Genomic DNA, 144,179 nt, shown 5'->3' with positions numbered 1-144,179 from the left:
TGAAGAATTGATGCTTCTCATCTCTCTCCCTTCCTGTCTGTCTGTACCTATCTGTCCCTTTCTGTCTCTCTCTGTCTCTGTCACACACAAAAAATAAGTAGATAACATTGTTTCTACTATAATGTCTCATAATGCTAAAATAAAATATCATTTTAGTTTAATGAAATAAATTTTGTTTGAAAATATATACTGATATATTACTAGTTATTTAGAATTTCTCTATTATAAATAAATACCTAAGCAATAAATTTGAGTTTACATACTTTAAAAATTATGATGTTCAGAACTCTAAGCATTCTTATTAAAGAAAAATAATAAGACAAAATATAAATTCTACATAATCACAGATATGTATACAAAAAAATGAATATACTATAGCATAGTAATGAGAATGACCATTATCTAGCATTTACTATGGACTTTGCACAGTGCTAAGTGCTTTATTTATCTTGTTGTATCTTGTCAATAGCTGTTCATTTTGCTGATGAGAAAACTGAATCTTAGCAAATTTAGTAGTGAAACAGACAGTAAATGGTGAAGTGAGAATTTTAACTCAGTTCTATTGACTCGAAAGGCCATGTTCTTCATTATTAGATATATTGCCTAAAGTCCAAATTGACCCAATAAATATTGTATATGACACAATGATTAAACATAGAGAAAACTGTGAGGCATTGTTCAGAAACTATGATAGTGTCCTTAAAAAAATAAGAGTAACATACTATACTCTATTGGGTGCCAGAAGCCTTTGGACTTCAGTTTAATTTTCCAGAGACTGATAATCTTAAAATGTTATAGGTGTTTGATTTAGTGATAACAGTCTGCATTTATGGGGATACCACAGAGAAATGTGCCAACCTCACTTGTACTTATTCCCAGTACTAATCATAAGTTAACGTATTATTACCATTCTTAGTTTCTAGAAGGAAGCAAACTTTTAAAAAGAACATTATAAAGATAAATGAATCTTTTACAACTGCTTTGACGAAATATACTTTCAAATTTTCCCCTCATCTTCAACTATCATCATGTCCTCCTTCTTAATGAAGCACTATTAAATATGTAAGTTGTATTAGAAGGAGATACTTTATGTCTGCCTTCAAGATATTTATCTTAAAAATGTCATCTGAAATAAGATATTCTCAAATTTTCAATCCAAGAAACAATTCTATATTAAAAGATAAACACAAGCTATTATGTTCAAAAATGCTCATCACTACATCTGACTTTCTGATATATTCAACTATGTTGAGAGGTAACTTGTTCCCGGCTCTTACATTTTGGCAGTGATGAAAGCTGGTTAGCAGAGTCAAAGTATATGTGCAATTCTTATTTTAAATGTGTGTTAGAGCACCAGAATTAATGCTCACCTGCAAAAAAGAGGAAAAGAAGAAAATCAAAATGGGAAATTTTGAGTCAATTGATTTAACCAAGGGCTCAGTGAGGCAAAGAACGGTGCCAGAAATAACTTTACTTTTTTTTTTTTATTTCTACTAAATATGCTAGAATCAGATATGAAAGACTTCAACTGCACATTACCTCTGGGAAATAGTAAAGATTTTTTTTTTAATTTTCTACTTTAAAAAAATATACTTACTTTTTCTACATTAAGTACTTTAAGTAAAAATAATAAGCAAAAATTACATTTGGAAATCACTGTTCTGAAGGTAGTAAAAGAAAAACCTTTCATGGCTTTTAAAAATAATACTGTAATATATTTCAAAGGTCAAAGAATAAAGATTATACTAAAGCCACATCAGGTCAGAACGATGATAGGCTCCTTTTTAAACTCCAAGTTCATACTTTACACTAGCCTTTTGTCAGTCTTTATAATGTGCTGTTTCATATTACTTTGCCATACACTGATAGGTTTTGTACACTAAGACTTAGTTCACTTACTTTCAAAGACAAATGTTTGCTTAGTGTCTACAAATGTGTGCTAACTGTTGTCCCTCAGACATTCATTAGTGTTTAGAATTTGCACTTAAGGAGGACAATGGCATTGTAAATGAAAATGACCAGTAGCCAAAGGGAACATATAATTATTTGTGATTAAACAAAAGTGTTGCTGAGTTAATCAGATTCACATCTTAATATACTTTAAGGCATTACTGTCTTGTCAAAATGAAGACTTCAGTTTTCTGTCTCTTTGGAATTTTTTTTAATTAGTAATGAAACCTAAGCAAATTATACCACTGAGATTTTTCTTTAACCCACTTAAGTACAGTAAATAAGCCAAGTATGTTTTGATCAAAGTTTTCATTGAAATCCCCTTTTAACTTTCACCAGTTTTATAATTAACAGTTTGTACAGGCATTAGCCTATTTATAGCTTTTGCTCTGCAATGCCCTGTGCTGTTGATCTCCTGTTTTTTGAATTACAACACAAACATACTGAAACATTACACCTTTCCTTGGTAACTGAATCATTCATTGAAACACTATTGACTTGATAGAATTCTTATGGGGGGAAATGTTTTTATTGTAATTTTTATTTGATTTTTTCATTTGATTAAAGGTATGTCTAAATTAAACAGAAGAACTCAAAATGTTGACTGCCTTACTGAAGTAAAGGAACTGACATGATTTTGCAACAAATCATATTTCTAAAACCTGTAGAACATTATCTAATTTGAGTGGACTGTCTCCTAGTTTTTCTAAACCTAAAGGACTTATCTTAAAAGAAAAAAAAAGGCACAGTGATAAGAAAATTTAAAGTTATGTCAAACAAATTATATTTTAGCTATTAGTGGCAAGTTTGTAAATATCAAAGATCCACTTATTGTAGTGCTTGGAGCTGCATTTGCATGCTGATGAAATGCAAGTGGATGTCTGTGAACTGTAGGGTTATCTCTCGTGCAGCAGTGGGGAGCTCCAGAATCAGACAGTTGAGCATATGACCGACTCAAGAGTCCAAGCTGCAGACCTCTTCTATTCACTTTCTTTACAACAATTAAAATATGCAAAGTGATAATTTTCCTTAAGTAGCCTTAAATGTGCGATCTATTTAAATGTGAAGAAAATTGCCTGAAGCTTCTGGTGTGAGGGACAAAAAAGAATAAATTATGCAAATAGCAGAAAAGGACTCTACCACTTGAACGCCTAATTTTCCTGTAATAAGCATACTGTTTCATTTAATTTTTTGCCTCTTATTAAAAGTGACAGTTCCTTTGCACTGTCTGATGGTTATATCTGACACAAGCTAGGGAAATGACTGCTAGACTAAATGCTAAAGCATTTTGGTAGCTTTTTTAGATGATGGTTACATTCACAAAGTAATTATGCACTGAAGAGTAGAGAAATAAGGTTTAATTACACAGTAATCGCTTCTGATGGACACGGCAGAAGTGTGAACACTGCTAGACTGCAATCCATCAATGACAAACCCCTGGCCACTTTTAATTCCTCCTCATTTGCATCATAACCTCCGCACCAAGTTGCACAAATGCTGTTAAATGTTAATAGGAGCTGTCTCTCCACTCAAAATGAATGCTTAAGCTGTTTCATTTTTTTTCTCCTCCACCTCAGACCTTCAAAACCAGCTCCTCTCTGAGAGCAGGCATTAAGCACAGAGCATGGTGCGTGGTCACTGTTGTGCTAATTGGGAGCAACACTTAAAGTTTTATCTCTCAAGCGCTAATAATGCACACTGCTGACAAACCAGTGAATAAGTAATGTACTTGGAGAAGGGGGGGAAGAAAGGCATGCCCAGAATGAAAAATGCAGTTGGGACCGTTGTTCAGTGACTAGCTATTTGATTAGGCCCTGTAGTCATATTTAATCCAGATCCTTAGGGAACATAGACAAAATTACATCTTCATCTCATCAAACATTCAGCTATATTTAAGCATTCAGCTGATCAAGCTTTTATTGTTTCTCTTGCAGCAACATGGGGACAATGTTGTCTTGCATTCTTCAATTCCAGAAGCTGGCAGAAGAAAGACCCTATGAATTGTGGGTTAGGGAATGTGGTTAGGGAATCCCAATAGCAAATGGATAAAATCATTCTAGTCACTATGCACTAATATTCAAGTTGATAAAAACTTCAGCCTTCAATTCATTTTGTACAGTCTTTAATACTCAATCTCATTTTCTTTCTTTAAAAAAGAAATGTTCCTTGCTCTACCTTGTCTTTAAACTCAGTCCATTTCCTGGGACAGGTCTACATCATTAAACTGCAGATGGTTCTTTTTCTATTAAGCAGCAGGTATCATTCTTGTCTTGACAGGAGGAGGCTCCACCTGCTGCCGGCCCACCAATACTTCCAGCTGACTGCTTTGCAGAACAGGAGAGGTAATTTGTAAGCTGTGTGTTAAGTTTAACAGTAGACTCTAAGAAGTGACAAAAGAGCCATTTTCTGCATGAAGATTGAGAATTATCAACACCTTTTTGGTGCATAATAGTTAAGCCTTTATCACATGAGGAGCTGCTGATAAGGTTAAGAACACTAGACAAACTGCTCATTAGTGGAAAGGTTTGCCTTTTACATTAAAGACTGCTGGGTACTGAAGTTCCTCTACTAAGCAATATATCCCTGGCATTTGAAAAGAATGAACTGATCAGTGTATATAAATGAATATGGAAAATGAGACCTGGAATGTTCTAATAACATTAGCGAGGTCTTTCTCAAGTTTAGGGAATGATAAGTCTTTTAAGTGTGTTCAGAAGCTGTGTGATCTGGTAGGTAAGGCCTTAGATTAGAAGTCATAAGACCTATATTCTGTTCTGTATTTTATCACTGCCTAGCTGTGTGACCTTAGACAAGTAATTGATATGTGATGAAAACTAAAACATAAGATGATTCAAATATGGAATATCAAGATTCACTAGGTTACATTAATAACTAATCTGAATTAGTTGAAAACATCTTATTCACTAATATATTGGTAATAAATATGAAAGAGAAAAGATTATTTAAAACCAATCGTTCATTTATGCTGGAATTGGATTTGGAATTACAAATTGGAATTTATTTCATTCATTTTAAAGTCTAAATGTGACCAGAGGAATGAGATATTTCTATATCCCCAATATATATTTTTCATATAAATAAAATATGATAACTTCCTTGTAGACTATTTATAATATTGTACCTACTTTATACCTCCAAATAATCATATTAAGTGGGTTTATTAACCTATTTTAAGGATTAAGAACTTGAAACTCATAGTCCAAATACCTACCAAGACACATATAACTGACTAACTATAGTGGAGTTTGAATGCAACTCTGTCTGATTTTAAAGTCCATGGGTTTAACCATGAGTTTGGATCGAGTTACATTTTTATAGGACATAGCAACACAAATTGAATCTGATTCTTTTCCATCTCTCTCTGGCTGCATGTCTTCAGTCTTATTCATCAATCTCTCTTTATTTTGCCTATTTAACATGTTTATAAAATCCTATAAGGGAGAGAAAGGCTTAATTTCCTTCACATTTGAAATAGCTCAGCCTACTGATAACATCAGGCCAATACTGAAGAGCTGTCCTTAGACATAAATATAGCTTTCCACTTATTTGTTAAGATTAAGCATAACATGTAAAAATCTCTGCACCCATCTCAAAAATTCTGGATATATCAGTGAAGATGTTCTTGCTACCTCTCAATGAAATACACGAACAATGTTCCTTTCAAGCATATGTGTTCCTACATATCACTCCAAATATTCTTGTGCACAATTGAGGTAAGATATGCTGGCATGAGGCAAAATTGTTTTTGTTCCCACAAACCCAACTTTAGAGGGTTCTTTGTTTTTTCAGTGGCAATCCTTACCCCTTCAGGAATAAAGTAAGCCAATATTGAGAAAATAAAAAAAGCCTGGATCTTTTATCACTACTCATCATTGCTAGACCAGACTGAAGAATAATCAGAAGAAGTAGAGATTTTAGAGAAGATTCCGAAAGAGCACTGACGAGGCCTGAGAGTATGCAAACCTAAGAAGCAACTGTCTCGGCAAGGAGCAATAGATGTGAGTGTGCATGCATTTCAAAAGAAAAAGAAATACACACACGTGTATTATTTAATATATATTATATATATATATATTTATATCAGCTTTCCTGCTGATATATCAGATACCTATATTTTGATGCAACCATCCCATCTAGCTTCCTCTTACAGGCCTAGTTTAAGTACTTCTGAGATACGTCAGACTACTAGAGACTAGTCTGCCCTGTACGAATAAGCACAGGTTCCCAAGCCAGCTGGTCTCTATTCCAAGGATCCCATGTTTCAGGACGTGTCAATAATAATCAAGTAATTTAGGTGTTTCTTTTCCCTTGAATCACTCCTACAACAGATTCCCAATTACAGTTCTTCTCTCTTAAGTAAAGACTTGTGTTGCCAGCATATGGGTTTACCATTTACAGATTTCTTTTTCTACAGATCTTTTGCATGGTCATGTAATTAATACAATTATGATTTCTTCTTTAATATTTGTCTCCAATTCCAGATTATAAACTCCTTTAAGTCTTCCTGTGTTGTATACCACTGTATTTCCAGTGCCCAGTACAGTATCTTGAAACCTTTAAGGCGCAAAAGCTATAAACAATCTTTATAAAAAAGGTGTTGGCAAGCAAGGATCAAGGAGATAATACTAAAATTACCCTAAATAATTCCTGATAGTGAAAAACAAATGAGAAAGAGAATAAATACTATATGAAGATGTACTAAAAACCTGAGCTCTGACATTTTTTAGGAAGAGCGATCAGTGACAAAGAAAATTCTGGCTGTGGGTTACTGAGACCCGGGAGCAGTGTCTTTTAACCACAGTGAATCTTAATGCAAATATGTAAATACTGAGGACTGAGCTCTATGTTGTAGGAAGGAAAAGATGTTAAAACTGGTTTAGGCATGAAAAAACTAAAGAAGATGAAAGATTTAAAAATATATGATGACACAAATTGTTTACTTACTATTTTTACTATAAATTACTAACCACTAATGCCTAAAAACCATACACCAAGAAACCTCACACCATCTGTGTTAATTAATATTGAATTGTTACTTTAAAAAAAATTTTCTTTTTTGATACACTACGCAACTTTATAATATGTTGTCCATGTTACTCTACTCACATATTCAAACTAGAGAAAAAGTTAAGGATAAATTTGAATTCATGATTTCTAATTATAATTGAAAACTAATTGAATATAACTCAATATTGTAATCTATACTATGGGAACAATTCTCAAACTATATTATATGTGGTAAAAGTCTACCGTGAGTTAATCTAGAAGTCTGTATTAGTTCTGTCCTCCTATACGAGCATCATAAAGGCTCCCGTGTACCTGGAGATCCCTGAATCAAAGGTACTGAACAAGTAAAAAGTGGTGCACATATTATTAACCTTTCTGCATTTGTTTCCTCATCTGTAATATGGGGTTAATGATATTTCTGTATCTCACAAGAATGTTATGGGAATTAATGTTTGTAAAGCCCTTTAAGATCCACAGATGAAAGATGCCATAAAAGTCCAAAGGTGAAAATATTATAGTTACTTAAATTGGAAACACCAATAATGCTGGGAAGTGAATATATATTTGGTTACAAGGCACCCTGTGTATTATGAATTCACAGGCACTTACAGAAGCTTACAGTTTTAAAGTTTTTATATATATAGAATAAATTCTGAAAAGATATTACTGATATGTTGTAAGTCAAATGGATATAATTTGTTCATAACTGGCAAAAAACAGAGTATCAGAGTCCACATTTTTTTATGATTCTTTATAGGAAATACTGCAATATCATACACTGGATCTATACTCAGAATCATGTAATGTCGTAATGGTTCATTTAGAAAAGCAGCAAATTACATGTTTAAAATGTGACCAAGATTTAATGAAATCATTGTCTCTACCACTTAATACTGCTATATTTTTCATTTACATTTTGAATCACTTAAATAGTTTATAAATACATATTAAGCACAATGCACCTAACAGCAAGCTTTTGGAATGCAAAAAATAATACAAATTATCAGTTGTTATCTATTTGAACTAATACATACTAATGTGGGTATTAAATTTTTTTTAAATTTCAAAAGGCATTTTACTTAACCATTATACTATAAAAAAGAAGAAAATAAGTTTTCCAACATAGTAGTTATATTTTAAAAATATTCAAGTATCTCATGAGATATTTATTTATGTAACTATTTATATAGTTACTCATTTATTCACTCAGTCAAGTAAAAATTCATTCACCTAATAATAGTGTTTATTTGTGCCACACACAATGCTAATAATTTAAAAAATCCAAGTTGTAGAACATATGTGAGTGTGTGTGTGAATATCTGTAAGTTTATATTCAGAAAACATAGACTAGAAACATGAACACTATTCCTTTATGAAACTTCATAATAATTACCTCTAGGAAGTGGTTTGGGATTAAGAGAAGGGCAGAAGAGCTTTCATTTATTTTATTTTACACAAGTCTATATCAATAGATTTCATTACAGAAAGGATGTCTAACTTTTTAATTTTTAAAAGCTACATTCACAGAATGAAAAATAGGTTTGAGAAACTATTGCAATACTGCAAAATAAAAGTGAAGATTAATGAGATAAACCAAATAAAGCAGTAAAGTCAAAATTCAAATAAGAGTAAATTTATTGGCCCTGGCTGGTTGGCTCAGTGGTGGAGCGTCGGCCTGGTGTGTGGAGGACCCGGGTTCGATTCCCCACCAGGGCACACAGGAGAAGCGCCCATTTGCTTCTCCACCCCGCCCTTCCTCTCTGTCTCTCTCTTCCCCTCCCGCAGCTGAGGCTCCATTGGAGCAAGGATGGCCCAGGCGCTGGGGATGGCTCCTTGGCCTCTGCCCCAGGCGCTAGAGTGGCTCTGGTCGTGGCAGGGCGATTCCCCGGAGGGGCAGAGCATCGCCCCCTGGTAGGCAGAGCGTCGCCCCCTGGTGGGCGTGCCGGGTGGATCCCGGTCGGGCTCATGCGGGAGTCTGACTGTCTCTCCCCGTTTCCAGCTTCAGAAAAAATACAAAAAAAAAAAAAGAGTAAATTTATTGTCAGATTGAAAATGAGAAACAAATACTAGTTAAAGAGATGACTCATTATCCTTGATTATAGTTTAGGAGAATTAACATGACTTTTTTTTTCAAAACACATCTTAGAGACTTTCTGAGATTTAATTAGAAGTCATACAATTTTGTTTTTTCATCCATTGAAGCATGATTTTCAACTAAGTAGAAAAAAGTTAACTTCAGATGATAGTGGCAAACCAGTCAAGGAAAAACAACGGAGTTCACAATTAAGTCAAGGAGTCAAACAAACATTATATTTAGGAAGTCAAGAGCTTTGTTTTGATTGCTTTAGAGATTTTCTCCAATTTATAGGAGGTTCAAGGTTACCAAGCTCAGCATCCAGAGCTCAAAGTCATTTCAAAGTTTACTCAATATTAGTGTTCAAAGATTTAAATGTGTATTACAATGGAAAAATTAAAACCTGGAAATACTGACTTTATAAGTAAATTACAGTTGAAGGTCACATGTGCCAACATATCTCAAGACAGCTAATAAGCATAGAAAGCTATATTTGGAGGTTTTAAATCATAGAAGTCAAACATGTTCAATGTCTTATCAAAAATTGTAAGTTCTTATGTGCATATTTATAAATAAGACATTTCCTAGAATATATGAGCAATATGTAAATAGAATTGAGATATCTGTGACTTAAATTCAATTTTTCTACTCTAATAACCATTCTTGTATGATTTTTTGTTTCACTTTGGCTCTTGATTTTTTTGGTTTCATTGTACTGTTCTCTTACTTACAACCTCAGTTAGTATTTGGAAAAATTGGGTCCTCAAAGACACAAAGTATAATAGAAATGCAAGAAGTCACTAATATTTTATTTAACCTTTTAATTTTATTAGTTATGCAAAATATTGACATTAGTTTTCTGAGAATCTTCCAGAAATTATTGTAGATACCATTGTCTCAGTAACATTATTAATTTCCAGCAGAATGTTTTAAATTGTAATAAAGATCAGTTCCAAGCATAGTGTTTAGCAAATATCTATAGCCAGTAAACATTAGTGAATGAATGAATTACTGAAGTGGTCATTATGCTCATAATGAAATTAACTGGTTGGCTTACAACATCTGAAACAAGTTGTGGAAAAATGTTAACTTCTTTGATGTCTATATCTTTTCACTCAAGTTACCCTTAACTCATTTTCTTTATTTTCATTTAAAAAGTAAATTTTCTCTTGTAGAAAAACTTTGTAATTATTCCATCATCTACAGAACCTAATACTCAATGGACATAAAAAATATAGTGAATAGCAAACACAGACTTTTCTAATTATTCTTTTTTTCCCCTACCTTCACTTTTTCATCTTTCTTTGTCAATCCTTGCTCTGATTATTCTCTGAGGTCCTAGCCACAAGTTTATACCTACTTCTAGCCTGATCTCTTGCACTGAATCCCCAGTTGATATTTACAATCTAAAATAATCAACTAAGTAAAACCCATCTTATTCACTGTTTGCTTGTTTGTTCATTCAATAATCCACTCATTTATTCACTCAAAAAATTTTTGCTCCAGCCTTGCCCCTATCTATCTCAATAAAGTAGCCAAAGTAATCCTGCAAGTCAAATCATGTCAGTTCCCTGCTGAAAACCCTCTAATTATAGCCTGCATCACTTAAAGTCTTCACAGTAAGTAGTCTACAAGACCCTATGTTATCCTCCTCCTTCTTAAATCCCTGATCTCATCTAAAATAACTTCTATTTACTCTGCTCAGCCACCTTCTTGTACAAATGTAAGTTACACTCCTGGTTAAGAACTTTTACACTATCAATCTCTCCTTGGAACATACATCTACATGGTTTGGTCCTTCATCTTCTCCCAGCCTTGGCTTAAATGTTACCTTCTTAGCACTTCACCTGTTCATCACATTTCCAAATGAAACCCTTGACTCCAGTACTACTCAATCCCCTTCGGTGCTTTCTTTGTCTTCAGTGCACCCATCGCACTCTAGCATAAAGCCTGGCAAAGAATGAAATATGGGCCAAATTCAGCCTGCCACTTGTTTTTGTTTTATTGGAACATAGCCTAGCCTATTCTTTTATCTATTGTCTATTTCCTATTTTGTGCTACAATGATAGAGTTGAGTAGTTACAACAAAGACTACTTGGCCCACAATACTTAAATATAAACTATCTTCCTCCTTACAGAAAAAGTTTACTAAAACCCATTTTAACATGTCAAAAAGGACAGGTTTATTTGTTTTGTTTATTGTTTATTTTTGTTTCTTTTGTTCATTGTTATATCTGAGTTTCCTAGAACAGTGCTCAGCATACAGTGGACACTAAAAAAACATTTGTGATAAATAAGTGGTTCTAATATGTGCAAATCCTGAGCAAGACCCTGCACATGAAGAGATTTTATTCTCTCTACATTGTCTTTGCATCCCTACTACATTTTCTGCCTGAGTAAAATAACAAAAAAATCAAAAAAGGAAAAATTATTTCATATCTCTCCATTCCTCAAACCTCAAATACCATGTTTCTTTTTCACTCTCAACCAGTGCTACTTCTTAATATTTTATCTGAGACAACAGAAGCAGTCAGAACACAATCATATCATATTTCAACAATTATTGATATATATGCCAATCTCTATTTGTCCCCAGATATTTGTCTTCCTTCATGTTAAAGAGGTTGAACAGTGCCATATTCCCCACAAGCAAAAGAGCCCTTTCTCTATTCTGCTTAATAGCATAACTCATCATAAAAGTATTGTATATTTGCTTTTGCCACTTAATCTCTTCTCACTCTTTACTCACTATAAGACTTTTATCCCCACCACTCCAGCAAAAACTCACTTATCCAGGTTGCTAACTATTTTTATCTTGCAAAAACCAATGATCAGTTACACTAAAGTTCTCATGTTACTTGACCTCTGAGCATTTGGCAGCGTTGATCATTGCTCTCTTCTTAAAACACTTTTTTCACTTTCATCATAAGTATTAACAAATGAAAATATCAACCCAAATTCAAGTTAGACCTAAACTTGCTAGTTAATTAAGAGTTCAACAAAAATCAACAAAAGCATTCTGTGAAAATCAAGGGCTATAAGGAATTTATTGTACAATACTACATATTTTATTTTTGTTTGTAAAATGTGTTCTATATATTCTTTATATAAGAAAAATTTAAAAGAAGCTTATACACTTATTATTAATCTGTCAGTTTGTCTGTCTGTCTATGTATAAATACTGTTTTTAGAGATCCAGCTGTTAAATACTGATCAGCATTTCACTGTTCTTTCACTCTCTTGAAGTCTGAGGAAGTGAGAATAATGTTTAAAGGAAACTCAAGAAAAGAGAACTATGTAGGAAGGGCCATCTAACAAGAGCTACAAATTTTGGTAGAGGGATGCAGCAGGTCTTTGGTAAGAAAATTGAAATAGTAGACAGAAAGAAAAATAAATACTTTGACTTCACATTTTTTCTCCCTACAATTCTCATTTGTGCTGAACTCAAGTATAAGCTAAGGGGCAAAAGATCTTGTTATGTAGTCTATATAGCTTAGCTTCCTAGAACACCGAATGAGATGGAGAATGGTAGAGAGTGGATAAAGAAAAGCAGGTGTAAGTTATCCAGTAGAGCCTAATACTTCTGCATCTCAGTATTCATCGTTGTGCATTACCAGGTGGAAAATTTGTGTCCTTGAGACAGAAATCACAAAATAGTAAGTTGGATAATGGCCTCCAAAGGAATCAGGCCCTAATTCTTAGAATTTTAACTTATGTAATTAAATGTTACCTTATTTAGAAAAGGGGTCTTTGCAGATGTGATGAAGTTAAGAATCTTATCCTGAATTATCTGGATACATCCAAATGCCATTATAAGTGTCCTTATAAGAGACAGAGAAAGAGAAATTGATATATACACAGAGGAGAAAGTGATGTGAAGACAACAGCAGAGATTGGAATGCTGTAGCCATAAGTAAAGGAATGCTGGCAGCCACCAAAAATTCAAAGAGGTAAGGAACAGATTTTCTTCTAGATCCTCAAAAGGGAGTACAGCCTTGCTAGCACCTTGATTCTGGCCAGTAATACTTATTTTGGTCTTCTGTCCCCAAGAACTATGAGAAACTAAATTTATTTTGTTTTAAGCTACTCGGTTTGTGGTAATTTGTTATGGCAACCACAGAAAAATAATGCAATGCACAAAGTCCCATCAGGTGCCATGTTGTTCACTGGGTGATGTCAATTTGACCATACCCCCACTTACAAACTAAAACATTAGCCATCACCAATATTATTCATATAAAGAATCAGGAAGATATAAAAATAAAGTTGATTAACATAAAATATAGTTGCTACATTCTCACTTCTGTAGCTACAGCTGAGAACTATGTTGAACCTGTCAGAAGGAACTTTCTATAAGATCACAGGTGTAAGGTAAAGATGACAAAGCAGTACAGCCAATACAATAAGAATCTGAGCCACCTGCTTCTGCAGTTTACTTATTTCTTCTAGACTTGTATGCTATCACTTTTACCATTTCTATTTTATAATAGAATTGTTCTGTACACTTCTAATTTTATGGTTCTACAAATAAGATAAGATAACATCAATTAAAGATGGGCAATGGGTTACATAGTACTTGAGTATCTATGGTAAGGTGTTCAGTTTCTACCAGGTAGCAAGTGAGTGATTGCTTTTTCTTCAGAGATTAGTTTGTTAGCAGAAGAGGGCATGGCCTTACTCCAAAAGTCTATGGGTCTACACTGATTTTCCTATTGGAAATTGCCAGAGGCTCCTACTGAGGGCAAAGGAGCTTGTTATGCAGTCCATGTAGTTCAGCCTCCTGGGGCACAGAACAAAGTGGACAATTGAGTGGATGTGTCAGTCTGCCACAGACACTTCTAACACCATTGGGTTTGCTAGGTCATAAGGCCAAGTTGTAGAGCTTTTTCTTGCTCCAGGGCCCACTCCAATCTTGCAACTTTAAGGTTACCCATTAAATATGTCAGAATAGCATGCTGAAATGTGTTATGTTTCCTCCAAAATCCAAAATGGCCCGCCAAGCATTGTGTTCCTTGAACTGTGCATGGCAGTGCCGTGAAGAACTCCACTTTAAAGAGGATCTCCTGATATGTCCCTAGACCACTGGACTCCTAGCAACTTCACCAAAGTGACAGCTCCTGATTTTTTTTGCAATCTATCTCCAAATCTTGGGCACACATGTCTCTTACATTTAAGGTGCCTCCTTCTTCTGACTTAATAACTCTAATGATCATGTTACTCTGTGAAATATCAAAGTAATCAAGTTCCCTTTTAGATTACAGTATTACAGAGAGATAAGTTGACATACATTAGGCCAAAAGAATAAAGACATATTGTTATCCCTGTCATGTGAAAAAAATTGCTTTTGTTTATCTTTACTAAGAGAAGTAAAGGGAAAATGCATTTGTTAAGTCACAGGTGTCAGGGGCCATACAGATTGCCATATTGAGTTCCTCCAGTAAATACCACATTGGGAACATCAGTGTAATTGGCATCATTACTTAATTAAGCTTCTGATAAGATATCCTCATTCTCAGACCCCATCTGACATTTGAACAGACTACCAAGTGAGTGAGACACTGAAGAAATTGTAGGACTCAGCATCCATGTAACTGTTGGAAGTATTTGGTGTGACATATCCTATTGGAAAGTGGTATTACTTTTGGTTTATTATAGTTCCAGAAGCCTTAACTTGACAGTTATTCTACAATAGAATGCACTGTATATCAGGAATTCTGTTAAAAAATTTTCCTGTTCTTACTACACAGGGCAGGGCAAAAGTAGGTTTACAGTTGTGCGTACATGAAATAGTTTATTCTTGTATTGTTTGTTAATTATTGTATTATTTTCCATACAAACAACTGTAAACCTACTTTTGCCCTCCCCTGTATTTCTTGGCCTACAGAAAAAAAATGGATCTAAAGTCCCTCTGGACACCTTCTGAAATAAACTGGCCATCTGATAATAAAGAATTTATTATCATATTTTCATAAAGCCCAACTCTGACCAGTGGACCTAAGTGGTAGCTTAGGTTTCATGGTATTTCAGGTTTCCAGGCATTTAGCATCATTTAAGAAGCAGTATCTAATGACCGCATAAGTTCTATCTGCTTTCCTTCTCCAGTGCAGTGATTCTCAAAGTGTGGTCCCCTTAAACCAGCAGCATCAAATATCACATTGGAACTTGTTAGAAATATAAATTGTGGTGTCTCCACTATAAACTTACTAAATCAGTAGGACTCAAAAATCTATGTTTTAAAAGCCTGCAAGTGATTTGATGAATACGTAAGCACTGCTTCAGGCATTGTTTAAATAGCTGGAGGTACCTCTGAGACAGGTGTGGAGAAAGAGTCCTGCTATATACCTGTGACCCTATAGCCATTTCCATTATGATGTGCCTTGGAGTAGATTTGTTGTTGTGGTTAAGAAAACTTGGTGTTCTGTTTGCTTCTTGAATTTGAGGCTTTAGTTCTTTCCACAGGCTTGGGAAGTTCTCGTCTATTATTTGTTTGAATATATTCTCCATTCCATTTTCTCTCTCTTCTCTCTCTGATATGCCTATTATTCTTATGTTATTCTTTTTGATGGAGTCAGACAATTCCTGTAGGGCTATCTCATTTTTTTAAATTTTTGAGTCTCTCTCTTCTCTCTGTTGTGCCTCAAGTTGCTTGTCTTCTATGTCACTAATCCTACCTTCTATCTGGCCTGTTCTATTAGCTAAGCTTGTTACCTCATTTTTCAGTTCATGAATTGAGTTTTTCATCTCTGTTTCATTTGTTTTTATAGTTTCAATTTCCTTGGTAATATATTCTTTGTGTTCATTGAGTTGTTTTCTGAGCTCCCTAAATTGCCTTTCTGTGTTTTCTTGTATATCTCGGAGGATTTTTAGGATTTCTATCTTAAATTCTCTGTCATTTAGCTCCAAGGTTTCCAATATATTAAATTTTTTCTCCCTAGATTTTTCCACATCTATCTGTGCTACTTCGCTATCTTTTGTATCCATGATATTCAATTTCCTTTTTCTTCATGGCATCTGAGGGTGGTCTTGTTGATAGCACTTCGCCTTCAGTGTGTGGAAGTCCCAGATGCTCCAAGGATAGATTTTTCTGTCTCCGGTTGATGAACTTGTTGAAATTTTGGGGAGATTTGTCGGTCGCACTCTTTACGGTGCCATTTCTCTGACGTCACTCCAAAATCACTGTTTCTAAAATAGCATAAGCTTCAACTTTTTATTCCTTCTCCTCTCCTCCTAAATTATTTCTTATTTTATGATGAATTTGAGGTTTTCTACACAAAACATGTAGCACAAATCAACATGGAAAACAATCACTAACTTAGCAAGCGAGTAGTAACGCACTGCTAAATAAACCCTCTTATATAGGGGTAGTCCCCTACTCTGGAGAAGCAGGACTAGGATAGCTCAGCTCATTCTTTCATCAAATAAGGGTCTTCAGATCCATAGAGTAGCTTAAGTCTGAGAACAAAGTAAGAAGAGGCAATTTTCTATCATTTTAACTAATTAATTTAACAACCAACAGGCCTAGGATTTTTTTCACTATATATACCAAGTTGCTCCTTAGTTAGCTACCATTTATTTTGTTTCTAAAGATTACACAATTAATTAGCTTCTGCAAAGATCTGTGAAGGTGAAAACATTTTGAGCATTACTCCATTTCTGTGCTTTATTATGGTTATTGTGTCTACTTGGTCTATAATGAATAAGCCTCCAACTCTCCAGCATCCTATTATTCCCACTGTCATCAAGAAATGCAATTCTGCCTAACTGGTGGTGGTGCAGTGGATAGAGTGTCAACCCAGAATGCTTAAGTCCCTGGTTAGAAATCTCAAAGTTATTGACTTGAGCAAAGGCTCATTAGCTTGAGTTGGGATCATCGACATGACCCCAAGTTCGCTGATTTGAGCCCAAACGTTGCTGGCTTGAAGCCCAAGATTGCTGGCTTGAGAATGGGATCACTGGCTCAGCTTGAGTGCCCCTGTTCCCATCAAGGGACATATGAGAAACAATCAATGAACAATTAGAGCAAGAGTAGTCAACCTTTTTATACCTACCATCCACTTTTGTATCTCTGTTAGTAGTAAAATTTTCTAATCGCCTACCGGTTCCATAGTAATGATGATTTATAAAGTAGGGAAGTAACTTTACTTTACAAAATTTATAAAGCAGAATTAAAGCATATAACAATAATTACTTACCAAGTACTTTATGTCAGATTTTTGCTAAGTTTGGCAGAATAAATTTTTATAAGACAACTTACTATACAGTGTGTCTGTAAAGTCATGGTGCACTTTTAACCGGTCACAGGAAAGCAACAAAAGACGACAGAAATGTGAAATCTGCACTAAATTAAAAGAAAACTCTCCCAGTTTCATACCTATTCAGTGTAATTTGATGTGGGCTCGCACACAGATTTTTTAGGGATCCTTAGGTAGCTATCCCATATAGCATCTACAGTCTCGTCACTGACTGATGGCCTACCAGAACGGGGTTTCTCCACCAAACTGCCGGTTTCCTTCAACTGCGTATCCCACCAAGTAATGTTATTCCTATGTGGTGGCACTTTGTTATAAACGCTCTGATATTCACATTGCACTTTGGTCATGGATTCAAATTTAGCGAGCCACAGAACACACTGAACTTTCCTCTGTACCGTCCACATCTCAACTGCATGGCCGTGGGTTGCTCCGCTGTATACATGGTGTTACATCAACATCTGCGAATGCACACATGCTGCCATATCATCTTACAGAAACTGGGAAGGTTTTCCTTTTATTTGGTGCAGATTTCACATTTATATTGTCTTTTGTTGCTTTCCTGTGACTGGTCAAAAGTGTACCATGACTTTACGAACACACTGAAGTTAAATCTATACTTTACTTATACTTTGCATACATAGAAATTACATTAGTTAATTGAATTATTAGTGGGATCCCTGAGGCTGATGCTGGAAAACTAAATATTGAATATCCGGTTTAATTTTTGTGAGGAACAAACGAAGGTCTCCCCTTTTGGAAATATTTAAGCAGTTTCTTTCTTTTGTCATAATATGATTAACAGCACTAAATCCTGATTCCACAAGATATGAGGTAGAAAAAGGTATCAATAAACTGAATACCATTTTCCACCTATTTGGATATAAGACTGGCATTTTTTTATTTTGTCATAGGTTATCATATCCACCATGTCGAATTTATGTTTACTTTCTTCATCATATCTAATTTCTAACAGTTCTTCGTGGCAAGTTGTATAAGCCTCTTCAATATTTGCGGTAAAAGGATTTTTCATCCAGTCATATACCTTCAATTTCAAAATATCTTCAAATCGTTTTTCCATGTCCAATTTACGTTTGTTGAGGTGGCTACTGAATCTGTCAATATCCTCTGGAGTTACATCATCTTTTATAGATGATAAATGAGGAAACTGATAAAATTCTCTCTTCAATAGATTATGACAAAGTAGTTCAAGTTTGTCAATAAATAATAGCACAATACTTTGGCAACCTCTAAGAGTTTTATTAGCTCCTTGAAGCTACAAATTGACATCATTAAATCCCTTGAAAATATCTGCCAAGTAAAAGGCATCATTCTTTACTGTTTTTAACTGTTGACACAGATTGGTCTCATTATTACTTTCAAAAAATTGTATGACACTATCATATAATGACACAAATCTAGCCAAAGATGTACCCTTTGACAGCCACCAAACTTCTGTGTGCAAAAGTAACTTAATAAAATCTTCATTATTGTCCTGGCAAAGCTGCTGAAACATTCTATCATTCTTTGCATTAGATTTGATCTTGTTTATGGCTCGAATTATTATAGTTAATGATGAATGGAGACTGGTACTTAGATGTTTTCCTACAAGTTGTTGTCTGTGCACCACACAATGAATACATAAAACATTTGGCACTTCCTGCTTCAAATAAGCAACAAGTCCATGATAGTGACCTACTATTGATGGTGCTCCATCAGTAGCACATGCAACAATATTATTCAAAGAAATATTGTTTTTTGTAAAGTATGTTCTCTCTGTATTAAATATAGATAATCCTTTTGTATCTGTGATGAGATTTATTGCAAATAGCATTTCTTCTCATATGTTGTTTTCATCAAAATAGTGTACATATGCCATCATTATCTGCAATGGTAGATTCGTCCAATTGCTTGGAAAATGAAGAGTTTTGGAGAATACTTATAAGTTTGTTTTCAACATTACTTGTCATTTCATCAATTTGTCACTTTACTGTGCTATCACTTAGGGGCAACATTTTTAAAATTTGATGTATATCCTGATGCATTACTGTTGAGATAAATTCTTTTATAAAGGGTATTATTACAGTTTCTCCAATATTATAGCTTTTACCATTTTTTGCAATTATTTGTGAAATGCGATAAGTGGTGATTAATCCATCTTCGTTTGTTGTAAGTTGTTTCTTAAATGATGCAATGATAGTTGAATGATTTTGAAATTTTTTATATATCTCCTAAAAATATTCCATGGGCTTGTCCTTGACATTTGAATGCATTGTAGAAAGATGTTCTCATAATCAACTTGGCTTCATATCTCATTGGATAATGTTTTATAGCACAATAAACACATTGTATGTTGTTTATTTGCAACAGATTCTATGAAACCCATCTTCAGATACTCTGGTGAATAGCTGCATACATATTTTTTTTCTTTTTTCTGAAGCTGGATACTGGGAGAGACAGTCAGACAGACTCCCGCATGCGCCCGACCGGGATCCACCCGGCACGCCCACCAGGGGCTACGCTCTGCCCACCAGGGGCGATGCTCTGCTCCTCCGGGGCATCGCTCTGTCGCGACCAGAGCCACTCTAGTGCCTGGGCCAGAGGCCAAGGAGCCATCCCCAGCGCCCGGGCCATCTTTGCTCCAATGGAGCCTTGGCTGCAGGAGGGGAAGAGAGAGACAGAGAGGAAGGAGGGGGGGTGGAGAAGCAAATGGGCGCTTCTCCTATGTGCCCTGGCCGGGAATCAAACCCGGGTCCCCCACATGCCAGGCAGACTCTCTACCGCTGAGCCAACTGGCCAGGGCCCATATTTTTTTTTGAAACATGGGCTCACAATATTTCATATTTTGCTTGAAGCTGTAAGCATGTGCTTGCTCTCAGAAATCTAACACGCATTGACTTTAGTTTCAATTAACTAACGATATAGCTTCACTTACATAACATGAACAAAACTTATGCACTTGAAGTCTGTGCATAGTTGCGATGTTACAAGTGTTGTGGTTGAGTGAGAGTTTGTCGAGACTAGACTAAGTTAATAAGTATCAATGGTTGTGCCGTTTTATAAAATTTTATGTTGCAGGTGCTGGCCAATGGCATCACTTCTTTGCAATCGGAGCAAAGTAGCAAGACATCGGCAAGTTTTGGCAGTCCAAGTCGGGGGGGTTCCTAGAATGTCACCCTATTAACCCAAAATCCGGGAATCGAGATGAAAATATGAGTTAATTGGTGTCTCCATTGTCTGGCAATTTCTGTCATAGAAAGAAGCGTAGAACCATGGAGTTCTTTGTCTATGGGGTAATAAAATGATGAACTGCTAGTTTTTGGATAAAAACAGCGGTCATAAACTGCCAGCCAGATCGAACAGCGGGTGTGGGCCTGGGATCAGGTACCTGGCCGCTCAGGGATGTGGGCCAGGTGGTCACGAAAGAGGTCAGGTGTGGTCCCAATACAAATGCCCTGTAACATTGTCTGACTGCTGTCCTGATCTTGACTGCTCAACAGCTAGTCGATTAGTATGCAATCCCGGCGCTGTTTGGTTGCTCTGCTACCACCCACCATGAAAGCTGGAACGCCCACTAGTGGGCAGTAGGGACCAGGTTGACTACCACTGAATTAGAGTGAAGTAACTATTACATGTTGATGCTTCTTATCTCTCCCTTTCTTTCTCTCTCTCTCTCTCAAAAATCAATTAAGTTTTTTTTTTATAAAAGAAAGAAATGCAATTCCATTGTTTCATGCCTTGCTATCACATCAGACATAAAGAAAACAGCCAAAATAAAATAGTACTTCAGTTTTCAAGGATCCTGGTGCCCCTCCTTATCAATGGATTCCTTAAGGTCTTGATAAAAAAAAAATATGCCCTCAGTGCCCTTTTGCATAACACAAATAAACATAAGCTGATGAGGTTACACATAATAAACCCACTTTCTCAAGATTTGATTATTTCCCCCTTATTGTGCAAGAGAAGTTATGTTATTCACCTCATTGAATATAGGCCACAATTGATTAAGTCCAGCCTTTACACAGGTAATCTAATAAGACTGTTAATGCCACTCCTAGGTGCTCAAGATAACAACTGAGTGAATTAACCCTTATCAACCTAATTCAGCCTTGTATTTTTTCTTCCTTGGTCTAACACCCATATAATTCACTTTCATGTATATTCATCATACTCCTACCAATAGAAATCAATGAAATTCTAAAGTCATTCTTGCTAGAATATTTCTTTTTCCAAGACCCAGTCTTGTACTTTTCCTGCTGGCTTTATTTGAGTGTAATGCTCATTACCAGCCTACGGAAAATTAGGGTTGGTAAAGATTCTTCTTGAAAGAATAACCATAAGCGTGTGAAGCTAGTACCTTAGACCTAGTCACAGAAAGGCTGGTTCTCTCAGATACAGGTAAAGAGGCTGTCTCTTGCTGGAGAGAGAGGTCAAAAGGTATAGAGAGTCAAAGTTTGCAGCTTTGTTTTTCTATCTGCCCTAATGTCCCTAGTCTAACACATAAGGTCCTTCTTCCCACCAGTCCCTTACCTCCGTATGGAAGACTTAATGGGTTTTATTTGTCATCAAATCTTCAACTGTTACACTCATGTCATGGGCTTGAACCCAATCATATTTTATCAGCTTCAGGAGATAAGAATCTCCTTAAAAGCTTCTACAAACTTAATTTTTCTATTCCTGATCTCAGCTGGATATTCATTTTCTCTTTTGTAATTTTTAAGAATGTCATGTAATGCCAGTGCCCATGGCCATGGCAGGCAGGTTCACATTGGATTTGGGCAGACAATAGAGGAACCTGAAAACCAGAAAGTAGTGGCCATTCCCACTAATTATATTCTCTCAATGGCAGACAAGCAAACAGGCAGAAAAAATTACTTCTTATGGCAGCAAGCTGAAGAAGAGCAAAATGGCCCCTCACAGTGATGGGCAGGCCATCCACCAAAAATTGCCCTGAGGGAAAGTCCCTGTAGCCTTCTGTAGCCTACACACATGTAGCTCTGCATTGTGCTCACACACTAATCATGCAAAGTGCAAGTGAGCAAGCCTAACACAGCTGTTTTCCCCTATAGGTCATTAAAGAAGCCAGTTGATTCGACCTTCTTTATAATAACTATTATTGGTATAATGATAAGTGCCATAGCCACCCCTTTATACAACACCTTGCCACTACATTGGTGATAATTTAAGTAATCATAATGCCACTGTATGCTATGGATTACCCTGCGCAGCAAGAAGTTATCAATGCACTCTTCCAATATGTAAAAACGTAATCCCAGAATCCCATTTGAAAGTCATTCATGAGGCTACTTGTAGTAATAATCACTGTGTTATTCTTAATATACTATAGGCTATGGAGCCAGGAGAAAACTATATTATTTTATCCCAGCAAGAAACAGATAGCATACTAAGATTAAAATAATCAGAGGGGAATTTATCAAAGGGATTTCACAAAGTTGTGAGCAAGATATAGGGAACCCATGACATAAATAAATACCTCAGGATAAGTAATAGCAGAGGTTCTGTCACCTCCCCTAGGTATGAAAGGGTAATATGGACCTGGGTATATACTAGCAACAGGAAAGAGAAAGCTGGGTAAAGAAGACTAATTGATAGGAGGTATATATAGTTAAAGAAGTCAAATAGCCCATTATAATACCTTAGAGCAGTGGTTCTCAAAGTGTGTGCCAGGGTGCACTGGTGCACCCTAGAAGATTTCCAGATTTGCCCTATGGTATTCCAGAGAAATATGTGCCTGCTGGGCACCAAAAACGGAGTTTAGATTTTTGGGAGACAGAGGTGTGGGGAATTGACTGTAAGCTGACAGTCTGCCCAACCTCCCACCTCACTTGCCTGATTAGGTTACAAAAGGCTGTTAAGCTGTGGTGCTGGATTGTTTACACTACCCCCCATGTTCCCCAGAAAGACTGGAAATAAGTTTCTTCTATTTTTTGTTTGGTGTAAAGTTAAGATGATATGTATAGTGGGTGTTTTCTGCACACAACACAATTAAGAATAAAAAGAGAGGAATTATTCAATGTATTGACAAGGAAATGAGAGTTTGCCTTTAAATATATGCCCAAACATTGAATAAATCTCTAGGACACATCAGGCTCATGTTTCTCATAAACACAAGAATGAAAAAACTTAACACATTTGCGCTGGGACCTGCCGAATTTATTAAATCTTACTAAGAATGTATCCTTTTATATAAAAAGATACAGTTTTTGTCATTTTTAAAATTTTTAATCCCTCTTTTTTATGAATTCTATATATATATATTTTTTCATTTTTCTGAAGCTGGAAACGGGGAGACAGTCAGACAGACTCCCGCATGCGCCCGACCGGGATGCGCCCGACCGGGATTCACCCGGCATGCCCACCAGGGGGTGATGCTGTGCCCCTCTGGGGCGTCGCTCTGTTGCATCCAGAGCCATTCTAGTGCCTGAGGCAGAAGCCACAGAGCCATCCTCAGTGCCCAGGCCATCTCTGCTCCAATGGAGCCTTGGCTGCGGGAGGGGAAGAGAGAGACAGAGAGGAAGGAGAGGGGGAGGGGTGGAGAAGCAGATGGGCACCTCTCCTGTGTGCCCTGGCCGGGAATTGAACCTGGGACTACTGCACGCCAGGCCGACGCTCTACCACTGAGCCAACCAGCCAGGGCAAATTCTAAAATGCATAACTCAAAAAACTGTAACATAAAAATGTTTTTTAATGTTAGAATAAATTTAATTTTGTCATATTTATTTTGTTTAATTACCATGAAAGCATGCTTAGACTTTGTATATTTTTTCTTTAATATTTGACTTAATTATTATAACATATTTCTCAGAATTTTGTATATAGTGTGCCTACAATTATTTGTAGGATTTTAAATGCCCCCTGACCTCAAAATATTTGAGAACCACTGCCTTAGAGAGAAGCCAGGATAATAAATACCTCGGCTTCTTCCTCCTTCCTCTCCAGTGCAAGGGTTTTCCATTGGTAGGATCTAATCAGAAAACAGAGGGCAAGAGTATCCATTGTTACCTCTTGTGACATACATCAAAGTGAACTGGAGAAGAAACAGCAGCTATCCAGGACAACACTGGTAACACTGGGATTCAAATAATTTAACAACCGGTTCTCTGCCCTAATGATTGTTTTAAGTGTAAAAAAATGATATACTGAAAGGTAGTTTACTATTTCATGCATTTAATACTTAAATAAGAATAAAAGAGGTACACAAAACTAGATGTTATAAGAAATGGTTTTAAAATATTAATAAAAATATTAAATAATACTTGATAAAAACAATAAAACTGTAACTTAAGATATTTCCATCTTGCTTCTTGATTGGCATCCTCACTTGCAATTTTTTTACTATGGGCACTTAGAATACGCTGTTGCGCAGATGAATGTTAAAAAAGAGTAAGGAATGTAAATTTGTGATTTCCACATTGAAAACCCTGATTACAAGTGCCATTTTCCCAACCAGTTCACAGAACTCACCAGAAAATTAGGTATTGGTTCTGCTGAACCAGTACGAACGGACTAAATTCCACCACTGCTTCCAACTTAGTTTCTCCAGTCTTATTCTCTCTAATAAGGGTCAGACTTTTAAACCCAACTGTCCTTAGATATCTGCTAAATGTCTCAAATTAACATATTAAAATGGAAGTCATGGTTTTGTCCTCCTATTCTCACTTATACCTCTCCCTCTTGTCTTCCCGATCTAATGCCAGCTTCCTCAGTTACTCAGTTTAAAAATCTAGAAATCATTATTGATTTGTTTTCCTCACACTCAATCCATCATAAATCTTGTCATTTTTGAGTCTAAAAATACATCCCAAATCAGAACATTTCTTATTACCTCAACCACTACAATCCTATTACAACTAATCATTATCATTAGACAATTATAGCAAACTCTCAATTTTACTCTAGTTCTGCTCCTGCCGTCTTAAACCCTATTATCCATGCAGGAACCAGAGTGAGCTTTGGAAAATAAATATCAGATCATTACTACTAACCTGCTCAAAAACATCTCATTAAACTTAAAAATAAAATCTAAATTCCTTATCACAACCTAGGATGCTCCATAACATCTAGGCCCTGTATACTTCTCTAGATTCATTTCCTAAATGTACTCTATATTAAGGTCTTTGTATTTACTGTTGCTGCTTTTTAGAATGCTTATCCCCAGATCTTCAACTGATTACCTTGTATCACTCAATTTTATCATGTTATATCATCTCCTCAGAAGGCCTTTTCTAACCACCAAATCTTAAGTACTATACACCATAACTTTCACAATCCACTCATCTACTTAATTTTTTCATTATCTCAAATTACATTCTTTGATGTTTTATTTATTGTCTGTCTCCCCCAATAGAATACTAAGTTTTATAAGTATAATAAATGTGTCTGTCTTCATTTCTCTATCCTCAGTGCCTAGAACAGTATCTAGTACATAATAGATGTTCAATAAATACAAACATTTCATAATACTAACAAGTCCAAAAAGTCAAGTCTCACATAATGACTGCTTACTTTAAGGTTAAGGAAATGACCAAGAGAAGTCTGGTAGCTTGCTGATCAGGAGTTCTAGGATTCAGGTCCCCCACCGTCAATTGTAGTATATCTGATTTCATTTTACTGTGGAGTATATTATTGAGTTTTACTGTGTATTTTGAATAGGTAAATAATTACATGCATAAATTGAATCAGTTTAGTGTTTGTACATTATTCTTCTAAAACACTTGTACTCAATGTACCCACATATAAATTTATAATTTCCCTTCTATTCAAAAGCATGCCATGTACCCTCTGTGTATTTTTTATTTTTGATAATGCTAAACAGTCAGTCAGCTATCAAGGCTAGAAACCTTATAAATCTTTAAGTTCTACTCAGTCAAGTAAATTTAATGTTAATAATATGGCTCAAACCTGTTTATTCCTTTTCATTTTCTGTAATACTTCTCTGGCTCAGAATTTCTTGTATGGTTTCTTAATAATCCCTAATCTTATCTGCTTCTACTTCACTTTAATAAGAAGTATTTAAGTTGCAGTATTTTTCTAAAAACTGGATCAGTCAACTTTATGTGTCTCAACTTTCATCGTTCAGATCTTTGCTAATTGTATCCTCATATCACATGTCCATGAACATTCTTATCTCCATGTTGCTATTACATCCTCCATTTTGGAATTTTCTTCTTTCCTTCTTTTCAATTTAAATTTTCATTTATCCTTCAAAGAAAAACTTAAACTTAAGTAGTATTCCTTTATTGCTCTAATTAGACTTAAGTGCTCTTCTATTTTGATGCATATTGATTATGCCTCCAGTCTCCCTTGAACTACAGCCATCCCTCGCCATATCGCAGCTCACTTTTCATGGTCTCACTGTATTGTGGATTTTAAAAATGTATATATCTACTTTTGTATCATGGATTTTGCGGTATATAGGTATTTTTATATATTCATTATTTTAATTATTTTTGCAGTAAAATAAGCATTTTCTAGCCTAAAAAATTGAAAAAATATAAAAAAATATAAAATATTAATTAGAACATATTAAAAGAATATCAAATCATCATCACCTTCATCTTTCAAGTTGTAGTATATTCACTGGTGAGTACTCATATAGAATTTTATGTTGTTAAAATTACATAGGTTTAGAGGACCTGAAGATGGCAGCAGAGTAGACGGACGCACAGACGCCCAGCTCTCACCACCAAACTGGAATACAAATCAATTTAGGAAAAATCAGCATGAAAAACAAACTCTGGACTACAAAAACAGCTATCAAAAACCAAGGAGCAAAGAAGAAGCCACAAAAAACCTGATAGAGAGTGCCTGAATCTCCCCTGCTTACAGGAACGGAGGGGGAGGGGGAGGCTGAGAGCCCAGAGGGGATCTCACTCCAGGAAATAGTGCAGAAAATACTGTTCACAGCCATTTGCCTGGCAACCAGGGAGCGAGGTGTGTTGAAAAGATCAGCTTATCTCCCAAGTGGAAAGGAGAGAGAGAGGGACAGACTGTGAGGGGCTAAGGAATGCAGGAGATGACCTAAAAAAGCTGACTCATCCATGCTGGAGGCAGCCATAGCTGGAGGAAGGACTAATCCTTCCACAAAACAGCACTGAATTGGTTCCAGATCAGAGATCTCCAGACATCTCTCCAGCTCCAATCAGCGCAACAAGACACAGCTGAAAACAAGAAGTGGGGAGGAAGGGCAGTAACTCAGGTCTCCATGGAGATCTGAGATACACCTCCCTCTACTGAAGCTGAGAAAACACCCTTCCCCCAGAGAGATTAGTTAGTGGAAGAGGCCTTCAGAGTCTCAGTTTACACTCATCACGTTCCTGGATACAGTTTCAAGGAAACCCCTGCTGAGATCAGTAAGCAAGACTATCACCTGTTAAGAAAACAAACAAATCAAGACTTCAAAGCTGTCCAAATCAGAGAGTGGATTACAAATAATAGCTGATACCAACCCAAGAAGACCTAGAAATAACACAATTGAAAACTGGAGGAAGACAACACCAAGCCTAGATTCAACCAACAAAACACCCAAACACAGATAATGAGAACACAAAAAACTGCAATCCAAATGAAACCACAAGAGAAACCTTCAGGAGATGAACTGAGTGATATAGAAATAATCAAACTTCCAGATGCAAAGTTCAAAATAATGATTGTAAGGATGCTTAGAGATCTTAGAACAACATGGATGGTCATTATGAACACCTAAATAAAGAACTAGCAAGTATAAAAAATGATATTGAAATATTAAAAAAGAATCAGTCGGAGATGACAAATACAATATCTGAAATAAAGACCACAATGAAAAAAATTAAAAACAGGATGGATAGAGCCGAGGATAGAATCAGTGAGTTGGAGGACAACTTGAATGAAGGCAAGAAAGCAGAGAAGAAAAAAGAAAAGAGACTCAAAAAGTCTGAGGAAACTCTTAGAGAGATATGTGACAACATGAAGAGAAATAACATCCGCATCATAGGTGTTCCTGAAGAAGAAGAAAAAGAACAAGGGATAGAGACTTTGTTCAATCATATCATAGCTGAAAACTTCCCTAAATTGATGCAGGAGAAACTCTCACAAGTTCAAGAAGCACAGAGGACTCCATTAAAGAGAAACCTAAAGAAACCTACAACAAGACACATCATAATTAAAATACCAAAGCTAAGTGATAAAGAGAAAATATTAAAAGCTGCAAAAGAAAAAAAAAGCTATCACCTACAAAGGAGCCCCCATAAGGATGACATCCAACTTCTCAAAAGAAACACTTGAGGCCAGAAGGGAATGGCAAGAAATATTCAAAGTAATGCAGAACAAGAACCTACAACCAAGACTACTTTATCCAGCAAGGCTATCATTTAAAATTAAAGGAGAAATAAAAAGCTTCCCAGACAAAAAAAACAAACAAACAAACAAAACAAAACAAAAAAAACAACAACTAAAAACTAAAGGAATTCATTACAACCAAACCAATGCTGCAGGAAATGTTAAGGGGCCTGTTGTAAACAGATCAAAGTGGGAAAAGAATATAGCAAAAAAGGAATACAGCTTTAAAGAATAAATGGCAATAAACAACTACATATCAATAATAACCATAAATGTAAATGGATTAAATGATCCAATCAAAAGACATAGTGTAGCTGCATGGATAAGAAAACAGGACACATACATATGCTGTATACAAGAGACACACCTTAGAACAAAAGATACACATACATTTAAGGTAAAAGGATGGAAAAAAATATTTCATGCAAATGGAAATTATAAAAAAGGTGGGGTAGCAATACTTATAACAGACAAATTAGACTTTAAAACAAAGGATATAGTAAGAGATAAAGAAGGCCACTATATAATGATAAAGGGAGTAATCCAACAGGAAAATATAACTATTATAAATATCTATGCACCTAATATAGGAGCACCTAAATATATAAAGCAGACTTTGATGGATTTAAAGGGTGAGATCAACAGCAATACTATAATAGTAGGGGATTTCAATACCCCACTAACATCACTAGATAGATCCTCAAGAAAAAAAATTAACAAAAAAACAGTAGACTTATTGGACATACTAGATCAACTCGATTTAATAGATATCTTCAGAACTTTTCACTCTAAAGCAGCAGAATATACATTCTTTTCAAGTGGTCATGGTACATTCTCTAGGATAGACCACACGTTAGGGCACAAAAGTGGTCTCAACAAATTTAAGAAGATTGAAATCATATCAAGCACTTTCTCCAATCACAATGGCATGAAACTAGAAATGAACCACAACAGAAAAGCTCAAAAATTCTCAAACACATGGAAACGAAATAGCAGGTTGTTAAATAACAAATGGATTAAGAATGAGATCAAAGAAGAAGTAAAAAAATTCCTAGAAACAAAAGAGCAAGCATACAACAACTCAAAATTTATGGGACACAGCAAAAGCAGTACTGAGAGGGAAGTTCATAGCACTACAGGCACACTTTAAGAAGCTAGAAAAAGCTCAAATAAACAACTTAACCCTGCATCTAAAAGAACTAGAAAAAGAACAACAAGTAAAGCCCAAATGTAGTAGAATAAAGGAAATAATAAAGATCAGAGCAGAAATAAATGACGTAGAGGCTAAAGAAACAATACAGAGATCAATGAAACTCTGAGCTGGTTCTTTGAAAAGGTAAACAAGATCGATGAACCTTTAACTAGATTCACCAAGAAAAAGAGAGAGAGGACTCAAATAAATAAAATTAGAAATGAGAGTGGAGAAATAACAACTGATACAACAGAAATACAAAATATTGTAAGAAAATACTATGAAGAAATGTATGCCAAAAAACTAGACAACCTAAATGAAATGGACAAATTCCTTGAAACATACAATCTTCCAAAAATTAATCTGGAAGAATCAGAAAACCTAAATAGACCAATTACAACAAATGAGATTGAAACAGTTATCAAAAAACTCCCAAAAAAGAAAAGTCCTGGGCCTGATGGCTTCACAACTGAATTGTACCAAATATTCAGAGAACTAACTCCTATCCTTCTCAAACTATTTCAAAAAATTCAAGAGGAAGGAAGACTTCCAAGCTCCTTTTATGAAGTGAGCATAATTCTGATTTCAAAACCAGGCAAAGCCAACACAAAGAAAGAAAATTATAAGCCAATATCTCTAATGAGTATAGATGCTAAAATCCTCAACAAAATATTAGCAAACCGGATCCAACAATATATGGAAAAAATCATACACCATGATCAAGTGGGATTTATTCTGGGGAGGCAAGGCTGGTACAATATTCGAAAATCAATCAATGTGATTCATCACATAAACAAAAAGGAGAAAAACCACATGATAATTTCAATAGATGTAGAAAAAGCATTTGATAAAATCCAGCACCCATTCAAGATCAAAACTCTCAGCAAAGTGGGAATACAGGGAACATACCTCAACATGATAAAAGCCATCTATGAGAAACCCACAGCCAACATCATACTCAATGAGCAAAAATGAAAAGCAATACCCTTAAGATCAGGAACAAGGCAGGGGTGCCCCCTTTCACCATTCTTATTTAACATAGTCTTGGAAGTCCTAGCCACAGCAATCAGACAAGAAGAAGAAATAAAAGGCATTCAAGTTGGAAAAGAAGAAGTATAACTATCATTATTTGCAGATGATATGATATTGTATATAGAAAACCCTAAAGTCACAGTCAAAAAACTACTGGACCTGATAAATTCAGCAAAGTGGCAGGATATAAAATCAATACTCAGAAATCAGAGGCATTTTTATATGCCAACAATGAACAGTCAGAAAGAGAAATTAAGCAAACAATCTCCTTCACTATTACAACCAAAAAATAAAGTACTTAGGAGTAAATTTAACCCAGGAGACTAAAGGCATGTACTCGGAAAATTACAAAGCATTGATAAAAGAAATCAAGGAAGATACAAACAAGTGGAAGCATATACCGTGCTCATAGTTAGGAAGAATAAACATCATTAAAATGTCTATATTACCCAAAGCAATTTATAAATTCAATGCAATACCAATAAAAATACCAATGACATACTTCAAAGATATAGATCACATATTCCAAAAATTTATGTGGAACCAAAAAAGAACACGAATAGCCTTAGCAATCTTAAAAAAGAAGAATAAAGGGGGAGGTATCACACTTCCTGATATCAAGTTATACTACAAGGTCATTGTACTCAAAACAGCCTGGTACTGGCATAAGAACAGGCATATAGATCAATGGAACAGAACAGAGAACGCAGAAATAAATCCACAGCTCTATTGACAACTGATATTTGACAAAGGAGGTAAGGAAATACAATGGAGTAAAGACAGCCTCTTTAACAAATGGTGTTGGGAAAATTGGACAGCTACCTGCAAAAAATGAAACTAGATCACCAGCTTACACCACTCACAAAAATAAACTCAAAATGGATAAAAGGCTTAAATGTAAGCCGTGAAATCATAAGCATCTTAGAAGAAAACATAGGCAGTAAGCTCTCTGACATCTCTCGGAGCAATATATTTGCTGATTTATCTCCATGGGGAAGTGAAATAAAAGACCGGATAAACAAATGGGACTATATCAAAGTAAAAAGCTTTTGCACAGCTAAAGACAATAAGAACAGAATAAAAAGACAAACTACACAATGGGAGAACATATTTGACAATACATCTGATAAGGGGTTAATAACCAAAATTTATAAAGAACTTGTAAATCTCAACACCAGAAAGACAAACAATCCAATGAAAAAAATGGGAAAAAGAAATGAATAGACACTTCTCCAAAGAGGACATACAGATGGCCAATAGGCATATGAAATAATGCTCAACATCACTAATCATTAGAGAAATGCAAATTAAAACCACAATGAGATATCACCTCACACCAGCCAGAATGGTGTTCATCAATAAAACAACACAGAATAAGTGCTGGCGAGGATGTGGAGAAAAGGGAACCCTCCTGCACTGCTGGTGGGAATGCAGACTGGTGCAGCCACTGTGGAAAACAGTATGGAGATTCCTCAAAAAATTGAAAATAGAACTGCCTTTTGACCCAGCTATCCCACTTTTAGGAATATACCCCAAGAGCACCATAGAATGGCTCCAAAAGGAGAAATGCACCCCCATGTTTGTGGCAGCATTGTTCACAATAGCGAAGATCTGGAAACAGCCCAAGTGTCCGTCAGAGGACGAGGGGATTATAAATTTTTGGTACATATATACTATGGAATACTACTCAGCCATAAGAAATGATGACATCAGATCATTTACAATAACATGGGTGGATCTTGATAACATTATACGGAGTGAAATAAGTAAATCAGAAAAAACTAAGAACTATATGAATCTATACCTAGATGGGACATAAAAATGAGACTCAGAGACATGAACAAGAATGTGATGGCAACGGGGGTGGGGGTGTGGGGGGAGGGGGGGAGGGGGCGAGGAAGGAGAGAGGGTGTGGGGGAGGGGAGGGGCACAAAGAAAACCAGATAGAAGGTGACAGAAGACAATTTGACTTTGGGTAAGGAGTATACAGCATAATCAAATGTCAAAATAATCTGGAGATGTTTTCTCTCAACATATGTACCCAGATTTATCAATGTCACTGCATTAAATTAATTTAAAAAAGGAAAAAATTTACATAGGTTTAAGAGTGTAGAAAGTGAGAGCATAGGAAGTGTTTATAAGAGTGTGGGAAAGGTTAAAAACAGTGTGGGAAAGGTTTATAAGAGTGTGGGGAGGGTTTATAAAGTCTTAAAATATATATAAATAATAAAATAAATATAAGGTCACTACTTTGCAAATTTTTGCCTATGGGGGAGTGGTTCTGGAACCTAACCCCTGCAATAGATGAGAGACCACTGTATAGTATCAATCTGCCCATCTCTTCTACTATCTTGAAATTATTTCAAAAGCCAAGACTATGTTTTATTTATTCCTTGATTGCCCCAGATTCTTAGCATAACACTAGGCAATATATATATAGGGGTGGGAAAATATGTTAATAATTAATAAATAACCAATAAATAATCAATAATAATACAAGAATAAATTATGTTCCATGTACTCACAATAGTAAAACTACTTTTGCCAAGCTAATAAGTGTGCTGTATATATTTGTTCAAATTCAATTACTATAAAGATGACAATTTTGCCTTATGCTATTAAGAATGATTTCTACCTGATTTCTCCAGACAAATTCTGAGTACTTTTGCAAATTTTTCAGTGACCTCCAAAGATGAAACAATGACTGCAAACCTCCAAATAGCTCCTTACCTTTAAAATGCTTTCAAAAGTACCTATTGAAGATCTACAAAAGTTCCTCAACTGTTGATCTTAATTTTTCAAAGTTACTAGATTTTTCCAACTTTAATGACATAGAATTGACATAAAAAATTGTGTAAGTTTAAAGTATAAAACATGTTGATTTGATACACTTATATATTGTGGAATGATTACTATAGTAGCGTTAGTTAATCCCTCTATTGCCTCATATAAGTAGCATCTAAAAATCTCTTTTAGCAACTTTCAATTAATACAGTATTCTTAACTATAGTCATCCTGCTGTACATTAGATACCCAGAACTTAGTCATTTTATTTTATTTATTTATTTATTTATTTATTTATTTATTTATTTATTTGAATTTCTCTGAAGCTGGAAACAGGGAGAGACAGTCCGACAGACTCCCACATGCGCCCGACCGGGATCCACCCGGCACGCCCACCAGGGGCGACGCTCTGCCCACCAGGGGGCGATGCTCTGCCCATCCTGGGCGTCGCCATGTTGTGACCAGAGCCACTCCAGCGCCTGAGGCAGAGGCCACAGAGCCATCCCCAGCGCCTGGGCCATCTTTGCTCCAATGGAGCCTTGGCTGCGGGAGGGGAAGAGAGAGACAGAGAGGAAGGCGCGGCGGAGGGGTGGAGAAGCAAATGGGCGCTTCTCCTTTGTAACCTGGCCGGGAATCAAACCCGGGTCCTCCGCACGCTAGGCCGATGCTCTACCGCTGAGCCAACCGGCCAGGGCCACTTAGTCATTTTATAACTAGAAGTTTGTGTCCTTTGATCAACATCTTCCCATTTTTCTTCCCTTTCAACCTCTTATCCCAGCCCTTGGAAACCACCATTATATTCTCTATGTCTACAAGTTTGGTTTTTAAGATTCTAAATAGTTTAAGTGATATCATACAATATTTGTCCTTCTCTATGTGACTAATTTCACTGAGCATAATGCCCTCAAGTTCTAGTTATGTTGTCACAGAAGGCAGGGTTTCCTTCTTTCTCATGGTTGAACAATATTCCATTGTCAAAGTTACTAGATTAACTCTTCTGATTATTCGTGGCAACCAAGACTCACCATAATGCTTAGGCATATAGAAATGCCAATTTTGATAAAAAATTGTCAGAAATGGTAACAATCAAATCCAAAGAAATCAAGAAGTATAATTTGGTGGCAGATCACCTCTCTTGCATTTCAGAATCTTAGTAAGTTACACTATTTCTCAAAAACAAACAAAGTTGTATGAACTGGCTCCAAAATATTAAATATCTATACAAACAAGGAATCTGTCATTTTTATAAACTATAATAGAAATTTTGAAGTGATAGACAATTTAAGAGAATCATTTGCCCATTTGATTTAATAGTCAAAGCTTAAGTTTCTGCATATTATTAAGCTAGCTTTCTGCTAGATCCTTAAGGGAAAAGATGCCAAATGAAATAATAAATTTTTTAAATGCAATATTAATTAGAAAACATCTCAATTAATAATGAAGCATTGTTATTTATAGGACAATTAGTGCCTTTACCTCTAAATACAATGTCAAACAATTTGGTGTAATATGGTAAGAGTCTTAATATCTTCAGCTGAATTATTCCTACTAGTACAAACACTTCTAGGCTTCCTTGGTGGAAACAAAGGTGACTATATAAGGGTTTTCATGCCTCCCACTGCGTTTTTAACTATAACCATGAAAAAGAAGTCAAGTCTGAATCATAGGGGGCTATTCCATAATTCCTTATTTAGAAAAGGTGAATATTAGGAAACCTATATGTATACTTGAAGTTTTGACTCACAATTTCTAGACATTGTATTTCACTTGTAAGGATACATTAAAAATGCACTTTGCAAATCCTCTTCTAGAGTTCTCAGAGAGGTAGTCAATGTGATGACTCCACAGCACATGTCAATATTCTGGTTGCAAAACCACCTTCATTACGAGCTGCTACAACAATGGCAGTTAGTAAGGTAGAAAGAAAATACAATTACATCAGCAGATGGGTATTCAAAGTGGCAGAGCCAAGTCATGAATGCTATTGGTTTCCATTAGTATACAATATCAACCATGTTTTCTAGATGCCATAGCAATTAGCTAACAAATAGGAATTTAACACCCTGGCCAGTTGGCTCAGCGATAAAGCACTGGTCCTGAGTAGAAGCCCTGGGTTTAATTACCGGCCAGGGCACACAGGAGAAGCAACCATTTGCTTCTCTAACCTTCCCCCTCCTTACTCTCTCTTTCTCCCCCTCCTCCTGCAGCCATGGCTTGGAGCAAGTTGGCCCCGGGTGCTGAGGATGGCTCCATGGCCTCATTTCAGGTGCTGAGATGGCTCAGTTACTGAACAACAGAGCAGAGGCCCCAGATAGGCAGACCATTCCATGGGAGGGCTTGCCCAGTGGAACCCAGTCAGGAGGATGTGGGAGTCAGTCACTTTGCCTCCCTGCCTCTCACTTCACTAAAAAAGAAAAACAAAACAAAATAATAAAAGAAACAAATAGGGATCCAATACACTTATAATTCATTCCTCCCAGATGATTAGGATCTTATGAAAATATTATAAATAAATATTCTATTTTCACATCAATACTTTTTTTGGTGTTTTTAAAGTGAATTTGATGCTTATGAGTGGATACTGAGCAGAGAGAACTAAAAATAATTATTTATGATAGGGTTACCAGCTGTCCAATATTATTAGATAACTCAGTTTTGATCCCATAAAACTTCTATAATTCACTAATATTGTTGGTATTTTGCAAAGGTCATGCTTTCCAGTATAATTTTGGTTAGGTCAGCAAAGCTACTCTGATGAAAATTATAGATGTGGAAACACCTTGGAACAGAATTCTAAAAAACAAAGAAAAATAAACATAGAGATTATTGAAGAGTTTAAGAGTTTTGTTTACAGCTGAAATAGATGGTCAGGTAAAGAGATGTAGAAGAAAGAGGAAAGAGAACATTTAGAAATAGTACAGAAACAGCTGAAATTCTATTGAAATATGTTGAAGTGATAGCTAGTATTAATTTGAAAAATATTAACAAAGTAGGCACCATAGAAGAGAAAGAAAACTTCATAAAGAAGATACATTGCAAGTAATTTAGAATATTAGAACAGAATGTCAGTTCTAGCCTTGCCAGGAAAGAGCTGAAAGGCAAGTCTAACAATTTCTGGATTGCCGGAATTGGAAAGAGCAGAGAGTAAAAAGGACAAAAATTTATTATTGGTTTTCTGAGAATAGTGAAGACAGGGTTAATACAGAGTTTTTCCCCAGCTAAGGGGCATCAGGCTAGTAACCCTGATTTTACTACCAAATAGATCTAGCGTAGGAGTGATAGAACAGGCTTCAACCCTAGAGACCTACTCTAGGAGTGGGATGATAGCTCTTTAGAGTTAAGGGAATAGTTGATGGGATGCAAATTATGATGGCTTTTTTTGTGTGATATAAAAACTATGCTGGGACCACCAAATGGGATTTAAATCGAGCCAGCACTGCTTAGAGTAATTTTAATATTTTGTAAAAAGATGTGAGGTATAAATGAGAAATGTTTCCTTTGACATGAGGAAAAACATAAAAACATGTAACATAATGATGTTAAAAATACATAAAGTATACACAGAATTGTATAGCCTATATGTTTTATTCACAAAATTGTTCTTAAGCACTAAAAAGCTGTGTCTAAGTCATCTAAAACAGGTCTTTTTTTCTTTCCAATCAGGAATTTTATTACTAATTGGATATATTTAAGTACCCTGAATTTGGCCCTAGCAACCTTATTCTTATATTAACAAATGCAATTCATTGTGGTTGCTTTTATTCCTTTCTAAATAAAATGTTCATTTACATTAATATGGCTAAATTATATCTTGCTTTCTTTTGCTTAAGTCTGTCACCACTAAATAAGGTATAAAATATAGTATAAAGTGCTGTCTTATTATTTTATATCTCTCAAGAATTCTAGGTTTTTAGTGGAAGCAATAGTAACAAAAATGATAGTAAGAATCGAAAGAGATGATTTTACATAGGATATAGCCTTTTAAAAGTCATGATATGATAGTCAAATGGATACCTGGCAAAAAGAGCACAAGAAAAATGTTAATTTTCACTTGCATTTTTAAGAAAACACAAAACAACTTGATATCATATTATTGGGTATCAAATAACTATTCTTTTAAAAGCTCATTTAAGAAGACAGGCTGAAATTAAGAAAAAACAACAAAGTTGGAAGAATCATGCTATCTGATATCAAACTATACTACAAGGCCACTGTAATCACACAGCATGGACTTGGCATAAAAACAAACATATAGATCAATGGTACAGAACAGAGAGACCAGAAATAAACCCAAGTCTATGGGGTCAGTTAATATTTGACAAAGGAGGTAAGAAGATAAAATAGAGTAATGATAGTCTAGTCAATAAATGGTGTTGAAAAAAATTGGACAAATACATGCAAAAAAAAAAAAAAATGAAACTAGACCACCAACTTACACCATACACAAGAACAAACTCAAAAGTGATTAAGAATTTAAATGTTAGATTCGAAACTATAAAAATGTTGGGAGAAAACATAAATAGTAACATCTCAGACATTTCTCTTCATAATATTTTTTCTGATATATCTCCTTGGTCAATGGAAACAAAAGAAACAATTAAAATAAATTGCAACAAAGTAAAAAGGTTTAGCACAGCAAAAGAAACCATTAACACAATGAAAAAAAACCCCACTAAATGGGAAAACAAAGTCACTAATGATACATCTGATAAGGGGTTAAATATCCAAACTTTATAAAGAACTTATAAAACTCAACACCAAACAAACAAACAATTCAATTAAAAATAACTAAAAGACCTGAATAGACACTTTTCCAAAGAGGACATACAGAAGGCCAAAAGACACATGAAAATATGCTGAATATGACTAATCATCAGAGAAATAAAAATTAAAATCATAATGAGATATCACCTCACACCTGTCAAAATGGCTATCATCAATAACTCAACAACAAAAAAGTGTTGGTGAGGATGTGGAGCAAAGAGAACCCTCATGCAGTGTTGATGGGAATGCAGATTAGTACTACAACTTTGGAAAGCATTATGGAGTTACCTCAAAAAAATTAAAAATGGAACTGCCTTATGATATGACTCCAGTTCTGGGAATATATCAAAAGAAACCCTAAACACTGACTCAAAAGAATATATACACCCCAAATTCATTGCAGTGTTATTTACAACTGCAAGTGTAATAACAAGATTGGAAGCAGCTTAAGTGTCCATCAGTAGATAAATGGATAAAAAAGCCATAGTACATTTGTACAATGGAGTACTACCTGGTTGCAACAACATAGATGGACCTAGAGAGTATTATGCTAAGTAAATTAATGCATTCAGAGAAAGTCAAGTATCATGTGATTTCACTCATATATGGAATCTAAAGAACAAAATAAATTAAAAGAAAGGAAGGAAGGAAGGAAGGAAGGAAGGAAGGAAGGAAGAAGGGAGGGAGGGGGGAGGGAGGGAGGGAGGGGGAGGGAGGGAGGGAGGGAGGCAGGGAGAGAGGGAGGGAGGGAGGGAAGGAAGAAAGGAAGGAAGGAAGGAGAAAGAAAGAGAGAGAGAAAGAAAGAAAGAAAGAAAGAAAGAAAGAAAGAAAGAAAGAAAGAAAGAAAGAAAGAAAGAAAGAAAGAAAGAAAGAAAGAAAGAAAGAAAGAAAGACATAGATACAGAGAACAGACAGGTGTCAGAGTGTAGAGGGGGTTGGGTGAAAAAGGCAAAGGAATTAAGCAACAAAAAGGACCTCATAAACGATCAATATTATGGCGATTAACAGAAGAAAAGGGGGATAAGGGAAGTAGAAGAGAGTAAAGGGGGAATAAATGATGATGAAAGGAAATGACTTGATGTGCTGAACATACAATACAATAAACAGATGATATATTATAAAACTGTAAACCTGAAACCTATATAATTGTATTAATGTCACCCCAATAAATTCAATAAAAAAGAAAAAAAGAAAAAGACAGCCTATAAGAGAAATATGCTCTAATTCTATGATTTCATTGTATCCAAAATAATTCCTTTCTACAAAGTATTTATGTAAGATTAGCATTCTAGTTGTCAGAGAACAAAATTATTATTTGGCTCATGGCTAATATATTCCTTAAATTTATAATTACACTGTAAAGTCATTTTGACACTGGATAGTCAATGATAAGCATATTTGCAGCATAATTCACAGTGAAACAGTTATGAAATAGTTATTATGGCATTGATAATGGCCTGTTAGATCACTTTATATTTATGCTCTACAATGCAGATAGTCATTGAATAAACAACTATTTATATGGCTGACCCTTTTGCATGATTTGGGTGTCAGCATAAAAGTTGCTTTCTTAGACTACCAACTAGTGGAGTCTCCCAGTTACTATTTTATTTTTTATTTTAGCACATATTTTAGTTTCTTAGGACTGACATAACAAAATATAACAGATTGGGTGGCTTAAGCACCAGAAATTTATTTTTTCACAGTTGTAGAGGTGGGAAGTCCAAGATCAGATGCCAGCATAATTGAGTTCTTCTAAGGCCTCTCTCCTTGGCTTGCAGATGGTCACTCTCTTGCGGCCTCTTCACATAGTCATCATCTAAGTAAAAGCATGTTGTCAATCTGTGTCCTAATTTCCTCTTCTTTCCTTTTCAGATTAGATTAAGGCCTACATTATGGGCCTTGTTTTAACTTAATTACCACTTTAATGGCCCTATCTCCAAATTCTGAGATACAATCACATTCTGAGGTATCAGTTTAGGGTATCAATATGTGAATATAGGGTGGACACAATTCAGCCTGTAATAAAACTTAAAAATATATAAAATTAAATATATATATAATATATATATGCTGTTTATTATCTTTCTTCTTTTATTAGAATGTAAGCTCCATGACATAACTATTAATATTTCGCTTATTTCTGTATCCTCAGCACCAAGATCAGAGCCTAGCACATGGTCGCCACTCAGCATATATTTGTAGAATGAACAAACAAATAAGTGCATGATAAAAGATTTTAATTTTAAAATCTTTCATATCTATATATTACTATAATTTTAATAATTTGATATTCAACAGTCATGAAAATAAAGTCTTTTGTTTTTCTAATCAAAGAATGCTAAGTAGGAGTTATTTTTCATATATATCCAACATTCTTTATTTATAATGAAATGATATCTTACATTTACTAGTTATATCTTGGACTCAGAAAGCAGTAAAAATCTATGCCATAAATGTTAAGATAGATGGAGTGGCAAAACATTTTAATCTGCTCAAAAGGAATAATTATCTTTGGGAAAGTTGAGACAGAAAAAATAAAATAATTATTTTTCTCTACTTGTAGTGATTCCCATCTCTGGGAGCTAAGAAAACTAATTTTTGACAGTGACAGAGGCTGCTAGTTGCTTCTTAATACCTACTTTCCCATTTTTCCTTATTAACAGAATTCCATGTTTTAAGTGAGTACATTGGTCACCCATCTAAATGACTGCATTTCTCAGCCTCAATTGTTTTTGACTATACGGCCATTTGCTGTACTTCCGGCCAGTGAGATAGAGGGGAAAATATTTAATGATACATCAGAAAAGTTTCCTTAAAAAACAAGTGTCCCCTCCCCCTTTCTTTTTTAATCTGCTTGCCTGGGAGATGCATATGAAAACTTGATTCTAACAGCCACCTTGGACCACATTCTAGGTGTAGTGAAGTGTTCAGTGGCCAGGAGTGCTTGCATCCTTTATGATTTCATGTACAATGTAATTTTTGCCTTGCCTAAAGGTTTTTTCTTAAAGCCACCCCTTTAATGACTGTGACATTGCAGCATAGATTTTCCTAGAATTCCCAGATATATCACACTCTACAAAACTGCTAAAGTATAGAGTTTGATTTTTTTTTTGTTCTTGAGGACACTCTTTTAGAAACTCACAGCATTGTGAACTAACCCTTAAAGTAGTACTTGCCACAAGTATTATATTTGGCAGTTAACTTTCCTGGCTGAATCACTACACTATGCTCCTTGGGGATAGTTTTGTTTACTGTTATATCCCTAGAACTTTGTACAGATACTGGCCAAGTATTAACAGTTCATTTAAAGACTAAACAGGCTGGCTAATATTTTATCTATTTATTTATTTTCCTCACATACCAAGTCCAGAAGAGTAGATTATTACAATTCCAATAGACTAAGTTGGATATTATTTTTGATACTGTACTGCTATTCAAACTTTTTACGAAATCAATGCATTAGCAGCGGTTCTCAAAGTGTAGTCCTGTACCAACATCGGTAGCATTATAGCTCTCGGAAACTGCTTAAGAAATTAGATATAATGATGAAGATAAATAATGTGATATAGTCATAGAAAGACAATATGACACAGTACCAAAGAACACAAACTTTCAAATGAGGACTACTATCAAAATTCCAGTTTTAGTATTTATTATTTCAATGAATTAATACTATTTTATATAGATGTTATTAGTATTATTTTTTATTTTTATTTTTTTAAAGATTTTATTTATTAATTTTAGAGAGGACAGAGAGAGAGAGCGAGAAGGGAGGAGGAGGAGGAAGCATCAACTCCCAGACCAGGGAAGCCCAGGGTTTTGAACCAGAAACCTCAGCATTCTAGGTCGATGCTTTTATCCACTGCACCACCACAGGTCAGGCTATTAGGATTAATTAAATAGATTAATTGTAAAAGTGTTAAGTTCTAAATATGGTATGTAAAAGATGCTCAATAATTATTAGCCATTTTAGGTATAGTTTGCTACCAGGAATTTGACAGGGAATTGCGTGACAAATTTGTGTCATCCTTCTGTTTAGTACAGGTGCTGTTTTTCTTTTGTTGTTGTTTTTGTTTTAGTGAGAGGAGGAAAGGCAGAGACAAACTCCTGCATGTGCCCTGACCAAGATACACCCGGCAAGCCCACTAGGGGGCGATGCTCGGCCCACCTGGGGAGCTTGCATCTGTTGCAACCAGAGCCGTTTTAGTGCCAGAGGTGGAGGCCATGGAGCCATCTTCAGCACCTGGGAGAACTCGCTATAATGGAGCATTGTCTGCAGGAGGGGAGGAGAAGAGAGAAAGAGAGAGATGAAAGTGAGAGGAGGAAAGGTGGACAAGCAGATGGGCCCTTCTCCTGTGTGCCCTCACCAGGAATCAAACCAGGGACTTCTACACGCTGGGCCGATGCTCTACAACTGAGCCAATGGGCCAGGGTCGTCTGCTGTTTTTCTTAATATGTTACTTTATCAATTCTTTATCAGTAGTGCATTCTATGATGTACTGCTGTAAGTGGTAAAATTTGGCAACAACCTCAACTGCCAATATATTGATGGAAATCAATGATTCATTATGAGGTTTCCTTATAATATAGACCAACATTAACTTTAAAAAGTAGTATGTTTGTTTTTATGCCCAAGTTCTGTTTGTACCAAACAGAATTACAGGGTGTACTCGGGTTATGATAGTCTTGATATATGACATTTCAAGTTTACAACACTCACTCCCATAAAAACTTTAAAAAATTGAGACGTGAGTGTTTCGGCTTACACCATTAGCATCGTACTTATGCACTACGTGACCAAACTACACCTGGAACAATTTTTCAAGAAGATTGAGAGGCCTGCAACAGATCCTGCACCCTCTACATCAGCTGCTTCTCGAGATGAAACACCTGTAGTACAGGTGGAATCATCTCCAGCGTCTCCTTCATGTTCCTTACCAGTGATTTTCAACCTTTGTTTCTCACGCACTCATAAACTAATTACTAAAGAAAAAGGGGCCCTGACTTCTTCTTCTTTAGTAACTAAGTTATTTGTGCCATGAGATGAAAATGGTTGTATTTAGTCGGGGGCACTGACCTTAGTAATTAGTGTGTGTTTGTGCCATGAAAAAAAAAGGTTGAAAATCACTGCTAGGCAATCCTGATTCACCTGACCCAGTATCTCCAGCACCTTCTGCGGGTTCTCCTGCCTCTCCAGCTTCTTCCTCCCAACAGGTCACTCTTTCCCACCTTGCAATGCCCCTTCCAGTAAGCAAGACAACCAACCACAGGAATAAAGGTAAGGAAAAATTTTTTGACACTCATTTTTTGTTTGTTTGTTTTTCTGTTACTACAGTAGAGTGTACAGTACAGTGTATTTATGTATTTTTCTTTTTTTTTCCTGTGGCTTACTTATAGTTTTATGTTCTAGATTATGATTTTACAACTGTGTTAGGATAGGTAAGTGACTAAGGCTAGGGTGTGTTTCGACTTACTCCAAAATGTGGTTTATGTCACTATCATAGGAACAGAAATGTGTTGTAACCTGAGGACTCCCTGTATAGGGAAACTTTATATTTCAGACCTTAAATTTTGAACACATGCAATTACTTTAAATTTTATATTTTTTCTGCCTGACCTGTGGTGGCGCAGTGGATAAAGCATTGACCTGAAAATGCTGAGGTCGCCGGTTCGAAACCCTGGACTTGCCTGGTCAAGGCACATATGGGAGTTGATGCTTCCAGCTCCTCCCCCCTTCTCTCTCTCTGTCTCTCTCTCCTCTCTCTCCCTCTCTGTCTCTCTCTCCTCTCTAAAAATGAATAAATAAAATTTTTTAAAAATTTATATTTTTTCTATAAATTCTGTATTTTTCCGGACATTAAGCATTCATTTTTAGTATGAAAATAAAAATTATTCTTAATACATTCAAGTCTACAAGAGTTTTCACTTTTTATTCCTCAATGACCAAGAAATATAGCTTAAATCTCATCTCAAACATTGTATTGAGTGAACATCAGTAATTTAGTACTTAATCTGTTTAGTATAACGCTCTCAAGTAAGACCAAATATGGGGAAATAGAAGAAAACTACTAAACTTAGCAGGACATGTGAATAAATATCTTGTATCTAATTTGTACTTGCCTTTGTGCATTTATTTTAGCTTTTGATGATACTGTAACTCTGTATTTTGGGGACTCAAATCACTATGGTGAAACATCCAAAATTCATTTGCATGACTTTTCACTAAAATTAGTAAATAAATATGAACCAGAATAACATTTTTCTCACATTGCCACCATAATTATATGAGAATTATATTTGTTTAAAAAAAAGGTAGATTGAACTTTGTTCTAATTGGTTTACATTTAAAGATTCTTTGATCTGCGATAACAGTAATATATATTAACATGTTGCATTTTAAAGTGACACTGCCTTTCATTAATCAAGTGTCTGTATGGTTGATTAATTTGTACAAGGTTTAAATTGCTATGGAAATTTATCATTCATAGCCATGATCTCCATTTACATATATGTTAATTATGGTAAATGTAATCTTTTTCTGAATCCTCTGGGTTGCATACTAAAAAGACATAGTAATCAGTGACTACTTTTTCTATTACAAAGTGAACTCTTACTGCTACTCAGTACAGTCTGTTGGAGTTGTCAAATCCTGGCTAAAAACATTTTAGTACTTTGTGCTAAAGGCAAGTCCAAACTCTAAAGCTGGTATGTCTTTTTCAAGTGGTTTCCTTATTTACACAAATTACTATGTTTATATACCACAGTATTTAGTAGTATCTCTGCATATTGCCAGATTTTTCTTTTGCTTCAAAGCATTCTATTGTATTTACTCTATTACAAATAAGCATAAGATTTTAATATATCTGTAAAGCAGGATGACTGGAAGTTAGCATGAAAGTCTCCATAATACAATTAAATTTAATTAATTGTTAGAAATAGAAAACTTTGAGGTTATAGCATTTTAAGAATACTTGGAAAGATTCTGTACAGAAAAGGTAATATATGAAAGTCACTGTAAAGGGTATTAGATTGATTTTTGGTTTTTTGAAAAATGCTTGGTACTTTAAAAAACTGAGTGGTTGGAGCCCTGGCCAGGCAGCACAGTTGGTTAGATAGAGTATTGTCCTGATAAGCCAAGGTTGTGGGTTCAATCCCTGTACAGGGAACATATGAGTCAACCAATCAATGCACAAATAAATGGAACAACAAATCAACCTCTCTCTCTCTCTCTCTCTCTCTCTCTCTCTCTCTCTCTCTCTCTCCCCAAATCAATAAAAAAATGAAAAAAAATTATTTGTTGGTAGTTTATCATTTTCTAGCTAGGCATATAAATAGTTACGATAAATGCAAATGTTACCAGCTATTAAATTAAATCCTATTGCACATTTTTTTCCTATGGAATTGATCCCAGAGTATTGTGTGAAGCTGGAAACACAGGAAATGTGGGTCTGGACTTACAGAACCCCACTACTGGTCTTTTTCTTAGAAATGTTTTCTATAAGTTTTCCCAAAATCCAGAGCATGCTAACCAAAACTTATTTTATAAGAAGTGTTTTTCCATTTGTCCCCCAACAGTGAACTTCTTTCTTAAGAACTAGTGATTTGAAAAAAATTATAAGTGAAAATGATGTGGTGACTATTGTTTTACAGTGAATATGATATGCCTTGCCAGGCAAATGTTGGAAAATTTAATTATTCATATTAAATGTCTATAATTTTATGCTTAAATTGTTAGTATTTACATAATATATTCACTTCAAGAGAAGCCTCATTTTTTAGTCGTAACTTAATAAAATTAAAATATCCATCTTGGAAATCTATGCAAGCAAAGCACCTCTGACTACCTGACAATGCTATTTTTAAACAGACACTTATTTGGCAAGTTTCTTAGTCAGCCTAATCACAGGGGAAACAAACTAATATGGCACCTGTTGTGATGGATGAATGTTGTATCTTTCATCCCCTGATCTCAGACCTTGCAAAACGTTTTTCAAGGTAGCATCACTTCCTTCACCACAGAAATGTATCCACCTCTAAGCTGAAAATAGCAAAACTATAGGACAGAAGATGAGGAATATTTTATCCAACTAAAATTACAGAGAAATTTTAAGTAGGCAGAATATAATTGCCCAATTTGGAAATTAGCCAGAACACAGGGTTTAACATCATCTTTACTCTTTTGAAAAGTGCCATGGGATTTTTAAAAACTGCTGGTGGTCAAGACCTTCGTTTTACCCTCATCCATTAGACGACACCTCCAGCAGTGCAGTGCCCCCTCTCCCATGCTGGGGCATCAGTTCAGTACTGACTCAGTGAAAATTGTGCCACCTACTGAATCATCCACGGCTCATCTCAGAGTGCCCTGGCTTTTAGATTTTCTCTGGAGAACTGTTATAAAAGATGGGACCAGGTTCAATGATGCTTAGTTTATGAGATTTCAATGTTTTCAATAGTTAAGATCTCAGACCTGGGTTTTACTTTCAATTTTAGCCACCAGATTTTTGAGGATTTTCCACATTTACGGTTTATATTCTGCATTATACACACTCTCCATGAACATGAGGGAATAAAGACAATAACACATATTCCGACATAAATATGTACTTATTATACATATTGATACATTCAATGAAAAGCAGATTCCCTCATTTGTAATAAGTTTGATTCTCTTAAAATGAAAAAGTATTACTACTCTTTTAATCAAAAAATTCCATGTAAATTATATTCCACAAGAAGCTTATTTTGTTAGGAACAAAGACTTTCAAAAGTAAATGCAACCCTTGAAGGAAAAAGATTTTACTAGTCAAATAAAGTGAATTTATGTAAAAGAAAATCATTATCCTAGCTTTCCAAATAATACCTGCCACCTTCAAAAGCATCTCAATATACCTTGACTGTTCAAAAATAACTGAAAGAGAATTAAGATTTTTTACAAAAAATTCAGAAGCGTTTAAATCTAAGTGGTTAAACACTGATGCTTTCTGGCTTTTATGTTTTGTTTTACTAATTTTCTCAATCTGTGTTAATATGTATACACTGTATACAATTCTGGGTGGGGGGGAAGCTATCTTTAGAAATGATTTTCTTGCTGTCTTTGCAATGATTTTCAGAAATTCTTCTTTGGCTGCTAAAAGTCTCAATATACTGGAATTAAGAAACTGGTTCTAAAAGTGTTCCTTGAAGTGTTACTTCTGGAAATGACATTGAGTAAATCCTGTTGCTAGTGAGTGAGAAGAGACAGTTGGAAATGGTAAAGAATAGATTGAGACAATATAGCTGATGCTGCAAAATAGATTCCAACATACCCTTGTGTTTCCACTCACCCTGGCTGGTGCCAAGGATTCTGAAATTAGCTCACACAAATAAACACACACCACAAACACATTTATATAAATAGTATTCTACTTTCCTTTTCTGATCTCATCATACTGATGAGATCATTTACATTTCCTTTTAAGAATAATCTATAATAGGCAATCCTTATTAAATATAAAATCTTTCTCAACCCAAGCAACCTACAGTATTTCCAGAATTCTCCTACATTGTTCTGCAATGACTTGGTCATTTCTTGCTAGCAAATTAATAATTCAAATATTGAAGGGCTGTAGATCACAAAAAGAGAAACTATTCCGGCAATTTAAGTATAATTTGGTGAATAGCTACTGATGAGATATAGCTACTATGCCTTCTTAAGTGCCTGGTTTGCTACCAGATAGAAAAGTCAATCACTTTTTTTTTCATTATCAACATGAAAATCATGGATGACTACTGTTCTTCCATGTTAGAAATGAAAATCTGAGATACAAAAAGTCTCTTACTAGGTCAAAAAGCTTCCAGCTAATCCATAAAGAGGCTTGTGTAAGCTGTGGAGTGTTAATGTCTTTGATATAATGTTTCATGTTGGGATGACCATAACTCCCTACAGAGTTGAGTTTAGACATATACATTGTCTTTTAATTTCCAATCAAATAAACCAATGCACATGGTGGGTTTTGATAGTCATTACCTGAGCCTCTTCCTCTGAATAATGAAAGTGAGTCTACATAACAGAGAAAAGGATAAAGGATATATAATTTTCTACACCCAATATGAACAAAGTGTTTTCTTCAGGAAAATTCTTATAGTCATAAAACCAACCCATCAGGATTTTATAGGAATTCCTAATCATAAGATCTGAAAATTATACTTTTCAAGTTAAATGTTCAATAAACACATTAGTCATTTAAGCCTTATGAAAGGCTCATGAATGATTTGTTTTTTAAATGAAAATTTGGTAAATTTTCAGGCCATGGCTGGTTGGCTCAGCTGTAGAGCATCGGCCTGGAGTGTGGAAGTCCCAGGTTCAATTCCCTGTCAGGGCACACAGGAGAAGCTACCATCTGCTTCTCCACCTCTCCCACTTCTCTCCCTCTCTCTATTTCTCTATCCTTCCCTCTCCCATAGCCAATGCTCAAATGAGCAAGTTGGCCCCAGGCACTGAGGATGGCTCCATGGCCTCACCTCATGTGCTAAAATAGCTCAGTTGCCAAGCAACAGTACAGTGGTCCTAGATGGACAGAACATCAGCTGAGATGGGGGTTGCCAGGTGGATCCCAGTCGGGGTGCATGTGGGAATCTGTCTCCCTGCCTTTCTGCCTCTCACTTAAAAAAAAAAACACGTAAATTAATAAATTACTATTTATAGAGTGGGTTCCATGGTGGCCTCCTGAAAGATATGTATACACAAAATTCCTAGAAATTGTAAATGTTACCTTATTTTAAAAGGGGTCTTTATAGAAGTTAGGGATCTTGAGATAAAATCATCCTATATTACCTAGGTGGGCTCTAAATCCAATGACAAGTATCCTTAAAAGAGACACACAGAGGAGAGACACAAGACAGAAGAAGAGGCAAAAGACAGAGGCAGAGATTAGAGTGGTGTGTCTATAGACCAGGGGTCGGGAACCTATGGCTTGCGAGCCAGATGTGGCTCTTTTGATGGCTGCATCTGGATCGCAGACAAATCTTTAATTAAAAAAATAATAACATTAAAAATATAAAACATTCTAGTGCATTACAATCCATTCATTTCTTACATCTCATGTTCATGGTTGCAGATGGCTGGAGCCAATCACAGCTGTCCTCTGGGACAACACTGAATTTTTATTGGAAATGCGTAATGTACACAGGTCGTTGTATGGCTCTCATGGAATTACATTTTAAAATATGTGGCGCTCATGGCTCTCTCAGCCAAAAAGTTTCCCGACCCCTGCCATAGACCAAGGAACGTCAAGGACTTCAGGCAGACACATAAAGTCAGGTAGGAAGCATGGAAGGGATTCTCTCCCACAGCCTCTGTAGCAGCATGGCTGACACCTCAATTTCAGGCTTCCAGCCTCTAGACCTGTGAGAGAATACATTTCTCTTGTTTTAAACCACCTAATTTGCTGTAATTTAACAGGTCAGCCTCAGGAAATGGAATATACTATACAATCTATATTGGAATACACAATTGTTGTGGTAATGATGATAGTAGTATAAAGAGAGGCAAACAAAAATAAAATAACAAAACTTTCAAACAGAGGAGTAACAGTATGAAACATTTATTTCATTATGCCATACAATTTTATCAGAGTCCAGTGAATTAAATTATCTAGTTCTCACACTAGAGCTAACATCCAACAAGAGGAGTTAATTATTTACTTCTTCTTTCCTCAAATTAAGTACAGGGGTGAATCTTATAATACATTTTTAAAAAACTGGATCAAAATCATCCCAAAGGCACAAAGGTGCAATAAAGATAACAAGTTCCAACAACAGAAAGCAAGTTTAAAAACCCCCAAAATTCATGTATTTAAAATGTGGTGTGAAAGAAATGGAATGCCTAGAAAAGAGGCCTAAGAAATGGGCAAGAACCAAACCATGCAGGTCTAAGTTCCTGAAGAAAGAACTACTGGCCTATACTAGGTTAGTGTTGCAGTAAGCTATCATGGGCCACAGTCCTTATTTTGTTGATTTTTATATCCTCAAATCCTAACAATATTCCTGGGATGCACTTTTCACACTGTTATATAGTTTGAATGAGTAAATTTATTTGTAAATAAGATTTCAGAGTGTTTACTTGACAACAATCTATTTTTTAGCACCTCAAAACCTACTTGGTGCTGGTTCTTTGCACTACATGGTAAGTTATTTGAGAACACTTTACTATTATATTTTGGCAAGTAGTAATAAATACTGAAGAAATCAAGTTGAATGAACAAATGAAATGACCAATTAATTTTCAAGGGAGCAGCACGTGTTCTCTTGGTAATATCTCGAAGGGCATCAGGGACGACATAAGGGTCTTCACTATATCACATGCAACTGCTATAGTTTGTACTGTCTTTAATGGCATGCCAACTTTCTTAGTCTTAATAAAGTATCTTTGGCTATAAGGATAGATTTTTCTTGGCCTGTTCATTTAACCAGGTCTCCTATCTCTACCAAGCTTAGAATATCTGATGTCTTTATCCCTAATTATGACACTAAGATTTCTTAAAATTGACAAACCAATTAAATTACAAATAATCCCTCAAGGCATTATACTAGACAAAATTTTGCCAGTCTAATTCTAGCAACCGTATGCACATCAATGAAATAAACTTAGATTTTAAAGTAGTATTTTATTTATACTTTTCACTAATTAAAACTTTCAATTTGTTGAAGTAAATATTTATAATGTCATTACATAAAGAAGATTAAAATCTCTAGAATACAACCAAAATTTCTCTTTTTGTGGGGTGGGAGTGGTGATAAAAAGAAATAATCAGTTCCTTAAAAGTCAAAGTTAAAGAGTTCACAGACCGAAGTGCTATATTTAAAATTCAGTAACATTTAGACAATAAAATAATTTTTTACATTTTTACTTTACATTATTTTGCTGAGGTTTATTTCAGCTGCAGTTGATTCAGGTTTGTGTTATTAGTGTACAATTTTTAAAAATTAAAAGGCATATATACAATAAGAAGGGATATATGAATGTATATGCATAGACAAATATATGTTTAAAGAAATACTAAAATACTACACAGAACTTCAGTTTTCAACATTATAGCATGAAACAATCCTTTCCCAACCTCCCGAAAATCTTATCCGTTTGGAGACAAAATATTTACTAGAATTAAAAATTTTCATACAAGAGTACCATCTATGTATTTCTATATATCATGACAGTTATATTCAAACTTATGCTCAAGTTTTAAGATAACAATAGTGTAAACTCAGGGGTGAAATAAAGAAGGGAAAAATCCCAGTTCCCAGATGTAGTTAGGGGGGAAAAAAAGATATGAGAAGGAGGGAATCAAAGGAAAAAGAATGAAGATTCAAGGATGGGTAAATCTCTTCTTTACTTAGCTTTTCAAAAGGTTTGTGATAACCAGCTTTTGTGTAAATGGATTTGATGGCTCTGAGCTGAAGGTGACTGACAGCTGAATCTAGGCTCCCTAGAGAGTGTCACCCTGGGGATTGCCATTGTTGCTGACTGTTGCTTCAAACTGACCCAGAAGAATAATTATCTCAAGGGGACTCTGAGAACGAACAGCCACCCCTGAGCAGCCCATGAGCTAAAAGTAAGCAACTTCGCCTCTCTCTGAAGTGGTAATTATAACGGTAAAGCGAACAAGGGGCATTACTGTGTTCAGTTTAAGTCCTACTCCAACCCCCAATTAAAAAAAAAAAAAAAAAGAAAGTATCTGAGTCCCAAAGATGTTTCCCTAACAAAAATGTCTGAGAACCCCTCATCCTTTGTTTCTTGGAAAAATAAACAGACCTCTGGGTTCTCCTCAGGAAGTGCTTAACTGAAGAGGGTATAATAGGAAAATGCTTCAGAATCTTCCTTCTTTGCATTAGTAAAGCTAATGTGTTTACCTTGGGGCTACGGTTACCAGACAACTAAAATCTGGGTGTGCTTTTTTTAACATACAAAATAAATTCCATTCCGCCCACACCTTATTGGCTCAATGGCAAGTTAAGAGAAGTATTTCACCCACCTAGTTATAAAAGCGTTGTGTCCCAAACCCTGTCTGGCCATTCTCCACAGCACCACGGGGCTGACTGAGCCCCACGGTGGCCGCCTGGAAAGTAGGCCATCGTTTCTGGTCCTCTACACATCTTACAAGACGCCACATGTCCCTCAGGGTAGTACAGGAGTTACCATAACTAGACTAGCTATTTGAACACTAAAGAAGCTGATAAACTTACCACAAGCTTATAACCACAATTAAGTCACTTTTAAAAATGCCTTACCTCAACAACTGTCAGCATCCAATCAACCTCCATCGTTTCTGACACAGGGCGGGATTCCCCCCCCCCCCCCCATCCAGAAAGGAACCAATCAGAGAAGGCAATGGAACACTGGACACTTAGGAAATGGGCTTTGTTGGCAAGGTTCCTGTTTGGCAAAATGTTTTACCAAAGTAGAGAGACAGGTTAAACAGTCCTTTCTGAAAATGTCGTATTCTGCCTTAATGAAAATCAGCAAATTTTCAGTTGTGTATGACTTAAAATAATTTGAAGGATTATCTTAAAACTACATGATAGGAGTAGGTTTTTCTGCCTACTCATTAGGTTCTCCTTTTCAACTCAGCCTAAATATGTTTGTATTGGACTTTTTCTTATTCATTCCTGTCTGTTCCTCATATATTCTTATTTCTATATCAAAATACTCTGGAAAGAAAGCTCCATGAGCCCAGGGACTTAGCATAATGCCTGGTATAAGTAAAAAAAAAAAAAAGGAAAAAAAAAGAAATATATATATATATATATTTGCTAAATATTAATTCCTGCTTTGAAATTTCTTTTCATTTTTTTCAGATAACTTATTTTTATCATTTTTAATTGTCTTTTATTTTCTTTAAAATTTGTTAGATTGTCTAGGGATGTATTAATTAATTAGTGTATTAATTAATTATATTTATATGTCATAGTGTACAGACATGTTTCTTTTTTTTTTTTAAACTTGTAGATAAAATTGAGGTAAGTTTGTGAAAGAGTCCTGAACTTGGGACTAGAATCTTAATTCAAGTCTGATAAATTAACATCTCTGAACCTCAGAGGATTCGCCACCTATAATTGTTTTTTAACAGGATGGTTTATGAGGATTCAATGAGATAACTTGTAAAAGCTCCTGGCTCATAGTGGATATTCAGTAAACAATCCCTTGCTTGGGCAAGAGGAAATATTTCTAATAGTAAAATACATTCAAGGTAACAGAAGATTAAGATCCTAATTGGGAAGCAGAAATCCTCTGATCCAGAAGTACCACAGATTGAGATATGATTCTAGAACATGACTTGACTACTATGTGTATTATCATCATTTGGAAATGGGACATTTTCTCCACCTTGAAAGGCCCTGGTGTACTGTTAAAAATAAGACAACAGGTCCCAAATGAAGTCACTTATGATAAGTCTTACTTCACTAAGCCACTTTCAATGATTACAGTTTTGGCTGTCTCAGACATGGGATTTTAAATCAGTCAATCAGAAATTGCCTGATTCTGGCAGATAAGCCCCTGCATTCTCTACAAGAAAGTAACCTTGCATAACCAACCAATGTTTTTGTTTAGTATAACTTTCTTGTTCCTATTCCTGTCTGATAATAAAAGTCTTTTATTTTATACAAGCTCCTCAGAGCAACTTGCTACTTGTTAAATTGGATGCTGCATAATTCGAATAGATTTTTGCTCAAATAAACTCTTTAAAAATTTGAATATGCCTCAGTGTATCTTTTAAACAGTACATTAGATAGTTTAAAACACCATCATGATAAAGAATAGTGTATAAGTCAACTTTATTAGTCTATTTTGTATGATAAAATACTATTTTAGACATTAGAATGAGTTGATATGCAAAACATTATTGTGTTAATTAAACACAGGATTGTGTTAAATCATTAGGTTAATTTTCCCTGAACATTCTGTAGTCTTTATATTAGAGTTACTATTAACTAACACAGCTTGACAAATGCTTCTATTATTTGATTTGCCTGTGTTGCTATTTTCGGTGAAGAGAAATTATTAGAAATACACTGTTTAATAGGAATGGTATTCAGGAGCATTTAATGTAGCTTTAGATAGATCAGACCTGCTTGTGAATGTTTCTCTGAAGTCTGAAAATAATGACCATGTTCAATTCTTGGTCTAACAAAAAATATCTGGGCCAGGCAACCCCAAGAAGGTTGCAAATTCCAACTCAGTAGGAGACTGACCTATTCCTCAGAAAGATCATACTGCTGTCGAAGTCCTGTTCCCCCACTGAACATAACTGAGCTACAGATGAAAGTTGAGGTATCATTGTTGGAGGTTGAGGAAAGATGAAGAATTTATGGAAAAGGAAAAGATGGTCTAGTAACAAGTTCCTAATGAGGAAAAAAAACCCGTAAAGTGATTAAATCAGGTGTACTATAGATTTGCCTTATAAATTGTTAAAATTGTTTATCTGTTTCTGTTCCTTTGATACTCTTAAAGAGCTATTCATACTATTGCATTTATTAACTTACCTGAAATAAGGATGCAATAGGCATACACTTCAGTTAAAATAAATTATTTTAAAAGCCTCAGGCAGTAATTTCTGTGTGTATAGTATATGAAGAAATTAAATTCTTGATATGTCTCTCTTTCAACTTACAATATGACCACTGAAAGAATAGACTGTATGTGGCCAAAAAAAAAAGGAGAAATTAAGCAAAAATCATTGTCATCTTAGGACATATCTTTCTGAATGATTACTCTCCTTCTATTCTCTCTCTCATAGTTGTTTGTATGTTTGCTTGCTTATTTCCACTTATGTTCATAGGAGATTCCCTAGTTAATTTTGCCTTCACTGCTTGTCAAGGTAAGCTTTTACAAGAGAATTTCTGAGGAAAACTCAGAAGAAGTAAAGGGGTCTCTTTTCTCCTCTCTCCTTTCCTAGGGAAGAGAGCTAAATATGTAAAAATTTGAAAATTATCAGCTAAGAATGCCAAATAGGGACAGAATGGTATAAAGGTAGGGACTCTATAAACGGACTCAGAAGACTTTGATATCAAACTTGGCTGCATCACTTACTAGTGTCTAACTTTAGACAATTTCCCATTTCTGAGGCTCTCAATTTATTTATATTTATAGTTGATAATATTATTGTTTCTTCACAGGATTGTTAATAAAACCAAATAAAATATATGTGTAGAAGAACATAGACAAATAAACATGCTATACTTAGAAAATCTAACATGGTGGTTTCTCAACTGAAGGACACTCTGGAAGAGTCTCTGGACCAGCCTTTAGGTGGTCTGTGCTTCCCCTACACCAGCATAGAAGCTCTACTTTCATCTATCTTATATGCTGTTGACACAATGATATTTCATTGATTTTAAATATTCAACTGTTATGAACAGACTTTGAAACATATCTACAACAGGTATGTCCACTCTTTTCTCATGATAATATTAACAGCAATGTGTTTAATACTATATAAAAAGCATTGAAACATTAAAGACATGGGCAAGGATATTCATAGGAATGGGCCAGGTGACCATATTTTATTAACTTTCAAATCTTTTGGTCTCAAGACTAGTTTTACTCTTAAAATTTATGAATGACCCAAAAAAGTTTACTAGAAAAATCCCCCAAAACACAATATTACACGAGCAAACATTCCATTAGGCACAAGAGTGATAACGTCATCACATATCTCTGGAAAGTTCACTGAATATTCATGAGATAATAAAAGTGAAATAAATAACAATGTCTTAGTATTATTATAAACATTAGTCTGACCTCATGAGGCCTCAAAAAAAGGGGACCAAGGAGACCCAAGACCAGATTTTGAGGACCACTGACCTATTATTTTGAAGGAAGCACCAAGGAATTGAATTATACGTTGAGTTAGTTGTGTATTTTTTCCATCTCTGCTTCAGGATCAAAGGAAACTGGAATAATAAAAAAATTTACTTTGAAATTTCATCAAATGTTTTCAGTAATATCTTTATTCTTAAAACTGTGTTTTAAGATTTTTTTTAAAAAATGTTATTTTAGGATTCTTTTGTTGAAGCTTAGCAGCCCTTCTTCTCTCCCATGAAGCAAAAATCAACCACTGATTTCAGTTAAAATGGAATTTGGACCTCCCATTTAACCGCTGACAAAATGTTTTGATTTGATATCCTTCTATTTTTTTTAGGTTTGTGTATTCTGTAAAATGAGACTCTAAAATAAGTCATTACAACGACATTTCCAAAAGTCTGATGTGCAGGGCGTTATCATATGGATAGACACACCTTCCTTTGACAGAGTGGCTCCATTTTAAGTCATGCTTGTCAAAGCATTGTAGTACTCGATTTCTTTAAACAATTTATTATTGTGCATTAATTACTTAAAATTAAATAATATGTACATTTTAATGGGGCACAATTCGCTCCTTTGTATTGAAAAAAAAAATTTTTTTTAATCTGCCCATTTATAAGCAAAGACAAAGCTTGTCAGTTCCCAAATGTATTTTCTCTGCTTCAGTTGGAGGACATCTGTAGCCTGAATAGTTTTTAGTACCTCCCGACAGGTCTCCTCTCAGCTGCTCTGTGTTTTTACATCTCTCAAGAGGGGTTAATTCTTTACAGCTGTATTCTGCCTTCCAAGAATCTTACATGTGCAAATTATTAATCTTTTTCTAGTTCTAGAGTAACTCCCCAGGTCATAAACACCCCCTACCTAAAACTGGCCCTTTTCCAAGAAAAACTTTGGTATTCTTTCCTTGAAAAGATCATTTGGTTTCCTTTTATTTGCATTGTTACTTAGAACAACTGTTAAGATATAGAAACTTACCTCCAAACAATTATTTAGAAATAGAACTTTATTCTTCAAGTTTAAATCTCTATCTACTGTCATATATATAAAGTCTAAATTTTACATTTCATTTACTTCAAATTCATGCTGCTTCTAATTTTCATGAGCATACTATTTAGTATTTAAAGTTTTAGTATTTTCTTATTCTATCAAATAGAATGTCTTTTTTTTTTTTGCTTAGTACCTTGCCAGTTGAATGCATCCTGCAAAAAATGCTGTTGTTTTCTTTTTTTAATTTATGATTTTAATTTGTGTTTACATAGATTCAAGTGTCCCACTGAATATATCTCCCCCCAACTCCTTATTCCTCTTGGTCCCCCATACCCCCTCACCCCAATATCTCCCACCCTTTTCTCCAGGATTTACTGCCCTGTTCTCTATAATGCTGTTCTCTATAATTTATGTATATATAATTTCATTAATCTCTTTCCTTTTTCTTCTACTTTCCCTCTGACCACTTTCCTTCTGATTCCTTTGATCTTGACTTTGCCTCAGTTCTGTTGCTCAGTACACATTGTTCATTGGATTCCTCAAATGAGTGAGGTCATATGATATTTTTCTTTCTCTGTCTGGCTTATTTCACTTAGCATGATAGTTTCCAGGTCCTTCCATGTTGTCATGAAAGGTAAGATTTCCTTCTTCCTCTGGCCATGTGATATTCCATTGTGTATATGTACCACGCCTTTTTAATCCATTCATCCACTGACAGACACTTGGGCTGTTTCCAGATTATGGCTATTGTAAACAATGCTGCAGTAAATATGGGGTGTATTTCTTTTTTTTGAATCAGTGATTTGATATTCATAGGATATATTCCTAAAAGTGAGATAGCTGGGTCAAAGGCAGTTCCATTTTTAATTTTTGATGAATCTCCATACTGTTTTCTATAGAGGCTGCACCAGTCTGCATTCCCACCAGCAGTGCAGGAGGGTTCCCTTTTCTCCACACCCTCTCCAGCACTTATTGTGTGTTGTTTTGTTAATAAGCACCATTCTGACAGGTGTGAAGTGGTATCTCATTGTGGTTTTAATTTGCATTTCTCTGATGATTAGTGATGTTGAACATTTTCTCATATGCCTATTGGTCATCTGTATGTCCTTTTTGGAGAAGTGTCTATTCATTACTTTTGTCCACTTTTTGATTGGATTGTTTATCTTCCTGGTATTGAGTTTTACAAGTTTTTAAAAAATTTTGGTTATTAACCCCTAATCAGACATATTGTCGAATATATTCTCCCATTGTGTGGGTTGTCTTTTTATTTTGTTAATGGTATCTTTTGCTCTGCTACTCGGCCATAAGAAACGATGACTTCAGATCATTCACAACAAAATGGTGGGATCTTGATAACATTATACAGAGTGAAATAAGTAAATCAGAAAAAAACAAGAACTACATGATTCCATACATTGGTGGAACATAAAAACGAGACTAAGAGACATGGACAAGAGTGTGGTAGTTACCAGGGGTGGGGGGAGAGAGGACGCAGGAGGGAAGGATGGAGAGGGTTAGGGGGAGGGGGAGGGGCACAAAGAAAACTAGATAGAAGGTGACGGAGGACAATCTGACTTTGGGTGATGGATATGCAACATAATTGAATGACAAGATAACCTAGACATGTTTTCTTTGAATATATGTACCCTGATTTATTAATGTCACCCCATTAACATTAATAAAAATTTATTTAAATAAATAAAAAGAAGCAAAAGCTTTTTAGTTTCATATAGTCCTATTTGTTCATCCTGTCCTTTATTTCACTTGCCCATGGAGATAAATCAGCAAAAATATTGCTACAAGAGATATGTTTTCTTCCAAGATGTTTATGGTTTCATGCCTTACATTTAAGTCTTTTATCTATTTTGAGTTTACTTTTGTGAATGGTGTAAGTTGGTGATCCAGTTTCATTTTTTTGCAAGTAACTGTCCAATTTTCCCAACACCATTTGTTAAAGAGACTGTCTTTACTCCATTGTATGTTCTTACCTCCTTTGTCAAATATCAATTGTCCATAAAGGTGTGGGTTTATTTCTGGGTTCTATGTTCTGTTCCATTGATCTGTATGTTTATTCTTATGCCAGTACCAAGTTGTTTTGAGTATAATAGCCTTGTAGTATAACTTGATATCAGGAAGTGTGATACCTCCCACTTTATTCTTCTTTTCAGGATTGCTGAGGCTATTCGTGTTCTTTTTTCGTTACATATAAATTTTGGAATATTTGTGCTATATCTTTGTAGTATATCATTGGTATTTTAATAGGAAATGCATTGAATTTATAGATTGCTTTGGGTAATATAGACATTTTAATGAACACGGTATATGCTTCCACTTGTTTGTATCTTCCTTGATTTCCTTTATCAATGTTTTATAATTTTCCAAGTACAAGTCTTTAACCTCTTTGGTTAAATTTACTCTTAGGTGCTCTATTTTTTTTGTTGCAATAATGAAGGGGATTGTTTTCCTAATTTCTTTTTCAGACAGTTCATTGTTGTTGTATAAAAATGCCACTGATTTCTGAATATTGATTTTATATTCTGCCATCTTGCTGAATTTATTTATCAGGTCCAGTAGTTTTTTGACTGAGATTTAGGGTTTTCTATGTACAGTATCATATCATCAGCAAATAATGATAGTTTTACTTCTACTTTTCCAATTTGGATGCCTTTTATCTTGTCTTCTTGTTTGATTGCTATGGCTAGGACTTCCAGAACTATGTTGAATAAGAATGGTGAAAGGGGGTATCCCTGCCTTGTTCCTGATCTTAAGGGGATTTCTTTTAATTTTTGCCCATTGATTATGATTTTGGCTTTGGGTTTGTCATAGGTGGCCTTTATCATGTTGAGGTATGTTCCATGTATCCCCACTTTGCTGAGAGTTTTGATCATAAATGGATGCTGGATTTTATCAAATGCTTTTTCTGCATCTATTGATATTATCATGTCGTTTTTATCCTTTCTTTTGTTTATGTGTTGAATCACATTGATTGATTTGCGGATATTGTACCAGTCTTGTCTCCCTAGAATAAATGCCACTTGATCATGATATATGATTTTTTTCATGTATTGCTGGATCTGGTTTGCTAATATTTTGTTGAGAACTTTAGCATCTAAGTTTATCAGGGATATTGGTCTACAGTTTTCTTTCTTTGTATTGTCTTTGCCTGGTTTTGGAATCAGTGTTTTGCACTCCTCATAAAAGGAGTTTGAAAGTCTTCCCTCCTCTTGAATTTTTTGAAATAGCTTGAAAAGGATAGGCAGTAGTTCTTCTTTGAATATTTGATAAAATTCACCTGTGAAGCTATCTGGCCCAGGACTTTTGTTTGTTGGGATTTTTTTAATAACTGTTTCAATATCCTTTGATGAAATTGGTCTGTTTAGGTTTTCTGATTCTTCTATATTGATTTTTGAAAGATAATATGTTTTGAAGAATTTGTCCATTTTACCTTCATTGTCTAATTTTATGGCATACAGTTCTTCATAGTATTTCTTACAATCCTTTGTATTTCTGCTGTGTCCATTGTTACATCTCCTCTCTCATTTCTAATTTTATTTATTTGAGTTCTCTCTCTCTTTTTCTTGCTGAGTCTGTCTAAAGGTTTATCTATCTTGTTTACCTTTTCAAAGAACCAGCTCTTGGTTTCATTGATCCTCTGTATTATTTTTTTAGCTTCTATTTCATTTATTTCTGCTCTAATCTTATTATTTCCTTTCTTCTACTTCCTCTGGGTAATACTTGCTTTTCTTTTTGTAGTTCTTTTAGGTATAGGGTTAAATTGTTTATTTGAGCTTTTTCTAGCTTCTTAAGATATGCCTGTAATGCTATGAACTTCCCTCTCAGTATTACTTTTGCTGTGTCCCATAAATTTTGAGTTGTTGTATGTTTTCGTTTGTTTCAAAGAAATATTTTATTTCTTCCTTCATCTTATTGTTAACCCATTTGTTATTTAATAACATGTTATTTAGTTTCCAAGTGTTTTTCAGTTTTTCCATTGTAGTTGATTTCTAGTTTCATTCCATTGTGATCTGAGAAGATGCTTGATGTGATTTCAATCTTCTTAAAATTGTTGAGACTCATTTTGTTTCCTAGCATGTGCTCTATCCTTGAGAATGTACCATGAGCAGTTGAAAAGAATGTATATTCTGCTGCTTTAGGGTGAAAGGTTCTGAAGATATTTATTAAATCCAGTTGATTTAGTATGTCCTTTAAGTCTGCTGTTTCTTAATTTTCTTTCTTGAGGATCTATCCAGTGATGTTAGCGGGGTACTAAGATCCTCTACTATTATAGTATTGCTGTTGATCTTGCCCTTTATGTCCATCAAAATCTGCTTCATATATTTAAGTGCTCTTATATTAGGTGCATAGATATTTATAATGGTTATATCTTCTGGTTGGATTGCTCCCTTTATCATTATGTAGTGACCTTCTTTATCCCTTACTGTAGCCTTTGTTTTAAAGTCTATTTTGTCTGATATAAGTATTGCTATCCCAGTTTTTTTTTTTTAATTTCCATTTGCATGAAATATTTTTTTTCATCACTTTAGGCTATGTGTATCTTTTGTTTTGAGGTGTGTCTCTTGTAGACAGTATATGTACAGGTCCTGTTTTCTTATCCATGCAACTACACTTTGTTTTTTGATTGGAGCATTTAATCTATTTACATTTAAGGTTATTATCAGTATGTAGTTGTTTATTGCCATTTTATTCTTTAAATCTACATTCTTTTTTTAATAGATATTTTCCCCCTTTGTTCTGTTTATAGCAGGCCCCTTAACAATTCTTGTAGCATTGGTTTTGTTGTACTGAATTCCTTGAGTTGTTTTTTTCTTTTTCTTTTGTCTGGGAAGCTTTTTATTTCTCCTTCAATTTTAACTGATAGCCTTGCTGGATAAAGAAATCTTGGTTGTAGGCTATTCTTTTGCATTACTTTGAATATTTCTTGCCATTCCTTTCTGGCCTTTAATGTTTCTGTTGAGAAGTCAGATGTCATCCTAATGGGGGTTCCTCTGTAGGTAATAGACTGCTTTTCACTTACAGCTTTTAGTATTCTTTCTTTATCTCTTAATTTTTGTATTTTAATTATGATGTGTCTTGGTGTTGGCCTTTTTGAGTTCATCCTTAATGGAACTCTCTGTGCTTCTTGAACTTATGTGACTTTTTCCTTCATCAATTTAGGGAAGTTTTCAGCTATGATTTCTTCAATCATATATTCTATCCCTTGTTCTTCCTCTTCTCCTTCAGGAACCCCTATGATGCAGATGTTGTTTCTCTTTATGTTGTCACAGAGCTCTCTTATGGATGCCTCAGACTTTTTGAGCCTCTTTTTTTTTTTTTTTTTTTTTTTTTGCTGCTCTGCTTCCATGCTTTTGTTTATCTTGTCCTCTAATTCACTGATTCAATCCTCAACTTCATCCATCCTGCTTTTAATTCCTTCCAGTGTGGTCTTCATTTCTGATATTGTGTTTGTCATTTCAGACTGACTCTTTTTTATTATTTCAATGTCCTTTTTTATATTTGCTATCTCTTTATTTAAGAGCTCATTATGTCCATTCATTGTTGCTCTTAGATCTTTGAGCATCTTAACAATCATTATTTTAAACTCTGCACCCAATAATTTGGTTATTTCCCTCTCATTCAACTCTTTTTCTGGGGATATCTCTTGAAGATTCATTTGGATTTCATTTCTCTGCCTTCCCATTTTGTCTGTGTATAAGAAGGATGTGGCTACAGGAGTCCAATGGGTGTGACCTCTGTGTTCCCTAGGTGTGGTAAGTCTGCAGGTCCACCACCTCTTCTGCTGCTGCCTCAGGCATTGGAGCATGGGCATTGTCAGTGCCGGCCTGCTGTGGCAACCACTGTGGCATCTACCTCACCTCTGCAGGCGGGATTGCATTAGTGTGCCCGAGCTGCGAGCCTTGGCCAGCCCAGCCTCCGCACTGCCCCCAAATGCGAGTGCGAGTGTGAGACTATGCTTGTGTGCCTGTGCTGCAAGCCCTGGCCAGCTCCTGTCTTTTGCCTCACCCCCGCCAGTGGTACTGTGTTCACACATTGGGCTGCAAGCCCTGGCATCAGGGCTGCAAGCCTTGACTGGCCCTCAAACTTTGGCCCGCCCCCATGGGCTAGGCTGTGCTCCTGCTCCCAGCCGCAAGTCTCAGCAGGTTGACTGGCTTGCTCCTGCGGGTTGAACTGCAGGTGGGACTGCTCTCATGTGCCTGACCCACAGCCACTGGTTGGACGACTTTCATGCACCCCTTCCACCACCGTGAGCAGGACTGTGCTCAGGCCTGGCCTTAGTCGCAGCCACCCTGGATTCTGTTCCTGCAGACAGTACTATGCTCGTGACCAGGCCACAGTTGTAGCCAGCCCCTGGCTTCTACCCCTGCCAATGGGAACACACTCCTGCAGCTTACTGTTGCCTGCCCTCCTGTGAACACTTAGCAGTGGGGAGGGGCAATGTAGCTCAGACTTTATCACTCAGTACTGTATCCCTGATGGGCTCTGTGTTTCTAAACAATTCTTTTCTCTGACTATAGTAGGAGAGCTTCTGTTTGGCTGGTGACCTGCTTCTCTTTGCTGGTATTGCTGGTTCCAGGAAAAATATTCACTTTAGATTTGGGAAGTGACTCAGCTCAGGGGTTAGGGTAGCTGTCTCTCTAAGTGTTTCTCCCTGTGCCTCCTAGATTACACTCTCTTGCTGCTACTCTGGTCCTCTCAGCTTTTCCCATCTCCTGGTGCCCCAGGTAAGTAGTTGTAAAAGAGGTTTTCTCGTGGACCCTTTAAGACAAATCCTGAGTCTGAAAAATCTCTTTCTCACAAACAGTATCCTGGCTTGTTTCACAGCCAAATACTGTCTGTACGCCTCTTCTAGGCTCTGAGGCTGCAGGCTGGGGCTTTGTTCCTGGGGCCCAGGACCCTCTCCTCTTCATTAAACTAACTTCCCACCATGCCAGTCCCTCCGGGCTGCCACTCACTCCCAAGAGCTGGGCCACCCTCTCTGCATTTCTACTTTTCTTACCAATCTCAGTGTGGCTTCTTCAGTGATCCTTGGTTAAAGAGTCCTCTTAGTTTAGTCCAAAGTTGGTTTATCCAGGTGATTGTTCTTTAAATAAAGTTGTAATCTACTTTGGTTCTGGGAGGTGGAAATTGGTACGTCTGCCTACTCTAAGGGTCAGCAAACTCATTAGTCAACTGAGCCAAATATCAACAGTATAATGATTGAAATTTCTTTTAAGAGCCACATTTTTTAAACTTAAGCTATATAGGTAGGTACATTGTTATTAACTTAATTAGGATACTCCTAAGCTGGCCAAAGAGCCATTTTCAAGGGACCAAAGCAAAGAGCTGCATGTGGCTTGCGAACGCAGTTTGCCGACCACTGGCCTACTCCATCGCCATCTTGCTGCCCTTGTTCTTTTATTTTGAGGATTCCTCAGAACCCTGAAAACTTCACCTTCAACATCCCACAAAATATCTGCAATTCTCTGGTTGATAAAGTACCTAATCCAGCTCTCATAACTTGCTCCTTTTCTCTTGCCTACATGTTGCCTGATTATAATTTCCTATTTATGTCAAATAAGATGTCTTAATAGAAAAAAAGTGTGCAGTATTTTCATCAGTGTAAGTACATTACATTTTCTTCAAATAAAACTTACATGCATTTATTATTGCCATATATGTCATGTATGTTTTGATGAATAAACATATTAATGTCCCTTTGTAAGGCAGAAAAGAAACATATGGTAAGACAATCCATATTAATATACAAATATGTTGGCCAGTCATAGCCAGCTTCTCAATATTAATATAAAATAACTTTATTCTAGTGTTTTATATCCTTCAAGACTCATTGTAAGATGAACACTGCTTGGCCATTTCTGTTTCCATGATATTCATTTTGTTTTCTTCTCCATTCCTTAGCTATTGGTTGAATAATGATATTTCCAGCTTTCAAAATAAACCATTTATTTTAGAAGTTAGCTATGTCATAATAAAGCTTTAAGAAATTCCAGGAATTGCATTTCTTAGTTATTACATGCCTCTAGTGGTGTTTCAAAGCACAAGACAGAGGGACCAGTGATTTTTACCACCTGACAAGTGCAATAATCCCCCAGAACTGCAAGGCCTGAAGCATCTTATTGCTTTTATGAAACAGAATTTATAAATAAAAATAAGGAAAACAGCCAGAGCCATGCAATTCCTGGTCTTCACTGACATTGATATGACAGCCAATCAGAAATTTCTATTTATGCCAAGACTGCCAAACCAATAATTTTAGCAATAAATCCTACTCTGAAGTATTAAAATGGTTTGCCTCTAGTATGTATTTAAACACAAAAGAAGTTTAAAGGTAGGTTTTTTATAATTCAGACATGCAATCACTTTAATATACAAAAAACCTCCCTGTAGACCAATTAAAAGGAGCTTCCAAACAAGACTAACTCTTATTTCACATATATTATAATTCAAGCAAGTTATATTTTAACATTTTTAGATAAGTTATTTAAGAGTACAAAAAATGGGATTAGGACTATAGTGAGATTTGAATTGCGTTTTGTGGTATTTTAAGAGGCCTTATGTCTGAAAGAGGGAATAAGAATGTAGAAAGGACAAACTTGTGTAGATTATTTATTTATTATATTCATTATTTTAGTTTAAAAATGTCAGTAACTTGTGATAACTAAGAACACATTCACTACTGTGTATATCTAAAGCTGTAGTTAAATGGAGAATTTTGCAAAGGACAGATACAAAGAAGTGATTTTTCCTTCTCTCTGTATATAAAAATAGAACTTTCAGAAATGTCATGGCTGACACATTTAGCTGCTGGACATTGAAAATCCTCTTTCTGACTCACAACCTGTGACTGGAACTCTGTCAGAGTAATCAAGAGATGTTATACTATAGAGCACAAACAGTAAGGGAGGCTTGGCTACTTGGCCTTGTTTTTAAAGCAAAAAAATAAAATAAAATAAATTGGGATTGTAACATTAATAATGGTTTCTTATACTCCTCATGTTTAAATACAGAAAAAGAATTAATTGTGCAAGATATTTTTGTGCAGCTAATTATCTAATGTAAGCAATATTTCTGAGCATGTGGAATATTGAAACAATATACCATAGTAAGAGAGAAACATAACCGAGTAAATACCTACTATACTCTGGATTATTATTCTGAGATTGTATTGCAATTAGTGATGAACATAAAGAAGTACAATGAACCTTTAAAAAACACAAACATACTTCAGAAATTGAAAGACAGTGTTTTGACAATATTTGTTTTATTTAATCTCGTGTGTAATTAGAGCCTCTATTTTTTCAAGAGAGCTTAAGGAAACTATGGCACACAATATATTTTTCCCCAGTATTCTATAAAAATTCAGAAAAGTTGGGTATTCAGATTTTTATTGTGTTCATGAATGTTTCCACCAGCACATACTTTAAAAAAGATTTTTTATCATAATTGTCAATTTTGTGAAAATAGAATGTGACTGAATGGACATTAACATGAACATTTATAAAAATGTATGAAATCAGACCAAAATCTGTTTTTTGTTTTGTTTTGTTTTGGGTTTTTTTGGCAAGAAAGACCAATAGAGGGATAGATAAGGACAGACAGACAAGAAGGGAGAGAGATGAGAAGCATTGATTCGTCTTTGCGGCACCTTAGTTATTCATTGATTGCTTTCTCATATGTGCCTTGACAGGGGGTAGGGGGAGGCTACAGCAGAGTGAGTGATCCAGGCTCAAGCCAGCAACACTGGGGTGGTGTCCCACGCTCAACCAGCAACCCTACGCTCAAGTTGGCGACCTTGGGGTTTTGAACCTGGATCCTCTGCATGCCAGGCTGACTCTCTCTCCACTGTACAGATCAAATTCTTAATAAGCATTCACAAAATTCTTCCCAGTACTATAAAATTACCATAAGGTGTGACTTCTTGACTTTCCCTTATTTTTGAAAATAGCAACATCTAAACTTTTCAAGGTAAATGAATGACTTTAAGATATTTAGGCCCACTGATTTAACTGATTATAATACTACTGATTATTTAGGGAAAGATATTTTAACTTTAAATAGGTAATTAATTTAGGGCCCAACTTTTATACTTTTGTACTTATTGAAAAGAGCCTCTTTAAAGAAATCGCAGACCATAGTCATACTTGTTCAAATGAAACAAAGGTAGGTTCATTTTGTCCCACTTCCATATCTCACAAGTCTGGTTGACTAAAAACCAAGCTAGGAAATAAAAGATTGGTGATGTGGTAGAAGAAACTGTGACTTTAGAGTTAGATTCAAATTCTGCTTTATATAGTTACTAGCTACGTGACCTTGAACTAACTACTTAATCTTTATGAGCCTAAATATTCTCACCCTTATAAGGGGGAAGATATCTAGCAGATCATAAACTGTGAGGATTAACAAATGATGTAATAACAGGAAGTTAGCAAAGTTTCTGGCCTCAAAAAGACACTCAATAGATTAATCTTCCCTTCCATGATTCGATTTCAAATTTCTTTGTGTTTCCTTGCCCACATTGTAAGTGCCTTATTTTTTCTATGTCCACATTTTCTGGGTATCTTATCTTTTTCCTATAAATCCAAGTTAATCCAAATGAGCAATACCTCATTCTCCAATTTCCCTTAAATGTATCTGTCCACTAGAGCATAACTGTTTTCTCTGGTTTTAATCTCTTTTAAGTAGAAGCTTACCATTCAAGGAACTAACAAGTAAATATATTTTTATAAACTTAATGGATCACAAGATCTTAGATCTTGAAGGGATGTACTCAATGAGGAATCACATAACCAAAGCCTGAAGGGCTTGGAAGATAGTGAATGAGTAAAATGCACCGGGTGAGAGCACATATGCATGTTTAAGACTTAAGTGCAATCAAAGGGCCCTTAAATTTGTAGAGGGCAGTCATTAGCTAGCTCAAGCTTAGTGTTGTCACATGGAAAGTTCAGCACTGTATTGGGACAGAGTGAGTATCTCCCCCCCCCCCCAAAAAAAAAAGAAACACTGGCCTAAACTAAATATATCCACTGGCAGAGGCAGATTAAGGTTGGTTGAGGCCCCAGGCGCAGAAGAAAATATTGAGTCCCTAAAGGCCCAATGAAGGGACCCCCTTCATTAGAAAACGTGTAAAGTTGGGGTTTTGTGGGGGCCCTACAGAAGTTTGGGCTCAGGGTGCGTACCTGGTATGCTCGCCAATAAACCCACATCTCTCCATTGGCCATATTCATAAAACATGTTGCCATTTTGAACATCTGTTAGGCCCTCTGGTTCTAGTAGCCTTGTGTTCAAAGGAAGACAGTGAAGCCTAGAGAGTCGTGTTAATTTCCCAAGGGAAAACAGGAAGTATAAGCAAAGTCTCCAACCCATGGTTTAAGAATGCCACCTTTGCATTAAGAAGTACAAGTTGCCAGTTATAAAACAGTCACAGAGCTATAGAGTATAGCATAGAAAATAGAGTCAAAATATTTTAATGACAATGTATAGCGTCAAATGGGTACTAGACATATTAAGGTGATTAGTACATACATTTTATAAATGTCTAATCACTATGTTGTACACAGGAAAGTAATATAATATTGTATGCTAGCTGTAATAGAAAAAAAATTCTTTTTAAAAGCTGGAAAAAAAGTAAAGTAAAAGAAAAAAATGCCATTTTTGGTCACTTTGCTTCTTCATACCTCTTCACATAAATATGATGTTCTGGAAGTACATTATTTTCTTCAGGTCACAGTTATGTTGTGTAAATATTCTTTTGTTATGCTAAAGCATCATCTAGTTCTCTAAATCTCTAAATCTCACAAGTGAAATGTATGTACAGAGAATTTGGTCAAGGAACTATTACCTTAATATAAGGTCTACTGGAAAGTTCTGTCCATTTCTGGAATAAAACAAAATACAAATTTTTCTTACCATCAATAAACTTTATTAAATAATATAATTGCCATTATTATTAATAATTTCTTACCAGCATGAGGGCAATTTGTATATCCTATTTTTGAAAAAATGTTTTATCTTTTGATGCAAAAAATTGAATCAGTGCTTGTTTGATATCTTCTTCATTTTTGAATTTTTTGCCCTTCAAAAAATTTTGTAAGGACAAAAGCAAGTGATAATCAGAGGGTGCTAAGTCCGGGAAATATAGTGGATGCGACAGACATGCTTCTGTAGCATTTCTTCCTTGTTGAAATTCGTAAAAATTACAGTGGCATAAATAAACTTTATCAGTAGCCATGGATACACTATCGCTTCACACATAAGACTAACGTGAATCAACTTTGTTTTAGTTAATTTGCTACGTCAGTATGTATACATTAAGTCAGGGGTCCCCAAACTTTTTACACAGGGGGCCAGTTCACTGTCCCTCAGACCATTGGAGGGCCAGATTATAAAAAAAAACTATGAACAAATCCCTATGCACACTGCACATATCTTATTTTAAAGTAAAAAAACAAAATGGGAACAAATATAACATTTAAAATAAAGAACAAGTAAATTTAAATCAACAAACTGACCAGTATTTCAATGGGAACTATGCTCCTCTCACTGACCACCAATGAAAGAGGTGCCCCTTCTGGAAGTGCGGTGGGGGCCGGATATATGGCCTCAGGGGGCCGCATGTGACCCGCGGGCCATAGTTTGGGGACCCCTGCATTAAGTGATAAAAATAGAGAGGCACACATGCGCCAAATAAGCATGTGCTTACATGTCGAAACTTGTTGTGATAGAAACAAACAGAACTTTCCGGTAGACCTTATATTAAAATACAGTATATATAGCTTCTCCAAAAATTAGTTTGTCTTCCTACCAACCCTTACCACACTCCAAAATTTTTTATACTTTAGAATTATATGACTTGAGTTTATATGTTTCTAATAACATTTTATTATTTTAGGAAAATTTAGAGCAATTTAAGGTTTCACAATGCTCAAATACATAATTTAACTCTTTGTGATTAATTTTAAATGCTTCAGATTAGTTTATGTATATGTATAATTCACTTGTTAAAATTTAAACTTTCAGAAGTCAAACATTAGTAAGTATAGACATAATCCTTTGAGGAACCGCAGCATGTCATGTCTATGTTTTAAAACTTAAAAGAGGAACTCCTTTGTTGATTTGTGTATGCAGTTTTCAATATTTAGGGAATTTGTAGACTCTAAATGCTGATTAGCAGTTTGTGAACAAAGTTCAGGTAATTTTGGCATTATTACCTTAGAGTAATTGAGAAATCAAGTTTAAAATTCTAGTGGGCAAACTTCTTATATTATTATACATAGCTTGGTATCAGTCGTTAAATCCAAATCCTCTTGAGGCTCCTCATTTGAATATTTGAATTTTAATGTGACACACTTACATTTTCAACACTAAATTCAAACCCACCCTGGCCATGTACTAATTGAACAGAACTGTCTATTTCAATTGTGGGTAATGGGGATTAGGGTACTTACAAATACTGTCCATTGATTAGGTCACATGGTATCATTTCAGGGCTGTGAAAAATTCTTATCTTTGGTTTTGCTTTTCCCTTGGGGGGCCCAGTCTTCTCTGTAACCCAAACTTACTTCAAGATTTTTAAATTTGCTAACTAAGGTAGATGCATTTTCTGACCTTGCTGATGGAAATAAAACAGAAGTCTCTCAAGTGCTGTAGGAACTAATTAATATGCATATTATTCCAGGAAAGAATCATTATTTCATAGATATCTTTGTAAAAGAATATGGCTGACATGATGGTTAATTACAAAGGCCATAAGCATTGCTAATACAGAAAGTAATTATTTAGGTATAATATTTTAGTTTTATAACTTAAAATAAATTTGTGAATGTGTGAGTACAAATATATAAAGTTTTTATACCATTTTTAAAAATATTTTCTTATTTTTCAATTATAGTTGATGTTCAATATTACCATATTTCCCCATGTATAAGACACATTCTTTTTTTTGTATTTTTCTGAAGCTGGAAACGGGGAGAGACAGTCAGACAGACTCCCGCATGCGCCCGACCGGGATCCACCCGGCACGCCCACCAGGGGCGATGCTCTGCCCCTCTGGGGCGTCACTCTGCCGCGACCAGAGCCACTCTAGCACCTGGGGCAGAGGCCAAGGAGCCATCCCCAGTGCCTGGGCCATCTTTGCTCCAATGGAGCCTTGGTTGCGGAAGGGGAAGAGAGAGACAGAGAGGAAGGAGGGGGGGCGTGGAGAAGCAAATGGGCGCTTCTCCTATGTGCCCTGGCCGGGAATCGAACCCGGGTCCCCCGCACGCCAGGCTGACGCTCTACCGCTGAACCAACCGGCCAGGGCCTAAGACACATTCTTTTTTGAAAAATTTGAGGTCTAAAAACTGGGTAAGTCTTATACAGTGGTTGTGTGGTACTTTAAATGCCATAGATGGAACTGAGGATGAGGCAATATATGAAGACAGTGATTCGTCATCAGACAGAAATGAGGACAAGCTAATGGATGGGAATTTTGACAGTGATGAGTAGTTGTATAAATTTTATGATAAATAAATTTTTTCCAAATTTCAGGCCCCAAAATTAAGGTGCATGTTAAACATGTGAGCGTCTTATATGTGGGGAAATACGGTATGTTAGTTTCAGGTATATACTCCAGTGATGAGACATTATATAACTTACTAAATGATCATCCCAATAAATATAATACTAATCTGACACTATTCATAATTATTAGAATATTATTTACTATATTCCCTATACTGTACTTTCCATCCCCATGACTATTCTGTAACAACCAATACAGCATTCTTAAATTGATTGTTTCTGCTTGATAAATGGTATATCAAAAATAAGCTCAGAAATTACAAAAGTTCTTTAAGACTTATGAGAATTAAGGGAAAAATTGTAGTCATTTTACTTAATGTTACAAATGTTTCTTTTGGGGGGGATAATTATGGAGAGCAAAATACCACTCTGTAACAGGTATGATAAATAATGCATGGCCTCTCTCTGAAATATATCTCCTCTATTGACCTTATTCACCTGGGTTGGAAGCTTAGTTAGTCATGGCACAGGCTAAACCAGACACCGGTAAGCATTAAGAAAGAGAACCCGGAGATGACGTCAGAGTAATGGCGGGGTAGGAAGCGATACCGATAAATCTCCCCCAAAACTCAACAAGATCTTCAACCAGAAACAGAAAAACCTATACTTGGAGCCTCCAGATGCTTCCCAATACACCCAAAGGTATGGTCGAGTGAAAAATTGGCTAAATATATAACCAAACCCCGAAGGAAATAGCGAGTAAAAAATGCTCTGCCTTCCTCATTAACCTAAACAGGGCGGCTTTCTCTGGTAACTGTGAATATAGAAACTGAGGCGGGCAAAGGGGGTGAATAGATCCAGGCCACGGCACAAATGGCTGAACCAGGCTGTGGCATGGAGATCCAAGCCGAGGAAAAACTGATCCTGTGGCAACCCGGGCAATACAAGCTAACACTCGCGCCAAACCCAAACAAAGAAAGACAAGCGGGGAGGCCATTTTACCCGGTCTCCTGGTCGGCGTGCGCGCAGTTAGTGGGCGAGAGATTTCTTCCTAGGCCCCGGGAGTGGGTGCCCGTGTTGCCCCACGGAGAGGCAGGGTCAGAGGCCTTTCTGTGGGCCGAGGGCAGAGTCTCTGGGCAGCCCCAGCGCCCTGGGAAAGCCACGCACGGGAAGGAGTGAGAACTAATTCCAACGGTGGAGATTTTCCGTGCTGGAGGGGGTTTCACTCAGAGGGAAACGCGGCTGGCCTCATATCCTGGTTTGCGCGCGCAGATAGTGAATGAGAGATTCCTCCGAGTGCCTCGGCAGTGCGCGCCCGTGTTATCACACAGAGGGGCAGAGTCAGGGGCCTTTGTGTGGGCCAAAGAGGAATCTCGGGCTGCCCCAACGCCTTGCAAAAGCTGCACACGGGGACGGAGCGAGACTCAATTCCAACGCTACAACTTTTCCCTGCGGTTGGGGGTTTCACTCAGAGCGTGAGACTGCTGGCCGGATATCCTGGTCTGCGCACGCAGCCAGTGAGTGAGAGTTTCCTCCAAGCGCCCCGGAAGTGGGTGCCCGCATGTGTTACCGGACAGAGTGGCAGAAAGAGCCAGAGGTCTTTGAGTGGGCGGAAAGCCCGCCTGATTATGCTAGCAGCTCTGACTGACTGAGCCTTACCCAGAGCCCTGTGCTGAGTGGAAATAGAGTGGGGAGTTGCCAGCTCTTTGAGCCTCTTACTATCCAGGCAGAGGCAGCAGCAACCCCATAGCTGGATTATCAGGCTACTAATTGAGGAAGGAAAGACTAGGAGAAAGGCTCCAGGAACACGGACTCTCTCACTGTCGGAGCCTATAAATGCTAATGAGCCTCGACTGCCAACGAGACTAAAGCACAATACATGACATTGCCATAGAGACTTATCAACTGCAAACCTCTACCTGAGCGTGCCAAAGGGGCAGAACCCGGGGTACAGAGTCACCAACCAGGAAGAGGGAGAGAAAAGAAAAAGCAAGAAGATAACCTCTCAAAATCAAGAATAATCTGCAGACTTTATAACCTATCCCATTTTATTATATTTGTTCATTTGTTTCTCTTATCTTCATTCTTGATACTTTTTTTCCTCCTCCAATTTGGCCGATTAACTCTCTGCCGGTCTTACTCTCTCCTCTCCTTGAACTACACTACCCATAAGTGTTACATCTCCCATTATCTTTTCTCTTCTCTTCCTTTCTCTCTATGAGGGTTGCACTCCAAAACCCTTAACTCTCTCTCTCTCTCTCTCTCCTTTCTTTTTTCTTCTTTTAGTGGTTCCCTCTTTTTTTCTCTCTCTCTTTCTTTTCTCCCTCTATATTAGTTTCTTCCTTTCTCCTTTACATCTCCTCTCATTCAAACTTCAATAACAAACAAATTATCTTATCTGGGACTCAAACTTATGTTTGTGGCATTTTGGGGGGTTTTTACTTCACCTTTTTAACTCACTAGCAGTGCTCCCATCCCTGGTACTCCATTTTATCTAGTTCTTGTTCCACTAAATACAATAGTAATTTTTTAATTGGTCCCCCCATTTTTCCGTTTTCCTCTTATTCCTCTCATCATAACTCTTAGACAACCAACACCTAAAAGCAAATCATTTTATTCTTGACCCAAATTTTTTCCTTATTTGCTTTTTGTGGGTCCAGACGCTCTTTTTTTTTTTTTTTTTTTTTTTTGCCCCTTTATTACTTTTCCCCAATTCAGGCCCTCCATCACAGGCATTGTTTGTTATAATTCACAGTTCACCACAAGATTTTCTCAAGAAAGAGGGGAGAGGAGAAGAGAGGAAAAAAGGAGGGGGGGAATAATTTCCTTTCTTAAAAATTTTTATTTTATTTTATTTTTCTTTATTTCATTATTAATTTTTAAAAAAAACCAACTCTTTGAATTTTTATTTTTTTTATTATTTTTTTAACTTTTTATTATTTATTAAATCTCATTAATACTATCAACAAAACCACCCTCAGATGCCATTAAGGAAGAGAAAATTGAATATCATGGATACAAAAGAAAGAGAGGTAACACAGCTAGATGAGGAAAAATCTATAGAGAAAAAATTTAATATATTGGAAACCTTGGAGCTAAATGACAGAGAATTCAAGATAGAAATCCTAAAAATCCGCCGAGATATACAAGAAAACACAGAAAGGCAATTTAGGGAGCTCAGAAAACAACTCAATGAACACAAAGAATATATGTCCAAGGAAATTGAAACTATAAAAACAAATCAAACAGAGATGAAAAACTCAATTCACGAGCTGAAAAACGAAGTAACAAGCTTAGCTAATAGAACAGGTCAGATAGAAGAGAGGATTAGTGAAATAGAAGACAAGCAACTTGAGGCACAACAGAGAGAAGAAGAAAGAGACTCAAAAATTAAAAATAATGAGATAGCCCTACAAGAATTATCTGACTCCATCAAAAAGAATAACATAAGAATAATAGGTATATCAGAGGGAGAAGAGAGAGAAAATGGGATGAAGAACATACTGAAACAAATATTAGATGAGAACTTCCCAAGCCTGTGGAAAGAACTAAAGCCTCAAGTTCAAGAAGCAAACAGAACTCCGAGTTTTCTTAACCCCAACAAACCTACTCCAAGGCATATCATAATGAAATTGACACAAACCAACAGCAAAGAAAAAATTCTCAAGGCAACCAGGGAAAAGAAGAATACAACGTATAAAGGAAGGCCCATTAGATTATAATCAGATTTCTCAGCAGAAACTCTACAAGCTAGAAGAGAGTGGACCCCAATATTTAAAGTCCTGAAAGAGAGGAACTTTCAGCCACGAATACTATACCCATCAAAGCTATCCTTCAAATATGAAGGAGAAATAAAAACATTCACAGATACAGAAAAGATGAGGGAATTTATCATCAGAAAACCCCCACTCCAGGAATTACTAAAGGGGGTTCTCCAATCAGATACAAAGAACAAAAAAAAACAGAGCCACAAGTAAAAGCTCCAAGAAGAACACAATAAAACCAAATTTAAACTGTGACAACAACAAAAAGAAAGAGGGGGAGAAGATGGAGATTAACAGTAGCAAAGGACAGTGGAGTGCAAAAGTACTCACAAAATAGTTCGCTACAATGAACAGGGTAGGGACCCTTTTCATTACCTAATGGTAACCACCATTGAAAAAACCACCACAGAAGCACATGAGATAAAAAAGATAGCAACAGAGGAAAGATGTATGGAATACAACCAAATAAAAACAAAAGATAGAAAAACAAAAGAGAAGGATCAAACAAGACACAAAACTAACAGAAAGCAAGATATAAAATGGCAATAGGGAACTCACAAGTATCAATAATTACACTAAATGTAAACGGATTAAACTCACCAATAAAAAGGCACAGAGTAGCAGAATGGATTAAAAAAGAAAATCCAACTGTATGCTGCCTACAGGAAACTCATCTAAGTAACAAGGATAAAAACATTCAAAGTGAAAGGCTGGAAAACAATACTCCAAGCAAATAACATAAAAAAAAAAAGCAGGTGTAGCAATACTCACATCGGATAATGCTGACTACAAAACAGGAAAAGTACTCAGAGACAAAAATGGCCATTTCATAATGGCTAAAGGGACACTGAATCAAGAAGACATAACAATTCTTAATATATATGCACCAAACCAAGGAGCACCAAAATATATAAGACAGCTACTTATTGATCTTAAAACAAACATTGACAAAAACACAATCATACTTGGAGACCTCAATACACCGCTGACGGCTCTAGATCGGTCATCCAAACAGAGAATCAACAAAGACATAGTGGCCTTAAACAAAACACTAGAGCACCTGGATATGATAGACATCTACAGGACATTTCATCCCAAAGTGACTGAGTATACATTTTTCTCCAGTGTACATGGATCATTCTCAAGAATTGACCATATGTTGGGCCACAAAAACAACATCAGCAAATTCAGAAAAATTGAAGTTGTACCAAGCATATTTTCTGATCATAACGCCTTGAAACTAGAATTCAACTGCAAAAAGAGGAAAAAAATCCCACAAAAATGTGGAAACTAAACAACATACTTTTAAAAAATGAATGGGTCAAAGAAGAAATAAGTGCAGAGATCAAAAGATATATACAGACTAATGAAAATGACAATATGACATATCAGAATCTATGGGATTCAGCAAAAGCCTTGATAAGAGGGAAGTTCATATCACTTCAGGCATATATGAACAAACAAGAGAGAGCCCAAGTGAACCGCTTAACTTCACACCTTAAGGAACTAGAAAAAGAAGAACAAAGACAACCCAAAACCAGCCAAAGAAAGGAGATAATAAAAATCAGAGCAGAAATAAATGAATTAGAGAACAGAAAAACTATAGAAAAAATTAATAGAACAAGGAGCTGGTTCTTTGAAAAGATCAACAAAATTGGCAAACCCTTGGCAAGACTTACCAAGGAAAAAAGAGAAAGAACTCATATAAACAAAATCCAAAATGAAAGAGGAGAAATCACCACGGACACCGTAGATATACAAAGAATTATTGTAGAATACTATGAAAAACTTTATGCCACTAAATTCAACAACCTAGAAGAAATGGATAAATTCCTAGAACAATACAACGTTCTTAGACTGAATCAAGAAGAAGCAGAAAGCCTAAACAGACCTATCAGTGGAGAAGAAATAGAAAAAAACATTAAAAACCTCCCCAAAAATAAAAATCCAGGCCCTGACGGCTATACAAGCGAATTTTATCAAACATTCAAAGAAGACTTGGTTCCTATTCTACTCAAAGTCTTCCAAAAAATTGAAGAAGAAGCAATACTTCCAAACACATTTTATGAGGCCAACATAACCCTCATACCAAAACCAGGCAAGGATGGCACAAAAAAAGAAAACTACAGACCAATATCTCTAATGAATACAGATGCTAAAATACTAAACAAAATACTAGCAAATCGAATACAACAACATATTAAAAAAATAATACATCATGATCAAGTGGGATTCATCCCAGAATCTCAAGGATGGTTCAACATATGTAAAACGGTTAACGTAATACACCATCTCAACAAAACAAAGAACAAAAACCACATGATCTTATCAATAGACGCAGAAAAGGCTTTCGATAAAATACAACACAATTTTATGTTTAAGACTCTCAACAAAATGGGTATAGAAGGAAAATATCTCAACATGATAAAGGCCATATATGATAAACCATCAGCTAACATCATATTAAATGGCACTAAACTGAAGACTTTCCCCCTTAAATCAGGAACAAGACAGGGTTGTCCACTCTCTCCACTCTTATTTAATGTGGTACTAGAGGTTCTAGCCAGAGCAATCAGACAAGAAAAAGAAATAAAAGGCATCAATATCGGAAAAGAAGAAGTGAAGGTATCACTTTTTGCAGATGATATGATCCTATACATCAAAAACCCCAAAGAATCCACAAAAAGACTACTAGAAACAATAAGCCAATACAGTAAGGTCGCAGGATACAAAATTAACATACAGAAGTCCATAGCCTTTCTATATGCCAACAATGAAACAACTGAGAAGGAACTCAGAAGAATAATCCCCTTCACGATTGCAACAAAAAAAATAAAATACTTAGGAATAAACATAACAAAGAATGTAAAGGACTTATATAATGAAAACTATAAACCATTGTTAAGGGAAATCGAAAAAGATATAATGAGATGGAAGAATATACCTTGTTCTTGGCTAGGAAGAATAAATATAATCAAGATGGCTATATTACCCAAAGCAATATACAAATTTAATGCAATTCCCATCAAACTTCCAATGACGTTTTTTAAAGAAATAGAGCAAAAAATAATCAGATTTATATGGAACTATAAAAAACCCCGAATAGCCAAAGCAATCCTAAAGAAAAAGAATGAAGCTGGGGCATTACAATACCTGACTTCAAACTCTATTATAGGGCCACAACAATCAAAACAGCATGGTATTGGCAGAAGAATAGACAATCAGACCAATGGAACAGAATAGAAAGTCCAGAAATAAAACCACATATATATAGTAAAATAATTTTTGATAAAGGGGCCAACAACACACAATGGAGAAAAGAAAGCCTCTTCAATAAATGGTGCTGGGAAAACTGGAAAGCCACATGCAAAAGAATGAAACTGGACTACAGTCTCTCCCCCTGTACAAAAATTAACTCAAAATGGATCAAAGATCTAAACATAAGACCTGAAACAATTAAGTACATAGAAGAAGACATAGGTACTCAACTCATGGACCTGGGTTTTAAAGAACATTTTATGAATTTGACTCCACAGGCAAGAGAAGTGAAGGCAAAAATTAATGAATGGGACTACATCAGACTAAGAAGTTTTTGCTCAGCAAGAGAAACTGATAACAAAATAAACAGAAAGCCAACTAAATGGGAAATGATATTTTCAAACAACAGCTCAGATAAGGGCCTAATATCCAAAATATACAAAGTACTCATAAAACTCAACAACAAACAAACAAACAATCCAATAAAAAAATGGGAAGAGGATATGAATAGACACTTCTCCCAGGAAGAAATACAAATGGCCAACAGATATATGAAAAGATGCTCATCTTCTTTAGGTATTAGAGAAATGCAAATCAAAACGGCAATGAGATACCACCTCACACCTGTTCGATTAGCTGTTAGTAGCAAGACAGGTAATAGCAAATGTTGGAGAGGCTGTGGAGAAAAAGGAACCCTCATCCACTGTTGGTGGGAATGTAAAGTAGTACAACCATTATGGAAGAAAGTATGGTGGTTCCTCAAAAAACTGAAAATAGAACTACCTTATGACCCAGCAATCCCTCTACTGGGTATATATCCCAAAAACTCAGAAACATTGATACGTAAAGACACATGCAGCCCCATGTTTATTGCAGCATTGTTCACAGTGGCCAGGACATGGAAACAACCAAAAAGCCCATCAATAGATGACTGGATAAAGAAGATGTGGCACATATACACTATGGAATACTACTCAGCCATAAGAAATGATGACATCGGAACATTTACAGCAAAATGGTGGGACCTTGATAACATGATAAGAAGCGAAATAAGTAAATCAGAAAAAACCAGGAACTGTATTATTTCATACGTAGGTGGGACATAATAGTGAAACTAAGAGACATTGATAAGAGTGTGGTGGTTACGGGGGGGGAGGGGGGAATGGGAGAGGGAAAGGGGGTGGGGAGGGGCACAAAGAAAACAAGATAGAAGGTGACAGAGGACAATCTGACTTTGGGTGGTGGGTATGCAACATAATTGAACGACAAGATAACCTGGACTTGTTATCTTTGAATATATGTATCCTGATTTATTGATGTCACCCCATTAAAAAAATAAAATTATTAAAAAAAAAAAAAAAAAAAAAAAGAAAGAGAACCCAGTATCAGAAAGTTACTGATAGCTAGTAGGTGGTCATCTAGGCAAAGCAGGCAGCCTAGAGTACAGCTGGGGATGAATACAAGCTTGAACCTTCAGTTCAAGAATAGGACCAGAAATTAAGCATTGATATGTGGCATATTTCTGAAGCAGGGAAACTGGAATAGAGGAACAAGAAAAAAAATTAATATACTAGATCTGGTACATAAAGTAGAAATATGAACCAGAAATAAGTCAACTACTCAATTCCTTGTCTTAAAAACTGACTCAACTTGATCTCCAATTCATACACAGAGAAAAAGCCTTTCTGACTGAAGGTGTTTGAACACCTAAGTTTAATCATTCAATGACTACCAAACCATGCAGACACATACAGGTTGACCCATTGGACTAAAAATTAATATTAGAATAAAAAAATACTGATAGAGACTTTAGCAGTTACACACAGTAAGGGAAACTGACTCCACAGATAAATTAAGTTACATGTTGTGATATATAAGCAGCCACTAAAAATATATCTTTAAACATATTAAAATATCAAAGAGGAGTCAAAATCATAATGCTAAAATATATTTAATACAAAAGTAGGCAGCAGAGCAAGGACAGAAGAATAAAAAGACATTACACTAAGGAAAAACATATAGCAGAGTGACAAATATAAATCCAATTATATCAGTAATTACAATAATTGAGAATAGATTAAATATCCCAAAGTAAGAGATTGCCAGACAGAATAATAATGCAAGAATCAACTATATGTTCTCTATAAGAGATTTACTTTAGTTACAAAGACATACATCTGTTGAAAGCAAAAAAGATATAAGCATAACATATATAAAAGCAGCTATATTAATATTAGGAAAATAGAATTTCAGAAAAGAAATATTATGAAAAACAAAGCAGAACATTTTATAATAATAAAAGGATCAACATTAGTAATAACTAATAAATGCCATAGATGGAACTGAGGATGAGGCAATATATGAAAACAATGATTCGTCATCAGACAGAAATGAGGACAAGCTAATGGATGGGAGTTTTGACAGTGATGAGTAGTTGTATAAATTTTATGTGTAACTTATAAGTGTAAACACTTGTAACATCATAAACCCAAAATATATTAAGGAAAATCCCACAGACTTGAAGAAGAAATAAAACAATTAAAAATTTCTAGCTGAAAAAGAAATGGTTGGAGCTTTCAACCTGGTGTTAAATTGTCCAACTGCTCGAGGCCCTGGCCGGCTGGCTCAGTGGTAGGGTGTCGGCCTGGCGTGCAGGAGTCCCGGGTTCAATTCCCAACCAGGGCACACAAGAGAAGCGCCCATCTGCTTCTCCACCCCTCCCCCTCTCCTTCCTCTCTGTCTCTCTCTTCCCCTCCCACAGCCAAGGCTCCATTGGAGCAAAGTTAACCCGGGCACTAGGATGGCTCTGTGGCCTCTCCCTCAGGTGCTAGAATGGCTCTGGTTGCAACAGAGCGATGCCCCAGATGGGCAGAGCATTGTCCCCTGGTGGGCATGCCAGGTGTATTCTGGTCGGGTGCATGCGGGAGTCTGACTGCCCACCATTTCCAACTTCAGAAAAATACAAAAAAAAAAAATGTCCAACTGCTCGAAAGAAATTATAGGACAACTGGACAGAAAATCAGTACGATATAGAATATTTTCAATAATTCTGTCCTCCTTACTGACTGACAATTTCAGAAGATTATATCTAACATACTAGAACACACATTCTGCCCTGGCTGGATAGCTCAGTTGGTTAGAGCATCATACCTATCCACAGAGGCTGTTGGTTCAATCCCCAGTCAGGGCACATACAAAACAAATTGATGTTTCTGTCTCTTTCTTTCCCCCTTCTTCTCTCTAAAATCAATAATAAAAATTTTTAAAAAGAAAAGAACACACATTTTTTTTCTAATACACACAAAACATTTTCCAAGCTAGACCATATATGAGGTCATAAAACAAATCTTAATATATTTTATAAAGTAAATTCCACTCTCAAAGTATATTTTGTGACTATGGTGGAATTATTTAAGACAGGTGAATTGATTAAGAAATATAAATACTATAAACACAGAAAACAATATAGTGAATACCAGAGGGAAAAGGAGGTAGGGGTAGGTAGAACTAAGTAAAAAAGGGATTAACAGTAATGGAGGGAGACTAGGTTTTGGGTGGTGAACACAATACAATATACAGATGACATGTCAACATTATTTAAAAAAAAAAAATTGGCCCTGGCTGTTTGGCTCAGTGGATAGAGTGATATAGTGTCGGCACCAGCATATGGATGTCCCGGGTTTGATTTCTGGTCAGGGCACACAAGAGAAGTGATTATCTGCTTCTATCCCTCTCCTCTCCATCTTCAATCCTTCTTCCCCTTCTTCAGCCAGTGGCTCCATATGTTTGTGTCAAACCCAGGTGCTGAAGATAGCTTGATTGGTCCAAGTACTGGTTTGGACCATAGAGGATAGCTCAGTTGATTCAAGCATCAGCCCCAGACAGGGCTTGCTGGGTGGATCCTGGTCAGGGCGCATGTGGGAGTCTGTCTCACTATCTCCCCTCCTCTCACTTAAAGAAAGAAAGAAGAAAGAAAGAAAAAAAATTACCAACAAAACAATTTTAGGAAAATCTTAAATATTTAGAAATTAAGCAACATATTTTTAAATAATTCATAGGCCAAAGAAAATATCAGAAGAAAATTTAGAAAACATTTTTACTAAAAATGGAATGATAGCATATCTAGGTATAGAGAATACAACTAAAGCAGTGCTTAGAGAAAAGTGTATAATTTTAAATGTCAATATTAATACAGGATAAAGTTTTTAAATCAATAACTCAAGATTCCACATTAAGAAATAAAAAAAGGAGAGTAAATTGGACATAAGCCAATCATAAGAAAAAATTAGAAAAGCAATGAAAAAATAGAAAACAAAAAGAGAAAATCAGTGAAATCAAAAGTTGGTTCTTTGAAAAGTTCAGAAAAATTGATAAAACTTTAGGTAGACTAAGAAACAATCAGGAAAGAAAAAGTAGATATTAACTTCCAACCCTATAGGCATTAAACAGATTTTAAGGAAATATAAAAAACTTTATGTCATTTTTAGAAACTGTTAAGCTGATTCTAAAATGTATGTGGAAATTCAAAGGACCCTAGGAAAGCAAAACAATTTTGAGAAAGAAAATCAAAACTGGAGGTTCTTAACTAATTTCAAACCTTATTATTAAGCGATAGCAGGAATTTTTAGCTTATGTGCAATGAGCGGCACACTGGTGTGCTACAAGAGTTTTTAAAATATGCAGTAGCTGAATATTTAGTCAGGGGCACTGACCTCTTTTTACTTAGATTGTCAAATAAAAAAAATGACAACAGCTGACACAACAATAGCCATCAGGTGTGAGTGCCCTATCTTGAATCATAAATATATAGATCATATAATAGAGTTTTATCTTATTGGTTATATCTCATAATAAGGTTGTGTCTGCCTGACCAAAAAGTGGCACAGTGGATAGAGCGTCAACCCGGGACATTGAAAACACAAGTTCAAAATGCCATGGTCACTGACGTGAGCACAATGGTCCTTAACTTGAAGCCCAAGGTCTCTGGCTTGAGCAAGGAGTCACTTGCTTAGCTGGAGCCCCCCTATGAGATAGCACATATGAGAAAGCAATCAATGAACATCTAAGGAGACTAAGGAGCCACAACAAAGAATTGATGCTTCTCATCTCTCTCCCATCCTGTCTGTCTGTCCCTGTCTGCCTGTCTGTCTGTCTCTTTCTCTCTCTTGTGCATGCATGCTAAAAAAAGAATAAATAATGTTGCATCTGATTGTTTAAATCTTGGTACCAGAAATCTTTATATATAAGTATAGGTACCTGGTTTTTTAGAAAGTCACTTTGGAACAAAAAGGGTAAGTAATTACTATTTTTGAAGGGTAAATCAATCAAAATTATATCCATTTTTTTCAGATTGGCAAAAATATAGTTTTCGGTGTGCCACAGAATTTTAGTAATTAGTTTATATGTGCCAGGAGACAAAAAAGTTTGAAAATTGATAAACTATAGTAGTCAAGACAGTGTGGTACTGCTATAAGCTCAATGAAACAATAAAAAAGAATTGAAAGACCAGAGATAAACTTTTATATTGATGGTGAATTCACTGTCAACAAAATTTTGAGTATGTACCATTAAAAGCAGACTTGGAATGTTCGACTAAGTGTGACTTTATCCAATTGGCCATGGGAAGAATTAACTACATAATCATCAGTTCTGACCCCTTCTTTGCACTTCAGACTAAAAAATCTATATATTTGCAAGACTATCCACTTGGATGTTCCCACACATCTTAAATTAAACATGCCCCAATTTGTTCCTAACTCCTTTCTATATTCTCTTTTTCAGTTACTAACTCTACCACCTACCTACTTTCTGAAGATAGAAAATTAACTATTTAAGCATTAAGATGCTTCTGTATGTCTCTCCATGTCAAATCTATCAAAAAAGTTACTATTTTATTTCACTTCTTATATTGTTCTCTGATACTTTTTTTATGAGAGGAGGGGAGATAGAGACAGACTCCCACATACACTTTGACCAGGACTCATCTGAGAAGCCTCCTACCAGGCAATGCTCTGTCCATCTGGGGCACTGTTCCATTAGCAACCAAGCTATTCTTAATGCCTGAGGTAGAGACCACCAAGCCATCCTCAGTGCCTGGGGCCAACTCTTTCCAATCAAGTCATGGCTGTGAGAGAGGAAGAGAGAGAGAGAGAAGTGAGAGGGGGAGGTGTAGAGAAGCAGATGGTCACTTCTCCTGTGTGCCCTGACTGGGAACTGAACCCAGGACATCCACACACTGGGCCAACACTCTACCACTGAGTCAACTGGCCAGGAATCATATATTTGTTTGCAGTTATACCTCCATTGTCTTAAATCAGACACTAATATATTCCCTGGACTACTGAAATAATTTTCAAGGTAGTTTTTTTGTTGTTTCTAGTCTTGACTCATTTAAATATATTTACAAAATAATTCAGTGATTAATTTGAAATTCAGATCCTATCATGTCATTATCTTGATTAAAACCCTTCAACTTTCCATCATCTAAGGAAATGGTTCAAGGTATTCAACCAGACTTTCCATTTCTGACCCCCATGTTTGTCAAACTTTATTCCCTCTTACTGCTTCAGACTGTCTTAAGAGTCCTTACTATATATTTTCAAACAATATCTTATCTTTATGCTTTTCTCAGTTGTCCCACATCTACCAAACTATCTCCATTCGTAAGTCTTAATTCAGTAGCTCCATGGAACACTTTTTGAACTCTATATCCTTTGTGTTCAATTAGATGATATATTGTTACCAAATTGAGCATTTTTAAATTGTTTGTCTCATATTGTATTGTAGTGAACATGTATATTTCTCTTGCCCTTTAGCTTGTGAGTCCCATGAATATACGGCTTGTATCTTTTTCACATTTGTAATATAATAGTCTCTCACTATATCTGATGCACGGGAAAAACACTAATCATGTATATTGAATAAAATGGATGGATAGGTGAAAGTAGATCATTTCTGGGGATGTGGAGAATGAATTAGAGAGGCTAAAGCTTGAAGAAATAGTATCAGTTGAAAAATGGTCCAGGTGACAATTAACGAGCCTCCATTTTTGAAATTTTAGCAATCCGACAAAACGTGTTTTATGAAGGTTTAAATTTGATTAATTTTTGGTGTTTGTGAATATCACAAGAAAACTCAATGGTACATTATATAAGTAAGTTTAATAGTTGCCACAGCAAATGTTAAATGTGAATTTGAAGCATGTCACTGATTTGCTTGAGCTCAGTACGTCAAATTATTGCTATCTCAATTGCCAAATATCAATGATCAGTGGTAGCTACCACGAATGTTGTGTTTCAAGGGACTCTAAAACCAGAACTGATTTGTGGAGAGGAGATTGCCACCATCAACTATTAATGTCTGTCATGGTTACAGGAAGGTATTTTGACTCCACGAGGCTAGAGAATTTTGCAAACCTGTCATTAGTCCTTATCCTACTCAACACTATATGAATGACTTGAAGGTATAAATGGCAGAATTATCTAAATTGTAGATAACACAAAACTAGGGAGAATAAAATTTATTGGGCAGTACTCACATCAAAATGAATTTATAGTTGGCAGCATTTCTCTGACAAAACTAAATGTAACTGAAATAAATGTAGTATCAAACACATAGGCCAGAGAAATTTCTGGATGTTGGAGAAGAAAAGTACTTAAGAGTTTGATTTCTCAACAAGCACAATAAGAGGAAATAGCAAGATCAGGCAAGAAGCATAATGTCCTGACTAAAGAAGGTAGTCATTCTGGTTCCCTTCATGATGATGTAATTTCACTGACATTTATTCTTAAATTTTGGCATCCACTCTCAAAAGGACTTTGAGAAGACATAGGAAATAATATTATATTGAAAAAGTTGAATCAACTTGAGTGAAAAATGTAGCATTATCATGTAGAAGATGGTTTTGACATATCCCAGATCCAAATTTCAGACTAACACTGGACGCATGGATAGACAAAAGGAAAGGAGACTGAGGTTTAATCCCAAGGATTATAGGAGTCTAAAAATAGAATTGGCCACCTTGAAATAGCCAATCATTAGAGGTGCTCACTACATATTAGAGACACCCTTGCCTGGATATATTCATTACATTACTGGTTTCTGTCCATAACTAATACCAAGATGTATATCTGACACAGGCTGATTAAATTTTTCATGAACACAAGTATATTATAGAGTATTATTGAAATAAGACTCTGAAGATTAGCTCTGGTCCTGGTTTTGCCTCTGAAAGACAGTAGTGAGAGTGACAGTTTTAAATATGAATTAGATTATGTCATTTATCTGCTCAAAGCCTTCCAATGACTTCTCATTTCATTCATAGAAAAATCCAAATCCTTTCAATGCCTTCAAGGCTCTATGCCTTCTAGTCTCCTTCACATCTCCACTCATATCTTCTACTTCTCCCTGCTCCATCTCCGACTTGTCTTAAAATGAATATTCACACTGACTTCTGAACTATTTTCCTCAGCTATCCCAGACACACTCTAACCACACAGCTTTTATTATAACTAAGCTGTGGGGTTTTTTTTTTAATTTATTATTATTTTTGTGTATTCTTCTGAAGCTGGAAACGGGGAGAAACAGTCAGACAGACTCCCGCATGCGCCCGACCAGGATCCACCAGGCACGCCCACCAGGGGCGACGCTCTGCCCACCAGGGGGCGATGCTCTGCCCCTCCGGGGCGTCGCTCTGCTGTGACCAGAGCCACTCTAGCGCCTGGGGCAGAGGCCAAGGAGCCATCCCCAGCGCCCAGGCCATCTTTGCTCCAATGGAGCCTTAGCTGTGGGAGGGGAAGAGAGAGACAGAGAAGAAGGAGGGGGGGTGGAGAAGCAAATGGGCGCTTCTCCTATGTGCCCTGGCCGGGAATCAAACCCAGGTCCCCCTCACGCCAGGCTGACACTCTACCACTGAGCCAACAGGCCAGGGCCACTAAGCTGTGTTTTAAAAGTTGCAATTGTTGATAGCATTTCAAATTGCACATGTTTACCTGAAATTTTAATGTGTGGCTTTTCTTGAAGTATTAAAAAATTTGATGATGATGGATCCATATTTCTAGATTGCAGCATGAGCCAAAGCTGCATAGCAGCATTTTCCCTTAAATGGGACATGAGCTTTCCAGCTCAGCACAGGTCCAGGCAAGGCTGAATCAATTTATTACTGGCTATACCTTATACACATTTGATGCTGGTGTATTAACAGTGCTTTTTAAATTTTAGAGTATGTAGAGGCACCTGTAGAAGCTGCTCAGCCTCTTTATATTTTCATGCCATAATTTTTTGGTTCTTCTTTATTATCATACGATGCTTCATCTGTCTTCTGATTTTACCCTGAGTTACAGGGTTGTATATTGGTCTTCCAGAATAAACTAAAAGGCAATTTCTATCCAAGTTATTTTGAAAATGACATCTAGCACCAAATATTAATAATTTTATAGTAACAGAGAAACCAAGACTGTGAGGTGATCATCACCATCAAGTAATATTTATGGAGCATGAGTCCCATCTTTTAGACATTGCTGGGACTAATGTTTAGACTCACTATAAACATGAAACAGCTGGTTATACAACTGAAGTATGAAGAGAGTTAGACTTGACCAAGCTCACACAGCCGATGGACATCTGATAGCTTTCCCAGCTGTCCTTTCTTTCTTTCTTTTTTTTTCTGAAGTTGGAAACGGGGAGGCAGTCAGACGGACTCTTGTATGCACCCGACCGGGATCCACCCGGCATGCCCACCAGGGGGCGATGCTCTGCCCATCTGGGGCGTCGTTCTGTTGCAACCAGAGCCATTCTAGTGCCTGAGGCAGAGGCCACAGAGCCATCCTCAGCGCCTGGGCCAACTTTGCTCCAATGGAGCCTTGGCTGCGGGAAGGGAAGAAAGAGACAGAGAGGAAGGAGAGGGGGAGGGGTGGAGAAGCAGATGGGTGCTTCTCCTGTGTGCCCTGGCTGGGAACTGAACCGGGACTCCTGCACGCCAGGCTGATGCTCTACCACTGAGCCAACCGGCCAGGACCCCAGCTGTCCTTTCTGTTAAAAACTATAAATCATTTAATTAAGAAAATAATGTTTAGAAGCAGGTTAGAGGCACAAATGGAATAGTTTCTTCTATGATTGGTTTTGTACCACTGGCAATGGGCCTGATCCACAGCAGAGAAGCCACTGTAGTTAGGGCACTGCTCTGAGATCCTTACACCTAGCTGTGGAGCATTGAGCAGAGATGCTGTGAAGGGAAGAGTCTTCAGGAGCCATGTACTTCAGTGGTAGTAGGACTCAGGGTTGAGGAGTTAAGATGAAGGAGCAGATATTAAGGGACTGGTTCTTATAACTCCAGAAAACTAGGAGAATCATTAGTAGGTAGCAGGCCTTTGGATTGCTGGTAGATGTATAAACAGGCTGAAGTTATGGGCTTTCTTTGATAAGATAAAGGGTCGTTGCTTGCTTGAATATACAAAAAAAGTTAAACTTTCTTGTGCATTTCTACAGAAAATAATGTATAGCAGGTGCATAGAAATTTTGTACTCACCCTGAAGAAGGTAAACCTCTGACAGTATTTAACTTCTTATCTTCCTTGGGCTTTGAAATAAAGATGGTGTAATAATATGCCTTAGGGCTTGGTGAATGGCAAATACTGGGCCAAGGAAACAGAGAAATATAGATTCAAATTCCCATTCTTGCATTTACTAGCATAGGCAGGTAATTTAGCCAGTTTTCTCATCTGTAAAATGGGATACCTAATTTGTTGTTGGAAAGATTAAAGTACATAATCTGTACTAGCTGGCATCTAGAAAGCTCTCAATAACTGCTTTAATGATAGCTATTATTTTTAAAATGAGAGGTGGACATTAGACCTCAAGATCTATTTGTGAGAATGGCATGTCTTATTACAAAATGACTGCTAAGATGAATAACATCACAATACATGATATTTTTGTAATTTTGAGCTGATATTGTGATCTCTCTCAACTGCTACTCATTTACAGGATTCTAAAGCAGTACTGTTGGGCAGCCTGATCCAGAGACCCAAAGAAATGAACACGGCCTTTGAATGAGTAAAGACAAACCGGGAAACATACATGGCAGAATTAAATCATGTGTGCTTGGCCCAGTGCCTTAATTTCTCTAATCTAGAGTTTCTTTATCTTTAAAATGATGGCAGCTGTGTCTATACCTTCATAATATTTCAGCACCAAGCACAGCTAAAAAAAATTAAAAGTTCCTCCTTCTCTCTTCTCTCCTATTTCACAAATTTGAATCAATGGATAACAGCTGTTAATGACAAAATACTAGGAAAATCTTAAGCCTTTCACATCCTTTTCCAGCCCAACACCACAAATTGCAGCAAGTTCTTTGCTGGCATCGGGCCTGTGAAAAGATCCGGAGACATTGGTATGGGCTTCTTCCCTTGCTCCGCGTCTGGCTTGCTTGGCTGAACCTTTCCCACTTTCCTTTGCAGCTCAGAACCAAATGAATAATTAAACTATTAAGCCAAGTAACTGATTTTCAGCTAGTGAATTTCTCATATGAACTGTGAGAGAATTTAGTTGAAGTGGGGACTGCATGCAAATCTATTATTTTACAGAGCCTAGAGGTTTCTACAAACCCTATAAATATTCCTTTTTGAGTGAATAGTATATGCCAGTAGGTAGAGGGTTACCTTAATAGCCTAAGTAGTGTGCCTTCAGATTGGTCTCAGGGGCCCACTCAGCCTCAAAGCCCCTAAGCTCCGGAGGGGTTCCTTGGGCAGCAGCTATACCTCTAAATACACAATGAACACTGACTGCTCAGTAAGCTGTTATATAAAGGTAAAAGGAGGTGACAGTTTGCTACATGGCCTGATTTTTTTTTTTGAAGACTCCTAGAAAAAATTGTGCTTGCAAGTATTGCAACTGTATTGTGTGAAAGTCCCCTATTAAAATATGTTGCTGTTATTTTTTTTTTTTTTTTTTTTTTACAGACAGAGAGAGAGAGTCAGAGAGAGGGATAGATAGGGACAGACAGGAATGGAGAGAGATGAGAAGCATCAATCATCAGTTTCTTGTGGTACTTTAGTTGTTCATTTGGGGTCTTGAACCTGGGTCCTCCTCGTCCCAGTCCAACACTCTATCCACTGTGCCACTGCCTGGTCAGGTACATTGCTGTTATTTTTAAGTTTTTGCTGTTTGAGAAATTCCCTGTTGCAATTTAGACTTCCCCCAGTATGTAACACATTAATTTGCCATCGTCTGTTAATATCTTAAAGGAAACTGAGGTGGGAGGGAAGAAGGTAAAAAATGAATGTATTTTACTAAGCAGAGTATCTACACTCTGGGTATTGGGAAAAGCCTAGTTGTCATGTTACACAGGAGCAAGCATAAAGGATACTGAGATGGTGACAATACAGATTTTCCTAGGTTATGGTTGGGTCTTTGGACAGCCTTGGTGCAGAACAGTGATAGCATCCCGACTGAGCCAGGTGTGGATAAAGAGGAAAGTGGCTTTGTTTGTATCAGAGGACCCTCTACCCTGTAGGAGAACAAGTAAATGTTCGATGTGGTTGAGAAGTGATCATTGTCCTCTGTCTACCTCCAGGTTGAGAGGTAAATAGTGATAGCTTTTGGTCTTCAAATAGGGTCATAGAGAAAAATCAGGGATGAGGGTAGCTATTTCATTGGGGAGGGCACATGATCTGAGGTAAGGAAAACATTAATTAAGTAGTTATTATTTATTAAGTGGTTATTAATAACAATGAATAAGACAAGTCATATGATAGATTATATAGAAATATGTATCTGTGTATGTATGTATGAGATTATTTTATATACCAGAGAACACTAACAGAAAACATTTAATATAAGATAAAAAGGTGATTAATGATATACAACAGGAATGCTAAGGTTTCATTTTCATCCTGGGTTTTTAACATTTTCCAGCTTATGTTTCAAGACAAAACTAACGTTTTTACAAATGTCTCATGACAAAATACCCCTTAAATGGTGTCTTCCTGCTTTTGAAAAAGTTTTAAAAATCAGATCCTATTTTCCAAAGTTTTTTGGATACTTTCATGCTCTACCAGCTTATCTTTCATTATTTCCCAAAAATACGTATTCCCTGTTTATAGGTCATTTTCACTAGCCTGATTTTAACATATTTATTCTGGACCACACAAAGGTTTTAGGATTTCTCTGTGTCTAAGAGATATCTCCCCTTAATCTTAACATATCAAATCCAGCTTATCATTCAGGACACAACCCAAATTCTTCTTTCTCCATAAATTCTTTCCCACTCCTGTAAAACTATATTTGAAATCTTAGGCATGGCTGGCAAACTTTTCTCAAAGGATTAGTCAGTAAATATTTTAGACTTGTGGGCCACACAAACTCTGTTGCAACTACTCAACTCAGTGCTTGTACCACAGAGGCAGCTATACATTCATAATACATTAAAGAATGATCATGGCTTGGGTCCAATAAAACTTTACTCATGAACACTGACATTTAAGGTGGGAGCAGGATTGGCTTGGTGGGAGTGTGGCCTGTGAGACTGCTCAGAGTTCTGCTCTTAGAAGGGCCTCATGCTTACATTAACACCCTGCTGTTGTCATGACAGTCTTTATAATTTTTGAATGAGTGGCCCCCCCATATTTATTTTTCAGTGGCTGATCCTGGGTGGGAGTACATATTCTATTAAATGTAAAGAGATATTAAAAACTGTAGGAATCCAATTGTGGTTTTGGTGCAGAATGAGATAAATAGTTAGACTTCAGAACTCTAAAAGCAGAACAGAATTCAGAAAAGACATGATTTTATGGACCCCTGATAGGAGTGATGTTGCAGAACAGTAGTAGAAGACTATAAGATGGAGCTGGAATAATTGGCATCTATTTGGGGAAAAAATAAAACTGGATTTCTAACTCATACTCAGAAATTAGTTACCATAAATTATAGACCTAAATGTGAAAAGTAAAATACAAAAAAAGTTTTATGAGGCTATATAGGATCTTTTTTTACTCCAGGGCAGGTAAAGGTTAAGACAAAAAAACATCAACCACAAAGGAAAATATTTATAAAATTGACTTTAATAAAATCAAAACTTCTTTTTAAAGACTGAAAAGAAAGAGAGAGAGGAAGGGAGAAAGGGTGAGAAGGAGGAAGAAAAAAATGGAAACATACCAACTCAGGACAAGAGTTGATAAGTATATGGAGCAAAAAAAACCCTCATATACTGTTGATGGGGATGTAAATTGGTACAAACATTTTAAAAAAGTTGATATTATTGTTGAACTTAATGACGTGCATTTTTATGATCTAATTGTTCTGCTTCTGGTATCTCCTTTAAAGTCCTGAATGCTTATGTGCACCACATTATATATATAATAATGTTCTTAGCAGCAGTGTTTATGAAAGAGCAAAACCTGCAAAATACAAATATTCATCAATAGAAGAATAAACAAGTTGTGATAAAGTAATATGATGAAATTCCATTTAGCAACGAAAACTGAATGAACTATAGCTATCTACAACATGAATAACACTGTAAACAATGGTGAACAAGTGAAGCCAGACATCAATACATACTGATTAATTTTAATTACATAAAATTTAAAAAAAATTGACAGAATTTGGAGGTCTTTTAAAACAGGAGCTTAGCTTCACTGCAAACTACCCTTCTCTACAGAGGCATAGTCTCCTTCATTTCTCACTCTCCTAAAGTTGTGGGCAGGCAGGACATTATTCTGTCCCGTAAGAATTTCATGGGTTAGCTGCTGGGCTCCATGCCTCTAGATAGTTCTGTCAAAGTTAAATTTTGCTACTTTTCTGTCTTTCTTCCACCTGTCTCACCCTATTGAGCTCTAATTATTTCATCTTGCACTTAATAAAATAATGTGTACCATACTTTATGTATAAACCTAGTGATAGCTAATCTCTATGTCTTCTCTATTCAATCACCAAATATTTGTCGGACACCAAATATTATTTTGTTGAGCCAAAAAGAAAAAACAAAACTTAAAAATCCCTGTTCTTATTGCTCTTCCATTCTACTGATAAAGAAACAAACAATAGGTAACTTAATGCATGTTATGAAGAAAATTATAATGAGATAAATGTTCTCTGGCAAAGATGAATTAAATAGAGTAGTTCTCATTGTGGTAGTCACATTTGAGCAGACCTAAAGGAGTTGATATAAATGGACACCCAGGTGAAGAGGATTCTAGGCAAAGGACAATAATGTTAAGTCCCTAAGTTGGGAGCCTGTTTTGTATATATGAAGAATGACAAGGAGACCAAAACATCAGGAATATAGAATTAAAGGCAAAGTTGGTATAAGAAATCAAAGGTAATGGCAAAGGGAAGAACTATGGAGATAGATGCTATATAGACAATTTGGGGCCATTTTCCTTCTGAAGACAAATGATTGTAGCCCAGTGTTTACAGCCAAATATTGTCTAAATTCCTCTAAGTATGAAGTAAGACCTCTGGGGATTGTCCCAGTTACCTATTTCAGCATAACAAATCCTCTAAAATTTAGTGACTTGAAAGAATAACAAACATGAACCTAAATTTTGGCAGGGCTTAACAGTATAGCTGGGACAGCATAAAAATCGGCTTCTAAGATGGTTTGTGTATATGGCTGGCCAGTTGATTGTGGTCACTGGTTCCTCTGCCAGTGACTTCTCCACTCCACAAGACACATTCTGCTTCCTCACAGCATGGTGTCTTGGTTTCAAAAGCGAGTATCCCAGGAAAATTGGGAAATGGAAGCTGCCACTGTCATTTACACTGTGCTCTATAGCTCAAACAATTTCAGAGTCCAAGAGGGGGAATGTAGACTGCATTTATCAATAAGTGGCATGTGAAAGAATTTTGGGACCAAAATTCCACAAGGGCAGAAAGAAATATAAAATCTCAGAGATAGCCTGACCAGACAGTGACGCAGTTGATAGAGCATTAGACTGGGACACAGAAGACCCAGGTTTGAAACTCAGAGGTTTCCAGCTTGAATACAGTCTCATTTGGCTTGAGCTCAGGCTCACCATCTTGAGCTCTGAGTCGCTGGCTTAGGTGTGGGATCATAGATATGACCTTATCATAGCTGGCTTGAGCCCAAAGGTCACTGGCTTGAAGCCCAAGGTTGCTGGCTTGAACCCAAGGTTGCTAGCTTGAGCAAGGGGCTACTTGCTCTGCTGCAGCCCCTCAGTGAAGGCACATATGAGAAAGCAATCAACTATGGTGCCACAACAAAGAATTGATCCTTCTCATCTCTCTCCCTTCCTGTCTGTCTGTCCCTATCTGTCCCTCTCTCTGTCACTATTCTCTGTCTCTGTCACACACACAAAAAAAATCTCAGAGATAGAGTAATAAATATGATAGCCTGGATGATGACACAAGATTTAATAAAGAAATACTTGAAGCAGTCACTAGAACTACCAGAGTCTAGCAGGCACCCCCAAACTACGGCCCCGCGGGCCACAAGCAGCCCCCTGAGGCCATTTATCAGGCCCCCTGCCGCCCTTCCAGAAGGGGCACCTCTTTCATTGGTGGTCAGTGAGAGGAGCACTGTATGTGGCGGCCCTCCAATGGTCTGAGGGACAGTTAACTGGCCCCCTGTGTAAAAAGTTTGGGGACCCCTGTTTGTCTTGAAGCACAGAAGATGGATCCATGCATAGTTTTCTTGGTGCAGGATACATCCGCTTGTTCAACGATCATCCAAAGAAATTAGTACTATTTTTTCTGGTAATTGGAAAAGGTTCTGACCCTTACAATACATCTAAGGGGGAAAAAAAGCTTTAAATTTTAGGATTTGGATTGAAACTGCTTGAATATAACCCAGTTTGGGGGAAAGCAAATACAAAACCCCTCATTTTTAAAGGAACGTTCCTTTATATATGACTAGTAGTCACATCTGTGAAATTGTGCCTAACAATAAGGCTGATTGTACACTCAAAATGACCAGGGGCTGTAAGTTAAGTAAATAAACAAGCTGTTTAAAAATGTCTTAACATGCTTCCAATTTACAAAATTGCTCAAATTTGCTTGGTCTACATAGGGAGAAAAATTCAGACAATTAAGCTTTGATAGTCATGTGTCTGATATTGGAGTGGCTTATAAAAATTGTAGAATGTCTTCAGGACTAGAACTGATTGTGAGTGATTCTGAAGTCTGTTTGATCTCTAGTTCATATTACCCAAAGAAAGGGAAGAAAAGGGAAGAAATTACCTGTCCCTGAGTGCCAGGCACTGGACTGAGTGCTTTTGATCTGTGATCTCATTTATCTCTCAAACAACTCTCTTTGGCAGGTATTATCAACCCTCTTTTTATAGTTGAAAAAATTGAGGTTCAGAGAGACTAAGCAACTTGCCCAAAATGACACAAAATAGTTTTCATAGTATTTGAAGCCATGGCTGTTTGACTACAAAGTCCTCGCTCATTCCAACATATTAAACCACCTCTGGAATTGGAAGGCTGTTCACAACAAGAATGTGGTCGTGTTCAGAGAAGAATTAAGAAAACAATTGTGACATGTTTAAAATGTTGGCCTGCAAAGGTTATATACATTTTTACTTTATTTGCTTTTTAGGATCATGAATACTTCATAGTTCTATGGAAAAAAAAGTATATAAAATGAGTTGACATAAACATTTTTCCATTGTCTTTGAGAGAAACACACACTCATGCTTTGAGTGGGCGTGTTTTAGCTGCAATCAATGGCCTTGACCAACAGATACGTTGAAATCTCCATGGGAAAAAGAGGCCAGTGGGGGATGAAAAGAAGGTGGGAGAGGAAGCTGCAGAGACCATGGGCTGGATGAAACGATCCAATTTCAGTGTTGGCCTTTGAGAGAAGAAGTCAACAGTCCAGTGTTGTTCCAAAAGGACCCTGGTGAACTTGAGATGATACAAGTTGGTTTCATCCATTATCCAGCTGGAAAGAAATTGAGGCATTGGCCATATTCAGTCAAATTGAGAGCAGCATTATTTTTGGTGGTGTCAGTGCTTGGGAGAGAGAACCAAGCCATTGGATAGGGTCAAGGGACAGATAACAGGCTTTCCTACTCTTGACAAAACATAGGAAGGAAACCAAAGCCTCAAAAACATTGGGCTGAGGTTTAAGGCCAAACTCTAGAGGAAAAGTGGAGTATTAAATTAGAAACTTAAGGCTGAAGCCTAGGCATACAAATTGGGAAGGCAGCAGCCTCGGGAAAAGGCTACTTGCAATAGGACTGATAACTGAGTGCTGAGTGCCCAGTGCAGGGGCATCAGCGTGCTCTACCTCCCCTGCTTTGGAATAATTTACGAGTTCAAAACACAAAATCCTGTGGTGCAGAAGAATGTGGCAACTGAATGGGCACAACAGTAAATATTTTCTTTTATTCAGTTTCTTCATTTTTTCATTTATAACATAATATGTATTCCAGGCCTTTATGTGTATGGTACATTAATTTCACTATTACATAACATTTTAACATTTATATTAGTAAATATTATAAAAATTGCTTATGCAAAACATGCGTGATATTGGATCAAATAGGTATTTCTCATCAGTCAATACGAATACAATTAGAAAGTGTCTATTATGCAATAATTTCTTTACTCTGATTAAGATATCCTATCCATTCTGATAGTTTTTTCCATAAAGAATTTCTTCTCTCCTACATTCTCAGTCTTTCCTTAAAATTCTCTCTCTTTTTTTTCTCCATAAGCATGAAAAGATGTTCAAGAGTCTGTGAAAGAAAAGAATCCTCCTTTGATCCTTATTAAATGTTAAACTAATGCCCAGTATGTGCTGGACACAGTTCTAAATATTTTATATCCAGTAACTCATAACAGCCATATGTGGTAGCTAGTGTTATATCTATGTTTTAGGGATAAGGACACTGAGGCACAGAAAGGATAAATGAATCGTTCAAGGTCACCTGGACAGTGGGAAGTTGAACAGGGACTTAAACTAAAGCAGTATGGTTCTGGAGTCTGCACTGTTTTCACTGCATCGTGCTCCTCTCCTGGGATCCTCTTTATCTCTCATTCCACTGAGTGGAATTCATTTCACTCCCTACATGTCTGTTTAGATCCAGCGTATGCACTCTCAGGTTTGTCTGTCCCCTGCTGCCTCCCAGGTCCCTGGCTGCTTGTTTGGTTCTTAGTGGAGAACCCCCACGACCACAGCTGTCTCCTCACTCTGCTCCAGCCTCTATTGTGGCTGCCCTGAGCACAAGGGCTCTGCCTCAGCATGGCCTCAATCACATTGTCCCAGGAAAGAGGCACCGTTTGATCCAGCACCAAGCTCTGTACTGAGTGGATCCACAAAGGCTCAGGTCCTTCCACCACTTAGGACTCAGAGCACAGCTGTGATAGTAACTGCCCTGAGGTTGGCATGGCACAACCTGGGAGTATGTAGGGGGGTTAACACCCCAGAAAGCAAACTGTGATCAATGAGACACAGGAGGTGGAGGGTGGGGCAGGAGGAGATATAGCAAATACATTCCTCTTCCTTTTTTTGTCTGACTGTTCTACAGTATGGGTGGTTCCATATTGCCTGTCCAAACACCACACTACTGGCTGGATTTCCTCAAAAGTCTGTAGACAGCTCACAGTGTACCTTTTTGTATTTGCTTGATTTCAAACCTTTCATGTTCCTTTTTTCTTACCTGCTACCTTGAAATTGCACTTCCTGGTGAAGCATTAGTTTCAGGTTCTATTTTCTATGAGTCACCAAGACACTAGGTTTCTTCCACTGCATAGGCTTATCCCCATGTCTATTTTCAAACTGTTTTCTCTGAGATTGCCAGTGATCTCTTCACTGTTAAAGTTTTTTTGGGGGGGGGTCAGAGACAGAGACAGAGACAGAGAGACAGAGAGAGGGACAGATAAGGACAGACAGACAGGAACGGAGAGAGATGAGAAGCATCAATTCTTTGTTGCGGCTCCTTAGTCTCCTTAGTTGTTCATCGATTGTTTTCTTATATGTACCTTGACCGGGGGAGGGGCTACAGCAGAGCAAATGACCCCTTGCTCAAGCCAGCGACGTTGGGCTCCAAGCCAGTGACCTTTGGACTCAAAGCAGCAACCATGGAGTCATGTCTATGATCCCACGCTCAAGCCAGCGACCCCACGCTCAAGCCGGATGAACCCACGCTCAAGCTGGTGACCTTGGGGTTTTGAACCTGGGTCCTCTGTGTCCCAGTCCGTTGCTCTATCCACTTCACTATCACCTGGCCAGGCTTGTTGTTAAATTGAATGACCATTTTTTTCAGTTTTATTTTGTTTGAACTCTCCACTGCTTTTACCCTTTTGACCATTTTTTTCCCCTGCAGTACTTTGTGATAATTTGTTCCCCTGGGTTATTATTGTTTTCCTCTTTTTTGTTTTTTCCAAGTGAGAGGAGTAGAGACAGAGAGACAGACTCTTGCATGCATCCCGACTGGGTTCCACCTGGCAACCCCCGTTTGGGGCCGAGGCTTTGCTCACCTGGAGCCATGCTCACAACTGAGCTATTTTTAGCACCTGAGATGGAGGCTCCATGGAGCCATCCTCAGCACCAGGGGCCAGTGTCCTCCAAAAAATGGAGCCATGGCTGCAGGAAGAGAAAAGAGGGAGAGAGAGAAGGGGTTAGAGGAGGGGTGGTGAAGCAGATGATCTCTTCTCCTGTGTGCTCTGACCAAGAATCAAGCCAGGGACGTCCACACGTCTGGCTGCTGCTCTACTCTGAGCCAACCACCCAGGGCTATACCCACTGATGAAATTCAGTTAGCTTGCACCAGATGTGCAGAACCTATGCCTAATTTTTTGTTGAATTCAGCAAACCATTTGTTAAAATGTCATTTGTAATCAGGATTCTAAGGTGGGCGCCAGGACAGCCACCCAATGTGGAAACCAGAAATTTATATTTTTTACTTTTTTAACATTCATCTGTAAAACAGTGTATTCTAAGCGCCTGTAGTAATGTTCATTTCATCCATAGGTGAAGGAATGGGATCCACTCCTACAATAAAAAGGTGATTAAGGATAAATCCCATAGCTGATGATGCTCACAAAAAAAAAAAAAATTAAGAAAATTGCAAGTGAGGATGCCAATCAAGATGCAATATAAAAATATCTTAAATAACAGTTTTATTGTTTTTGTCAGATGTTATTTAACATTTTTTATTGATATTTTAAAACCTTTTTATAACATAATCTAGTTTTGTCTACATTTTTTTTTATAAATTTTTATTAATGTTAATGGGATGACATTAATAATTCAGGGTACATATATTCAAAGAAAACATGTCTAGGTTATCTTCTCACTAAATTATGTTGCATACCCCTCGCCCAGAGTCAGATTGTCCTCGGTCACCCTCTATCTAGTTTTCTCTGTGCCCCTCCCCCTCCCCCTAAATCTCTCCCTCCCTCCCTCCTGCGTCCTCCCTCCCCCCACCCCTGGTAACCACCACACTCTTGTCCATGTCTCTTAGTCTTGTTTTTATGTTCCACCAATGTATGGAATCATGTAGTTCTTGTTTTTTTCTGATTTACTTATTTCACTCCGTATAATGTTATCAAGATCCCACCATTTTGCTATAAATGATCTAATGTCATCATTTCTTATGGCTGAGTAGTATTCCATAGTGTATATGTGCCACATCTTCTTTATCCAATCTTCTATTGAAGGGCTTTTTGGTTGTTTCCATGTCTTGGCCACTGTGAACAGTGCTGCTATGAACATGGGGCTACATGTGTCTTTACGTATCAATGATTCTGAGGTTTTGGGGTATACACCCAGTAGAGGGATTGCTGGGTCATAAGGTAGTTCTATTTGCAGTTTTTTGAGGAACCACCATACTTTCCTCCATAGTGGTTGTACTACTTTACATTCCCACCAACAGTGTATGAGGGTTCCTTTTTCTCCACAGCCTCTCCAACATTTGTTATTACCCGTCTTGTTGATAATAGCTAATCTAACAGGGGTGAGGTGGTATCTCATTGTAGTTTTGATTTGCATTTCTCTAATAACTAATGAAGCTGAGCATCTTTTCATATATCTGTTGGCCATTTGTATTTCTTCCTGGGAGAAGTGTCTGTTCATGTCCTCTTCCCATTTTTTTATTGGATTGTTTGTTTGTTTGTTGTTGAGTTTTATGAGTTCTTTGTAAATTTTGGATATTAGGCCCTTATCTGAGCTGTCGTTTGAAAATATCAGTTCCCATTTAGTTGGCTGTCTGTTTATTTTGATATCAGTTTCTCTTGCTGAGCAAAACTTTTTAGTCTGATGTAGTCCCATTCATTTATCTTTGCCTTCACTTCTCTTGCCATTGGAGTCAAGTTCATAAAATGTTCTTTAAAACCCAGATCCATGAGTTTAGTACCTATGTCTTCTTCTATGTACTTTATTGTTTCAGATCTTATATTTAGGTCTTTGATCCATTTTGAATTAATTTTAGTACACGGGGACAGGCTGTAGTCGAGTTTTATTTTTTTGCATGTGGCTTTCCAGTTTTCCCAACACCATTTGTTGAAGAGGCTTTCTTTTCTCCATTTTGTGTTGTTGGCCCCTTTATCAAAGATTATTTGACCATATATATTTGGTTTTATTTCTGGGCTTTCTATTCTGTTCCATTGGTCAGAGTGTCTATTTTTCTGCCAATACCATGCTGTTTTGATTGTTGTGGCCCTATAATAGAGTTTGAAGTCAGGTATTGTAATGCCCCCAGCTTCATTCTTTTTCCTTAGGATTGCTTTGGCTATTCAGGGTTTTTAATAGTTCCATATAAATCTGATGATTTTTTGTTCCATTTCTTTAAAAAATGTCATAGGAATTTTGATGGGAATTGCATTAAATTTATATATTACTTTGGGTAATATGGCCATTTTAATTATATTTATTCTTCCTATCCAAGAACAAGGAATATTTTTCCATCTCATTGTGTCTTTTTCTATTTCTCTTAGCAATGCCTTGTAGTTTTCTTTATATAGGTCCTTTACATTCTTTGTTATGTTTATTCCTATGTATTTTATTTTTTTTTTGTTGCAAACGTGAAGGGGATTATTTTTTTGAGTTCGTTTTCTAATATTTCATTGTTGGCATATAGAAAGGCTATGGACTTCTGTATGTTAATTTTGTATCCTGCGACCTTACTGTATTGGTTTATTGTTTATAGTAATCTTTTTGTGGAGTCCTTTGGGTTTTCGATGTATAGGATCATATCATCAGCAAAAAGTGATACCTTTACTTCTTCTTTTCCGATATGGATGCCTTTTATTTCTTTGTCTTGTCTGATTGCTCTGGCCAGCACTTCTAACACCATGTTAAATAAGAGTGGAGAGAGTGGACACCCCTGTCGTGTTCCTGATTTAAGGTGGAAAGTCCTCAGTTTTACGCCATTTAATATGATATTGGCTGATGGTTTATCATATATGGCCTTTATTATGTTGAGATATTTTCCTTCTATACCCATTTTGTTGAGAGTCTTAAACATAAAATTGTGTTGTATTTTATCAAAAGCCTTTTCTGCATCTATTGATAAGATCATGTGGTTTTTGTTCTTTGTTTTGTTGATATGGTGTATTACATTAACCGTTTTACGTATGTTGAACCATCCTTGAGATTCTGGGATGAATCCCACTTGATCATTATGTATTATTTTTTTAATATGTTGTTGTATTCGGTTTGCCAGTATTTTGTTTAGTATTTTAGCATCTGTATTCATTAGAGATATTGGTCTGTAGTTTTCTTTTTTTGTGCCCTCCTTGCCAGGTTTTGGTATGAGGGTTATGTTGGCCTCATAAAATGTGTTTGGAAGTATTGCTTCTTCTTCAATTTTTTGGAAGACTTTGAGTAGAATAGGAACCAAGTCTTCTTTGAATGTTTGATAGAATTCACTAGTATAACCATCTGGACCTGGACTTTTATTTTTGGGGAGGTTTTTAATAGTTTTTTCTATTTCCTCCCTGTTGATTGGTCTGTTTAGGTTTTCTGCTTCTTCATGACTCAGTTTAGGAAGGTTGTATTGTTCTAGAAATTTATCCATTTCTTCTAGATTGTTATATTTGGAGGCATATAGTTTTTCATAGTATTCTACAATAATTCTTTGTATATCTATGATATCTGTGGTGATCTCTCCTCTTTCATTTTGGATTTTATTTATTTGAGTCCTGTGTCTTTTTTCCTTGGTGAGTCTTGCCAACGGTTTGTCGATTTTGTTGATCTTTTCAAAGAACCAGCTCCTTGTTTTATTGATTTTTTCTATAGTTTTTCTGTTCTCTATTTCGTTTATTTCTGCTCTGATTTTTATTATCTCCTTTCTTCGGCTGGTTTTGGGTTGTCTTTGTTCTTCTTTTTCTAGTTCCTTAAGGTGTGAAGTTAAGTGATTTACTTCGGCTCTCTCTTGTTTGTTCATATAGGCCTGAAGTGATATGAACTTTCCTCTTATTACTGCTTTTGCTGCATCCCATAGATTCTGATATGTCGTATTTTCATTTTCATTTGTCTGTATATATCTTTTGATCTCTGCACTTATTTCTTCTTTGACCCATTCATTTTTTAGAAGTATGTTGTTTAGCTTCCACAATTTTGTGGGTTTTTTCCCCTCTTTTTTACAGTTGAATTCTAGTTTCAAGGCTTTATGATCAGAGAATATGCTTGGCACAATTTCAATTTTTTTAAATTTGCTGATATTGTCTTTGTGGCCCAACATATGGTCAATTCTTGAGAATGTTCCATGTACAGTAGAGAAAAATGTATACTCTGTCGCTTTGGGATGAAGTGTCCTGTAGATGTCTATCATATCCAGTGGTTCTAGTATTTCATTTAAGACCACTATATCTTTATTGATTCTCTGTTTGGATGACCGATCTAGAGCTGTCAGCGGTGTACTGAGGTCTCCAAGTATGATTGTATTTTTGTCAGTTTTTGTTTTAAGGTCAATAAGTAGCTGTCTTATATATTTTGGTGCTCCTTGGTTTGGTGCATATATATTAAGGATTGTTATGTCTTCTTGATTCAACTTCCCCTTAATTATTATGAAATGACCATTTTTGTCTCTGAGTACTTTTTCTGTCTTGTAGTCAGCATTATTAGATATGAGTATTGCTACACCTGCTTTTTTTGGGGTGTTGTTTGCTTGGGGTATTGTTTTCCAGCCTTTCACTTTGAATTTGTTTTTATCCTTGTTGCTTAGATGAGTTTCTTGTAGGCAGCATATAGTTGGATTTTCTTTTTTAATCCATTCTGCTACTCTGTGTCTTTTTATTGGTAAGTTTAATCCATTTACATTTAGTGTAATTATTGACACTTGTGGGTTCCCTATTGCCATTTTATAAATTGCTTTCTGTTAGTTTTTTTTTTTTTTAAAGAGAGAGATAGACAGGGACAGACAGACAGGAATGGAGAGATGAGAAGCATCAATCATTAGTTTTTCGTTGCACATTGCGTCACCTTAGTTGTTCATTGATTGCTTTCTCATATGTGCCTTGACCGTGCGCCTTCAGCAGACCGAGTAACCCCTTGCTCAAGCCAGTGACCTTGGGTCCAAGTTGGTGAGCTTTTGCTCAAACCAGATGAGCCCATGTTCAAGCTGGTGACCTCGGGGTCTCGAACCTGGGTCCTCGGCATCCCAGTCTGATGCTCTATTCACTGCGCCACTGCCTGGTCAGGCGCTTTCTGTTAGTTTTGTATCTAGTTTGATTCTTCTCTTTTGTTTTTCTATCATTTGTTTTTGTTTGTTTGTATTCCATACTTCTTTCCTCTGTTGCTACCTTTTTTAAGTCAAGTGTTTTTGTGGTGGTTTTTTCAAGGGTGGTTACCATTAAGTAATGAAAAGGGTACCTACCATATTCATTGTAGTACCCTTTCTTGTGAGTATTTCTGTGCTTCATCGTCCTTTGCTACTGTTAATCTTCATCCTTTCTCTCCTTTTTTTTTTCTTTTGTTGTCACAGTTTAAATTTGGTTTTATTGTTTTCTTGGTGGAGCTGTTACTTGTGGTTATGTTTTCTTTTGTTCTTTGAATCTGGTTGGAAAACCCCCTTTAGTATTTCCTGGAGTGGGGGCTTTCTGCTGATAAATTCTCTCATCTTTTCTGTATTTGTGAATATTTTTATATCTCCTTCATACTTGAAGGATAGCTTTGATGGGTATAGTATTCTTGGCTGAAAGTTCCTCTCTTTCAGGGCTTTAAATATTGGGGTCCACTCTCTTCTAGCTTGTAGAGTTTCTGCTGAGAAATCTGATGATGATCTAATAGGCCTTCCTTTATATGTTGTATTCTTCTTTTCCCTGGCTGCCTTGAGAATTTTTTCTTTGTCATTGGTTTGTGTCATCTTCATTATGATGTGCCTTGGAGTGGGTTTTTTGTGGTTAAGAAAACTCGGTGTTCTGTTTGCTTCTTGAATTTGAGGCTTTAATTCTTTCCACAGGCTTGGGAAGTTCTCATCTATTATTTGTTTGAGTATATTCTCCATTCCATTTTCTTTCTCTTCTCCCTCTGATATACCTATTATTCTTATGTTATTCTTTCTGATGGAGTCAGACAATTCCTGTAGGGCTTTCTCGGTTTTTATTATTTTTGAGTCTCTTTCTTCTTCTCTCTGTTGTGCCTCAAGTTGCTTGTCTTCTATTTCACTGATCCTGTCTTCTATCTGGGCTGTTCTATTAGCTAAGCTTGTTACCTCGTTTTTCAGCTCTTGAATTGAGTTTTTCATTTCTGTTTGATTTGTTTTTATAGTTTCAATTTCCTTGGTAATATATTCTTTGTGATCGTTGAGTTGTTTTCTGATTTCCCTAAATTGCCTTTCTGTGTTTTCTGGTATATCTCTGAGTATTTTTAAGATTTCTACTTTAAATTCTCTGTCATTTGGCTCCAAGGCTTCCAATATGTTAAATCTTTTCGCCATAGATTTTTCCACATCTATTTGTGTTACCTCTCTGTCTTTTGTATCCATAATGTTCGATTTCCTTTTTCTTATTGGCATCTGAAGGTGGTCTTGATGATAGTGTTAATTAGAATTAATAAAAAATAAAAAGGAAAAGAAAAAAAAAAAAGGAAAACACTCCACAAAAATAAAAGTAATAATTTATTATTTCCCCCTTTTTTCTTTCTTCTCTTCCCCTCCTCTCATCTCCTTAGGGAAATATCGTGATGACCTGTGAATTATATTATGCTAAATGGAACAAAAACTGCCTATAATGGAGGGCCTGATTTGGGGTGAAGAGTTCAAGGGGCAAAAAAGGGAGTAGGGACCTACTAAATACAAAAAAAAAAAAGGAGAAAATCTTAGACAAGCATAAAATAATGTGCTTGTAAGTGATGGTCGACTAAGAGATATAATGAGAGGGATGAGAGGGAAACAGAAAAAAGGAGAGAAAAAACAATAATTAAAGAAGAAAAAAATAAAAATAAAAGTAATAAGTAAAAATCTGTTGTATTAAGTGGAACGAAGACTAAATACAATGGAGACTTTGGGTTGGGAGGAATGCTAGTGAGTTAAAAAGCAATGTAAAAAGTGCCCAAAATGCCACAAAAACAAACAAATAAAGAAAAACCAAGAACAAAAGCAGAAGAAGAAAAAAAAGAACAACAACAAGAAAAAAACCCCCACAAAAACTTGAGTCCCAAATTAAATAATTTGTTCATGATTGAGGCTTAAATGGGAGGAAAAGTAAAAGGAGAAAAGAAGAAATGAATAGAAAGGAAAAAATAAGAGTAAGAGAGAAACGAAGGAAGAAAAAAAGGAAAGGAAAAAAAAAACAAAAGGGGAGAGAGTGAGAGTTAAGGGTTTTGGAGTGTAACCCTAAAGGAGAGTTAGGATGAAGAAAAGAAATAAAATGTAACACTCATGGGTAGTGTAGTTCAAGAAAAGGGTAGCATAAGATGGGCAGAGAGTAAAAGGACCGAGGTGGAAGAAATAGAAATAATAATAAAGGCAATAAGATAGAAGAAAGAAACAACAACAAAGAATTAGTGGAACAAGTTATAAAGTCTGTGGATTTTTCTTGATTTTGAGAGGTTAACTTCTTCCTTTTTTCTTTTCTCTCACTCTTCCTGGTCGGTGACTCTGTACCCCAGGTTCTGCCCCTGTGTCACTCTTAGGTAGGAATTTGCAGTTGATGGGATTCTATGGCAATGTCATATAATTGGCTTTAGTCTCGCTGGTAGTCAAGGCTTGTTGGCGTTTGCAGAGTCCAACAATGAGAGAGTTTGCTTTCCTGGAGTCTCTTTCCTAGTCTCCCCTTCCTGAATTAGCAGCCTGGTGATCCAGCTATGAGGCTGCCACTGCTTCTGTCTGGGGAGTAAGAGGCTCAAAGAGCTGGGAAATCCCCACTCTATCCTCACTCAGCGCAAGGCTCTGGGTAAGGCTTTGGCAGTCAGAGCCTCCAGAGTAATCAGGTGGGGCTGGGAGTCAATTGTTGTCAAGGTGACTGTTCAGCACCTATCATTCAGTTGGACCACTCAACCCAGGCTTTCCACACTTGGTAGCCTGTTTTGGCTGGGAAGAAGAAGCACTAGTCGCTGTTTGCTTTATGGATCTTAATATCTGCCAAGTCCCTCTTGTTAGGAATATCCCTGAATATGGAGGCTCTGTCAATCAGAAGTTGCCCCCGCCCCTTTAGCGAAAGGCACTGAAAAATATCACGCCTCTTGTCTTGGATCGCTGAACTGGGAGAGATCTTATCAATTAGAGCCCCGTGGGTGCGTAGATTTCGTGGGTTAAGCTAATTTCAGTGATTGGATCCGCAGCTGTGCTCCAGAAAGAATTTCAGGCTGCCTGCGCGTGCGCGGTTTCTCGGCATGCCAGTGGCCGGGGACCGCGGCACGGGGCGTGCGCGGGGTTTCTCCGCACGCCAGTGGCCAGGGACCGCGGCACGGGGTGCGCGCGCGGTTTCTCAGCACGCCAGTGGACGGGGCCTCTCTGGATCGCGGCACCAGGAGCGCGGTTTCTCGTCACGCCAGTGGTCGGACCGCGGCACGGGGGGGGGGGGCGCGTGCGTGGCTTCTCAGGGTATGCTGGGGCGGCTGCCAGTGCCCAGGCTGCCGTCCCCGAGTGTGGGTGGGCAGCTGCACGTGTGGGTTGACTCACCACAGGTGTACTCCCTCCTGGGCAACAGTCCCTCTGCTTTCAGTGTGTGTGTGGAAGTCCGGAATGCTCCAAGGATAAATTTTTCTGTTTCTAGTTGATAAATTTGTTGAGATTTTGGGGAGATCTGTCGGACGCGCTGCTCACGGCGCCATTTCCGTGACATCACTCTGTCTACATTTTTTTATTGTTTTTATTTAAGTATTAAATGCATGAAATAATAAACTACCTTTCATTGTATCTTTTTTTATATTTAAAATGGTCTCTAAGGCAGAGAACTGGTTGTTCAGTTATTTGAGTCCCACCACTGTCTATACCCCTGGTTTGCTTCTCAGCTGGTCAGTGCTGCCTTGTTTGTCATCTGTGTGCTCTCTCTTCCCAACCACACTTATATGTTGGAGTTATGCAGGATTCTTCTTTTGGCTCTTTTTTTTTTTTTTTTCTACCCTTCATTAGTTATTTCATTTACTCTCATGGTTTCAAGTATCCATAGTTTAATAGAGTCCAAATACAGTTGTTTAGCACATAAATTTCTCCTAAACTTCAGACCCTGGATTTCCATCCCCATTCAAATATCCTACCATCACATGCCACTTATGTGTAAGTCTAAACTTACACTCTCAAGTCTATATCTGTGTTACATATATTTCAATCATACTTCAAGATGCACTCTCCTCTCCTAAGCACCCAGCTTTGTTCTCTGGAAGGTAGACCTATATAGACTACCATAATTGCTTTCTTGCTGTCCAGTTTATGGTTGAGTCTAGACATTTGGAAAGCATAGTAATGCATGACATGAAGGAAGGAGACTGAAATCTGGCTACATATTGTTTCAGCATCTTCCCTGGGAGGGTCAACGTGAGCTGACTTCATTCCTTGATATAGGGTCACAGATCTTGTTAGGCAGCTTTCTCTGCACAGTTATTTTAGACTCTTTATTAGTATGCTATGGATGCATAACATTGTAGTGTAATTATTACCTTCTCTGTCTCTTTAACAAAACTCTTTTTGAGTCAGGATCTTATCTTAAGCATTTCCCTATCCCTAGTGACTATTTTAGTTTTTTATAGAAAATAGTATATTTTCAATAAGTATTTATGGATTCCTCAAATCTATGGCAAATGGAAAAAGGAGACAGAATAATTAGATTTTGCCCTACCCTCAAAGAATTGGCTATATTTGGGCAGGTAAAACTAGTATGTGAAAACAATGAATTATTAGAAATTAATATAAAGCCAGTTTATTCAACACTTCAAGAAACTGACACCTTAAAATGTAGAGCTTTTAATACTCTCTGGGGTCAACAGGATTTTATAAACTAAGAAAAAAGTCTGAGGCATTGGAGACTTAACTTCTAAATCAGCTTGCAAATAAGTCTCATAACCAAAACTCAAAACAAAATACACCAAAAATAAACAGTCATAACAGAAAACAAACAAAGAAAACCCCCAACAACAAAAAATAAAACATTATCAACCCTTTCTCTTTCCAGTGCCTGCACTGTTACTTAAAAATAAGTGAAATTGACATTCTTTGGTATTCATTCTAAGCAAGGAGATGACTGGCTATTTCCAAGGTTGACTTAAATGTCACTCGGAGTTCTCTCTGCAGGTATTGAACTAGCCTGACCTACAGCTTTGGTTTTAAAAGATTATGGAAATTGGGGGTGTGAGGTTGTGTGTGTGTGTAGGGTGGACAGAGGGAAGTTACAGGCTGCATTCTAGAGCTATCAAGATTGGAAGTAGAAATTTCACAAACGCAGATAGCTTTCGTGTTTTAGTGTATTGTAAATAATGTTGCTATTTAAAAGCCAATTAACACTAGTCCAGCAATATAGCTTCAGCACCAATTGTTTTCTACAAAGTACCAAAGAATTGTTCTTGTCTATATAGTTGGAGAGCACTGGTTTTAAGACACTATAATTCCTTCCCCTCAAAATTGTCATTCATATATTTATTAGGATCAATGAGTATGTCACACACACACTATCTTTCTATTTTAATTGTACAATTCAGAGCCTCTAAATTCACTAGGGTTTCCTACTTAGACCTGCTGTTTCTGAGAAGCTCATCAGTGAGGTATAATATATAAGCATGCTGAAAATAAATGAATTAATACTCATTTTATAAATTTTGTGTGTGGCATAGAACACCATGTGAACAAACATCAAAGAAGGGTAATAGAAGCCTTTTTTATACATCATTTGTATTCATATTGTTAAACTGTAATCATCTGTCTGCCTTAGACTTCATCTAACTTTTCTAGCCATAGACTCCTCAAACCTGCATCTGTTTACTGGAATACCTTCTACATATATATCATAACTACTGGTTGATAGAGTCCATTTGTACAAATGCTGCCCTTGTGGACTTTATAATCATCAGGATAAAGACAGAGGAACTGAGGTGGGGGTAATTATTGGCTTTTGGAGCATAGTAAATCAGTATAGAGGTCTGAACATGCCTTTGAGATGGTTTTAAATTTGAGTAATTTAAAGAGAGTCAATGTATAATTAGATGACTCAAACAAAAAGGTAATCTATTTTTTTATTTATACAGAAATATCTATGCAGAGCATTTTATGATTAAAGGTACCTGTTCATTTATTGAACAAATACACTGAATATAATCTGTTGTGCCAGAGATAAACCTAGGTGCTGGAGAGGAAATAACAAAGAGTTTCAGTGAAAATTTTTGGAAATTTAGTGTGGGGAAGACTAAATCACTGCTAGAAATACCCATAATCTTCAGACACAGCATTTTGGCATTTCTGAAGAGTCACAAATAAGAATATGAGTTCCTGGCTGATGGGAAGAGTCTATAATTTATAGTATGAGTTGGGCATCTTAAGACATGTGGTGAGGGCAGTAGTAGATGCAATGATTTTTTTTTTAGATAAGGAAGAAAAGAAGAGCAGGTGCCATGGGAACAATGGAAATAGCTTGAGTTCAAGTAGAAATAATTCTGAGTTCCACTATAAACCCAATGTAAAGCCTTTCTGGATCCATCATGTTTAGGAAACAGTCTGCGTTGACAGAAGATAATTTAAAGTCAGAAGTCAAACTTTTTCATTGAAAATGAAAATATGGTGGTCTGTTCTTACTCATTTAAGGAGCAAACCATTTGAAAAAGAATTACTCTATGCCTATTATTTATATTTTAAATTTTATTTTGTTTTTGCTTTTATTTTTTCCTACAGTTATACTTGATAGTGTTTTGTCTCAAAGTCATCATGGTTAATAACAATTTGGTCAATTATAATGATGCATAGTGCTAACTTTCATCACAGAAGATGGCATTGACAGTGAATGAGAACAGAATGCTGGTAGAATTAATCACAATGGAATTTGAGAACTGGAATTACTATAAATTTTTTTCATCATAACTGCAAATTTTTTGTGTAAGTATACCCTATGTTTGTTCTTTTACCCATGCTGATTTAAAAAATTGCCTTAGAAGAATTCACACTATCAAGACCTGGCTATCCAAGATGTACTCTTGGGTGTTATTTTACAGGTAACTCTTTAGAGCACTTCTTTTACCTCTTCTACGTCAGCCTACTGACCATACATGAGTTGTTTAGGTGTCTTGTTACATCTATTTTCTATACACATCTATCTTGACAGAATTGTGTTTTGATAAGTGGTGCTTCAATTCTGGTAGACTGGCTACAGAACCTAACTGCTGGTGATTCAGTCTTGCCATTTAGTGTGAAGAATGTGACACCTCTCCTTCAGATACATTGCAGATTCAATAGCACCAAGATTTGGATAACAAAATGCCAACAGTAGAGTATCATTTTGGTGTGTGTATGGTGTGTGTGTGTGTGTGTGTGTGTATGTGTGTGTGTGTGTGAAAGAGCAAAATGTAAAGGGCAGAGTCTATAATATCTTTTATAAGACAGAATAGAAATAATTGAAAAAATATACTCAGAATATATTTGATGACTAGTAATATAACTTTCTCATAACATTGCAGATCTATATTTCACTTTCAGGAATTGACACACAATTTTCTTCTAGCTATTGACAAAGGATGTTTCAGGTAAAACAGTATTTTACTTTACAATCACACAATGTCAAGCCAGAGTCATTGTTCTAAAGGAACTAACCTTCTGCCACTTCTACAACCCTTACGTGCTGACTGTTAACTCGTTTTTCTTTTCTTTTGATGTGACTGTGACAAGAAACAAATTCATAGAAAAATAATAATCTGTGATGGTAGGCCATTGGATAGCTCACCTTGAAAATATTAATACTTTGAGTGAGTGGTACTAGACACTATAACTAAATCCATGCCAGAGTTGTAATTAGCAGCATAGACTGTTTTCTGTGGCTAATTTGTAATATTTCAGATACAGAGGTTGTTAGATTTGTTGTTGTTGTCAATTTGTTTATACAGAAATATATGGTTTCAATACTTTTTTAAATAATTAAATAATTTTAACTCAGACAACCAAGAACTATGTGTGCATATGGACATTTATATGTCTATGCATGCATATGTTTGTGTGTCTCTTTAATGCATAATACGATTTCAATGAGCTTAATGTGGAGAGAATCCTTTCTAGTAGTAACAAGTATGTGACTACTTCAATATTTATTGCTACTTGGTTTTGGAATGCTTGGTGTAATTTTTCCAAGACAGTATGTTTACCTTTCTAATGCTATTCTTATTAAAGAAATTTATACTTTCTAACCCTTTGCCTTCTCTACACATTTTTTTTTACTAAATTCCCTTTGGCATAGTCTATAATCTCCCCACTCTTATATCTAAATTTGCTACTCACTTCAATCTTCAGCTTCTGTATCCTTACCCTTGCTCTATTTATGATTTAAATCCATATTCTCCTTTTTCAATAGACTTTATGTTTCTTTTTAAAAAATATTAGTAAAAAAAAAAAAAAGGCCCTGGCCAGTTGGCTCAGCGGTAGAGCATCGGCCTGGCGTGCAGGGGACCCCGGTTTGATTCCCGGCCAGGGCACATAGGAGAGGCGCCCATTTGCTTCTCCACCCCCCCTCTTTTCTCTCTGTCTCTCTCTTCCCCTCCCGCAGCCAGGGCTCCATTGGAGCAAAGATGGCCCGGGCGCTGGGGATGGCTCCTTGGCCTCTGCCCCAGGCGCTAGAGTGGCTCTGGTTGTGGCGGAGCGACGCCCCTGGTGGGCAGAGCGTCGCCCCTGGTGGGCGTACCGGGTGGATCCCGGTCGGGCGCATGCAGGAGTCTGTCCGACTGTCTCTCCCCATTTCCAGCTTCAGAAAAATACAAAAAAAATAAATAAATAAAAAAAATAAAAATAAAAATATTAGTGGGGCTGGATCATACTAAACCATGAACTAACATATGAATTTAGTCAAATTTGGGTCAATTCAATCAGGCATCCATCTAGCTTAACTATTATTTATATTTAATTGATATATTGACCGAATTTGCTCAACTGATAATTTGTCAATTGATCTTATAAATATATATGTAACTTCTATGTATCATACATTTTAAACATATTGACATTAGTTGGCTCATTCATTCACACATTCAACTGGTCATTCAATCCACTCTGACTACTATATCAAGAACACAAAGCTAATTATGACATGATCCTGCTTTTGAAGAACTTAAACTCTAATGGTATGTTGGTTTGAGTAATAAGCTTTTATTGGCTAATAACATAATAGCTAATATTTCTTGATCATTATTTATGTGCCTAACACTGCACTAAGTGTTTTATATGCATGATCTCATTCGATATTTATGGCAAGCTCATGTGACATGAATAACTTGGCTTTATTTTAAAATCAGGGATTTAAGGTCCAGAGAAATTGTGCAATCGACCTGGTTCACTCTTAGTCACTGAATCCACATACCTTGGGAGAACAGGCCAGTGTGGCATGTGTGTAATTCTCTGCCACATCACTTGACCATTTAGAACTGTAACATGTATTTTGATCCTGAAAAAGAAGAAATATATGCATAGGCTACTGAGTGCCAGGGATAGATAAGGCAATTAGAAATTAAATATTTTCTAAATGATGCTCTTAATATGAAAACAATTAATGATACTTTATTCTTTTCTTATCTTATGTACTTATCTTTTTTTTAATAATTTTATTTTTTTAATGGGGCGACATCAGTAAATCAGGATACATATATTCAAAGATAACATGTCCAGGTTATCTTGTCATTCAATTATGTACTTATCTTAATTTTTACTTTAACTTATATTATAGACATGTAAAATTCACTTTTACTATGAACTCAAATATTTAATTTTGACACATACAAAGATCAGACAGTAATAAAATTTAGTTTTCAAAAATATGACATGGTTTATAGAAATATTTTATAACTTTTTCTGTAATGATAGAGATTCCATTCCCACAGTGTTTCTTTTTCTTTAGGAATTTTATGTTTGAATTTCTATAATGGTATTGAAACACTCAAATGGCATCAGATATTTTTACTTACTAACTATTAATATATATGTGAATATATCAAAATTTTTAAAGGTTAATGAACCATATTTTGGTTTTCCTCTTCTCTGGATGGTTTTAAATGATTTTTTTTTTTTTGAGAGGCAGAGAGAGAGAGAGAGAGAGAGAGAGAGAGAGAGAGAGACAGGAACATCGAACTATTCCTGTATGTGCCCTGATCAGGGAATCAAACCAGCAATCTCCACATTCCATGTTGACACTCCACCCAACCGAGCTATCCAGCCAGGGATTAGTTTCTATTGATTTTTAGAGAAACAAAGAGAGGAAGGAAGAGAAAGAGGAGAGGGGAAGGGAAACATTTGTTGTTTTACTCAGCCGTGCATTTTGTGGTTGCTCTCTGTGCTTTCTGTACTTTCTGTGCGTGCCCTGACTGGGCATTGAACCTACAAGCATGTCCTTCCGGACACCACTCTTAACCCACTGAGCTAACCAGCCTGGGCCGTCCTTTCTTTCTTCCTTCCTTCCTTCCTTCCTTCCTTCCTTCCTTCCTTCCTTCCTTCCTTCCTTCCTTCCTCCCTTTCTTTCTTTTTTTTTCTTTCTTTCTTTCTTTCTTTCTTTCTTTCTTTCTTTCTTTCTTTCTTTCTTTCTTTCTTTCTTTCTTTCTTTCTTTCTTTCTTTCTTTCTTCCTTTTAATTTAAAGAAAATACAAAGTTTGAGTCCAAAGTGAATACAGATCTGAAGGAGAAATTTTTTCATTGGTGATTGCCTGTTTTTCTTTTCTAAGATACTGCAAATACATATTCTAAGTTGCTGTTATACTTAGAATTTACACTGTTTGAAAGGTTAAGAATTGTTCGATCTTTTATTTATTTATTTTTTTTAGAATTAAACTTAATGGGGTGACACTGACCAATAAGAGTACATATCTTTCAGATGAATACCACTATAGCATTTGAACTGTTGATTGCATTGTGTGCCCATCATACAAAGTCAAATCATTTTCTGTCACCATATATTTGTCCCTTTTTCCTCCCCTACCCCCAATCTCTCTCCAAAATTATGTATGGTTGTATATTTTTGTAGCTTTAGCATAGAAAAATAATCTAAGTTTGGTTACTGTTGTGTTTTCTTCTTTATAACATTTTTCTTTCAACCTTATGGGAGTTCTAATCAGACTATTAAATGGATTTTAATATCATTATTTATAATACAGAAAATCATTCCAAATATTATATAATGTTTGGAAAAAAATCCACCCACATTTTTATTAAGACTTGAATCAAAATCACACTGCAATCAGTCAGTAAATATTTTAGTGAATATATATATATATTTTTGAGTAGTAAAAAATATATATATTTTACTACTCAAAAAAAGATGAAAATATTTTAAGAAATAGTGTCCAGATTATCAGAGAACTGGGCACTAATGTAGTTAGGGATATAAAACTTGTATTCATAGAATGATAAGCAATCCATCTGGTCTCTGAAACATTTGGGTGAGTAACCCAATCTCCTAATGCCATAGTTTTTAAATTCTGTGATATGGGGATTTTAATTTTACTTCCTTGAGATGCCATAAAGATTAAGTGAGATAATATGTAAAAACACTTCTGGGTTAAGTAGATGTATATAGTTCCTCCTCTAGATTCAGTGGAATACTATCTCATGGGTTATCCTCTTAGTAAATTTGGTGTTTAATACAGTATCAGGCAAAGACCAAGCATGAAATATATGTTTAGTGAATAAATGCATGCTCCTAGATGATGTAGTAAAGACTATATAGTTGCTTTAAAAATTCAGAAAAAGTGAAATACCAATAAGCCTGAAGCATCTAGGGAAAGATTTGTGGTCAAATTTAAATTTAAGTGGGCACTTGTAGGATAGACAGTATTTTGAAAGAAGAAGAGGGGAAAAAAAGAAATTCTAAGAAATAGTGTATCAAAAACAAAGATATAGAACTGAGAGGGGAATCCTACTACAGAAAAACTAAGAAGTCATAATTTGCCTCTGCATACAAAAAACGTTTAGTGATAAAATAACAAATTTTAGAATTAGCTCTATATTGCCTGACCTCTGGAGGTGCAGTGGATAAAGCATGGACCTGGAACACCAAGGTCGCTAGTTCAAAACCCTGGGCTTTCAGGAAGCAACTACCAGGAGTTGATCATTCCCACTTCTCCTCTCTCTTTCTTTTTCTCTTCTCTCTCTAAAAATTAATAAATATAATAATAATATAATCTCTAATTTAAAATATCATGTGTGCCAAGAGAAATTTCTAAAGATTAAAGCTTCAAGTTTTCTGCTGGCTTATAATTACAAGTAAGAAACTTAAAAGCATTTTAGAATACTATGCCTGTCATTAAAAGAGAAATGAGAATATTTATTCAAACCAGCATTCTTTATTTTTCTATATGAAACATTCTTTACTATTTATAATAGTTTAGAAGTGAGAAATTGATTGGAAAATATTTTACATTTTTATACTTTTACGTCAGAATGATGTTTTGCATAATTTTAGTTCTAAGTTAAATTTCTATGTCAACTGACCAAGTTCATAATGGATGTAGTTAGGCTTTTAGATTTGTAAACAAAAATAAAAGACTACAGCCTCTATTTTATAATACAGAATCCATTTTCTTTCTTGTACTTGTAAATCCATAATTATATAGTTAAAATATAATTTAAATAATAATTATCAGTTTAGGAATTTGGGGGCACACAAATAGGTGTAGAGGGCCTTTGAAAATATGATGGAGCCACATGAATTGCTTAATGGTCAAAGTAAAATCAATAATTGAAACAAAGCCAAAGAGTGCTCTTCTTAGTCTCTGATTCAGAATGCTTTTGATTTTTAGCATTAGGTGACTTTGTGGTCACTTGTTTTCTGAACCTGCTCTGTGTGTGTCTGACACAAACATTTTGCATGTCAAAAGTTGACTGACACTTTCTCTATATACATTTTAGTGTCAAGGATAAACCCATCAATGAACAGAAAGCCTTTCTCAAATAATAATATATTTGTTTACTGGTGTCTGCTGTCTGCTTTGAGAATATTAGATCATCAAAAAAATATTAAAAAGCTAGTTTAGTCATGGGAATAAATAAAACACAACTTTGACTTATTATTTTATAAGTCTCAACCAATATTTTGTTGATACTGACAGTTGAATAAATTGAGATTGAAAACTAAAGTGTCAAACTTATGATCTATTAAAATAATTGTTGATGTACATTCATTAGTTTTATATGCATATAAAATTTTATACAAAGTGTGAAATTATTGTTACCCAAAATTTAGTGTTTCTTGCATCAATTTCCTTTTATTTCTTGTTAGACTCCACTGTGAAATATTCAGAAATGCTCTTTTTTTTGAAAAATACAGAAACATGTAAAAGAAATCACATCAATTTCCTCTGTCCTTACAGTAACCATATCTTTTATGCATGTCATAATTTTCAAAACACTTTACTACATTATGGAGAATAACAAAGATGACTAGGTAAAAAAAAATTGAGAATAGAAGAGTTTGACTAGATCATATCTCCTTTTTCTTGTTGCAAAATACTTTAAAAAATCATTATCACTCATAATAGAACCCTGTGCAACAGGCAAGACAGGTATTTCTTCTTTTTTGAAAACAAGAAACCTGGTGTTTGGAAAGCTCACATAGAACACCTCTCATAAAGTTGTATGCTAAAATCTGATTTGGCTAATTGACTAAATTTTTATCTTGAATATTTTAATATTTACACTGAAATGTCATTAATTGTTTTCAACAAAATAATTGAAAAGCTGTATGTTTACTCACATGATTTATTAGATGCCTCTATATTTAAAAGGAGTTATAATATTTGGAGAAGATTTTGGACTTTGTCTTGAAAAACAAATCATGTTGAGACAATAATTGTTAAAGCAATATGATGAGGCAATGAGATCAAAACTTGAAAACTTAACCTTTGCCCACGAAGCAGTGTCAATCTCTTTTACTCTCTTTTACTTTACCCCACCAAACAGATGTGAGTAAACACATATATTGGTGTTGATAAGCACTTAGTTGGACTAAATTCATCCAGGAGTGATGACATTTTCTGCTTCCTTGTGTATATAAGTCTAACACCTAATACTGCTGAAGAAAGAGGGAGTTCAAAATTTTTATCTTCCCAGAAGTTTGTTACTTTGATCCTGTCCTTAATTAAAAAAAAAAAAAAAGAAATTCTACTGCCTGACCAGGCAGTGTCACAGTGGATAGAGTGAGTGCCAGACTGGTATGCAGAGGACCTAGATTCCAAAGCCTGAGGTCGCTGGCTTGAGCACGGGCTCATATGGCTAGAGCGTGGGCTCACTAGCTTGAGCACAGGGTTGCTGGTTTGAGTGTGGGATCATAGACATGACCACATGGTTGCTGGCTTGAGCCCAAAAGTCTCTGGCTTGAAGCCTAAGATCACTGGCTTGAGCCCAAGGTCACTGGCTTGAGCAAGGAGTCCTTGCTCTACTGTAGTCCCCCCCCCCCCCCGCCAGGTCAAGGCTAAGGAGCCACAACAAAATTGATGCTTCTCTTCTCTCTCCCTTCCTGTCTGTCTGTCTCTATTTGTTCCTCTCACTGTCTCTCTCTGTCACACACACACACACACACACACACACTCACACACACACACACACGCACACACACGAAATTCTAGTTATAACTTTCTAATTTCTCACAAACCTTTTTATTAGCAATCAATGTTAATTGTAAGCTTTACAAGGGCAGGAAGTTTGTCTCTTTTTATCTCTGTATAGTCCCAGTGCCTAAGGAGTGTCTGGCATATAGTAGGTGCTCAATAAATATTTATTAAACAAATGTGTGGAAAATTATGTTCAAATCAATTTTTATTACAAAAATAAAACAAAAGAAACTTGTACAACCTAGAACACTGTGTAAACATTTGTGACATTAGAAGTAACCTATCTAAGAGACTTCTTTTGTTGTTGTTGTTGTTGTTGTTTTTAACAGAGACAGAGAGAGTGTCAGAGAGAGAGACAGATAGGGACAGACAGACAAGAAGGGAGAGAGATGAGAAACATCAATCATTAATACTTTGTTGCGACACCTTAGTTATTTATTGATTGCTTTCTCATATGTGCCTTGACCGTGGGCCTTCAGCAGACTGAGTAACCCCTTGCTCGAGCCAGTGACCTTGGGTCCAAGCTGGTGAGCCCTGCTCAAATAAGATGAGCCTGAGCTCAAATTGGCGACCTCGGGTCTGGAACCTGGGTCCTCCGCATCCCAGTCTGATGCTGTATCCACTGCGCCACTGCCAGGTCAGGCACTTTTTTTGTTTTTTACTGAGAGAAATTTTGTGTCCCTAAAATAATGAATGTGCAATACATGAACTTGGACTTTGTTTGTTTGTTTCAAAATATTCCTTGGGAATTAGAGCATTTAAAATAAAAAGGAAATAGAATTTACTTTAGGTAACCATAATGTTCCCCAGAAAGTTTGTCTCTTCATTGTTTTTCCCATTGTTACATCGCTATATTGCTATATTGTTTCTAGGTAAGGCAAATGTAGAAATACTTTCATTTTCTTTTACCAACTTCTCCAGGTTACTGATTATTGTTTTCTCTCCCACTCCTCCCAACTCCCATTCCTGTTCCCTTTCTTTCTGACTGTGTGCCTTCCCCTCTAAACAATCAAAATGAATTTGACGTGAATGAAGAAAAATATAACTAAAGGGGTGAGGGAGGGTTAGGTACCGGGGGACCTGAACCCAGGTCACCATCTTTACACTGCAGCCTGTGTTTCTGGATTTACGCAGGTGAAATGTTGACCTAGAAGTACAGTGTATAAAACAAACTACTACAGCTTTAAGCTGTGGAGGTTTATAAAAAAAAAAAAAAAAGCTGAAACAAAGGCAAGCAGATGGCTAAAGATGAAGGTCATATCAGATTGAGAAGTTTGTCAAAATGTGATGACATAGGTAATCTGTAAACTGTTATTGCGCCTAGCTGGAGGTGCTGAAAAACATTTTGAAATTACAAAAAACACTGGAGTCACCAGCACAGAGGCGGGAATGATAGCCTGGAGTGGTTCTGGTCTATGGATGAATGCCAGATGTGGAAAGCGACATATCTGGAATTAATGATATTAAACATGCTTTTCTTTTATGCTCAATAATAACTCTATTATGATTGATACAAACCGCAGACACTTTATCTAGTACAAATGGAATCGTCTGTCATTGACTATATTAAATCATCAATTTCTGCATGATGAGGATCGTTTAGGGTAACTAATCATCTGTCTCGTTCTGAAGTCTTTAAGGCTGATCAGATAACGTTTTGAATACTGCCTGAGCAACCATGACAATCTAACCCTTCCATGTAAGGATTGAGAGGGGCCCATTATGCCTTCAAAGCCTGTGGAAATATCACAGCTCTTTCTCTACATAATACCCTGCTGTAAATAAATCACTCTCCACCGCAAACTTTATTGATCACAAGCACTTCCATGCTTGTGTCTAGTGAAGTCTCTACAGAATAAAATGCTGCTTTATATTTTGTCTTGTCAAAATATTAAACGGCTCTGTCAAGCGGAGTCAGGCTAGCAGTGATGGTGTAATTCTGCTGTAGCCTTTCTCATTCCCTCCTTCTATCTCAGCTGCCAAGCTTACAAAGCAGGATTTTTTTTTATAAACTTTCCAATTATAGTCTCGTAAGATTATGAAGCCTTAAGATAAAGTGTCCTAATTTAGAGTGGTGGAGTACGGAACTACTAGGAAAGCAACTGTTAGATAAAACAGCATTTCTCACAAGGAAAAAGATAACCTGGCTTATTTATATACACAACTTAACTGGGCAATGGGTGTTAGGCTAAAAAAAAAAAAATCTTTAATTTTGGTTTGCAAAGTGGAGGGTGGGGTGGAATCTAAATTAATTTGCTCTGAAGTGCTTATTATTCATACTTATAAAATAATGTGTTATGATCTAAACCAGCTTGGGGGGTGGGGTTGAGTTAACACTGAAGTTCATCATTAGCACAACACATGTTTCCAAATGACATGGATAGGTTATCCAGTGATTAAGGAGTACTGCATACTGTAATATGTTTCTGGTAACACCCAGAAACAACAAGTAGATTAAAAGTTTAATTTACTGCCTGTGAACACTGAATTTCCTGAGCAGCATATGGTTTTAATGCAATCTAAAAGTAGTTTCATCCTTTGTCCCTTATAAAACAGTGGATTTTGCTTTCGAAAAGGATAAAAAGAGACTGAAATCACTTAGAGAGGAGCTTAAGATTTAGTGTACTGGGCCATTAGTGCTGCTTGGAGGACACTGGGTTTGATCTTTATTCCCTTTTGGAAGATCATTAACTCTTTTAGACGTTTAGCAAATAACCTCTTCAAGGCTTGGAGGAGTTTATATACCACCGTAAGAGAGCATTTTGCTCCTGTCTTGCCTGTTTCCCAGCCAGATATTTATTGGAGCTTCTGTTTGGTCATTTTTAAAAAGAAGTTAAGCTGTAAGATGGATTGATAATTCTAGACAGTGAATTTATTTTGGAGTCATAAAAATTGGATGCCACAGAAACGGAAAGCGTTAGTCTTGCCGTAGACCTCTATGTACACTTCCATTCCTGCCTAGAATAGATTTTAATGAAGAGAGAACAAATTTTAGCTTAGGAATGGGGTTAAACCCATTGGCATTATTTCAAAGAAGCAAGTAAACAACTTTTTACTTTTTTGATGGTAATAAATTTGAACCACCAACCCCTTAACTTAATATAAGTTCTAATTCATCTCCATAGTCTCCCTCACAAGTATTTTTTCAAGTAATATAATGGGCAGTAAAGCTCAAAGATAGTAGAATCCATCAGTTCTTTTTTTTTTCTTTTAACCATAAGGAAGATCATTAAATTCTACTGAATTGTATTGTTTCCTTTTAAGTAAGTATAACCATGTTTTTTTTCTTGGGAGTAAAATAAAATGTGCAAATGTATTTGCAAAAGTATCATTGCAAGTATTTTGCTTAAAGTTGGAGCCTCTTTACCTTTTTATTCAGTAAACATTTATTAAATCTTTCAACATATTAGATATTTTCTGCCTCACTAGAAATAGTCTCTGACCTTGAGAGGCTCACGGTTTATTGAGGAAGACACTTGTAAACAAACAACAACAGTGTAGTATGAGAAAGGTTTGATGTGAGTACCCACAGTATTAGTCTTTGTTTTGTATTTAACCATGAAATACATGCTTGTTATTTTTCACATAGCAGTTTAATTGATATTTGTAGTTTATGCCTGCTAATTTTCTTATAACAGCTTGATTTTTATTTTCTTCACTGATCTCAAACCAGATGGAACTGATCTTACTTTCACCTGTATCTGCCTAAGGCTGGGGACATTGTGTAGGCCTGGTTATATAACCTGGCTGTAACTCTTCGTTTAGAATAAGACAATTGTCACACAGTTAGGCAGATGCAGAACCAGGTTTATACCCAAATGCATGTTCCTAACAACTAGGCTTTCTCTTTTTCAACTTACCCACTATAGAAGATGCACTGTGTGGGGAAAATATTGAAAGCAAAATGAGCCAAATTGTTCACTGAGATTCATTATTGAGACTTACTACCTAAGCTGATATGCCTGGGGCTGTCCAAGGGTCACTACTATGAAGAAAAAACCTGCCAGAAAATGAAGTCAAGTGCAGAAGAAAGAAGCACTGAGAGGTGGAGAAATGGTGAATCACTGGAGAGGCTGAATGAGCTGCAGGTATCATTTGACCCAATGGATCCAGTCTTCAAATATTTATCCCTCGATTTTAGTTATAAGAGCCAACAAGAAGTGTCTGTCTACTCTTGCTGAAGCTAGTTTCCTTTGACTTTATCTACTAATTGATAATGCTCTTAAAGAGATAAATGCATACCTTTCTAAAGGCTCAAGTGAGAGAAAGTAAAACACCTCCTTTGAAGGCTCTCAGAGGATTCTGAAGTTTGGTGGGTAGCAGAGACTGCCTGGGAGTAGAAAACTTCAGGAGGCGGTCAGTATTTATGATCTTCCAAATAGGACTTTAATTTTGTGTTAACCTTGATATGGGTCAAATATCTTTCTGTAATAAAAATCTAGCTAACAGTTGGACACTATAATTTATCTTAGAAAAATTTAAAAATGTATTATCTAAATATTTGCTCTCTTTTTTATTTAGTAAACTAATTTCTCTTAGTTCTGGGTTCCTCTTGTTTGTACAGCAGACACTGAGAGAAATTCTGTAAATCCCTTTTCAGTATATGAAGGTATCATTTAATATCCTGGGAGGTATCTCTTTTCAGCCACCAGAAAAGCAGTTATCATACCATACTTGAAAGTGTTAATGCCATTTCCTCAAGTACCTAGCATACTCCTGGGGAGTAGCTTACACTGTGGGAGAATCTAGGTCAATGTGCATGACTGAAAATAGCTTAACAGTGAATTCAATATGAATTGAAAAAATAATGAGATGAGATCCTAGCCATGAGATACCCTGACTGGACTGATATTGGGTCTAAAAATCAAGCATCGTAGGCCTTGGAATAGTTGTAGTGGTCAGCACAATTTTCTTTCTTGGCCTTGTTGAACTATACAAGATTTTAACAAAGTTGTGCCAAAGCATTTTGTGGACTAAGATAGAATGGGTGTTGCACAGTCTTTTTGTAGAACCAGAAATTAATATGTTGTTTTTTAAGGTAGAACTCATACCAAAATATTTATCCCTCCCCATTTCAAACCATGAGACAAACATTGTTTCTCTTAATAGATTGGCCTGAGATAGTTTTTGTTAGAATTTTTTAAAAATAAATTCCCATGCTATTTTAATATATGTAATTATAATTTGTTTCATTTTAAGTCTTTTTAAAAAAATGTGTTAAATCTCTTGAGATGTTTTGTTGCTAAAATCTGATCATTTCTGGTTATCACAAAAATCTCTCCGGAAGGAGGGCATCACCTGCACACCCTGCACAGTAGATTCTGTATTATGTATAAACTCTTCCTGAGATATTTGTTTATGGGTATATTCTGCTTAACACATGTGCTGATATTCAGTGTATGTGCTGTGTACAAATAAATCTGCTCTGAAGTTTTAATCGCATTGACATACATGAGGCCAGGGGCTGCTGCCATGATGGCCATGCACATGCAGGTTCTCATTAGATTCGGGCTGACGGTAAAGAAACAGTGGAGCTTAAAAATGGTGGGCCATTCCTTTATTCAAATCTCGTTCAGGTCGACGAGCAAACACACAGGGAAAACACTTCTCTTTTCATTTATTCAGAGCTCACAAAGCTACTGACATATTATCCGGTTCCACAACCAGGAGAATCTTCTCCAGTTCTCCATCTGCCAACATGGCTTCTCTCTGCCTTCTTCTCCTTCTTTTCCTTTTAAAACTTTTCTGATGAGAAAACCTCTCCTCCAGCAACATTAGCATAAAAATGGCCCTTCCCAAGCAGGAAGGTTATTTGCAATTTCACAGATCACATATACCTGGCACTGCCCAGTGCTATTTTTAACAATAAAAGTGAGCAAACTAAAAAAACCCCACAAATTTTACAAATTCATTTGCCCAACAATATGTTTTTACAAATGTCTTTCCAAGGGGTAAAGATTATTCATGTTAAAAAGTAAAAAAGAATAACAGGAAGCACAGCCTGCTTGGATTTAAGTTTGGCCAAAGACACTACCAAAAAGGCAAAGAATCTTGTTCCATATAGAAGCCAGATGGCAGTTAGGAAGGGAAATGAAGACTTCTAGTTAACTGACAGTACATCTCCAGGCAATTTAAATTTTATATTTAAGATTTCATTATTATCCCTGAAGATATTACATTTCCTCAAGTTAATAATTTGACTATAAAAAGAAAAATTTACACCTCTCCCTGCTCTAAAATTTGATAAATAGATTATGTAAGGAAGTGAACAAAACATTCTCTTTTATTTTTGGAGAAAAAGAATTCTGATTGTTTTATTTGTCAAAAATTTAAATAGAAAGTATTGATTGTTATCACATTCCTGGGTTTTGTAATAAAAAACTAGTTTAGTTATATCATAAATAAATTTAAATGTAAGATTATTTTCTTAAATAAAAAGTAATAGTTTAAAACATGCCAGTTAGGCGGTATCTTTGAAAAGGAAAATGTTTTATATTGTCATAACTTTAAGCTACTTAGTTGTTTTCCAATGAAAGTTAATAAATAACTGTTAAATGGCTGGTTAATTTGTCAGGTGCCACTGCTAGTTAATGTGTGATATATAAAAGTATTTGAGATTTGGTTGCTACCATTGTTAATCCAAATTTGGAGGAACCCGAAATATGGAAGACAGGAGCAAAGTCCGTCGTTTACACATTAAAGTTTTATTGTCTAGCTTGGCCAAGCGGCGGGAACTCCGACAGAAATCTGACGGAGAGTGCGCTGGCCCTTTGTTCTACTTAGTGTTTATAGTTTTGTAAGTGGGAAGTACAGAAGCAAAAATTGTAATTAGGAGCCCCTTACCGCTATTGGTTGTAGTCATATGTCCTTTAACATGATAGGACCACGTTCAGTTTGCAAACCATACATCATTTTGGAGAAAACAAAATTTACAAGTCAACACAATGGTAGAAAAGATATCTCTTTACATATTAAAAGGCCTTCCTATATTTTCTAGTGTTCATCCGCCATCTCTCTGTCCAGAGTCAGAGGTATTAACCACATGCATTTACATAAGAGAGGTAGTTTCCGTGGGGACAAATGCCCGCAAATGGCTCATAGTTATAAGAAAAGATTTATTTTGGCTTTTCCCTTCCTGCACCTGGCTAGCCATTTACTCCTTTCCCCACAGGTGTGGTGGAATGTCAGGGAATCTATGCTTTCCTTCCCTTTTCATTTACAATACAATGGCAAGATCCATCCTGGTTAGGCCAATCACACAGTACAGAGACTATTCTCACAATTTCTCTTCACACCTTAACCCAAATTAATAAAATGTCCTCCAAGCCTCCTAAAATATTAATATCAATTCTGTAGCCTTTGGTACTTTACAACACCTGCGGGTGAAATGGCTCAGTGGCTCCTCACCATCATGGATCTTTCAAGCTAATTGCATCATTGGGGGTGGTTTGCGAGGGAGTGGGGCAAGGAAGCAGATACATGACATTAAAATAATGTAAGGTAAACTAAAGTAAGTGCTAAATAGAGGTCCCAGTGCTGAGAAGATCAGGAAAGTGTAATTCATTTTACTAAGAGGTTCAATTATGGCCTCATGAAAATAATATTGCTTTGAATGTATGAGTAGAGAATGTGTAAGTAGAGTAGGCATTTTGACTTGAAAGGACAGCGTAATCAAAAGCGTGGAAGCATAAAAGTACATGTTATAATTGAGAATACTGAATTAATCTGCTATATTGGGAATTTAGTGTTGTAAAGTAGTGTACCTTAATTCCGCGGGTTATATAGCGACACCAAGGCAGGATACAGAAGAATTGTTAATTTATTAATAAGCCAGCTACATATGACTTACACGGAGTATAGCTAACCAAAATTGTGTACCCCCAAAATAGCCCTGAAACTAGTTCTATAGACTTGATCACATACCGGTTGGGGGGAAAAGCAGGGAGAGCATGATACAATAATCAATCATTAACAAACTTACGTCATTTGTCTATACATTCCTACATATTAAAACTTACAAGGTAACACAATAGTGATGTTGTTTTACATATCAAAGACATTCACAGATCTTTTAGTGTCTACCCCCATCCCTTTGTCTAGAGGTATATGTTACTCTCAGGACTCTGGGGGGGGGGGGGGAGGAAGAGTTAAAATCAGTGTAGGATATGCAAACATTGTCTCCCAAAGGATCCTATTGAGAGGGGAAAGGAAGTTCTTCAGATCACCTTTATTATTTCAGAGAACTATAGGTAAACTATGACTAGATGACCCAGTTGTTTTTGTAAGCCAGGAAGCGCCCACATCCTTCTCCCTAAGGAGGGGGCAAGAAGCCTGACTCTTCCTCTTTAAAATGGCATTGCCAATACTAAGTTTTACAGTCCTTGGCACCTTATCACATTAGAAGTTGAGAAATATTAAGCTGGGTAGTGAAATATAGGTTGAGTTCAGATTATCGAGTTCTTAAATGGTAGCCTGAGTATTTTTCTGTTGACAAGGGGGAGGCATAGACAAGGAGTGACACATTTTATTCTGGAACTTTATAAGATTAATGTTAACAATATAATAATAATAGCTAACATTTATCAAAGCCTTAGCATGTGCCAAGCATTCTTCTACATGTAAATTGTACATATTTTCTTATTTAAACTTTGTTGGGCAGATAAAATATATTATGCTCACTTTTTTAAAGATGGTGCTGCCCACACAGAAGCTGTCGCCCAGGTGATACTAATGTGTGTTGGGACAGGCTGTGGGCAGGCAGGATCCTTGTAGCCTGGGGCTTGGTTTTAAGATTAAGCCTTTCCCACCCGTTTTGATGTGGGGTGGTACAATCCCATCATGCCTCAGATAAGTGACTTTGTATTAGAAACTTCCCTATTTTGTATATTGGATTAAAGGTTATGAATCTACACTATAAAATGGGGGCAGAACAAGAGCTTGCTTTCTTGGTTCCTGAGATTATCATTAGAGGAGAGAGCAGGAAGGAGATGGGGAACAGAGGTGAATAAGTCTGGTGAGCTAGAAACCTTTGATTCTAGGAAACTCGGATAAGTCAGTAGCTTTGTGAGCACTGAATGTGAGTGGGTTTTGGAGCCCAGTGTGTGTTTTTACTTGCCTGCTGGGTGCAAGCTAGGATAAAGATGATGGCCCATCAGTTTTTGGCTCCGTTGTTTCTTTACCAACTGTCCGAATCCAGTGCGAACCTGCATGGGCCGGGCTGCTGTGATAGTGGCCGTGGCTTCTGGCTTTACAATCTTCAACATAGTTTCATTACAATAATTCTTTTATACTAAGGCACAGAGTGGGTTAAGCAATTTAAAATGGTCATAAAATGAGGAAGAAACAGAACTGGTTTTTGTCCAGGCATGATGGCTTCAGACTCCGTGCTCCTGACCACTGTGCTATTTTCCCTCAATTTATCCAATATAGAGGATACAGTGACTAAGTAAAATATTAAAGGTAGGAAGACCATTCAGTGGGTCCAGAGGCAGGATGATGAAAGCCTAAGTGGAAAGTTAACAATGAAAATAAAATGGAAAGTTAAATTTGAAGAACACCATCAAAGAAGAAGTAATCAATTTGGGCAATCAATTGGATATCGGAAGTAAAAGGAAAAGAGGCAATGAAAATGACTTCAAGATTTCAAAATGGAAGAAGGCAATGAATGCTAATAACAAAGATAGAGATTGTAGGAGATGCAGATTGGAAGGAGGTTGATAATAAATTTGGTTGCTAATATGCTACATGTAAGATGCCTGTGATTCATTTCTGTGGATATATCAAGTAGGCGTTTGGATAGAAGTATAATACTCAGGAGAAAGATCAAGGCTGAGCAAAGATTATAAATGTTTGTAGTTATTCAATGGAAATTTATTGAGTACCCATCATCTTCCTAATTCTGTACATAGATATAGTGGTGAATAGGTAAACATGATCTCTATCTTCATGGAACTTACCATGGAAAATAAATGTCATTATACAAATTAACATATAATTTCAATTGGTATTAGTTGAAGCAAAAGTCAATAATAGAATTAGGCATTATGATAAGGATGTGACTTTAACTATGAGAAATTGGAAAACTTTCCTAAAGATGTTTAATTTGAGGAGAAACATGAAGAATAAGAAGGGGGTACCTGAGTTAAGGATGGTGGATGTATGTTCAGGCAGAGGGAAGAGTATGTATGGAAATGCTGAGATTAGAGACACCTCTGAGTATTCTTGGAACTCAAAGAAGATGAGGGTGACTGAAGCTTAAAGACTAAGAGGGAGACTAACTCTGGAATAAAATTGTAAAGGGAATCAGAAACCAGATTGTACACGGCACTTTAGACCAAATTCAAATTTTTAAAATGTATTTTATGACTGGATAATTATAGATGCATTTCAAGGAGAAAAGTGGCATGGTAAGATTTGCATTTTATTGTGGATTCTATGAAATAGGTAGATTGTCAGGGTTAAAAAAAGACTTAGTTTAATTATGAGTGTATATCACCAACAAGAGATTGCAAGAATTCAACTGTTATGATGATAGTGGAAATAGAAATGAAATATTTGATGATGAATTGTAGTTAAAAGTGAAAAAGAAATATGAGAGATGACATCCAGATTTCTTTTAGGAATGATTGAGTAGACTATTTCCAATCCCGTCTATGTCAATGGAGACGGAAAACTTTCAAAATAGATAGAGGTTAGGTTAGTTTTTGAAAATATAAGTTTAAGGTGCTTGTAACAATGCAATTGGAGAAAATATGTATGTAGCTTATCAGGTTTCTGGAGCACAATGTAGGGGGGTAGTCAGTTACAGAGATAAACATTTGCAAAAATATAGCATGCAAAAGGTATTTAAAGCTGTGCCAATAGGTTAGATTGTTATAACAAAATGAAAGAATGAGAAGAGGAGGAAAATCTGAACTAAAATTCGAGGAACATTAGTATTTAGAGATAGGATACAGCCTGACCAGGTGGTGGTGCAGTGGACAGAGCATAGGACTGGGACGCAGAGGACCCAGGTTCGAAAACCCAAGGTCACCAGCTTGAGGGCGGGTTCATCTGGTTTGAGCAAAGCTCACCGACTTGATCCCAAAGTCACTGGCTTTAGCAAGGGGTTACTAGGTCTGCTGTAACCCCACAGTCAAGGCACATATGAGAAAGCAATCAATGAACAACTAAGGTGCCGCAGTGAAGAATTGATGCTTCTCATCTCTCTCGCTTCCTGTCTGTCTCTATCTATCCCTCTCTCTGACTCTCTCTCTCTGGTACTGTAAAAAAAAATAGAGATAGGGTACAAGGAAAGGTGATATTGGTCTAAGGGCACTTACAGTTCTGTAGAAGAGTTAAGGTAAACGAAGAGTCAGGTGTCATGGAAGACTAGCAGTTTGGACCTATATTTTTCACATTTTTAATACGTCAAGAAGGATTACTGCACAAAAATTTCCATTATATATAATATCATGGATATCAGAGGTGACCTTAATGAAAAAAGTTTTGATACGGTGGGGCCCAAAGTCAGATTGGATTGAGTTGAAGGGTACATAGAAGGTTAGGAAGTAGAGGAGAAAGGAAAATAGACAATGCTTTCCTGAAACTTGATTGTAAAGGAGAAAAACATTTTAAAGCAGGGATTGAAACGAGATATGGAGAAAAGGAAAGGCTTATTATTGTTGTATTTTCTTTTAAGTACAGGAACTATTAAATATATTGAAATGTCTAGCAGGGGTCTCAAACTCGCGGCCCGCGGGCTGCATGACTAATCCACGAAGTTCAAAATATTTTGGATAAAATTAAGTAAGCCTAGGGGCCTACTTGTATTTGCCGAGCGGCTGTGATCTTGCTCTGCGGCCCACATGCTGAGTTGAGTTTGAGACCCCTGGTCTAGGGGAATAATTTAGTAGGAAGGAATAGGTTAAATAAAAAAGAAGAGATGAAAACAATGGAACAAAGTTGCTGAGAAGGCGGAAGCTGATGAAGTCTGAAGTAAAAGTGGAGGACTTGGTCTTTGTTTTGGAAGGAAGCATATGCAACTACATAGTAAAGGTGTGATGCAGTGAGGACAGGGCCAATGCAGGTGGGCTCAGGGAGCTGATGGAGGGGAGAGGAAAGCATTCTGACCTCATAGTTTCTTTTTTCCTTTGAGATTTCTGAAGCAAGGTCATACACTGAGGTAATGAGGTAGAAACGCAACCTTTGTGAGGTGATCTAACCTAGAATGGACTGTGAAAGGAAGAAAATATTCTGAGATCAGATACTTAGGTAATCTCTGCGTTTAATGATTCAGAAGAGTTGGACGCAAAGAATAATGGATGGACATAAAGGCAGAAAGCGAGCAAAGAACCTAAGCTATAAGAGAAAAGGAAAACATTCCCTAAGTTTGCAAACAGAGAGTCAATATCAGACACCCTGACAAAAGTTATTAAGAAGAGAGTATTTTTTAAGTTTGTGTCATATGACAATAACTGTATTAAATGTTTCACATGATTTAGTCTAAAGAAGGTAATATTATCTATAGAAATATTAGTAACTTGTTTAAGGTTAGACAGCAAAGAGTTATATAGTGAGGTTTATAATGTAGGAATGGCAGTACCTATAGTACATGCACTTAATACTGTTTCAAAAGGCTAATTAACATATATTGGGCCCTTATTATTAGCGGGCATTATGCTGAACACTTTATTCATGACAGGGTTTAGATTGTTATGGGAAATAGGAAAAAATAACTAATTCCAGATAAAGAGAACATAATAGTATTGGAACTTATCTAAAGTAGAAGAATATAATATTCTCCAAAGTCATAGCAAGGTATTTTACTGAACCCATAAATAATATTATTTATTAAGTAAACACTAATTTTTTAAATGCAAAATTTAAAGATGGGATGGGAGTAAGATAGATTCAGACTAACCTATTCTCTCACCTCTAGGAGTTTAGAAGTTAGAATCAGCTCCATACAACTAAAGAACAATGGGGCAAAGACTAAAAGTAAACACATGAATAAAATACTGATAATAAATATGTGCAAAAATAGTGTTTAGCAAATAGAACATTTTAGATGATTGTTCAGACAGGATCAAGTTTAGAATACCTCTGCCATAAAGTTGAATCAATTGATGGAATTTCTGGAGTAACATGATAGTTTTGCTATATCTCCCTTCAGCCCCCTAGAGAAAAAGTTTATTATCCTCCAGGGGTTCGGGTTCTAAGGAAGACCAGATCAGAATGAGAATATATGATATTGCTGGTGTCTTTTAAGGAGGGCTAGGGTGGTTAGTTCAAAGGTGAGGACAGAATGCTCTTGATGATCAAGGCTGAAGTTAGTAACAGTCTTATCTGCTGGTTCCTGATTCAAATATAGAAACTTTATACATTAATGGCAATGAAATTAAAAAATAAAGAATATTTATCACTATATCTAGTTATTTCAATATCTATTTCAATATCTATCTACCATCTATCATCTATCTATCTATCTATCTATCTATCATCTATCTATCTATCATCTATCTATCATCTATCTATTATCTATCTATCTTTCTATCTATCTATCATCTATCTATCTATCTATCTATCTATCTATCTATCTATCTATCTATCATCTATCTATTTTCTACATACTTAGTTTTCTATCTGCCTAAAACCTACATAGAAAAAAATCCATTTATAAGGCAATGCCTTATAACAACTGCAGGCAACTAGAAAAATGATCTCCATGTTCAAGTAGACCATGTTCAAGTGGTTGGATCATGTTCACAGAGTTAGTTGATTTAATAAAAACAGACATTCTCCAAAAAGAGTCTAGGACAATCACTGATAAGTTGCCATCCATAGGATAATTTTTTTAATGAGAAAAGTAAATAATCCAGTTTAATGCTGTTTATAGATGTATTCTTATTTGCTAATTATTGTGAAGTAAAAATTCAAGTCAGTAACACTTAGGAAAAGATGTTCTTCACCACATTTTGATTAGTAACTGTTTTATATAATTAAACATTTTATATACCTCTGTCTGCCTCTCTAATAAGCTCAACACACTGAGAAAGTAAGAATGTTTTGCGTATTTGTGGGGTGAAATAGGGTTTTATATAGGGCAAATCTCTTTTCATTCAGAGACCTTCCTTGCCCATTTCTAGACTTTTAAATATTTTTTAGAAACAAATGTTTTTAGAAATCTATGCATTTTATAAAACCCACAGTGGCATGTGTCATGAGCTTTGATGAGAGTGGATTTGCTTGCTGTAAGAAGCATTCAGAGGAGGAGAAGGATTCTGGTCCAAAAATGAAGACAGTTAGCTAACTTGAAGTGAGTAAAGCTCCAGGTAGAAAGTCTGCCCCCTACCACATGGAAATCTCTCTTTGTGGGACTCTTTGTTCCAATAAGACCATCTTGATTTTAAGACTGTGGTTTCTAATGGGTGGGAATGGTTGGAAAAGGAATCCTGGGTGATTTTCCTGTCCTTTCAAAATCTCTTTTAGAGTCTGGACATGACAGACCACTGCTAAATCTGTCTGGCATAACATCCCTGACAGGCATAATTACTGTCTTGGAGTTTGCCTTCACTAGGGCTTCTGTTTGAACTCCCCAGAAGCTGCCATCCCTGTAGAGTATGAGATCCACCACACTGGCTGTCAACAAGCTGGCAGGTTATACTGACTGTGTGTATTACCTGCTGGGCTGTGCTTCCATAGTGAAGGCTCCTGTCTGATGATTTATCCCAGAAAAGGGTCTTGCAAATTAACTGGGAATGAGCATATTGCACCCAAACGAGAGTATGATTCTAGCTCACCTATTTGTTCGCCTGCTATTCTTCAGTGTCTTTAGGACAAAGACGTAAGGGGCTACTTACTAACAACGCATCATTTTAGTCATCTGTCAGCTAAACTAAAGATCCAGAGCAAAATAGATCATTTGTGTCTACTGTGTGAGGTGGCAACACTGCAGAGAGAGGCAGATCGATAAGTATTTATTAATAGATTTATCTGATTCACTTATCATCTAGAGTGTGTCAGTGTCTGTGCCTATGTGTATATGTATACTAATTCATTTGAGATAAAGTGTTGAAATATGAATAAAAATAGCCCAAATACTCTCAATAAGAAGTCACTTATATTATATAAATATGTAGCCAATTGGAAGATAAGTAGATAGATATAGATAGATAGATAGATAGATAGATAGATAGATAAATAGATATATAGATAGATGATGCATACATACATAAAAAGAAATCAACACTGATTAAAAAATGACCAAATTAGGGATTTGGAGGGGGTAATGAAAATTCTGCTACAAACAAGTTTTGCTGTTTTCTTTCCTCAACCAGGACATCAGCTTCTTCCTTCTCTTTTCTTTTTTTCCCCTTGCTTCTCCCTTTTCTTGTTCCCCTTAAAACTTGCCCAGCCCCTAGGAGCCTGCTGAGGGGCAAGGCTGGCAGCAGGAAGCAGATTAACAGGAACATTTGAGAGACAAACTCCGGTTGCTTCCCTTCATCACTTGGCTCTCACTTCCAACTTCAAGCCTTCCCCCACCACCTGAAAGGCAATCAACAGTTGAGTGAAAGAGAAAAAATATATCAACATTTTTTCTTTTAAAAACACCCTAGCTTGATAAAATGCCCTAGTAGGTTAAGTTTACTTAAGTTGCTTTTTCTTTGAACTTTTGATTGCTAGACCTGTGCTTCTGAAGCACTCCACATAGAACCCACAGACTGCGGCTGCAGTCACTCCCGACAAATATATAGAAGAGAGCGTGACTGTTGTTTGTGAGTTTTTATTTTCTGTCCACTGATCTTAACCAGTCCATTGTGTACCAGCATTAATTTTTAAGGAGACCCAGAGATGGACACAACATTTTTTTCCTTATATCTTCTACTTAAAAGGGGAAAGAACCAATTTTCAAATATGCGGTTCCATTGTTACCTTAATACTCTGGTGTTGGTTAGATCATGTAACCTGATTTCAGGTACCTAGAATAATTTTGTTTCTTTCCCATGGTGCCTCCAGCAGTAGAAATTTCCTGTTAAAATCTACTAGTTAGGTATCTCTGAGCCAACACTAAGCCTCTCAGAATCTTGATATTTTAACTTGTAAAATGGAAATAATGATTCTAGCAAGAGATTCTGTGACCTCTATATGTTTCTATGTGGCTGAACTCCGTGAACCCTCCACCAAAAATATAAAGGTTTGTCATTGTTTTTGTATAGTCACAAGCATGGAGAAGCTAAGTTTTCCTTTTTGGGGGGTACAAGTGGATCTCTAATCCTAGCCACTATCTATTTATTTATTAGACTTTATAATCATGAAAAAGGGAAGCAGGGGCCAAAAAGGGAAACCACAGGATACATTTATCATTTATTGATAAATAAATAGCAACATCTAATTGTTGACAAAAGGGAATTCCATTTTGAATCATTCTGGAAACTCTTAGCTTTGTTAGTTTTGTAGGACCAATAAAATTATTGCAAATTATTGTCCTACTCGTCGTCATTTTGAACTTTCTCAGTAAGAAATGTCTTGGTAAGGAATTTACTTGTTATGGCTAATCCCAGGAAGACATTTAGAATGTTTATTGTGCATTTTTTTCTGAAAAGAAAATATCATTATTTTATGAGAGTGTAACCTGTGACAGTGTGAGGGAAAAAAGCTAGTGTGTAATTACATTGTCAAATTCCAACAATGCTCAAATTAATTTTCCTATTTGGTTTTGCATTAATTATATTTTTAGTAAAGATCACCTGACCTGGGTGCAGAAAATACAGAACTTTGGCCTGATACCTTGTCTAAAAATGAACTCCTTCTATAATAAACCACATACTTGGTTGTTCTCACATCAAAAATTGCTTTGCAGTGTGCATGAAAAATATCTTTTAGAAAAAGAAGTCTCTAAAAGAAAGTGCCTTGGGGTTGATTGTTTGCTTGTACTGAAAAGTAAAGAAAAAAAGGCATGGTTAACATGAATAACTCAAAGTCTCATTCTTAAACAGTATGAATACTGAAGACGAGAAGATGTCATATTTCATCAAATGTCAGTCACTTCATACCAGTGGCCTTACCAGAGCCCTTTGGAGTGTTATAAGACTTTGCTTATTTTTTATTGGAACTACACCAGGAATTACACTAGGAATTATGTCAGTCCTGCAGCAATTTTCAAGAAGCCACAAGTCCATGATCCTGAAACTTTGACTGCTGACAAGAAGTTGCTTGGAGCAGCAGTGTTATTAACAAGCCACCTTTTCTGCACCCCATCTGCACTGGAAGCCATCCCCAGCTCATCACCTCCATCTGTCTCTCTGTACGATGGGGCGTGCACACCAGCAGGCTCTGGCCATGAGGGTCAGTTTGCTGCTGAGTTACTCATCAAACATCCCTTGCTGCGTGGACTCCTTACTCTCAGTATTACTGGCTGCAGGCAGCCAGTCTGTGAGTCTGACAGAAGTGTACTTACCTTCTTTTATAATAAAATCTTTTTAGACAGGAATTTTGAAGCCTTAGGAATAAAGATATTTTATCTATGTGCCCAGAGACATCCATTTGGTGCTGTGGGTGTCTCTCCTGAGATATTTGACAACCTCTGAGGGGGGTGGGATCCCTTGATTTGATGCCATCAGGGCTTTGTTCTCTGCACAGTGTCTTCGGAAGACTACCAGCCCTGGATTCTTCTTCCAGCTTTTAAAAGGCCTCTGAGGACTCATAAATTCAGTCCTTCTGGATTAAAGCATAGGTTATGCATGTGCCTAATGTTCTGTTCCTTTCTGGTCTCTTCCTGGTGAAAGACTCTATCTACTCTTACTCTTGCTGCTAGTTACAAGTAATGTGCAAATGATTAACCGTACTCTAGGGTGTTTTGTTTGTTTTTAAGATGGCACAGTAACTGTTATTTTGCTACCATATAGTAGGTTATCAGTTACTTTTCAGAAACTTAATTTTCTCAATAAATTATTATTATTAACTTTAGTATTATCTTCCTTTTCTGGGTAGATTTCTCCTATATCATTAGCTTGCTTAGATCCTTGTACAGCATTTCTGGGAAATACAGAGAAATTTTAATGACTGTCTACAGACAGGACTATTGATTCTAGAAGTCATTTTTTCTCTTGACCCAGATTAAAAGAAACAAATGGACTGTGGAAACAAAAGCAATATCATGTAGTGGGTAAAAAAAACATGGATGTTGTGCTAGAAACTGTAATTAAAGACCGTGCTTTGTCAACTACCAGTTGCATGACCTTGAGTAAGGTCAATAATCTAAGCCTTGGTTTTATCTTCTGTAAAATGGGGAAAATAATAGTCTCTAAATCTTATATTACATTGGGAGTGCAGTAGTAGTTAAAATTAGTAATTAAACTAGGTAATGCTTATTCAGGGCTAAGCACAGAACATAGCATATAGAAATACTTAAATGTTAGGTTATTTTATTGTTATGACTGAGGACAGAATGTTCTTCTGGAAGCAAAAAAGAGAGACTGAATTTTTTTTTTTTTTTTTTTAGTTTTACTGTGCTAATACTTTCCGCCTTATCACAACCTCCAATTTTTAACTCATAGGTGAAGAAATTGAAAAAAGAAAATCAAAATTGCCATTTGCAGACTATATTTAGGCAGTCTGCAATAAGACTCAGACAAGAATTTAGGACTTTGGGCCCTCCAGATGTAAGTCTATCCATAAACTTGTATTCCTTTCACTCATATATTATAGAACTATATACCAAGAGGGCACTCAGTGAAAATAATGACACAATTCAACCCATTGCTGCACACAGAAGTGAACTTAAAGTTCTAGCTCATATTATTTTTACTGTTCTTCAAAGGCACCCATTTTGGGGGGCGGGGGAAAGTAAGCCACATTGCTTGTAAGTATCCATGCCTTCTTGTTTAACATCTGTCTTTGTCTTAGACTATGTTACCATTACTGTCATGTGGCAAATCAGTTCTGGGAATTAAATTGATCAAGCATATTAAATAGCTCATTTACAGAACCAGTGATAGTTAGTTTCAGAGTAAGTCACCAATTGGTACCTAGCCATCACATACCCTGACAAAGCTTAGTAAAAATGAAGGGAGAGGGAAAGGGGAGGGGGAGGGGCACACACACAAAAAACTAGATAGAAGGTGACAGAGGACAATCTGACTTTGGGTGATGGGTATGCAACATAATTGAATGACAAGATAACCTGGACATGTTTTCTTTGAATATATGTATCCTGATTTATTGATGTCACCCCATTAAAAAAATAAAATTATTTAAATAGAAAAAATGAAAAAAAAATGGTTCCTACATTGGAATATTGAAGTCTGTAAAACATAAAATGACACACAGATGACTGCATGTGAACCTAGGGAAATCTGAATAAGACAGGTGGACTGTGTCAATGTCAATATCCTGATTGTGATATTATGCTATAGTTTTTATAAAATGTTACCATTGGAGAAAACTGGGCAAAGTGTAAAGGAAGGGATCTTTCTGTATTTATTCTTACAATGGTATCTGGATGTACAATTATCTCAATAACATTTTAAATTAAGAACCTTAATGTATGCCTGACCAGGCAGTGGTGCAGTGGATAGTTGGCCTGTGATGCGGAAGACCCAGGTTTGAAACTCCGAGGTCGCCAGCTTGAGTGCAGGCTCATCTGGTTTGAGCAGGACTCACCAGCTAGAGCCTAAGGTCACTGGCTTGAGCAAGGGCTCACTCGGTCTGCTGTAGCCCCCCACCCCCAGTCAAGGCACATATGAGAAAGCAATCAATGAACAACTATGGTGCCACAACAAAGAATTGATGCTTCTTATCTCTCTCTCTTCCTGTCTGTCTGTCCCTATCTGCTCCTCTCTCTGTCTCTGTCACACACACACACACACACACACACACACACACACACACACACATGCACACGCACACGCACACACACACACACACACACACAAGAATCTGAATGTAGATGTTCTCATAATGACTAACTTTTATAAAGATTTTTTTTTTAATTTTTGTGAGAAGCAAGGAGGCAGAGAGACAGACTCTCACATCTGCCCCAACTGGGCTCCACCTGGCAAGCCCCCTATGGGATGATGCTCTGCCCATCTGGAGCCGTTGCTCTGTTGCTCATCAATCAAGCTATTGTTGTGCTTAAGGTGAGGCCATGGGGCCATCCTCAGCACCTGGGGCCAACTTACTACAATAAGCCATAGATGTGAGAGGGGAAGAGATAGAGAGGGATTTAGGGGGAGGGATGGGAAGAAGATGGTAGTTCTTTTGAGTGGCCTGACCAAGAATTGAACCCAGGACATTCACACGTTTGGCCAATGCTCTACCACTGAGCGAACCGGCCAGGGTCAGGATTTTTTTTTTAAACATATCTTCCACTGCTCATTATTGTGTAGCATTTAAATAAAATGTTTCATCAATGATGATTTCTATAATCAAACCCTTTAGCTTTCCATGGCCCTTAAATTTCATAGAAAAATGGCACGAAGTGGCTAAACTACTACAGCTTGCTTGTTTTCTTTCATAACACTTAAGAAATGTGGCCAATCCTTACTTATGACCTTAAAAAAATTTGACCAGAGGAAATTTGCATATAGAGCAGCACAGAAATGCTTCAAAAGAAGAGTGTCTTTCATTGATCTATTTTTAACATAGAATGAAATATTGTAATAAAATCTAAAATTTTAGAACAGCTTCCACCTTTTAGTTATGAGAAATATATACCTATGAGCAGCAGCAACATATACTCTTGCTGGGAGCTTAAAAATAGTTATTTTCTGATTGTCCTTTTTGAAACTTTAATATCCCATGGCTTAGGGTATAATGCCTTTGTTGACTTTTATGTCCAATTTTCTTGGTATTCTTGCTAAAATAATAGGGTTCAGATTCATATTTATCACAGTTACAATAATTTTAATCCACTCATGTGAGCCCAGAGCATTATTATCAATGCCTAAATATCCAAAATAACTTTGGATCACTAAAGGTGGTATACTTTAGTGTTAGCATGGCAGGAATCAATGACAATACATCATTGTCTTTTAGACCTCAGTAGAGCCGTGCTGATTTTGCCAGGGGAAATACTGTGCAAGGGGAGGAAACCATGACTTTCCAGCTGTGTTTCTGTAACTCAGATATTTACAGTTGAGATCACTAATCCTTTTGACTTTTCTTTGCTTTAAAGAAAACAGTAACAGTGCATAATGTACAAGACCGCATATGATCATGGGGGAGTGTTATGTATATTTACTTTGAGAGGAAAACATATTTTATTTGGGTTACCTAACAATTACATTCAGATTTACTTCTCATTATCTCATGCTTAAAATAGACTTTAGATATCAGTATACATGGTAAAAGGTACATTTTCAATATTTCCAAGCATTATTTAATCTTTTTAAATCTGAAAATTGCATTCTGAAACTCTAGAACATCTACACCTGTTAACATAGGTTATTAAATAATGAATTATAGAGAAAGACACAAATTTTCTTTTTCAATGTGGATGTGACTGTAGCCCTTAAAATAGTATTCACACTCTTCACCTACTTTCTCCAAAATCTGCATGTTAGTTCTGTCATCATCCAGTCTCAGATTTAACTGGAAATTTTCCAGAATGTAACTCATATGACTCTTCTTGAAAAAGACAACTGACCAATCATTCCTACTTGACATCAAGAAGGTTTTCTGTAAACTAATTATAGGAGATTCACAATAATCCCCAATCTCTTTGGTAAGTAAGAAACACTGTGGAACTATGTATTACACTAACAGCTTATTTATAGAATTGCTCTCTATTTTGGCAATTTTTAAATGGCTTCACTGTACACCTCTAACACACACGAGTATGCATTTGCAGCTCATTACACACCATAGTTCTGGGGCAAAGCTGGGTACAAAGAGTCTCTGAAGGACAAACCCGACCATTCATCTGTACACACATACCATGCTGGCTGCTGTGTGGTGTGGAAAGAGGCTCTGCAGATTTTCCAATAGAAAGAAATAATGAGCATAAAGCAACAGTTTCTATAAAAACAGTTGGCAGTTAGATAACAATGGATACGCTACAAATTCCAGACTTATCAACGAAGAAAGAAATGATGCATATAATGAAAAGAAGGCTAAAATCTACCACCTTTCTTTTAAAGGTAAACACTTAAGATGCCTTTCAGTCTGATGATGGCAACAGTGCCTGAGGTATATTGGACTGTATAATAAGTGGGTACCACATTAGAAAAGGAATTTCTTTCTGAAGGATGTTAATAAGAAATTCGACATGATGAAAAGAGCTGCAATGTGGAACTTAAAATCTGGACCTGAAGTGGAGGTTTTCATTTGTGCTGTCTTGCTGAAATCACTCCACGAATAACAACTTGGTTCTCTTTTGTATGGTGAACATGGGCTGTTTAACTTAAGACAATGTTTACAGACATCAATACCATTGATTTAAAAGTAAAAGTTCTGTCGAACAGTAGTTTGATCTTCATGACAGCAAACAGCCTGTTTGATGTTTTTATTGAATCCATTGATTTTTTTTTCACTGAATTGATTGGTTGTTGTACTAGCATGTGGACACATTCTAAATCAACACGTGCCTCTGCAGAGGTGTTTTTGAAAATGTCTGTATTCATGGATGTCAGTATTCTAGAATTTTTGGCTAACAGAATCTTATGAAACCTCAATTTACATCAGAATGAATGGCATCAGTGCTGACAAAAAGGTTTTTTTCCTCCCTTTTCTTAAAACTTAATTTGAATTTTAGAATTCAAGCAACTCAGTGTTACAGATTGATAAAAGGTAATTTTTTCTTATCTTGTTCAAGTATGTACTTTGGATGTTGACTGATGTTTTAGATAACAGTCTATCAATAAAGGGAAGTTGAGTTGTCATAGGTTTTTAAGGATTATAAAAGAGAAAACAAATGCTCACCAACTCTCTTTACTCTGCCTCATCTCTTTAACAGCCAAGCTAATATATTAGCCAGGCTTTCCTGACCTTTCAAAGTGAGCTATCAAATCTACTGTTCATTCTAGGTCAAGATTTTTTTTAAATGTCCAAAATATAAGTCTTGCAAAACTTAATTTTTCCTCTGATAAAATCAGATGTACCAATAAGCTTTTGTTGGATATTAGAGTTTAAGCACCAAGATAAAGCTGCTATATTCTGCTTATGGAAGTAAGTACTGGCCACTTTCTCTGTGTATGGTGAAAGGAGAAGGCAGGTGTTGATTTTATCTTTCCTGGTTTTAATGCAACATATTAAATATCACATCTCATAAAGGCAAGATTGATCCAGCTTGTATAATCCACATGTCTGTCTTGTATGGGGGTTGCTGTACAGTGAATTTTACAAGGTATATTGTGATAGACTTGGTAGGGTCATTTTATAACAGCTCTGATCCATCAACTTTCAACACACATTGAGGTTGTTCAATACTCAAGTTCACTTAGCAATGGGAGTCCGTTTGTGCAGTGCATCTTTCCCTCTGACTCTAACCAAAGTGTGTCTGTAGATTTTCTTCATTCATTCATTCATTCATTTATTCATTCACCTACACTCCTTGGGCCCTCAGATCCACTATTTAAGACATCTTATTTACTTGATTGATTAAAGACATGTGACGCATATCTCATTTTCCATCTCACCCTAACTTCCTAATATCTCTGTACTTGTCTCTTTCTTCTTGAAAATTTATATATATTTTAGCTCTTTTCTTTCCTTCTGAACATTTAAGAACAATTTTACTAGCCACTTGCCAGAGAGATAATTTATTTCTTATATAACTATGTTCTGTAATTATTCCCTGATTCTTCTAAATGATACTGATTTCTAATGGTTCTATTGTCACTGTCCACAAATTTTGCATGTGTTCCCTAATAAAAAAAAAAGAGGTCTCCAGCTAATAATTCTCTCCAGGGTTATACTCTTGTTACTGCTAAGATTCTTCAAAGGACAGTTTACAATTTTAGTCACCATTCCCTCACCACCCCTCACTGACAGTCTGACTTCTGTCCTCATCACTTTTTACAGGATCTCCTCTTCCCAAGGCACCAATGTCTTCCTAATTGCCAAATCCAACAGTGCACTATCAGTCTTATTTCCCAAAATCACTGTGGTATTAAACACTTACTTGACGCTTGCCCACTTTTTTTTGTCTCTCAGAAACATTCTCATGGCTCTAATTTGGACAGCAAAGATGCATGGAAAGAGCTTTGATATCAAGCAAGTATTAATTTTAATTCTATATGGTTCTTCCATGTAAGAGCTATGTACTCTCGGATACATTGCTTAGCTTCTTATAATCTCCATTTCTGCATCTCAGCAGTAGGAATAATAATAACTTTTGCATAGGGTAAATAGAATTAAGTGACAATGAATAACGTATAATGAATGCTCAGTAAATGTTAGTTACCTTGACTTTCCTGAATAATTTGCTGCTAGGTGTTGGTCATATATATTTTTTTTCTTGCTTGGTCATTTCTACTGGACACTCCCACAGCTACTTTGATTAGGCATATTAAAGCACACAGTATCTTTTTTCCTTCAATAACTACCACCCCTTACTTTCTCTTCTGAAATTATGTTTCTTTCTGTGTCAGCATGGCTTTCACAAATACCAAAGACAACTGTCTCACAAGGAATCATGGACATAGCTTTTCTTATGAATCTCTATGTATCTGGCTGCTACTATCTCTCTTTACTTCATCCTATTGGTATTTTATATTTTTCTCCTTTTTTCTGCTTGGTGAGTTGGCTTGTTCCAAGCTTCCACCTTTGACTTTCTTCTGGGTCTTATTTTGAGTTCATTCTTGGCTTTCTCCTCAGCTCTAACTGGCTTTGCTGTTTCCTCTTGGGGTTGATAATCAAGTTCATCATTTCCCAAGCCCCAGAGTTGCCTGCTTGGATAGCTCTCTGTTGTACTAACCTGACACAAATTCACAATTATCAAAGCCACTTCACTGGAATCTGCTTTAAAGATTCACCCCTTCAAGGTGTGACAAGCAATGTCATCACTTTCGGTATCTCAAGCAGGAGTGCTGGAAATCACTTTTCGTCTTTATTTCCCTGCTTTTTCTCTAGGATGGTCCCCAAATCCATTCAATTCTCAGTTACTTTAGCTTTGTAATACTTTATACATGAATCTTTTCTTTTATTATTTATGCTAATAGAATAACAATGGCACTAATGACAACAACAACAGCAAAACATTTGTTAAAAGCCTATTATGTGCTAGGCATCTTGAAAGACTTTATAAGCCTCACCTATTCTATAAGAGAAAATTGAGGCTTAGGGAGGTTAAATACATTGCTCA

The sequence above is a fragment of the Saccopteryx leptura genome, chromosome 7, assembly GCF_036850995.1.
Source record: "Saccopteryx leptura isolate mSacLep1 chromosome 7, mSacLep1_pri_phased_curated, whole genome shotgun sequence".
NCBI lineage: Eukaryota > Metazoa > Chordata > Mammalia > Chiroptera > Emballonuridae > Saccopteryx > Saccopteryx leptura.
This window is presented reverse-complemented; position numbering follows the sequence as displayed.